Source organism: Piliocolobus tephrosceles, chromosome 4 (assembly GCF_002776525.5).
Source record: "Piliocolobus tephrosceles isolate RC106 chromosome 4, ASM277652v3, whole genome shotgun sequence".
Classification (NCBI taxonomy): domain Eukaryota; kingdom Metazoa; phylum Chordata; class Mammalia; order Primates; family Cercopithecidae; genus Piliocolobus; species Piliocolobus tephrosceles.
Window position 1 is genome coordinate 75,944,327 of NC_045437.1, and position 144,179 is coordinate 76,088,505.

General features: G+C 41.5%; 2 protein-coding genes, 1 non-coding gene and 2 pseudogenes across 4 annotated transcripts; all 5 read left to right on the forward strand.

Annotated features, from left to right (window-relative positions):
- Positions 1-4,647: 4,647 nt before the first annotated feature.
- Positions 4,648-4,777, forward strand: LOC111544532. Its single transcript, XR_002732195.1, has one exon. It is a non-coding gene; the product is annotated as a small nucleolar RNA SNORA18 (small nucleolar RNA).
- A 1,233-nt stretch (positions 4,778-6,010) lies between these two features.
- On the forward strand, positions 6,011-15,281 carry LOC111544488 (annotated as a pseudogene).
- A 5,487-nt stretch (positions 15,282-20,768) lies between these two features.
- JMY (junction mediating and regulatory protein, p53 cofactor) lies at positions 20,769-107,130 on the forward strand. 2 transcript variants are annotated; one of them, XM_023214931.3, is made up of 11 exons: positions 20,769-22,343; positions 61,367-61,540; positions 72,201-72,351; positions 73,498-73,667; positions 80,270-80,435; positions 80,790-80,977; positions 86,440-86,526; positions 92,467-92,562; positions 94,267-94,864; positions 96,016-96,326; positions 101,617-107,130. In XM_023214931.3, the coding sequence occupies exons 1-10, from the start codon at positions 21,309-21,311 to the stop codon at positions 96,321-96,323; spliced, it is 2,973 nt and encodes a 990-aa protein (XP_023070699.2). In that variant the 5' UTR covers positions 20,769-21,308; the 3' UTR covers positions 96,324-96,326; positions 101,617-107,130. The 2 variants fall into 2 exon arrangements, with proteins under 2 accessions (XP_023070699.2, XP_023070700.2); XM_023214932.3 differs by having other exon boundaries at positions 92,470-92,562.
- A 15,967-nt stretch (positions 107,131-123,097) lies between these two features.
- LOC111544505 lies at positions 123,098-124,162 on the forward strand (annotated as a pseudogene).
- Positions 124,163-137,144: 12,982 nt separating this feature from the next.
- LOC111528251 (histone H3.3) lies at positions 137,145-138,196 on the forward strand. The gene has a single exon (XM_023194953.2). It carries the CDS (start codon positions 137,258-137,260, stop codon positions 137,666-137,668), a length of 411 nt encoding a protein of 136 aa, XP_023050721.2. The 5' UTR covers positions 137,145-137,257; the 3' UTR covers positions 137,669-138,196.
- Positions 138,197-144,179: the final 5,983 nt, after the last annotated feature.

Sequence of the window (144,179 nt, forward strand, 5' to 3'; positions counted from 1 at the left end):
CAAGGCGGGTGGATCGCTTGATCTCAGGAGTTCAAGACTAGCCTGGGCAACATAGTGAGACCCATCTCAAAAAATTACATTAAAATAGAAAAAAACCCTCAGTGGCATGACCAGGCACGGTGGTTCATGCCTATAATCCCAGCACTTTGGGAGGCCAAGTGGACGGATCACCCGAGATCAAGAGTTTATACCAGTCTGGCCAACATGATGAAACCCTGTCTCTACTAAAAATACAAAAAAATTAGCCAGGCATGATGGCATGTGCCTATAATCCTAGCTACTTGGGAGGCTGAGACATGAGAATCGCTTGAACTGGGGAGGTAGAGGTTGCAGTGAGCCAAGATGGTGCCACTGCACTCCAGCCTGGGCAATACAGCAAGACTCTGTCTCAACAAATAATAAAAAAAAATCATTTTCTGTCTCTCAAATGAATTGTCTACATTCCCTATCTCCCCTCTCCCTTTTGAAAAAGAGTATGTAGGCCTGCCTGGTGGCACACACCTGTAATCCGAGCACTCTGGGAGGAACAGGAGGAAGCATCCTGAGCCCAGGAGTTCGAGACTAGCATGGGCAACAGAGCGAGACTCTGCCTCTATTCTAATGTTTTTTGAAAAAGAGTATGTAAGCTTCAGTACTTGGGTTTGGGTTACTGGGTACTCAATCTGCAATTCCATGCTATGCACATTAAAATAAAATTGTGTATGTCTTTTATCCTATTAATCTGACCATTGTCAGCTGATTTCAGCAAACCTTCAAGAGCAAAGGGGAAGTTTTCCCTTGGCCCTTCACATACATATGGCAGCTATGCAAAATACATATGTGAATTAAGAAAGATCAGAGAATAACAATATGGAATACTGGCCAGGCGAGGTGGCTCACACCTGTAACTCCAGCACTTCGGGAGGTCAAGGCAGTATGATCACTTGAGCCCAGGAGTTTGAGACTCTGTCTTTAAAAAAAAAAAAAAAAAAAAAAATTCGCCTGGCGTGGTAGCGCATGCCTGGGCCCAAGGAGGATCACTTAGGCCCAGGAGGTCAAGGCTGCAGTGAGCTGTGATTGTACCAATGCACTCCAGAGAAACCTTGTCATCGCCTCGGCCTTTGTAGGGAACATCTAGGGCCCGGGTATAGTGGAATCAACTATTGAGCTTATTCTCTTAATTGCCTGTGCCTGAATACTACACTGTTCTCCCAAGACAGTAATGCAGTTTCATACCCACAGAAATAAGTGGAAGCATAAGCATTCTGGGAATAGTTTTTAACTAATGATATCAAATCAGTCATTGAAAAAAATGTGTGCAGCAATGGGTATACCAGAACAAAAGGAAATGACAGACTGATAGAGGACATCTTTTCCTTTTTTTTTTTTTTTGAGATGGAGTCTCGCTCTGTCACCCAGGATGGAGTGCAGTGGCATGATCTCAGTGCACTGCAACCTCTGCCTCCCGGGTTCAAGCGATTCTCCTACCTCAGCCTCCTGAGCAGCTAGATTACAGGCAGGCACCACCATGCCTGGCTAATTTTTGTATTTTTAGTAGAGATGGGATTTCACTATGTTGGTCAGGCTGGTCTTGAACTCCTGACCTCAAGATCCTCCTGCCTCGGCCTCCCAAAGTGCTGGGATTACAGGCGTGATCCACCGCGCCCGGCCTTCCCTTTTTATGCCAACCAAGTGGCGAGATATACTTATGTGGTTACTCGCATTACCACCAAAGGGAAATACCATGCAGAATGGAAGGGTTAATTTATTTAAAAATAAGAACAATCTCAAACATACCAAGAAGCACAAAGGGTAATAAACACCCATATACTTAATATCCAGATTTAACTAATGTAAATATTTGGAAATCTCTTTCGCATCCCTCCTCAATCCTATTCGTTTCCCTTGCTTCTTAGAGGAAAAACTATTTGGATCTTGGTGTGTCATGCCCTTTAGTTTGGAAATATTTTTGCCAGAAAGAAAGTTTATTCATGCAACCCTTAACTCTTTTGCAATCACCAAAAATAAAAAAGTGGGGGGGGGGGGGTTGCTGGGCATGGTGGCTCATGCCTGTAACCCCAGCACTTTGGGAGGCCAAGGTGGAAGAATCCCTTGAGCCCAAGAGTGAGAACAGCCTAGACAAAATGATGACAGCCCTGTCTATATAAAAATAAAAATTAAAAAAATAGCACCTGACCAACATGGTGAAACCCCATCTCTACTAAAAATACACAAATTAGTCAGGCGTGGTGGTGGGTGCCTGTTGTCTCAGCTACTCGGGAGGCTGAGGCAGGAGAATCACTTGAACCTGGGAGGAAGAGGTTGCAGTGAGCCAAGATCGAGCCATTGCACTCAGCCTGGATGACAGAGTGAGACACCATCTCAAAAAAAAAAGAAAAAGAAAAGAAAAAAAAATTAGCCAGGCATGCTGGTATGTGCCTGCAGTCCCAGCTGCTCCAGGAGACTGAGATGGGAGGACTGTTTGAGGCCAGGTGGTTGAGGCTGCAGTGAGCTATGATCATGTCCACTATACTCTAGCCTGGGTGACAGAGGCTAGAATAAAAAAATAAAAAAAAGAAAGAAAAATATTTTTACCATGTAAGTCTCCATGTAAGTATAGATCCATAAATAATATCGAACATCATTTTATTTTTAAAACTGAAAGAAATAGCATCATAATGTATATACTATACTGCAACTTTTTTTTCATGTAACATTGCTTTTGAAATACGTCCAGGCGTTTTTTTTTTTGTTTTGTTTTTTGTTTTGAGACAGAATTTCACTCTTGTTGCTCAGGCTGGAGTGCAATGGCACCATCTCAGTTCACCGCAACTTTTGCCTCCCGGGTTCAAGCAATTCTCCTGCCTCAGCCTCCCAAGTAGCTGGGATTACAGGCATGTACCACCACACCTGCTTAATTTTGTATTTTTAGTAGAGGGGTTTCTCCATTTTTGTCAGGCTGGTCTCGAACTCCCGACCTCCAGTGATCTGCCTGCCTCGGCCTCCCAAAGTGCTGGGATTACAGGCATGAACCGCCATGTCCGGCCACGTCCATGTTAACAAATGTAGTTGTAATTAATCGTGTTTTAATGGCCTCTTGGTTTTTTTGTTATTTTTTTTTTAATAGGGACTGGGTTTCATCATGTTGCCCAGGCTACTCTCAAACACCTGGGCTCAAGCAATTTGCTCGCCTTGGACTCCCAAAGTGCTAGGATTACGAGTGTGACCCACCACAACCCAGCCTTGTTTTTTTTGTTGTTGTTGTTTGGCTGGTTGGTTGTTTGCTTTTTTGTGACGGAGTCTTGTTCTGTCACCCTGGCTGGAGTGCAGTGGCACGATCTTAGCTCACTGCAACCTCCTCCTCCTGGGTTCAAGCAATTCTCCCTGCATCAGCCTCCCGAGTAGCTGGGATTACAGGCGTCCGCCACCACACACGCCTAATATTTTTTAGCAGAGACAGGGTTTCGCCATATTGGTTAGACTGGTCTCAAACTCTTGACCTCAGGTGATCTGCCCTCCTCGGCCTACCAAAGTGCTGGGATTACAGGCGTGAGCTACCACTCCGGCCTGTTTTTTAATTATAATTTTATTATGGAGTACTTTTAAAATGCAATAAATAAAATATAATGAATACTGAAGTACTCAACACCCAACTTCATTATCTATTATCATTGTGCTATGTAGTGCCATATTAATTCAGAAATTATTGTTTTTTTTCTTTCTCTTTCCCCAAATACAGATTTTGCTTTTAAAGAAACAACACTTACAGATACAGTTGTGGCCTCCTGAATCCCTTACCCTGAGCCTAGTCCTCACCCCTCCTTTGTAGACACTATGAGGAATTCAGTGTTTAAAATTTCTTTTTGGCTGGGGATGGTGGCTCACGCCTGTAGTCTCAGCACTTTGGGAGGCTGAGGCGGGCACCCAGGTTGGAGTACAGTGGCGTGATCTCAGCTCACTGCAACCTTCACCTCCCAGGTTCAAATGATTCTCCTGCCTCAGCCTCCCAAGTAGCTGGGATTACAGGCACACACCAACAAGCCCGGCTAATTTTTTTGTATTTTTAGTAGAGATGGGGTTTCACCATGTTGGCCAGGTTGGTCTCAAACTCCTGACCTCATGATCTGCCCACCTCTGCCTCCCAAAGTGCTGGGATTACAGGTTTGAGCCACTACGCCCAGCCTCAGTGTTTAAAATTTCTATGAATATTTTTATACTTTTCCTACATATTTTTGATCTATAAACAACATATAGTTATGCTTCAAATGTTTTAAAATTTTATAGAAATAATATATATACCTCTTTTTTTTCTTGAGATGGGGTCTCCCTGTGTTTCCCAGGCTGGTCTCAAACTCCTGAGTTCAAGGGATCCTCCCTCCTCAGCCTCCCAAAAGTGTTGAGATTACAGGCATGAGCTACCAAGCCCGGCCTACATGCTTTTTTCTGTTTGTGTTTATTTTTTATTTTTGTCACTTAACATCATGTTTCTGAGAATTAGCCATGTTGAAAGATGGTAAATTTAGTTTTTCACAGATGTTATATTAGTTCATTCATTTTCATTTCTGTATTTTTTTATTGTAGGGACTATCCTACATACATTTATTGATTACTGTATGATGGAGATTGAGGTTGTTTCCAGATTTTTACTCTCATAGATAATATTACTTGGTCGAAGTCTATCCCAATGGGGCTTTTCCTGTAGCTGCATGTCATTGGAAACTCCTCATAGACTAACTCTGGTTTTGCTTTACTCGCAGGACTATTTGTTAGATTTGCGGGAAGGAACTACAAGACAGTTGCTAAAATTATGAAAGACCTAATAATTTACCTTTTACTGTAGATACTGGCATATTCCACAGATCTGTACTATTATTCTTGAGTGTGATAGCTTAGAAATGAGTATGATTGAACGCATTCATGCTTAGAGAGGGTATCAAATTGAGAACCAGGTAGATCCACCTACTCTAAAAATGAATCTAAAGTAAATTGATTATAGAAATTAGATCCCAAAGATTATTGATTTTTCCATAGGTGAATTTTGAAGTCTTCGTGAATATATCCATATTAAAAGGAGATGAAAGAAGCCAAAATAAAATAATTATGGGCTGACAGGATAACTGGATTAAGCATCAGTTCTATTAAAAAGGGTTAATTTGAAGATAAATCTATTGAAGATAACTTTTTTTTTTTTTTTTTTTTGAGACAGAGTCTCGCTCTGTCACCCAGGCTGGAGTGCTGTGGCCGGATCTCAGCTCACTACAAGCTCCGCCTCCCGGGTTCACGCCATTCTCCTGCCTCAGCCTCCCGGGTAGCTGGGACTACAGGCGCCGCCACCTCGCCCGGCTAGTGTTTTTGTAGTTTTTAGTAGAGACGGGGTTTCACCGTGTTAGCCAGGATGGTCTCGATCTCCTGACCTCGTGATCCGCCCGTCTCGGCCTCCCAAAGTGCTGGGATTACAGGCTTGAGCCACCGCGCCCGGCTGAAGATAACTTTTGACTCCAACTCTTTAGAGCAACAAAAGGGAACTTGATGCACAGTGGAAGGAATCTCAACATGAAATTTCTTGAATAAAAATTTATTGACTTAATAATAATATTATGAACCTTACGGCAGACATGGAGAGGCACAGCCCAGATCCTCTTTCAAGGAAAGGTTTGTTGCCTCAACTGCTGAGAGTGCTGTCAGTGTACAACGTTCATTCAGCTTTCAGTCCCTTTACAGAATCATTTCAGTTTCACCCAAGGTTGACCCTTCCAAGGACAACCCACATCCCATGACTGGGCAAATGCATAAACACCTGATCCACTGTAGGAGCAACTTAGCTCCATAGCTCCCCATGGAGTCAGGGCTATTGGGTCCCCATCACGGCATGTTCATCTTCCCTCTCCGCTCCCTCCCATTGTTTTCCACAAAGGGCACACCCTAGTAAACAACCTTTGCATTAAATTCTATCAACATTAACAGATTAATGAAGAAAAATATGATTATCTCAATATATGCTACAAGTTACTCTGTGGGAGAGAGAGGCCCTATGGAGGAGCACGGAAGCCCCAGACACGTGAGTGGAGAAGCCATATTGGACATCCAGTCTGGTCAAGCCCCAAGTGAGAACCACCCAAGCAAGCCCAGAACCACCAAGTAAACCCTATAGAGACAAGAGAGATAATAATAAATTATTGTTTTGCATCACTTTAAATCTTAGAATGGCTTGTTACAAAGTAGTAGTATGAGAACCACAGAATAGAAGAAAACAGCCTATGGCAAAACCCCATCTCTACAAAAAATACAAAGATTAGCCAGGCATGGTGGTGCACACCTGTAGTCCCAGCTACTAGGAAGGCTGAGGTGGGAGGACTGCTTGACCCGGGAGGCTGAGGCTTCAGTGGGCTGTGCTCGCGCCATTGCACTCCAGCCTGGAAGACAGAGTGAGACACTGTCTCAACAACAAAAAAAGGATAGAAGAAAACTTTCTGGCCAGGTGTGGTGGCTCATGCCTGTAATCTCACACTTTGGGAGGCCGAGGTGGGTCGATCACTTGAGGCCAAGAGTTCCACACCAGCCTGGGCAACATGGGGAAAACCTGCCTCTACAAAAAAAAAAAAAAAAAAAAAGTAGAAAACTTACATAATAACATATAGCTACGAAAAGCTATCTATGACAAGTACCTTAAGAATGATAAATTTGTAGAATTATTTTCATGACTGTCCAGAAGATTACTAATAAACACCAGAAGTGTTCCTAATCAACACTGTATTGGAGGCTTTGGTTATAACACCTGGGGGCAGAATAACACCTCCCGCATCACAAGTTATACATGTGCTTATCGCTGATACCTGTGAATATGTAAGTTAATTAGCAAAGGGAGAAAGGAGAATGAAGGTTACAGATGGCATTAAGATTGCTAATCATCTGATCTTAAAATAGATTATCCATGGCTACTCTGGGCACATTGACTATGGGGTAGCCCTTCTCTGCAAGGAGCAGTACCTCTGCTGTTATGTGGGTCACTTGAGGTCAGGAGTTTGAGACAGACCTGGCCAACAGGGCTAAACCCCATCTCTACTAAAAATATAAAAATTATCCAGGTGTGGTAGCGCATGCCTGTAATCCCAGCTACTCAGGAGGCTGAGGCAGGAGAATCGCTTGAACCCAGGAGGCAGAGGTTGCAGTGAGCCGAGACTGCACCATCACATTCTAGCCTGGGTGATGGAGTGAGACTCTGTTTAAAAAAAAAAAAAAATTAAAAATAAAGGCAAACAAAAATAGAGCATCCTGGACAATCCAGGTGGGACTAATGTAATCACAGGGTCCTTAGAAATGGAATAGGGAGGTAGAAGTCAAGAGTCAGAGAAAGAGATGTGGTAATAGAAGTAGGATCTGTCCCTGAGAAAGACTGATGTACTGAGAAAAGAACTTTACCCACTGTTGCTGGCTTATAAGATGAAGGAAGGAGGCCACAGCCTGGAAATGTGGGCAGCATCTCGAAGCTGGAGAGAGCATGGAAATGGATTCTGCTCTAGAGCCTCCAGAAGGAATGCAGCCCTTCAGACACCTTGGTTTTAGCCCAGTAAGGCTCATTTCAGACTTCTGACCTCTTGAACTTTAAAAAGTTTGAGTTTTAAGTCTTTAAGTTTGTGGTAATTTGTTAAAGCAGCTATAAAACTCTAACTCAAAACCATGTATGTATATATTGGTCAGGTGCCATGACTCATGCCTGTAATCCCAGCACTTTGGAAGGGCAAGGCGGGCAGATTACTTGAGGTCAGGAATTCAAAACCAGCCTGACCAACATGGTGAAACCCTGTATCTACTAAAAATACAAAAATTAGCTGGGCATGGTGGTGGGCGCCTGTAATCCCAGCTACTTGGGAAACTGAGGCAGGAGAACCATTTGAACCCGGGAGGCGGAGCTTGCAGTGAGCTGGGATCGCACCACTACACATCAGCCTGGGCAGCAGAGCAAGACTCTATCTTAAAAACAAAAACAAAAAGTACCATAAATATATTGTAATATGATATATATAAGGCATATAATGATTAAAAAGTAAGACAAAATGTGCATATGGGGATGTGTATATTATTCTTTTTCTCAAAAATACTTTTTAGAAATGCAGTTATTGTTCTAGGTTCTGTAATTGCCAGACGGGTTCTTCTTGCCCACCTCACAGATAAAATGAATTCACTGCAGTAGAGCAAGAGTTTAATTGACATGAGACCAACCACATGGGAGAACTGAGGTTATCACTCAAATCAGTCTCCCTGAAGGCTTGCAGGTTAGAGTTTTTATGGACAATTTGGTGACGGGGGCTAGGGAATTGGTGCTGCTGATTGGTTGGGGATAGAAATCCCAGGGGTTTGAAAAATGGTCCTTGTGCTGAGTTGCCTCTGGATGGGGCCACAGAACCAGTTGAGTCACCCGGCCAGGTAGGATTGAGTCTGAAAAATCTCTCAAAAAACCCATCTTAGGTATTACGATAGTGATGTTATCTATAGGAGCAACCGGGGAAGTCACAAATCTTGTGACCTCTGACCACATGACTCCCAAGCTGTAAGAGACTGTAGAGACTATACCTATCATGTGACCTCTGGCCACATGAATCCTGAACAGTAAGAAATTATGGAAACTACACCTACATTTTATCAGAGTTCAGACCCCTCCCATAATCCTATTCTTGTGGCCTTTCATTAGTCTTACAAAGGCAGTTGTCAGTCCCTGAGCAAGAAGGGAGGGAGAGACTATTTATCATCCTTGCTTTCAAGTTAAACTACAAATTTCTCCCAAAGTTAGCTTGGCCGATGCACTAGAATGACCAAGGACAGCTTGGAGGTCAGAAGCAAGACGAAGTCAACTATGTCAGATTCCTCTTACTGTCATAATTTTGCAAAGGTGCTTTCGGTTCTAAACCTTATTAAGTTATATTCAGATTTTTGACATTAGGTAAGATGAATAGAGAAAGGAGTACTACAAAGTGAGGAAGAACTCAAACTCCATTTATTATTTAGCTTAGAATTTGAAAAATTATTTCAAACAACGGAATAAAGCCACACTCTGAAAATCTGCTTAGGAGATTCTGAAAGTCTATTTCTAAAAAAATGATTTGTGATAATCCACTCAAACTGAAGTGAATTACTAGAATGTAAACACCACATCCCTATTCATATTTGTGTTCTCAATGTGTCATGAATCAGTGAATGAGTAGTACCAAATCTTTTTAAAGCACAGATGGTGTTTGTGGCAGCCATGAGAACATTCCTTTCAGATCTCCCAGCATGATAGACTGAGGGCCCTGACTGATGCATTCAGAATCCACCACACTCCCCTAGGCTGCTCTCAGCCAATGACTGAGTGTGGCAGGGAGACAGGCAGGCCCACTTCTGTGAGACTCAAAAGTCAGGTAACTTTGCCTTGAGGATTCCCCATTGGCCTAGTGAAAACTTTCTTAGACGGATTCTACTCTTAAGATGCTTTTTACTGAAATTTCCTTTCCTCTCCCTCTCCTTCATATGGGTCTGACCTGGATCTTCCTTGCTCTGTTCTTGCTCCAGCTTCCTTCTCATTTTCCTCCATAGGCATTTCCCCCCAAAATTTCTTGCACATCTGATCCCATTTTTGTAACTGCTTCTTGGAGGATTTTTTTTTTTTGAGATGGAGTTTCACTCTTGTTGCCCAGGCTGGAGTGCAATGGCATAATCTCGGCTCACCGCAACCTCCGCCTCCCAGGTTCAAGCAATTCTCCTGCCTCAGCCTCCCAAGTAGCTGGAATTACAGGCATGCAGCACCACACCTAGCAAATTTTGTATTTTTAGTAGAGATGGGGTTTCTCCATGTTGAGGCTGGTCTCGAACTCCTGACCTCAGGTGATCTGCCCACCTCGGCCTCCCAAAGTGCTGGGATTATGGGCGCGAGCCACCGCGCCTGGCCAATTTTTTTTTTTTTTTTTGAGACAGGGTCTGGCTCTGTTGCCCAGGTTGCAGTGCAGTGGCACAATCTTGGCTTATTGCAATCTCCACCTCCTGGGCTTAAGCCATCCTTCCACCTCAGCCTTCTGAGTAGCCGGGACTACAGGAGTGAGCCACCAAGCCCAGCTAATTTTTGTATTTTTTGTAGAGACATGGTTTCGCCATTTTGGCCTGGCTGGTCTTTAACTCCTGACCTCAAGTGATTCACTCACCTCGGACTCCCAAGGTGCGGGATTACAGGCACGAGCCACCACACCCAGCCTTTTTGGAGGCTCTTAAGTGTATAGATTTCAAAGGATTCCTTAGATAGGTCATTAAAAACAGACAGATATTAGGATATGCTTAAAGATTTAGCCGCAAGGATATAAGTGCTAACAACTTAAATGTTCTTCTGAAGGGACTGATAAGGTAAATTATTGTGTAAATGCACAATGGAATTTTATTTTATTTTTTATTTTTTATTGTATTTTTTTTAAGAAGGAGCCTCACTCTGTCACCCAGGCTGGAGTGCAGTGGTGCGATCATGGCTCACTGCAAGCTCTGCCTCCTGGGTTCACGCCATTCTCCTGCCTCAGCCTCCCGAGTAGCTGGGACTACAGGTGCCTGCCACCACGCCCGGCTAATTTTTTTCATTTTTTTAGTAGAGATGGGGTTTCACCATGTTAGCCAGGATGGTCTCGATCTCCTGACCTTGTGATCCACCCTCCTCAGCCTCCCAAAGTGCTGGGATTACAGGCGTGAGCCACCGCGCCTGGCCCAATGGAATTTTAATAAGATAATACTAAAGGTGAATTTAATTTTCTTTTTCTAGAGATGGTCTCATTATGTTCCCCAAGCTGGTCCCAAACTCCTGGGCAAAAGCAATCCTCCCACCTTGACCTCCTGAAGTGCTGGGATTACAGCTATAAGCCACTGTGCCCAGCCCTGAATATTTGTTAGTATCTTCAACAACCATTTAAAAAAAAAAATAGTTTATTTACTTATTTATGTTATAAGACAGCTCCCTGAGCCAGAAGAGTAGGTTCAGAGAGACTCCTGGAAAAGATAATTTACAGACTAAGTATTTACAGTGGTATCTCATTTTTGCAAATGAGTCTAGAAGCCTAGAAAACGGTATAAAAAGACATACATTAAAGTTTTAAAAGTGGTTGTCTCTAGGTAGTATTTAAAGTTTCTTGGCCGGGTGCAGTGGCTCACACCTATAATCCTAGCGCTTTGGGAGGTGAGGCGAGTGGATTGCCTGAGCTTAGGAGTTTGAGACCAGACTGGGTAACACAGTGAAACCCCATCTCTACTAAAATATAAAAAATTAGATGGGCACGGCAGTGTGCACTTGTAGTCCCAGCTACTTAGGAGGCTGAGGCAGGAATTGCTAGAACCTGGGAGGCAGAGGTTGCAGCGAGCCATGATTGTACCACTGCACTCCAGCCTGGGCGACAGAGCGAGACTCTGTCTCTTAAAAAAGAAAAAAAAAGAAAAAGAAAAAGTTTGTTGCTTTGGTTTATCTATAGTTTTAAATTGGTCTACAGTGAACATGCGTTTTATCTGTTATAACACTAAAAGTCATTATTTTTTTGCAACCTTCACCTCCCGGGCTCCAGCAATCCTCCTGCCTCATCCTCCCAAGCAGCTGGGACTACAGGTATACACTACAATGCCTGGCTAATTTTTGTATTTTTGGTAGAGATGGAGGTTTCTTCGTGATGCCCAGGTTGGACTTGAACTCCTGGACTCAAGGGATCTGCCCACCTCGGCCTCCCATAGTGCTGGGATTACAGGCGTAAACCACCACATCCAGCTAGTCTTTAATTAAGCGTAATGCTCTTAGGCACTGTTAAACTTTAGAATAGTCCAGTTTATTCTATTGGCTGGGCACAGTGACTCACACCTATAATCCCAGCACTTAGGGAGGCTGAGGTGAGAGGATTGCTTGAGTCCAGAGTTGGAGACCAGCCTGGGCAACATAGGATAACTCGTATCTACAAAAAATAAAAAATTAGCTGGGTATGATGGCACGCACCCACATGTAGTCCCAGCTACTCCAGAGGCTGAGGTGGCAGAATCGATTGAACCTGGGAGGGCGTGACTGCAGTGAGCCGAGATTGCACCACTGCACTCTAGCCTGAGCAACAGAGCAAGACTCTGTCTCAAAATAAATAAGTTAATTAAATAAAATAAAACTCCAGTGCTGATCAGTAGTGGGATCCAACCTGCAAATAGCTGCTGCACTCCAGCCTGGGCAAAATAGTGAGACCCAAGAATACAAAAATAAAAATAATAAAACTTTAAAATTTGTTAGATGTAAACTTTGTTCACCTTCTCAACTATCTTCGATTGCCCTACTTTCCGAAGGCACTGCCTGTATTCCAGAGCACCCCAGCACTGCTGCCCTTGCAGAAGTCAGTGGCCTGCATGCCCCACTTTGTCGAACCTCTCTGTGCTAAGTCACCCTCCATTTCTAGGTTGGCTGAAATGCCACACTGGACCACAGACTCTGGCTTCCTGAAAGGCTGGATGAGGCAACATGGAAGTGTGAACTCCCTGTGGGGTGAAACTTGACTCTAAGGAAAGCAGAGAAAAGGAGCCAGGCAGACACGCTCCCTCTTCTTTCCATTTACTCCACTGAGTACGATTTCCTCTTGTGTCCCTTCTGGGAAAACCCCCCTTGCTGAGGAAGAACATGTGCAGAGTGAATTACCATGTCTCCCAAAGTGGTGCCAGGTCTCTTGGGCATCACTGTCCAGAGCTTCCCAACTTTCCTCAAATCATTTCTTTCCTTTTCCTCTCTAGCCACTCCGGAGTTGAAAATAAGGATAACTGACCACAATTGACATAATGTAAAGCGTACTCATAGCAGATCAGGATATGAACTGCTCAAACCCCCCTTCAAGAAAGTATTTGCTACCGAACTGCAAGGAGTGAGGTTGCATCCAGGGGATAATGAAACTTGCTACCAGGGTACTCCTAGAAGCCTGAAAAAAGCAATGGCCCTCACAGAGACTATTAAAATGCTTCCCATGGTATAGGGAAGAGAAAGGGAGTAAAAGGCTCAGGAAGTGGGAATGCTGGAATGGATAAATTACATGGGGCAAAATAAGGAGTAATGTTCTCCAGGAAAGCTCAAAGGACACATATTTACCAAAAGCACTAGTAAGGTGACAGTGGGAGGGGTCCCAGCATGGTGATGAGTTCAGTGTGGCTCTCCTCCACAGGCCAGGGTTAATGGTCAGTGAAGCAGTCATATAATTTGGCTCACAAATAGCAACGACGATGAAAAGACCCGCAATAGAGGCCAGGTGTTACCACTTCACCATCAAAATCCAGAGGGTCACAATGTCCACAGTTATGGTTAATGGAAAACAACATCCTTAGGAGCAGAATAGCTGGGCAGCCAAAAGGCACGGCTTAATGTACTGATCAAAATAGAGCAAGAGTAGATGAGTAGGAGGCTGAGGGCAGTTACCCAAAAGGATCTCTCTTGCCCAGTTTCTGCACCTAAATCAGTTTTCAGATCTAGTGTTCATTGCTTTAAGAGATGGCCAGATCCCAGTACCAAGAACCCTGCAATACATAGTGATTTCTCCAGTTCTTCTGTGGAAGACATGAGTGACTGCTCATTGGAGTGAGGGATTTACTCCAACATTCCAAGGACTTCTGGAGACAGGGTCCAAGTTGACACAGATAATACTCAATGACTGGAAACATCATCATGGGCTGTGTTAGAGTGGGGGCCTACAGGGGCCAGTAAGTGAAGCCCTGGCCCAAGAGTGAGTCCAGTGGTCTATGAAATCACCTGGTGAATATTTCCCTGGTCCCCAAATATCTCATTGGGATTGACACTGCGGCAGAGTAACCCACAGGCTGTACTTTTTTTGAGACAGGGTCTGGCTCTGTTGGTGGGGGCTATGATAGTGGGGAAGGTCTGGTAGAAGCCTCCCAAACTGCCTCCCTCCCACCAAGATAGTGAATCAAAACCAGTATAATCCTGGAGAGGGATGGCAGAAATTAGGGCCCCTCTAAAGATGCAGGCATGCTGGTCCCTGTCCTACCTCTCTTTAACTTGCTGGTCTGGTCCTTGCAAAAACCAGACAGATCCTGGAGACTAATGTTCAACCAAGAAATAGACCTGATCACAGCTGCTAGGCTAGATGTGGTATCTTTGCTAAAACAGATAATACAATCTCTGGTACACAGTATGCAGCCATTGATTTGGCAAATGTGTTCTTTTCTATCAGTTAGGAAAGAAGATCAGCAACAATGTGCTCCAGGGCTATGTTAACTTTCAACCATCCGTCATAACATAGCCTGAAGACATGGGGACCATCTGGACAAACTGCAGAATATCATGTTGATTCATTCATTACAATGATGACATCATGCTGATGAGGCCAGGATAAGTAAGAGACTACTAACATGCTGGAAATGCCGGTAAGGCACATGCACTCTAGAGCAAGATAAACCGTAAAAAAATTAGGTACTTGCTACCTCCGTAAAGTTTCTGCACATCCTGTGGTCAGGACATTCCCTTAAGAGTAAACAACAGGCCTGTGTGTTGTTGCCACTGCCATTGTTGTCATGGTGGTTGCGCTGAGCTCTGTGGTTTCTAGAGCCAGCTATGTCCCCTCCCTGCCACCACCCTGAAGTGGATGTTCAAGAAGAATCACTCGCTAGAAAACAGATGCGTGCAGTTCCTGAAGATCAGAGTGAAACAACCTGACCGGGTTCCGGTGATTGTGGAAGAAAAAGGTCTCAGGCTCTCAGATTGTTGACATTGACAAACAGAAGAACTTGGTTCCATCTGACAGCCATTCAGTTCCATCTGTGGCTCAGTTCATGTGGATCATCATGAAGATGGAAAAGAATCCATCTTCCTTCTGAAAAGGCATCTTCTGTTTGTGGATAAAACAGCCCAGCCTGGCGGGACACAGTGGCTCATGCCTGTAATCCCAGCACTTTGGGAGGCTGAGGCAGCCGGATTACCTGAGGTCGGGAGTTCAAGATCAGCCTGACCAATATGGAGAAACCCAGTCTCTACTAAAAATACAAAAAATTGGCTGGGCGTGGTGGCGCATGCCTGTAATCCCAGCTACCCAGGAGGCTGAGGCATGAGAATCACTTGAACCTGGGAGGCAGAGGTTGCAGTGAGCCGAGATTGTGCCATTGCACTCCAGCCTGGGCAACAAGAGCGGAACTCCATCTCAAAAAATAAACAAACAAACAAAAAACAGTCCAGCCTAACTATAGGAGAGTTTTACTAGAAGGAAAAAGATACAGATGGAATCTTGTATGTGGCCTCCAGTGGGGAGAACACTTTTGGTTTCCGAGGGCCATTGCTGGGCTAGGTGTACCCTTACTGCTTGTGTATCTTATAAATGTCCTAGCACCTTGGTAAGCCAAGGCAGGAGGATGGCTTGAACTCAGGGGTTCGGAATCAGCCTGGGCAACATAAGGAGACAGCCGTCGCTACAAAAAAAAAAAATTAGTTGAGCGTTGTGGTGCATACCCATGGTCCCAAGCTACTCAGGATGTTGAGGTGGGAGGATTGCTTGAGCCCAGAAGGTAGATGCTGCAGTAAGCTGAGATTGCACCACTGCACTCCAGCCTGGGTGACAGAGCAAGATTCTGTCTTAAACAAACAAACAAACAAAAATTAAGAAGAAAAGAGAAAAAGGAGTACCAGTTGTGGCTGTGAGATCAACTATGGCTATGGAGGCTGTAGTCTGCCCCGATAACCTCCCTCTTTTGTTTTCCCTCAGGAAGAGAGGCCTACCAGAGACCTAGAGGAGATGCTTCCTACGTGTTTTTATGAAGTGGATCCGTGTGGCACACAAGGTAAACTGTGGCAGTTGTGGAGACGCATCAATTAGATCCCCCTTCTAGAAAGGAGCCACCCCCCAGCGGCAAGGAGTGTGGTAAGTGGACAGTCCCCACCTGTTAGTGTCTTCAGCGTCAGCTTCAGGTTTTTATCCTGTACTTTTCTCAGGGTGGTCCCCAGCCAATGACTGAGCAAGGCCTGGCTATATCCACCCAACGAGGAACTTCTTTTTTTTTGAGACAGAGTTTTGCTCGTTGCCCAGGCTGGAGTGCAATGGTGTGATCTTGGCTCACTGCAACCGCCTCCTCCTGGGTTCAAGCGATTCTCCTGCCTCAGCCTCTCAAGTAGCTGGGATTACGCCTGGCTAAATTTGTATTTTTAGTAGAGATGGGTTTTCTCCATGTTGGTCAGGCTGGTCTCGAACTCCTGACCTCAGGTGATCTACTCGCCTTGGCCTCCCAAAGTGCTGGGATTACAGGTATGAGCCACTGTGCCCAGCCATGAGGAATTTATTTAATCCCTGTTGGATTAGCCTGCCCGATTCTGCCTCTGCCCCTCCTCTTTCACAGGTGTCGCCTCCATTCTTTTTTTTTTTTCTTTTTGAGACAGAGTCTCGCTCTGATGCCCAGGCTGGAGTGAAGTGGCACGATCTCGGCTCACTGCAACCTTCACCTCCCGGGTTCAAGCGATTCTTGTGCCTCAGCCTCCCAAGTAGTTGGGATTACGGGTGTGCACCACTATGCCTGGTTAATTTTTGTATTTTTAGTAGAGACAGGGTTTCACCATATTGGCCAGGCTGGTCTCAAACTCCTGACCTCAAGTGACCGCCCACCTTAGCCTCCCAAACTGCCGGGATTGCAGGCATGAGCCACCGCGCCAAGCACCCCATACATTTTTTGCATTTCTAACTTCTCAGTGTCTGCTTCTGGGAGAATCTAACTGAGACACCAGTGGATTTGCAAATGGACCCCAGAACTGAAGTTGCTCCCTGCTCCCAACCCTGGGACGTGTGACCTAACTAATCTGGACTGCTGTTTTCTCCTATATAAATTAAAGATGCTTATTCCTTTCATAGTTACATTTCATGGCTATTATGAGGTAAGAAAATGCTATATAATTTGAAAATCACTATGTAAATAAAATATTATAGTTTTTATGAAAAGTACTAAAGAGTTAAAGCGTTTCCGAATTACCTAACGATGCACAATAGTTCTAAAAACTTCAAACAGATAATAGTTTTAAGCCGTTTGAAGGCTGGTATGGTGTATGTGGCGTTTTTCTGTAGCTTTGCTTATTCCCAGGGAGTAACTTATACACTGAGAGATCTTGCTTGGCAATCAGATACAGACCTAAATAAAGAATTGTAGAGTACTATAGTCACCTATCATGGGAATTTTGGTTTGTTTCTTTTCATTTCTAGGATAACAATTACTAAGATACCACAAACAAGAAACACTGAAACATCTCGTTCAACAAAACACAGTGGCCAGTGTATTGAGAGGAAATAACTTAACACCCGTGTAACCGTGAACCAATTTTCTCTAGCACTATTCTGATAAGATAAAATTTTATATCCATGAATAAATATAATTTCATGTTTTACTCCTAATACCACTTAACAAAATATTATAATTTTAATATACATGTATATAAAATATTTAACATTGTTTATTTAATAAACATTTATATGTTTATATATAAAATATATAAACATTTATTTATATCTTTATTTTTGAGATGAAGTCTCGCTCTGTCACCCAGGCTAGAGTGAAGTGGTGCAATCTCAGTTCACTGCCACCACTGACTCCCGGGTTCAAGAGATTCTCCTGCCTCAGCCTTCTGAGTAGCTGCGATTACCGGTGCCTGCCACCACGCCAGGCTAATTTTTTGTATTTTTAGCAGAGATGGGGTTTCACCATGTTGGCCAGGCTGGTCTCGAATGGCTGACCTTTAGCGATCCACCCACCTCGGCCTCCCAAAGTGCTGGGATTATAGACGTGAGCCACTGCGCCTGGCATATTTATTTATTTTGAAACAGAGTCTCACTCTGTTGCCCAGGCTGGACTGCAGTGGTGCGATCATGGCTCACTGCAGCCTTGAGCTCCTGGGCTCAAGCAATTCTCCCACCTCAGCCTCCCAAATAGCTGGGACCACAGGTGCATACCGCCATGGACAGCTATTTATTTTATTTTATTTATTTATTTATTTTTTTGAGACACAGTTTCGCTCTGTCGCCCAGGCTAGAGTACAATTGTGCAATCTCCGCTCACCGCAACCTCTGCCTCCTGGGTTCAAGAGATTTTCCTGCCTCAGTATCCCGAGTAGCTGGGATTACAGGCATGGACCACCACACCTGGCTAATTCTGTACTTTTAGTAGGGACGGGGTTTCTCCATGTTGATTAGGCTGGTCTTGAACTCTGGACCTCAGGTGATTCACCTGCCTCAGCCTTCCAAAGTGCTGGGATTACAGGCGTGAGCCACCGTGCCTGGCCTATTTTATTTTTTTGTAGAGACAGTGTCTCCCCATGTTGCCCAGGCTGGTCTTAAACTCTTGGGCTCAAGCAATTCACCCAAAGCATTTGGATTACAGGCATGAGTCACTGTGTCCAGCCATCCAGCCAACATATTATTATTATTATTATTATAAATTTTTTTCAGACCGAGTTTCGCTCTTGTTGCCCAGGCACTATAGAGCAATGGCACGATATCAGCTTACCGCAACCTCTGCCTCCTGGGTTCAAATGATTCTCCTGCCTCAGCCTCACAAGTAGCTGGGATTACAGGTGCCTGCCACAACGCCTAGCTAATTTTTGTATGCTTAGTAGAGATGGGGTTTCACCATGTTAGCCAGGCTTGTCTCGAACTTCTGACCTTGTGATCCGCCCACCTCAGCCTCCCAAAGTGTTGGGATTACAGGTGTGAACCACCGTGCCCGGACTATTTTTTTTATTATAACTTTTTTTCTTTTTCTCATCCTCTACTCTGAACAGAACTTGTAAACAAATTCTTTTAACATTCATTCTCTGTATTCACAATTATACATAAAGGGTTTGTGTCAGTAATGTTTTATCAGAAAAACTAACTTTTTGCGGTTGCTTTTTAGCAAAAAAGAAGAGAAAGTTTTCTATAAAGTGCTACTGTTTGCTTAGCTGGTAATTCAAACCTTTTTTCTTTTCTCTTTTCTTTTCTGAGGTGGAGTCTCACTCTGTCGCCCAGGCTGGAGTGCAGGGCATGATCTCAGATCACAGCAACCTTTGCTTCCTGGGTTCAAACAATTCTCCTGCCTCAGCCTCCCAAGTAGCTGGGATTACAGGCGTGTGCCACCACACCCAGCTAATTTTTGTATTTTTAGTAGAGTTGGGGGTTTCACCATGTTGTGCAGGCTGGTCTTGAACTCCTGACCTCGAGTGATCCACCCACCTCAGCCTTCCGAAGTGCTGGGATTACAGACGTCAGTTACCATTCCCAGCCCCCTAATTCAGATTTGAAATGGGTTTTCTCTCCTTTTTGCCTTTCAAAACGTGTCTCTGACTTGCATTTGAGATTTGACACAAATTCACAGTTGTAAACTTTGAAAATCTGTGGTTCCACATAACAAACTGTACAAAATGTTAAAAACCGAACGGGCTCAGTGGCTCAGGCCTGTAATCCCAGCAAATTGGGAGGCCGAGGCAGGAGGATCACCTGAGGTCAGGAGTTTCAGACCAGCTTAGCCAACATGAAGAAACACCATCTCTAATAAAAATACAAAAATTAGTCGGGCTTGGTGGTGTGTGCCTGTAATCACAGCTACTTGGGAGGCTGAGACTGGAGAATCACTTGAACCTGGGAGGCGGAGGTGCAGTGAGCTGACATCGTGCCACTGTGCTCCAGCCTGGGCCACAGAGTGAGACTGTCTCAAAAATTTTTGGGGGGGCTGTTTATTCAAATATCAGGACAATACTGAATCAAGTGTTGAAGCTTAGAGTTTTAAGATAGACAATACTGAGCTAAGTTTGAAGCTTAGTTCAGTACTGTTCTGTCATCTGAATAAACAGCTGTTTATTACTGAACCTAACAATACAAGACTAATCCGAACGGTTTTGTGTTTAGAAATGTGAATAAATGTAAAAGAACAACTAATTCCCATTGTGCTTTACTACAGTGCACAATATCTGTGACTTGTACACTAATCGTAAAAAGAATGCCAGTAATATAAACTGGATTATAAAGTCTACTAATTTTAAGAATGTGTTTCATCGTCGTTTAGTAAGAATATCAGAGATTGATACGACTTTTTTTGTATATGCATTCTGGGAACTCCCATAATTGAATACAACTTCAAAAGGGCTAAAGCCCAGTGACCTCAAAACGAGGTTCACAGAAAAGTACATAATGATGAAACCTGAAGCAATAAAACACCAATGAACTGAAATGTAAATATTCTTGCTCTTAGGACATGGCATTTTCATTTTTCATTTCGTTTTGGACTGTTACTGAGCTGTCCTCAGACATCTTCCTTTCATATCTTAAACTTTGTCTTTCCAGAAAAGCTTCTGGAAATTTTTTTTTTTTGTCTCAAGGGCATTACAGGAGCACTTAATAGGCTGGGGGCGAGCCCCACAGAGTTCAGCACACCGTTCCCAGCGGCGACACGCTACTTCTGAACACAGAAGCTACTGCCCGTCGGGCTTCCTCCGGGAGAATGGAGACAAACGTACATTCGAGGGGCTCAATACCTGGAGTGCGAAACGTCTCAGTTCCTCCGCCTCAGTCTCTTTTCCCGGGTTCTGAAGCCACCTATGCAGCAGGGCAGACCTACCATTCACAACGCGCTCGGAGCCGGCAACCCGCCGACAGCGAGCTCCAGCCCCGGGGAACAGGAGGCTGCGCGGAAAGGAGGAGAGTCGGGAGCGCGACCGCTCGCGGGCTGGCTTAGGGGACGCCAAGGGGAGGTGCCGGCGCGCGCTGGCGGGGTGCGCGCGCCGCCGCCGCCGCGTCACCAGCGTGCGGCACGTGCCCGTGTTTACGTCCCTCGTGGAGCCGCCGACGTCAGCAGTCGAATGGCAACATTGTGGCGATGCTGAGGCGCAGAGTTTAGCAGAAGGGTTCATCAGTCTGACCCGCTGCCGGCTTTTTGCGGCAGCAGCAGGAGCGGGGGCGGGGAGCTTGACCTGGGCGAGCGACCGGGACGCACACAGCGCCGGCCTGACCCCCCGGGACCCGCGCCTCACCTCCGGAGCGCCGCAGACGCAGCTCCACGGCCTCGCGCTGGGGGCGGCGGGCGGCCGCGAGACGCTGCGGCAGCGCGGGGCTTGTAAACAGATCCGGCCGCACGTGACCATGTGAACTACCTGCTCCCGGGACGCGTATTGTCCTTCCCGCTAGCCGCGCCACAAAGGAGCTTGGCGGTCGTGGCGCGGAGCGACGGGCGAACGAGCGAGGAGAGCCGGCCGGCGCACTAAGATGGCTGAAAGCGCCCGGCGAGGGTGAGCGGGGGGCGCGGCGCAGCCAGCGGGGAGTCCTCGAGCGGGCCGGGCCGGCGGCCCTTCCCCGCGTTAAGTCGGAGCCACCATGTCGTTCTCGCTGGAGGAGACGCTCGAGTCAGACTGGGTGGCTGTGCGGCCCCATGTGTTCGACGAGCGCGAGAAGCACAAATTCGTCTTTATTGTAGCCTGGAACGAGATTGAGGGCAAGTTTGCCATAACCTGCCACAACCGGACGGCCCAGAGGCAGAGGAGCGGCTCCCGGGAGCAGGCGGGGGCGCGAGGGGGCGCCGAGGCCGGCGGAGCTGCGTCCGACGGGAGCCGCGGGCCTGGCAGCCCGGCAGGCAGGGGCCGGCCCGAGGCCACTGCCTCTGCAACTCTGGTTAGGAGCCCCGGGCCCCGGCGGAGCTCGGCCTGGGCGGAGGGCGGTTCTCCTCGGAGCACTGGCAGCCTTCTGGGGGACCCGCGGCTGCGAAGTCCTGGCAGCAAAGGGGCGGAGAGTCGTCTTAGGAGCCCAGTGCGGGCCAAACCCATCCCGGTTCAGAGAGCATCTGAAGCCAACGATGCGGCGGGGGCCGCTGCTGCTGCAACAGCCAGACCGGCGCCGAAAGAGGCCCCGGTGTCCTCTGTACGGATAGTGAGCGCCTCTGGGACGGTCTCTGAGGAGATCGAGGTGCTGGAAATGGTGAAGGAGGACGAGGCGCCTCTGGCGATGTCGGACGCGGAGCAGCCGCCGCCAGCCGCCGAGCTGGAGTCTCCGGCCGAAGAGTGCAGCTGGGCCGGACTCTTCTCTTTCCAGGACCTGCGCGCCGTGCACCAGCAGCTGTGCTCGGTGAACTCGCAGTTGGAGTCGTGCCTGCCGGTGTTCCCGGAGGAACCCTCGGGCATGTGGACTGTGCTGTTTGGGGGCGCCCCCGAGATGACCGAGCAGGAAATCGACAGTCTGTGTTATCAGCTCCAGGTCTACCTGGGCCACGGCCTGGACACCTGCGGCTGGAAGATCCTCTCCCAGGTGCTCTTCACCGAGACCGACGACCCCGAGGAGTATTACGAAAGCCTCAGCGAACTGCGGCAGAAGGGCTACGAAGAAGTGCTTCAGCGGGCCAGGAAGCGCATCCAGGAGGTGAGTTGAGTGAGCCTCTAGTCTGGGCTCTACTGGTCGCTTTTGGTTTACTGGCCAAACCAAAGGCTGGAGCCTCGGTCTCGGGTGTGCGCAGGTAGGACGGTTGCTTTTCTGGTCAAGCGGAAACCAAGAGGGATTCCTGATCTACCTTCCCCTTCATCCCTCTCGGTGGCTGCTTACTTTACTCCCTGAAGGACCTTCGTCTTTATTTCCTCCCCCATTTATCAAATGCGCTCTGTGTACTACTCAGTACTGGTAATGCGCAATTAAAGCCACTCAGAAAAGTGTTCTGTAAGCATAGGCTACATGAGCATTTTTCTACCCCTAAAGCTCTTCCAGCAATAACTGCCCAGATATCAACTCTTCTTTGTCCGTGTCACCTTTATTTAAAATAGTTTGTCTTACCTAGCAAAGTTGATCTTCTGTTTTGATTCTTCTTTATGCAGTGTGGCAACCTACGCAAATTTTAAATTCATTTTTAAACGGGTGACCTGTCCAAGTGAAAAAGCACCTACTGACTATTGGATGCAAATTTATTTTTAAAAGATTTTTTGGAAGTGATTTGTTTCTTCTTTTTTGTACTACCTCAGATCTTTACAGATGGCTCAGGTTTCACTCCTGTTTTAGGGAGAAATAAAGGCTCTGGGCAGGAATGTTCGTTGTATTTTTGTACTTACTGTAGAAGTACAAAAGCCTTTTCAAACTAATCCTTAAAGTAACAAAAAATAATGGAAAAAAGGGTCTGAATGGATATACATACGGGGCTCTAGAATGTGTAAGAAATATGTGATTCATACCTGCTTACTGGCTTCTGCTGGAGGAACTTCACTGAAAAAAGTCTTTTAAAATATACTTAGTTTTCCCTAATGGATACTACACGTAGTTTCTCAAAGCAAGTTACTATTTTTACTATTAATGCAATTGAGATTGGTGGAGAAATGCACCAACCCCCACCATTTTTTTTTTTTTTTTGGAGACTGTTTCGCTCTGTCTCCCAGGCTGAATTGCAGTGGCACCATCTCGGCTCACTGCAACCTCCACCTCCTGGATTCAAGCGATTCTCCTGCCTCAGACTCCTCAGTAGCTGGAACTACAGGTGCGCATCACACATGTTAGCCCGGCTCCTTTTTTTTTTTCAGTAGAGATGGGGTTTCACCATCTTGACCAGAATGGTCTTTATCTCCTGCTCGTGATCCGCCTGCCTCGGTCTCCTAAAGTGCTGGGATTACAGGCGTGAGCCACTGTGCCCGGCCTGAAATGCCCCTTTTTATGGTGTTTATATTCCTGAGATTGTGGTGTTATCTGCCTATGTATGTATAATACTTGAACCCTGTTAGACTAGGGAGCTAGAGCGTCTTGTTTTTTTCGTAGAATATGAGATCTTTTTCTTTATTAGACTTGAGTATTTAAGAAATGTTTGTTTTTCTCTTATACAGTAGTACTGTCTTACAACTTCCTGAATCCAGTTTTTCAGTCCTTCCTGTTGGTTTACTCTATGCTAAATGTCACCCACTATAACATGATCCCAGAGTTCCAGGTATCTGTTTATATTTCCCTTTTTTATCACCTCACTTCGGGAGTCTGTTCTACCTTAAATTCTTTTGAAGGAAGTGACAAATCTTAGGTGACCACATATATTCTCAGAAGTGTTTGGTTAATATTGACCTGTATTTCTCTTAAACTCCAAGAACCAAGTTAGTGCTTCTTTCTTTTATTAGATTTACGGATATATTTTTTAAACTATATATTCTTTAAAAATCCCATAATGAGTAGGCCTGTCTGGTTTTAACTTTTTGGATACTCAGAAAAAGCGACTGTCAGGCTGGAAGCGGTGGCTAACGCTTGTAATCCTAGAACTTTGGGAGGCCGAGGCAGGCGGATCACGAGTTCAGGAGATGGAGACCATCCTGGCTAACACGGTGAAATCCCATCTGTACTAAAAATACAAAAAGAAATTTAGCCAGGTGTGGTGGTGGGCGCCTGTAGTCCCAGCTACTGGGGAGGCTGAGGCAGGAGAATTGCGGGAACCTGTGAGGCGGAGCGTGCAGTGAGACGAGATCCTGCCAGTGCACTCGAGCCTGGGCAACAGAGCGAGACTCTGTCTCAAAAAAAAAAAAAAGAAAGAGAAATAGCGACTGTCTCTGGTTTTTTAATTCAAATGGGTCAAAAATAAGCTCTCAAAATATATAATTTTCTAGAACTCTTTAAAAAGGGGATTACATTTAAAAAAAATCTGTTCCTAATTAAGGTTTTCTTGACCATAATGATTTGTTTTCTTTAACAGAAAATTATACTTTTTTTTTTTTTTTTTTTTTCTGAGACGGAATCTCGCTCTGTCGCCCAGGCTGGAGTGCAGTGGTGTGATCTTGGCTCACTGCAACCTTTGCCTCCCAGGTTCCACTGATTCTCCTGCCTCAGCCTCCTGAGTAGCTGGAGTTATAGGCGCGTGCCACCTTGCCTGGCTAATTTTGTATTTTTAGTAGAGACGGGTTTTTACCATGTTGGTCAGGCTGGTCTTGAACTCCTGACCTCGTGATCCGCCTGCCTTGGCCTCCCAAAGTGCTGGAATTACAGATGTGAGCCACTGCGCCTGACCTTTCTCCCCCACTGCCTCTCGAAACAGAGTTTCACACTGTTGTCCAGGCTAGACTGTACTGGTGCAATCTCAGCTCACTGCAGCGTCCACCTCTGGCGTTCAAGCATTTACTCAGCCTCCCAAGTAGCTGTGATTACAGGCGCCGGCCACCATGCCTGGCTAATTTTTGTGTTTTTGTAGAGACAGGAGTTCCCAATGTTGGCCAGGCTGGTTTTGAACTCCTGACCTCAGGTGATCTTGCCTGCCTCGGCCTCCCAAAGTGCTAGGATTACAGGCATGAACCACTGTACCCGGCAACTTCAGTATTTGAAAAATAGCTATCAAGGACAACAAATAGGTTTGGTAATAATGCCTACCCTGACTTATACTGGAAGATTGTGTTCTTCGATTATGTTGGGGTGGGGAGGGAGGGAAGTGTGGTGTGATTGGTTGGTGATGTCTGCCATGGACATGATAACGAAAGTGTATAGGATGCTAGCCATGTATTTGTCTTTAGCTAATTAAATTTAACTGCTTTCTTAAGAGTTTGCAGTAACATGTTTTAAGGTAACATTTTTATAGAAGTTGTGTCATGTTTGTTTTATTCTATTGACTTTGTGGAATTCTCTATGGCTTTTCAAGCTAGATTTATCTGATAAATCAAATACATTCTTGAGGATATGTTACTTAGAATACTTAGTCCTTTGGTCACTTGGAATACTTAGTCCTTTTCCGTCTTTAATTTCTATGAATCTATTTTTTGGTCTTTTTTCCTACAGTATTCCTTTCCTTGTCGATTTAAAGGTTTTGACTTAAAACCACCTGTTTTTGTTCAAAATAGTAAATTGTTGAAAGGTTTGTTTGTTTTTAATAGAACACACTGTACAACTAGATTGTAAACTTTTCAAGGTCCTTGGCTTTGACAATACCTTGGAACTCTCATCTTTGCCATCCCTAGTTCAGGACCACACATCTTGTGAGCACTCTTAATTAGTGGATAAAGGAAACTAGAGAAGTTTTTAAAATTAATTAATTTATTTTTACTATTGCAAGAATTTAAAGGACTTAGAAGATGTGTCCTTTTAATGTGAACTTGTAAGTAGGATTTTTATAAATTGATAAGTGTAAATTTCTCAAAGGACAGTGTTTTTAAAACGAGGAGAAATTTTTTTTTTAATGTACCCAATAGTTCCTCAAAGGAAAATTTCTTAAAACGTAAATAAATTCCTCAATAAGAGGTTTTTACCTGGCAATGGTGAATTCCCTGTAAGAGGGGCTGTGGATGGGTTTTAATGGGGTGTCCTGCCGAGTTTTATATGTGTGGGCCTGTGTACATTTTAGAGAGAAAGGCAATAATGTCAGTCACAGGAATGTTTTGGTTTCACATTGCATTTAAAAGTTATGTTTATGTTGTAATGTACATTATACTTAGGGTCTAAATCCAAATGAAAGGTGAAATTTGTTACCGGTGTGTTTGACTTCGGACTTTTACAAGGGTTTACTCTTGGAAGCACTATTTATACAGTAGGCACTGAATCAGTCCTTAAATGAATGCGGGTGCCACCAAGACCTCTATGAACAGTTTTCAGCAGTAGCCTTGGTTGTTGGTCAGAGCTGAGGTTTGTATTAGTGTGTGTGCGTTGGTGGTCCATACTGCAGCTTAGGTTTGACCTGGATTTTATAAATAATGATTTCTGTATAAGGACAGCTATTCTCAAGATAATTAACTGTGATGCTTTAGATAGTAAACCTTAATTATGACGGTAGGCTTGATTAAGATCTAATCATCAGTGTTCATTTTGGAATTTATTATGTTTATAAGGATGTGCTCAATTCTAACTTCTCTTCAGTTGAAACCACGGTTTGGAAGTAGCATGTGTTTTCAAAATTATCCGTGTAAGCCACGTAATAAATAGCCTATTGAGTGTTTGGAGTCAGAAAGACCTAGGTTGAAAATAGGACTCACCACTTCTGATGACCTGCTTAGTTATTTAACCTCTTTTAAAAAGGAAAGGGGAGGTGGCCGGGCGCGGTGGCTCAAGCCTGTAATCCCAGCACTTTGGGAGGCCAAGACGGGCGAATCACAAGGTCAGGAGATCGAGACCATCCTGGCTAATACAGTGAAACCCGGTCTCTACTAAAGAATACAAAAAAAACTAGCCGGGCGAGGTGGCGGGCGCCTGTAGTCCCAGCTACTCGGGAGGCTGAGGCAGGAGAATGGCGTGAACCCGGGAGGCGGAGCTTGCAATGAGCTGAGATCCGGCCACTGCACTCCAGCCCGGGCGACAGAGCGAGACTCCGTCTCAAAAAAAAAAAAAAAAAAAAAAGGAAAGGGGAGGAAATAAAGGATGTCTTAAGATTTGAGTAAGACAGTATGAGAAAGGGCACTTACAAAAGAGGCTTCCAGGAAGTGTTATTTTCCCTTTTTTCGTGTAACAAGGATTATCCAGTTTTCCATTCAGCCCTTTTTGTGGGGATTGTAACTAATATTTATTAGCACTGTTTAGGTATTGGGCTCTTTACATTAGCTATCTCCTTCCATTCGCTTCACTATCTGTTGAGATCAGTGGGTGTTTTATACCTGTTTTACTGAAGCAGAAATTGAGACTTAAAGAGGTCCTGTGGACTTCACCAAGGCTAAACTAAGCTGAGTAACCAACCTCCGATGAAAGCCTAGATTTGTCTTAATCCAAATATGTGCCTTTTCTGCCATGCCTATGGCCTGTTGGAGTTCTTGATCCAAAGGACTATATTCCTTCCTTAAAGAGAAAGGACGTCAGTCTCTACTCTTGAGAATCGGGGAGTGGTAGTATCTGAAAATGCAGTCAGTTCAATGACTTTCTTTTTTTTTTTTAAAGACAGTGTCTCGCTTTGTTGCCCAGGCTGGAGTACAATGGCACAATTTCAGCTCACTGCAACCTCCGCCTCCCAAGTTCAAGCAATTCTTTTGCTTCAGCTTCCCAAGTAGCTGGGATTACACGTGCATGCCACCACTCAATAATTACTTTTAAATTAGGATAACTCATTTCAAATTAATTATGACAAACATGAGGTAAGGCAGTCTGAATGTTGCGTTTTAGAGAAAGGGGTTGCCTGGTGGTGCAAGGATAGGTTTATGTTAGAGAAGAGTGACCAATCGTGTGGAGGTTTTTTGTTTGTTTTGTTTTTATATCTTAATGGCTAAGCTGAAAAACAGCTCCTGACTTCTGAGGTTATTTAACTGAAGGGGCAAGGAGCTCTAGGAGGAAGTTTTGTTTAACAGGTGTCCTCCCAAGGATACCTTTGGGTCCTTAGAAAATAACTTTTCTAATTTTCTTGAAAATTAGATTAGTTATAAAACTCAAGCCCTGCTGAAACCCCAACTATATACATTAGAGAAATGACAGTACTTTAGGAGTCTTGGGACGCCATCTGTCTTTCACTGGGCCAGCAAGCTATGACCCATGATTACATATAAATAAATAGTGGGAGCAGGCTGCTGTTTGTAGGGAAGGATATAATATGATTGCAATGGAGAGGGCTGTTCTGTCTGGCAGTTCTTGACTGCATTGACTGGAAGTATTGAAAAATAGGATATTACATGTTGAGGACATATGGGAGCTGTAGACTTTTAGGACAGAGGATATGTCAACATTGTAGCTTGATGCCTTGTCTAACCATGTTATACTCTCATGAAAATATTGCAGACTGCTCTTTTACTGTAAAATACAGTTAAAGAATAATGAAACTAAGTGAATTTGTGGGATTCTTAAAGTATTGATGAAAGATGAAAGTTGGAAGCATTTACAATATTTTGATGCTAATCATTTTCTTCAATCCTGTACCCAAATGTACTTTTAGACAGTTTTTTGCATCACTGAAAAAGATATAAGTATAGAAAAATGAATATATCCTAGGTTAGGGCTTCTATGAAACAAAAACATGGAGCCTGGTAGTAGGATGTCAGCCTTCTTGGTAATTTGTGTGATGGTTTCTCTGCTTGCCAGTTAACGTCACAAGATACCCAGTCCACCAGGTATTTCTTTGTTTTTTCTTTTTCTTATCTTTTTTTTTTTTTTTTTTTTGAGACAGTCTTGCTCTGTCACCCAGGCTGGAGTGCAGTAGTATGATCTCGGCTCACTGCAGCCTCCACTGCCCGGCTTCCAGCGATTCTCCTGCCCTAGCCTCCCAAGTAACTGGTATTACAGGCATGTGCCACCACACCTGGCTAACTTTTGTATTTTTAGTAGAAATGAGCCACCATGTTGGCCAGGCTGGTCTTGAACTTCTGACCTCAGGTGATCCACCTGCCTCGGCCTCCCACGGTGCTGGGATTACAAGCTTGAGCCACCACCCCTGGCCCAGATATTTCATAGACATGAAGTCTGGGGATGTTTCCTCCTTGCTAAAATGAGGTTAACTTAGACAACACTTCAATAATGTTGTTATAAGGGAGTGTGTATGTGTGTCTGAGAGAGATGGGAAGAGAAAGGAGAAGATGGTTGGGAAAATTGTTTTATCAAACATAGCAGCTGCTGTATTTAAAATAGCCATCTTATCTTTGCAAATTCTCACATGTAATTTTAATCGATCTGTTAACCTTCTCCATTGCTGCTTTATTTGACCTTTCATTAACTGTAAAATATTTTTGACAGTAGGTCTTGAAAGCACAAGATGAGCCCTCTGTTGCTCCATTGATGGTTAAATGTATTTTTTTTTTTGGTAACGAGAAGTTTCCTGTGGCTCTTTTCACTGTCTAAAAGGCCAGGACCTGCTTCCTCTGAATCTGCCTGATTCACTCAGTTGTTGGTAGGAGAAAAATTATTAAGTTCTAAGGGTAAGAGACATAGGCACTGAAGGCTAAATAATAGTTCTTGTAACTATTTGGTTTTTTTTGGTAGAGATGGTGAAGTTAACTTGGTTTTTCAGGCTTCTTGTAGGGGACTTGATAATACCAAATAGCCTTAACATAGCATATCTAAGTTATTAAACTGCATAGGGGCAGAGAAGAACTTATTCAGCAAAAGGCCAGAAAATTTTGAGTTGTTTTCCTAAATGTGGGGGATTGTCCTTGAATTTTAAATTAAATATACTTACAATTCTATATCGTAGACTCTTTTTCAGACTGTAGCGAAGGTTCTGTAAAATGGGCTGTGAAATAAAAATAGGGCTGATGGGTTAGACATTTCACAGAGGAGAATTTTTTTTTTTTTTTTTTGAGAGGGAGTCTTGCTCTGTCGCCCAGGCTGGAGTGCAGTGGCCGGATATCAGCTCACTGCAAACTCCGCCTCCCGGGTTTAGGCCATTCTCCTGCCTCAGCCTCCCGAGTAGCTGGGACTACAGGCACCCGCCACCTCGCCCGGCTATCACAGAGGAGAATTTTTAAGGATAAATGTATGAAGTTACTTGGGGTTTTATTTGTAACTTTCAGATTTGAGGGTAGTGTCTAGGGTCTTAGTTTACTCAACAAATAGTAATATAGGCACTGGGAAAATGTAGTGATGAACACTTTCTTTGGGAAGAAATTTTAAATAAAATTGGTTATGAAGTCATCCTGGTGCTTGGAATTAGTTGAGTCAGGATGCTTTTTCAGAAGCATCCCACTACACTGTCTTTAGGTGCTTCGTGGAAAAAAAAATTAAATGAATATGGCTCAGGAAAAATCTGTATTTTTGTCCTGATTGTGATACAAGTTGCTTGACACTAGGCTGTTAACTGGCCTTTTTGGGCCTTAGTTTTTTGTTTGTAAAGTGAGGTAAGTATAGCCTCTTTTTAAAGGACCCACCATAGTTGACAGGCACAGTGTGGCAAGGGTTGGGACCTGAGAAACTTGGTTTTTTTATTTTTTTGAGACGAGGCCCCGCTCTGTCACTCAGGCTGGAGTGCAGTGGCGTGATTTTGGCTGGCTGCAACCTCTGCCTCCCAGGTTCAAATGATTCTTCCGCCTAAGTCTCCTGAGTAGCTGGGATTACAGGTGTCTGCCACCATACCCAGCTAATTTTTTTTTTTTTTTTGAGACAGAGTCTCTCTCTGTGGCCCAGATTGGAGTGCAGTGGCACAGTCTCAGCTCACTGCAAGCTCCATCTCCCGGGTTCATGCAATTCTCCTGCCTCAGCCTCCCAAGTTGCGGGGACTACAGGCGCCCGCCACCATGCCTGGCTAATTTTTTGTATTTTTAGTAGAGACGGGGTTTCACCGTGTTAGCCAGGATGGTCTCGATCTCCTGACCTTGTGATCCGCCCTCCTCGACCTCCCAAAGTGCTGGGATTACAGATGTGAGCCACCGCGCCTGGCCTAATTTTTGTATTTTTAGTAGAGACGAGTTTTTACTATGTTGACCAGGCTGATCTCGAACTCCTAAACTCAGGTTTCTGCCTGCCTCGGCCTCCCAAAGTTCTGGGATTACAAGTGTGAGCCACTGCGCCCGCCCTATATCCAGGTTTAGATCTCCCTGCAGTAAGATGAATGTTGAAGTCACAGCACTTTTAATATTGCTTGTGTTTTTAGGCTTTGAGAAAGCCTAAATTCACTTTGAAGTACAGAGGGCATTTGAATATGGCAATAGTGTTTCTTCTTGTGTGTGTTTATCCTTACATCATTCATTACCTATGCTTCAAATTTTCTGTTCTTTTTCACTTCTCCCTGTGGTTTTTAGTATTAAAACTGCTTTTCCGATCAGTTTTTGATAACTGAAACTTATACTTGCAAAATGAGTGCTTACTTATTAAAATTATTTCTTTAAGCCTATCTTTCTCCTTGCCGTCCTATCTAGATGAGTTTCTGTCCACACCTATGGGGCCATAACTGGAGTGTGTATAAGGATGTATATAAGAAGTTTTAAATAGCAGCAATAGTTAGTTAACCTTTATTGAATGCTTACTGTGGGCCAAGCACTTTACAGAGATCTTTGTGTACATTATCTCAGTTAACACATAGATAGACAGTAAGAGGTAGGATGCAAGTGAGATTGAGACCTGACTTCTCTATGTTAATAGCTGTGATTTTGGGCAAGTTACCTGATGCAGTGCCTTAGCTTCTTCATCTGTAGAGAGATTAATACTGCTGCCTCATAGAGGGATTTAAAAATAGGTATGTTGGCCCGGCACAGTATCTCACGCCTGTAATCCCAGCACTTTGGGAGCCTAGGCAGGAGGCTGCAGTGAGCCATGATTGTGCCTCACTTCTACTTTCCACTAGCTTAACTCTTGGTAGTAACTGAGCTTTCTGCCCGTGGTTCCTCATCTCTAAAATGGCATAATAACTATATACCTACATCATAAGACTGTTAGGAAGAACGAAAATATATGTGAAGTGCCTAGAATGGTATCTGATACAGAAACCGTCATAAATGTCAGCTGCTATTGTGATACTTTTTCATCTACTTTTTCCTGAAACAACTCATACTGATGCTGGGTTCCTCCTAAACCCAAACTTGTTTGTACTAAAAACCATGTTTGTAATGGAAGCTGGTGCTGTACAGGTAAAATATTTCCAAGCCGAAATGTCAAAACAACAAAAATGTTACAGGTTGATCTTCAGCCTCTTGTACCCTCCATAGGAATTCCTAGTACATGCTTTCCCAAGTCCCTTGTTGCTGCTTCGTGTACACATTATTATTTTCGTCGACGTCACAGGACAGGTGGTCCTTTTGATACAGTCAGTTAAAACAGTGATTCTAGTATTTTTTCTTGTCAGTTTTTTTCATAGCTCTTCCCCAATTTTTTCTGTATTCCCCTTCACTTTGTTTGTAAGCGTTCCAGACAACCCTGATCACAATTGATTTGCACATATTCCAATTGAAATAACTATTAAAGAAATGGTAAGTGTTAACCTCTGGAAACATTAAAAATACCTTTAAATCTCCTTCAACAATTGTTTATTTAATAAATAGATCTTGGCTGGGTATGGTGGCTCACGCCTGTAATCCCAGCACTTTGGGAGGCTGAGGTGGACGGATCATGAGGTCAGGAGATCGAGACCATCCTGGTTAACAAGGTGAAACCCCGTCTCTACTAAAAATATAAAAAATTAGCTGGGCATGGTGGCGGGCGCCTGTAGTCCCAGCTACTTGGGAGGCTGAGGCAGGAGAATGGCGTGAACCTGGGAGGCGGAGTTTTCAGTGAGCCGAGATTGTGCCACTGCACTCCAGCCTGGGTGACAGCGAGATTCCATCTCAAAAAAATAAATACATAAATAAATAGATCTTGTTAGGTATTTTTAAATTTTTAATTATTTTTCTTTTTTTTTTTTTTTTTTTGGCCTTTGACGTAAGGTAAGGTCTGTCCAGGTGCTTTTAACAGCCCGTTACACTTCACTACAAATTTTATCCAACTGTTAATTGTTTCCAATTATACCTACTTTTTTTTTAATGTTGGCATTTCTGATTAGTATTTTCATACTTACTCTAGCAAGATGTTGTATTTTAATATCTTTCATTGCACTTTTACATGTTTACCATGGTTTGGGGTAGCTTTGCAAAGTCTAACCATAACTTAAAATATTGTCTATGGGAAAAAATAAAGTTAAATGTGCCTTTAGGGTACAATATATTTAATAATTGAGAACTGCCTATATATAATTCTTCACTTTTATTTCATTAGTGTGGTTTTCAAAGGATCCAGATTTGTATTTCTTAAGAAGAGTGTGTAGGTATTTGTATATGCTGATTTTTTTTTTTTTTTAACAAGTCAATTTATTTGACTGTGGAGGGTGAGGAGGAAGATTGGAAAAGTCAGTTTATTTGAAAATGCACATTCCTGTTTGGTTGGGAAAGAGGGAAAAATGAATGTGATTTAAGATAGCTGAGCATATTTATAGTTATTTATTGTAAATATATTTTATTATACTTTGAGACAGAATATTCCTCCGTCACCCAGGCTGGAGTGCAGTGGCACAATCATGGCTCATTGCAACCTCAGCCTCCTAGGCTCAAGTGATCCTGCCATCTCAGCCTCCTGAGTTACTGGGACTACAGCCATGCGCCACCATGCCCAGCTAATTTTTAACTTAATTTTGGGGGGTACATAGTAGGTGTATATATTTATGAAGTACATAAGATGTTTTGATACAGACATGTAATGCATAGTAATCAAATCATGAAACATAGGGAATCCATCCCCTCAAGCATTTGTCCTTTGTTTTACAAACAATCCAATTACACCATTAAATTATTATTGACTGTTGTCACCCTGTTGTGCTATCAAATACTAGGTCTCATTCATTCTATTTTTTTTTTTAACCCATTAACCGCCCCTACCTCCCCTCAACTTCCTTCCTACCCTTCCTACACTCTGGTAACCATCATTCTACTCCCTCTTTCCATGAGTTCAATTGTTGTGATTTTTATTTTTGTATTTTTATTTTTATTTATTTATTTTTTTGAGACAGAGTTTCACTCTTATTGCCCAAGCTGGAGTGCAGTGGCAAGATCTCAGCTCACTGTAACTTCTGGCTCCCGGATTCAAGTGATTCTCCTGCCTCAGCCTCCCGAGTAGCTGGGATTACAGGCACGCGCCACCTTGCCCAGCTACTTTTTGTGTTTTTAGTAGAGACGGGGTTTCTCCATGTTGGTCAGGCTGGTCTTGAACTCCCGACCTCAGGTGATCCACCTGCCTCGGCCTCCCAAAGTGCTGGGAATACAGGTGTGAGCCACCGCGCCAGTCTTTTTTTTTTATTTTTTGAGACAGAGTCTCACTCTTGCCCAGGCTGGAGTGCAGTGGTGCGATCTTGGCTCTCTGCAACCTCCATCCACCTCCTGGGTTGCGATTCTTGTGCCTCAGCCTCCTGGGTAGCTGGGACTGCAGGCATGTACCACTGCACCCAGCTAATTTTTGTATTTTTAGTAGAGATGAAGTTTCACCATGTTGGCCAGGCTGGTCTTGAACTCCTGATCTCGAGTGATCCACCCACCTCGGCCTCCCAAAGTGCTAGAATTACAGGCTTGAGCCACTGTGCCCAGCCTGGATATAAGCCATTTTAATTGGGGGTAAGATGATGTCCCATTGTACTTTTGACTTGCATTTCTCTGATTAATGATGTTGAGTACCTTTTCAAATGACTGTTTGACATTTGTGTGTCTTTTGAGAAATACGTATTCAAATCTTTGCCCATTTTTCAATCATATTAAGTTTTTTTCCCTAAAGAGTCGTTTGGGCTCCTATTTTTTGTTTTTTGTTTTTTGAGACAGACTCTCACTCTGACACCCAGGCTGGAGTGCAGTGGTGCGATCTTGGCTCACTGCAACCTCAACCTCCTAGGCTCAAGCAGCCCTTCTGCCTTCCCTCCCAAGCAGCTGGGATTACAGGCATGTACCACCACACCCAGCTAATTTTTTATTTTTAGTAGAGATGAGGTTTCACTATGTTGACCGGGTTGGTTTTGAACTCCTGAGCTCAAAATCCTCCCACCTCGGCCTCCTAGAGTATTGTATTACAGGTGTGAGCCACTGCACCCCACCTTTAATGTATTGTTGAATTTCGCCTACTAGTTTTTTGTTGAGTATTTTTGCGTTCATATATATATATATATATATTTTTTTTTTTTTTTTTTTTTTTTGAGACGGAGTCTGTCTCTGTCGCCCAGGCTGGAGTGCAGTGGCGCAATCTCGGCTCACTGCAAGCTCTGCCTCCCGGGTTCATGCTATTCTCCTGCCTCAGCCTCCTGAGTAGCTGGGACTACAGGCATGCGCCACCACACCCGGCTAATTTGTTTTGTATTTTTAGTAGAGACAGGGTTTCACCGTATTAGCCAGGATGGTCTTGATCTCCTGACCTCGTGATCCGCCCGCCTCGGCCTCCCAAAGTGCTGGGATTACAGGCGTGAGCCACTGCGCCCAGCCTGCATCGGTATTTATCAGAGATATTGGCCCTATAGTTTTCTTTCTTTGATGTGTCTTTGATTTTGGTACCAGTGTAATACTGACTTTGTAGAGTGAATTTGGAAGTATTCCTTCTCCTCTATTCAGAATAGTTTGAGTAGGATTGGTGTTTGTTCTTTAAATGTTTGGTGGAATTTAACAGTGAACGCCATCAGGACCCGGGCTTTTCTTTACTGGCAGGCTTTTTATTACGGCTTCAATCTCATTACTTGTTATTGGTGAGCTTACATTTAGATTTCTTCGTTGTTCAATCTTGATAGGTAGTATGTTGTGTGTAGGAATTTGTCCATTTCTTCTAGACCAATTTATTGGTACATAGTTGCTCATATAAGCCACTAATGATCCTTTGAATTTCTGCAGGATCAGTTGTATTCTCTCCTTTTTCATCTCTGATTTTATTTGGATCTTCTCTATTTTTAGTCTGGCTAAAGGTTCATCAATTTTAACCTTTCAAAAAACCAACATTTTGTTTCCTTGATCTTTTTATTTTCTTCATTTTATTTTCATTTATTTTTGCTCTGATCTTTAATATTTTCTTCTAATAATTTGAATTTGGGGTTTTGTTTGCTCTTGCTTTTCTAGTTCCTTTTTTTTTTTTTTTGAGACAGAGTTTCGCTCTTGTTGCCTAGGCTGGAATGCAATGGCACAATTTTGGCTCACCGCAACCTCCTCCTCTCGGGTTCAAGTGATTCTCCTGCCTCAGCCTCTCAAGTAGCTGGGATTATAGGCATGCGCCCCCACACCTGGCTGATTCTGTGTTTTTAGTAGGGATGGGGTTTCTCCATGTTGGTCAGGCAAGTCTTGAACTCCCAACTTCAGGTGATCCACCAGCCTTGGCCTCCCAAAGTGCTGGGATTACAGGCATAAGCCACCGCGCCTCACCTCTAGTTCCTTAAGATACATCATTAGGTTGTTTATTTGGAGTTCTTCTTCTTCTTTTTTTCTTTTGAGGCAGAGTCTCACTCTGTTGCCCATACCAGAGTGCAGTGGCACAATCTTGGCTCCCTGCAGCCTCCACCTCCTGGGTTCAAGCGATTGTTCTGCCTCAGCCTCCTTAGTAGCTAGAATCACAGGCACGCGCCACCACACCCAGCTGATTTTTTGTATTTTTGTTAGAGACGGGGTTTCACCATGTTGGCCAGGCTGGTCTCAAACTCCTGACCTCAAATGATCCACCTGCCTCAGCCTCCCAAAGTGCTGGGATTACAGGCATGAGCCACCATGCCCAGCCTTTTCTTCTTTTTGATATAGGCACTTTTAGCTATAAGTTTCCCTCTTAGTACTGCTTTTGCTGTATCCCATAGGTTTTGGTATGTTGTGTTTCCATTATGATTTGTTTTAAGAAATTTTTCAGTTTCCTTCTTAATTTCTTCATTGACCCACTGGTCACTCAGGAGCATATTGTTTAATTTCCATGTATTTGTATAGTTTCCATAATTCCTCTTGTCAGTGATTTCTAGAGTATCCCATTTTGGTCAGAGAAAATGCTTGACATTCAGGGTTTTGTTTGTTTGTTTGTTTGTTTGTTTTTTATGTGTTGGGGCTTGCTTTGTGACATAACATGGCCTGTCCTTGAGAGTGATACATATGCTGAGGCAAAGAACATGTATCCTGTAGCCATTGGATGAAATGTTCTGTAAATTTTTGTTAGGTCCATTTGACCTATGGTGCCAATGAAGTCCAGTTTTCTTGTTGATTTTCTGTCTGGAAGATCTGTCCCGTGCTGAAAGTGGGGTGTTGAAGTCTCCAGCTATTATTGTATTGGGGCCTCTCTCTCTTTAGCTCTAATATTTGCTTTATATATCTGGGTGCTCCAGTGTTGGGTACATATATATTTAAAATTGCTATATCCTCTTGCTAAATTGACTCCTTTATCATTATATAATGACCTTCTTTGTCTCTAGTTTTTGTCTTGAAATCTATTTTGTTTAAGTATAACTACTCTGCTTTGTTTCCATTGACATGGAATATCTTTTTGTGTATGTCTTTATAGGTGAATGTGTTTCTTGTAGGTAACAGATCATTAGGTCTTGTTTTTTAATCCGTTTGGTCCATCTGTGTCTGTTAATTGGAGAGTTTAGCCCATTTACAGTCATTGTTATTGGTAAGTACCTTATTCCTGCCATTTTGTTGTTTTCTGTTTGTTTTGTGGTCTTCTCTGTCTTCTTTTTTCATGTCTTTTATTGAAGATTTTCTTTGGTGATACTTGATTTTTTCTTTTTGTGAATCCATTGTGTGTTTTTTGGTTTGAGGTTACCATGAAGCTTGCAAATACTATCTCAGGACCCATTATTTTAAGCTGACAACAACTTACCACTGTTTGCGTAAGCACACAAGCAAAAAGAAAACTAACAAAGACTCTAATCTTAACTTTGTCTTCCCACTTTTTAACTTTTCGTTGTTTCTGTATATCTTATTGTAAGTTGTCTAACAGTTATTTTTTTGATTGGTTCATCATTATTTAATCTTTCTTACTTTCTTTTTTTTTTTTTTTTTTTTAGATGGCTTCTTGCTCTGTTGCCCAGGCTGGAGTGCAGTGGTGCAATCTCGGGTCACTGCAACCTCCACCTCCTAGGGTCAAGCAATTCTCCTGCCTCAGCCTCCTGAGTAGCTGGGATCACAGGCACCCGTCACCAAGCCTGGCCAATTTTTTGTATTTTTAGTAGAGATGAGGTTTCACCGTGTTAGCCAGGATGGCCTTGATCTCTTGACCTCATGATCTGCCCACGTTGGCCTCCCAACGTGCTGGGATTACAGGCGTGAGCCACCACCCAGCCTGGTTCATCATTTAATCTTTCTAAGATAAGAGTAACTTACACACCACAGTTACAGTGTTATAATGTTTTTCTGTTTACTTACTAATAACCAGTGAGTTTTGTACCTTCAGATTTTTTTTTTTTTTTTTTTTAATTCAGGGTCTCTCTTTGTCTAGGCTGGAGTGCTGTGGCATGCAGTGGAGTGCAGGCTCAAGCAATCCCCCCATCTCAACCTCCCTAGTAGCTGGGACCACAAGCGTGTCCCACCACTCTTTATTTTTATTTTTTTGTAGAGATGGGGTTTTGCCAATTGCCCAGGCTGGTCTTGAACTACTGGGCTCAAGTGATCCACCTGTCCTGTCCCCTCAAAGTGCTGGTAGGTGACTTTTTTTTTTTGAGTCTTGTTCTGTCGCACAGGCTGGAGTGCAGGGGCTTGATCGCGGCTCACTGCAACCTCCTCCTCCCGGGTTCAGATGATTCTCCTGCCTCAGCTTCCTGAGTAGCTGAGATTACAGGTGCCCACCACCACGCCCAGCTATTTTTTTTTTTTTTCTTGTATTTTTAGTTGAGACAGGATATCACAATGTTGGGAAGGCTTGTCTCAAACTCCTGAGCTCGTGATCCACCAACTCAACCTCCCAAAGGGATTACGGCATGAGCCATCATGCCTGGCCTGGTAGATGACTTTTTTATTGCTCATTAATGTCCTTTTCTTTCTGATTGAAGTACTCCTTTAGCATTTCTTGTAGAGCAGGTCTAGTGTTAATGAAATTCCTCAGCTTTGTCTGGGAAAGTCTTTATTTCTCTTTCAAGTTTGAAAGGATATTTTTGCTGGTATTCTAGGGTAAAAGATTTTTCTTTCAGCACTTTGTGTCATGCCACTGTCTCTTGGCTTGTAAGGCTTCTACTGAAAAGTCTGGTACCAGATGTATTGGAGCCCCATTGTACGTTGTTTCTTTTCTCTCGCTTCTTTTAGGATCTTTTATTTATCTTTGACTGTTGGAAGTTTGCTTATTAAATGCCTTGTAGTCTTTAGTTAAGTCTTCTTGGTGTTCTATAATAACCTTCTTTTACTTGGATATTGGTATCTTTCTCTAGGTTTGGGAAGTTCTCTGTTATTATCCCTTTGAATAAACTTTCTACCCCATCTCTCTCTCTCTGCTTCCTTATTAAGGCCAATAGCTCTTAGATTTGCCCTTTTGAGGCTGTTTTCTAAATCCTGCAGGCATGCTTCATTGTTTTCTCTCTTTTTTTTTTTTTCCTCTTGACTGCATTTTCAAATAGCCTGTCTTCAAGCTCACTATTTCTTTCTTCTGCTTGATCAGTTCTGCCATTAAAAGCCTCTGATGCATTCTTCAATATGCCAGTTGTGTTTTTTAGCTCTGGAATTTCTGCTTGATTCTTATTTCAGTCTCTTTTAAAAAGTTTGACAGAAATCTGAATTCCTCTTCTGTGTTATCTTGAAATTCTTTGAGTTTCCTCCCCAAAAAGCTACTTTGAATTCTTTGTCTGAAAGGTCACTTATCTCTCTCTCCCTTTTTTTTTTCTTTTTTGAGACAGTCTTGCAGTGGTGCCATCTTGGCTCACTGCAACTTCCACCTCCTAGGTTCAAGGGATTCTCCTGCCTCTGTCTCCTGAGTAGCTGGGATTGCAGGCGTGCACCACCACGCCTGGCTAATTTTTGTATTTTTAGTAGAGACCGGTTTTGCCATGTTGGCCAGGCTGGTCTGGAACTCCTGACCTCAAGTGATCAGCCTCCCTCGGCCTCCCAAAGTTCTGGTATTACAAGAGTGTGCCACTGCACCTGGCCACATATCTCTGTTTCTATAGGATTGGTTCCTGGTGGCTTATTTATTAATAGTTTATTTAGTGATGTCATGTTTTTCTAGAACATCTTGGTACTTGTAGATGTTCATCTGTGTCTGAGCATTGAAGAGTTAGGTATTTACTGTGGTCTGCACTGTCTGGACTTGTTTGTACCCGTCCTTCTTGGGAAGGCTTTCCACATATTCAGAAGGACTCAGGTGTTGTGATGTAGGCTGTATCTGTTTTAGGGGACACCCCAAGCTCAATATTGCTGTGGTTGTTGCAGACTCATAGAGGTACCACCTTGATGGTCTTGGTCAAGATGTGAAAGAATTCACTGGATTACCAGGCAAAGACTCTTGTTCTCTTCCCTTACTTTCTCCTTAACAACAGAGCCTCTCTCTCTGTTCTGAGCCATCTAGACCTGGGGGTGGAGGGACACAAGCACTCCTGTGCCCACCACCACTGGGACTGTGCTGAGTCAGACCTGAAGCCAGCACAGCACTGGGTCTCACCCATGGCCTGCTATAACCACTCCCTGGCTACCGCCTACGTTCATTCGAGGCCCTAGGGCTCTACGATGAGCATATGGCAAAGCTAGCCAGCCAGGCCTCTGCCCTTCCCTTCAGAGGGATGAATTCCCCCAGGTCCCTGGTGGATCCTTTCTGGAAGCCAGGGACTAGAATCAGAAACCTTAGAAGTCTACCTGGTTTTCTGTTGTATGGCACTCACGCCACAAGGTGGAGTCCTTCCCACTCTTCCCTCCCCTTCCCAATGGCAGAGGAACCTAATCCCAGAGCAACAAGCCCAGGGGGAGTACTGGCAGACTGCTGCTGGTGTTCCCTTTGGGCCCAAGGGCTCCTAAGTCAGTTTGTGGTGAATGTTGCCTGGCCTGGGACTCACCTTTCAACCACCCTTCAGGGCAGTAGCTTCTCCTGTAGCCCAGGGCAGGTTCAGAAATGCCATCCAAGAGTCAAGTCCTGGAATCAGGGACCCCACGAGCCCTCTTGGTGTTCTATGCACCCCCGTGACTGACCTGGTAGCTAACCTGGTACCAGGAATCAAGCAGAAGTAGTCTTGCCCCGCCCCATAGCTACCACAGATGAGAATGTGCTGAGTCTCGTAAAAGGTAATTCGCGTCATCTTGCTCTGTCTTATTCCCCTTAGCTAACTTAAAAATTTTTTTTTAGGGATATAGTCTAACAATGTTGTCCAGGCTGGTCTCGAACTGTTGGCCTCAAGTGCTTGTTCCTTCTTGACCTCCAAAAGTGCTGGGATTACAGGCCTGAGCCACTGCACCTGTCCTTTTTTCTTTCTTTCTGTGCCTGTTCCCATTGTGCTGACCTTCCTGCCTTCCTCCCTCCCCCACCCTTCCTTTCATTTCTTTCTTGCTTGACAGGTTCTCCATCACCTAGGGTTGCGATCATAGTTCACTGTAGTCTCAAACTCTTGAGCTCAAGCCATCCTCCCACCTCAGCCTCCCTAGTAGCTAGCTGAGATTACAGGCATGAGCCACCAGGCCTAGCCATAGCCAAGCCTTTTAAATCCCGTTATTTGCTGAAGTCACTATACACAGTCCTATTTTTGCTCCATTATACACACCATCACCACTGCACTGCCTTTTTTTTTGTGGGGGGGGGCGGTTATCTTAAGTTCCACATTTATTTTATTATTATTATTATTATTTGAGACGGAGTCTCACTCACTCTGTCACCCAGGCTGGAGTGCAGTGGTGCGATCTCGGCTCACTGCAACCTTTACCTCCCAGGTTTAAGCAATTCTCCTACCTCAGCCTCCCAAGTAGCCATGATTACAGGTGTGAGCTACCATGCCTGGCTAAGTTCCATACTTCTTTCTAGGTGGGGCCAGATCAGGTCCCCCTCCTATAGAAAGTCATTTCTGACCACTGTAAGAAATCAGTGGCTGGATATGGTGGCTCATGTCTGTAATCCTGGTACTTTGGGAGGCTGAGGTGAGCAGATTGCTTGAGTCCAAGAGTTCGAGAGCAGTGTGGTAAACGTGATGAAACCTTGTCTCTACAAAAACTACAAAAATTTGCCGGGCGTGGTGAGGCTAGGGTGGGAGGATCACCTGAAACTGAGAAAGTTGAGGCTGCAGTAGGCCATGACTGCACCACTGCATGGTAGCGTGGGCAGCAGTGTGACCCTGTCTCAAAGAAACAAGGAAAAATCAGAAATTGTGTTAGAAATTCAGAAATCAAAGAGGCTTTATGTTGGCAGCTGATATCATCCATAACTGCCACCCTGGTTTTTCTCTTTATGGACCACTTGTGCCCCTTAAAATGCATTGTAAGTCCCTAAGAGATGAAGACAGATTTTCTTTCTTTTTTTTTTTTTTTTTGAGACAGAGTCTCACTTTTGTTGCCCAGGCTGGAGTGCAGTGGTGCAATCTTGACTCACTGCAATTTCCGCCTCCTGGGTTCAAACAGTTCTCCTGCCTCAGCCTTCTGAGTAGCTGGGATTATAGGCATGCACCCCAACACCTGGCTAATTTTGTATTTTTAGTAGAGACAGGATTTTACCACTTTGGCCAGGCTGGTCTTGAACTCCTAACCTCAAGTGATCCGCCCGCCTCAGCCTCCCAAAGTGCTGGGATTACAGGCATGAGCCGCTGTGCCCTGCCTTTGGTTTGGTTTTTATATATAACATGTATGTACAGAGTGTGTTTGTACATTTTAATGAGAGGTGTGTATTTTCCCAGGAGTAGAATGCAGTCAATCAAATTTACTACTTATCTACAAAGCAAAGAATCTGAAAATCATTTTAAATATCAGTTTGTACAATATTTGTCTTTGAACGAAAAGAAATAAAAATACCAGTTTGGAGCATTACTTTCTAAATTCAGATATTAGGGCTTTTTCGTTTTTATTTTTTAGACAGGGTCTCCCTCTGGCTGGAGTACAGTGGTGTTATGGGATCCTTAGGGTGTCACCTCACTAGCCAGAAACTTCTGTGACCAGTGGTGCCTTTGCCTGAGTTTTGCTCTGACCTGCTGGGCTCATTCTACCCGCTCATTCTACCCGCTCAGCCTGGCAGGCTGTGCTCAGCTGCTGCTACCAGTCTGAGTCCCACACTTGCCAAGGGAGAGCCAGTCATGGAGCTGTGAGGGGTGTGTTAGTGAGCGTGGGGTCTGGCCACTGCGTACAACCAGGCACTCTGGCTGTGGTGGGGTGGGCAGCTCCAGGTGCCAGTACTGGCACCAGCTCCTGTGAGGCTGCGACTGAACCAGGGATATAATAAGCAGCTTCCACGGCTGACACCAGGGAACGCAGTGTGGTGCCTGGAAGCTTGGAGACTGCAGGAACTGCAGAGCCTTAAAAAGGGTATCACAGCTCTGGCTTGGGGATTTCCTAGGTCTGGGGTCCCCAAAGGGCCACAGCTCTTCTATCCTCTTCTCTTGTTGCCTGTAACATTGTGGGCAAGGGTGTTTCAGCCCTGTTTGTGTTACAGCTCTTTTAGCCGTGCTATTCACTGGGTCTTGAGTTCTTGTTCTGCGTCCAGTAAGAATGAAGTACACAGATAAGAGACAAGACGAGAGAGAGCAAGACAAAGAGGAGCTTTATTGAGCAATAGAAGAACTCAGATGAGACCTGTAGTGGGCAGCTCCTCTCTGTAGCCAGCGTATCCCAATGAGTGTTCAGCTTTCAGCAAAGAGGGTAGCTCATCTCTGCAGCTGGTTGTCCCATCAGTTCTTTAGCTCTCAGTAGGGAGGGTAGCTTTTCTCTGCTAGGGAGGTCATCCCGATGAGTGTCCAGCTCTCAGCAGAGAGGGTAGTTCATCTCTTTAGCTGGTTGTCTGGTCATCTCTTCAGCCCTCAGCAGAGAGGAGACCTGGGGTGGGCAGCTCCTCTCTGCAGCTGGTCTCCCATCATCTGGCTGAATCTGAGGCTTTTATAGGCCTCAGGGGAGGAAGTGCATGCGGAATGGTCCATGGGCAAACATGGCGGGTGCCTGGAAAAGGCACCACAAGTTCCCACCCCATTTGGCAGGATCAGCAGTCTGACACCCAGGCTTCAGGCCCTCCCTGACTTGAAGGTGGTGCTTCACCAAGGACTCACCCACTCATGCCTAGGAGCTTGTCTGCCTCCTGCTGCCGTTTATGGTGCCCAGGCTTTTTGTGCCAAGGAGTGTCTGTGGGCCAGCGCTGAGCTGCCCCCAGCACCCCCTTGGCCTCCCTTCTGTGCTTGTTGGCTGGGGGCTGGTATGTCAGCACTGCCCCGAGTGTGCGCACACGCAGCCGGGTTGTGACAGACCTGGGGTTGGCCTCAACTTTGCCCTGTGAGTGGAACAGGCGCTGACAGTGAGAAGAGGCCAGGCAGTGGGAGCAGACACCTGCGAGCCTGCAGGGGCAAAATGGGGCCTTCCCAGGCCCCCGAGAGTGCGGAGATGCCTGGATCTGCAGCTGTAACTTGAGCAGCTGTAGGCCCTGGGAGGGTGAGACTCCTGCATACCCCTGGCTCCCACTGGCTCCGTGGAGCGTGGCATATGCACACCGTGGGCCCACCTCTGCCTCAGGGCGCCTCTCTGCCTGCCCCTCAGTGCCTGACTTTACTGCTACCCTGCTGGCAGGCAACTCAGCCTGGCCCCATTGCAGTGGCTCCCAGGACAATGGGCGAGGTACAGGTGGCATGGTGGCCCTGGCAAGCGCCACACAAATGAACCTGACGCACTTGGGGTTGGCCTCACAAGTCCCAATTGTACCCTTCAGCCAGGTGCTTGCAGACCCTTAAGATGGGGCAGGGAGCAAGGCTGTGGCTGTGGCGGAGACTCCGGGCCTGGGAATGGTTCCTGTCTGGCCCTGTGAGGGTAGGGGTGGCTCAGTCGGGTGCCCCTGGGACATGGGGCACAGGGAACCCACTGCCACCACTGCTGCTCCCACAGCCGCTTTTGCCACTACCGCTCATGCCTCTCCACTGCAGCTGATGTGATGGCAGCAGTCACTCTAGATGGCCCGCCACTGCCATGAGTGGCTTGATCTTGCCTCACTGCAGCCTCAACCTCCTGGGAGCAAGCAATCCTCCCACCTCAGCCTCCTGAATAACTGGGACTATGAGCATGAATCACCATACCCAACTGATTTTTGTGGGGTTTTTTTGTAGAGATGGGTTTTCGCCATTTTGCCCAGGCTGGTCTCAAACTCTTGAGCTCAAGTGATCCACCCACGTTGGCCTCCCAAAGTGCTGGTATTACAGGCGTGAGTGACCACACCTGGCCCCAGATTTTTTTTCTTTTTTGATTTTATGTCCCTTGAGTCATATTTTTTTCTCAGATTTTAGTATTAACAAGTAATAATTGGCAGGAATAATTTTAAAATGATTCAGTAGTTTTCAAAGCAAGAACAGAGATGGGCAGTGTAAATGTGGAAATGTAAGGCACTTGTCCTTATTTGTCAGTAGGGGAAACAGACCAAATGGACCTAAAGGCAGTTCCCAGGGCCGCAGATGCAGTATCATTGCTGGGGTAGGCTCCCTCCATCCGAGTATCCTAAGTCACTCCCTTTCACAGTAATTATTTGCATGTTTTAATAATTAATGGTGAAGATATTACTTAGAGATTTTATGACAGGAAAATAAATCTAGGGACCCCAAACTCATTAAGCCAAAGGGAAAAGTTAAGTTGGGAACTGGGTCACACAAACATGTCCCTTTTGGTTCCCAAATAAGATGGCTACAAGATGAAAAGCTACATGCGTCCCTGTATTTTGCCCACAAGCAGATTTCACAGTGAGCTCCAAGATCTTTACCCTGAGGTTTTTCTGCTAAAATTTCACTATGGCAATGTAAATTGATAGCATATCCTTACAGGTGCAGTCACACCCCTGCCCACCAGACACAAATGCATATCTGATTGTTCTCCTGCCCCATTTCGTCTGTGTTATCTTATGTAAAAGTGCCATCTCTACAAAAATAATAATAATAATAAAAAATTAGCCAGGTGTGGTGGCACATGCCTATAGTCCCAGCTACTCAGGAGACTGAGGCAGGAAGATCACTTAAACCCAGGAGATTGAGGTTATAATGAGCCATGATGGAGCCACTGTACTCCAGCATGGGTGACAAAGCGAGAGGCTGTCTCTAAATAAATAAATAAATAAAATGTTCCCTTAAAAAGTAAAAAAAGTGCAGATTCACTGGGCCAGACGAAGGCATGAATGATTATTTTTCCTAACCGTCCTTACATGAAAATTGTTTACTTCTCAGTAACCTGCCCTTTCCCCTTTACATTTGGAGCTCTCAAAATTATCTTCAGAGAAAGGCGTAGACCTGTCCTCCGGGCACATTTCCTTAACTTTGGCAAATAAACCTGCTGAGATTACAGGTGTGCACTACCACGCCTGGCTAATTTTTGTATTTTTAGTAGAGACAGGGTATCACCATGTTGGCCAAGCTGCTCTTGAACTCCTGGCCTCAAGTGATCCGCCCACCTAGACCTCCCAAAGTGCTGGGATTGCAGGCATGAGCCACCACACCCGACCTCTGCTTCATGTCTCTTAAATGAATCAATAGAGCAAAATCATTTTCTAAAATCGTACAAGAGATACATCAGATTTTGAAGCAGAAATTATCAAAGCTTTACTTTCCAGGCCGCTGCTCTTTGTCCTTCCTTTCTGCTGAATCCTGCTGTGGCTGTTTTTATGTTGTGTTGGTTAAGCTTCAGCCCTTCTGAAACCCTTTGCAGTTGTATTCTCCATCTGCATTCTTATTCATTGTAGCTCTCAGTGAATCTTCTCAAATTTAGCAAACCTGCATCTTTCACATTTTAGGTGCATCTTCTGCATTTTAAATTAAGGTCTTCCCCCTTCATCCCGACTATCCTTAATCCTAAATAATTCGACTTTCTTTACAATCCTTTTAGTCTTTTATATGCATGATTTATAGCACCTTGCACATTTTGCAGTTTATAACCTGCAAATGCCCATAGCTCAGTTTATTTATTCCCTGGACTTTGTCAGTTTTTAGTTAGCAAAATCAAAAATTAAGTTTTATAATTATATCAGGTTAGTGATTATGCTTTCACCTGTTGAATTCTTTTGTCATGAATTATAGAAAATGGTTTATAGTAAAGTCTACTGCTTAGTAAATTGCTTCTTTTGAAATGAAGTTATAAAGTGCATTCCCTGTATTTTAAGATTATTTGCCAATACTTAGATTAAAGTAGATTGACCAATTGAAGTTATAATTGTTTTTAAGGTAATCTAGTATTGGAAAGACATGAAACTTTATAGGAAAAAAGGCAAATTAATAAATTAATAGTGTTAGGTGAGATGCCCTGGGCTTGTCTGCAAGAGTATTAAGTTTAGTTGTGGCATAATAGCTTTGTAAAGTATTATTCTGTCTGAGAACAAAAAGCATGTTGGAAATAATTGATAAAAATGTTAATGTTTGGGTAGAATAACTGATTTTCTGTCCTCAGTTATTGCACATATTTGTGTAGAGTGGTATTGTGACTAATTAATAATCATATAATGATTTGATGTTTTTGTGTTGGCAGAAAATAGTATCTAAACTTTGTATTACATTTACTTTATTGACTCTGTAAGAAGAGCCCAAAGAAGCCTAGTGTTTGAGGTTCTCTTACTGTTGAATTGTGGCATATGATCACTTGTAAATGACTCAGGGGGATTTTACTATTGAAAGATGTTGGCACCATTTTTCCCCTTCATTCTTTTAACAATTTTGCTATTCCTGAAACCTGGTAGAAAACCATTATCTGGAAGAAAGTGTTCGTTTTCAAGTGAAGTATAAGATAAAGGGCTTCTTTGTATGTACATATTCTTGGAAGGAGGGAATTGTTGCCTTTGTTGACCTAAAAGGAAGAGGCTGAGGCACAAAATATAATTTGAAGAGTTTACTCGGGCCAAAGTAAGGACAGCTGCCGAGAAGACTCAGACCCAAGTATCCTTGAGTATGCATGGTCTTTGTTACAAACAGGTTTTTTGATTTTTTTTTTTTTTTTTTCCCCTTTTCAGGCAGGATGTGCTCTCTCACCCAGACTAGAATGCAGTAGCATGATCTCAGCTCACTGCAACCTCCATCTCCCGGGCTCAAGTGATCCTCCAGCCTCAACTTCCTGAGTAGCTGGGTCAACAGGTGTGCGCCACTATGCCTGGCTGATTTTTCAATTTTTTGTGGAGACAGGATTTCACCATGTTTCCCAGGCTGGTCTTGAACTCCTGACCCCAAGGTGATCCAAAGTGCTGAGATTACAGGTGTAAGCCACTGCCTGTGACCACTAAATTTTTTTTATAGAGATGAGGTCTTTTTGCCTGGACTGGATTAGACCGGTGTAATCATGGCTTACTGCAGCCTCAACCTCTTACTTTGGCGTCTGGATGTGTGCCACCATGGGCGTCTTTTTTTTTTGTAACAAAGTTTCACTCTCATCGCCCAGGCTGGAGTGCAGTGGTACGATCTGGGCTCACTGCAACCTCCACCTCCTGTGTTCAAGCAGTTCTCTTTCCTCAGCCTCCTGAGTAGTTGGGATTACAGGTGCCTGCCACTACACCCGGCTAATTAGTAGAGACGGGGTTTCACCATGTTGGCCAGGCTGGTCTCAAACTCCTGACCTCAGGTAATCTACCTACCTCAGGTAATCAGCCTGCCTCAGCCTCCCGAAGTGCTGGGATTACAGGCGTGAGCCACCGTGCCTGGCCTTTTTGTTTTTTTTTTTAAAGACAGGGTCTCACTCTGGGTGCCCAGGGTGGAGTCCAGTGACATGATCTTGGCTCACTGCAGCCTGGCCCTCCCGGGCTCAGGTCGTTCTTTCACCTCAGCCTCCTGAGTACCTGGGACTACAGCCGTGTGCCACCATGCGTGGCTAATTTTTTGTATTTTTAGTAGAGACGGGGTTTTGCTGTGTTACCCAGGCTGGTTTCGAACTCCTGGGCTTAAGCAATCCGCTGGCCTCAGCCTCCCAGAGTGCTGGGATTACAGGTGTGAGCCACTTCACCTGGCCATAATTTTTAATTTTTTTTTGTAGAGATGAGGTCTCACTATATTGCCCAGGCTGGTCTTGAACTCCTGAGCTCAAGTGATCCTCCCACCTCAGCCTGCCAAAGTGCTAGAATTACAGGTGTGAGCCACTGCACGTGGCATAAATCATGATTTTTAAAAGCAAATAGTATTTCTTCAGAATGAAAAGAGTTAATACAATTTTAATGGCCATTGCATTAAGGCCAACTTTGTTGAATGACCCATTCACTGGAGATAAGACCCTGGCCAGTGCTGGAGAAGAGACTAGGCTGATTTTGTCACTCTGTGCCTGCCTTCTAATGCTGAAGATCATTCTGTGATTCAGTAATAACAGTGTTTTTTCTTAGAATAACTAAAAATGCTTCAGTAGAGGAACTGAACCATAAGAAATGAGTTTTGGCTCAATTTTAGTTTAAATAGTAGTCATTGATCTAACACAGAATGACAGTAAATGCAGTGAGAGAAAGAGTGGAAAAATTGTTTTGTTTTATTTTATTTATTTATTTTTTTGAGATGGAGTCTTGCACTGTCACTGTCACCCAGGCTGGAGTGAGTGGTGCAATCTCGGCTCACTGCAAGCTCCACCTCCCGGGTTCACACCATTCTCCTGCCTCAGCCTCCGAGTAGCTGGGACTACAGGCGCCCGCCACCACGCTCGGCTAATTTTTTGCATTTTTAGTAGAGTTTTGTTTCACCGTGTTAACAGGATGGTCTCGATCTCCTAACCTTGTGATCCTCCCGCCTCAGCTTCTGAAAGTGCTGGGATTACAGGCGTGAGCTACGGTGCTTGGCCAAAAAGCTGTTTTCGATTCAAGAAAAATGTTACCTGTTTTAATTTTATAGATAAGTAAATTGACTACATAATTTATGTAACTTCACAGAGATACTTGCCTCACTATCTGATGGTTAATATGGGGATATTAAGATATTTATGATAGCAGTGCTTCTCAAAATTTAATGTGTACACTTGCCACTTGGCAGTCTTACTACAATTCAGATTCCCATTCTGTAGATCTAAAAGTGAGGTTCTGGTTTCATTTGTAACAAGTTCCTAGGTGATACCAGTGTTGCTGGTCCCAGACCATACTTTAAGTAGCAAGGTACCGTTGCTTTAATATGGTCGTTTAGTTAGATGAATTGAACTCTGTAGACTAAACAGGACAGATTGACCACATGCAATGTTCTGTTTTCCCACTCTGTAGATGGGCTCACTGCTTGTTAGAATGTGCTGCATTGTGTCCTTAGTGTCTGGTAGAATGTCTACCTAGTAGTAGAATCACAGAAGTTTTTGTCAGATAAATCAATGCTGGGCACAGAGTGGGCAGTCCACAAATATAGTTCTTTCTTGACTAGCTAAGTATGTAAATCATGTATTAATACTTGTTAAATGACCAATGTTCAAGGGGCGTTTTGTATTCTTAATTGATATAGTTGTACATATTTAGGTGGTACATGTGATATTTTGATATGCGTATACAGTGTGTAATGATCAAGTCAGGGTAATTGCGATATCAGTCACCTCAACCATTTATCATCTTTTTGTGTTGGGTACATTACAGTTCTTCCAACTGTTTTGAAATAAACAATAAATTACTGTTAACTATAATTTTTCCTACTATACTGTTGAATACCAGAATATATTCCTTCTAACTGTATTTTTGTATCCATTAATAACTTCTCTTCACCAAACCCCAGACTGATGTTTGAATTGCTTCTTTTTGCTCTAGGTGACTCTATTAAAAACAAATGATAGAACCAACCAAAAAACCACCTGCTAACAAAGTGGAAAGACAGACATAGCTTTGATCAGGTTATAAAAAATAGGTGTCAGCAGGTATGAAAATCAGTGTTAATTGGTTATTAGGGCTTTATTTTGAATAATTTCTTTGTTTTACTTTTATAATAGTTTAACACATACTATGAAATATAACATTATGTCTTTAGGCTTGTGTCATCTGTTTTTAAAAATTAATAGACTTGAGTTTTTACATCAGTTTTACGTTTACAGAAAAATTGAGCAGATAGTACAGAGATTCCATACTTAGTCCCCCTCTCCTGCCCTCAGTCTTCCCTATTATTAACATTTTGCATTGGTGTGGTACATTTATTATAATTTATGAATCAGTATCAATACATTATTGAATAATCCATAGTTTATATTAAAATTAATTTTTTGTACAGTTCTGGGTTTGTTTTCCTTTTTTATAAAATGTAGAACCCTAGAGTTTCTGCATTTTGACAAATGCATAATGTCCTGCTGTCCTGTATGCACCATTATAATATCATACAAAATAGTTTAACTGCTCTGAAAATCCCCATCTGTTCATTGGAGTGCTCCATCTGTTCATTGGAGTGCTCCATCTCTCCTCAGCCTCTGGCAACCAGTGATTTTTTTACTCTGTGTAGTTTGACATTTCCAGGATGTTATGTAGTTGGAATCATATAATATATAGCCTTTTCAGATTAGTTACTTCAGTTAGTAATATACATATAAAGTGTTCCATATCTTTTTGTGACTTGATAGTTCATTTCTTTTCCCTTTTAAAAAGTAATATTTATAGAGATGGGATCTCCTTGTGTTGCCTAGGCTGGTCTCAAACTCCCAGGGTCAAGCAATCCTCATGCCTTGCCCTCATGAAGTGCTGGAATTACAGGCCTGGGCCACAGTGCCCACCCGGCTCATTTCTTTTTCTTGCTGAACATTTCATTGTATGGATGTACTACAATTTGCTTATCCATTTACCTGTTGAAAGACATCTTGGTTGCATTCATGTTTTGGCAGTTTAAGCTGCTATAAACTTTAGTGTGCAGGTTTTTGTATGGATAAAGGTTTCCAGCCAGGCACGGTGGCTCAAGCCTGTCATCCCAGCACTTTGGAGGCCGAGACGGGCAGATCACGAGGTCAGGAGATTGAGACCATCCTGGCTAACACGGTGAAACATTGTCTCTACTAAAAAATACAAAAAAGAAAACTAGCCGGGCGAGGTGGCGGGCTCCTGTAGTCCCAGCTACTCAGGAGGCTGAGGCAGGAGAATGGCGTGAACCCGGGAGGCGGAGCTTGCAGTGAGCTGAGATCCGGCCACTGCACTCCAGCCTGGGCGACAGAGTGAGACTCTGTCTCAAAAAAAAAGAAAGGTTTCCAACTCATTTGGATAAATATATTAATGATCCATGATTGCTAGATTAGGTGGTAAGGTATGTGTAGTTTTCTAAGAAACTGTCAGAGTGGACTGTACATAGTGGCTCATGCCTGTAATACAAAGACTTTGGGAGAGACTGAGGTGGGAAGATTGATTGAAGCCAGGAGTTCAAGATGAGCCTGAAGCACATAGTGAGACCCCATCGCTACAAAAACTTTAAAAAATTAATGGGTGTGGTGGTGCACACCTGTAGTTTCAGCTCCTCAGGAGGCTACGGTGGGAAGATCACTAGAGCCAGGAGTTCCAGGCTGCAGGGAGTTATGAATGTGCCACTGCACTCCAGCCTGGGCAACAGAATGAGATCCTGACTCTCTCTCTGTCAGTCATTTATCAAAGTAAATAAAAAATAAAATAAGACTGTTACAGTGTCTCCCAATGTAGCTGTACAATTTTTCATTTCCATCAACAGTGAATGAGTTCTGGTTGTTCCACATCCTCTCTAGCATTTTCTGATATTGGGGTTTTGGATTTTCACTATTTTAATAGGTATGTATTGGTATCTCATTTTAATTTATAATTCCCTAACTCTATATGATGTTGAGCATCTTTTCATATGCTTATTTGTCATCTGTATATTTTCAATGAGATATTTTCCCATTTGTAAACTGGGTCTTTTTTTTACTGTTGAGCTTCAGGAACTCTTTGTATATTTTTGGTAACAGTCTTTTATCAGATGTCTTGTGCAAATGTTTTCTCTCCATCTGTAGCCTGTCTTTTCATTCTTAATAGTGTCTTGTGCAGAGCAGAAGTTAAATGAAGTCCCACTTACCAATTTTTTAATGGATTGTGTTTTTGGTGTCATATCTAAAGTCAGTGCCAAAGGCAAGGTCAGCTGGATTTTCTTCCATGTTATCTTCTAGAAGTTTTATAGTTTAGAGTTTCACATTTAATTCCATGATCCATTTTGAGTTAATTTTTGTGAAGAGTGTAAGGTCTGTGTCTAGATTCTTTTTTAAGACTCTTCTATTGAATTGTCTTTGCTCTCTGTCAAAAGATCAGTTAACTGTATTTGTGTGGATTTATTTTTGGACTCTGTTCCATTGGTCTACTTGCCTGTTCTTTCACAGATATCCTACTGTCTTGACTACTGTAGCTTTATAGTATCTAAAAGAGGTTGAGTAGTGTCAGACCTTCAACATTCTTCAATATTGCGTTCGCTATTGTGACTCTTTTCACCTCTGTATAAACTTTAGAATTTATTTTTTGATACCCACAAAATAACTTGCAGAGATTTTGATTAGGATTGCATTGAATTTATAGATCAAGTTAGGAAAAACTAATACCTTGTCAGTATTGAGTCTTCCTATCCATACACATGGAATATTTCCTTAAATCTACTTTGATTTCCTTCATCAGAGTTTTAATAACTTTCTTGGTATAGATCTTGTAGATATATTGTTAGATTTATATCTAATTTTTGGTGTGCTAATAGAAATAACATTTGGAATTTTTTTTGAAATTAATTAATGTGTTTTATTATTTATTTATTTATTTTTCAAGAGACAGAGTATTGCCCTGTCACCCAGGCTGGAGTGCAGTGGCCCAATCATAGCTCACTGCAACCTTGAACTCCTAGGTTCAAGTATTCCTGCCTCAGCCTCTGCCGTAGATAGGACTGCAGGCATGTGCTACCACGAGGGCTGCAGGCACGTGCTACCATGTCCAGCTAATTTAAAAAAATTATTTTGTATACATGATGTCCTACTATGTTGCCCAGGTTGGTCTTGAACTACTGGGCTGAAGTGATTCTCCTGCCTCTGCCTCCCAGAGTGCTGAGATTGCCAGACATGAGCCACTGCACCTGGCCTGGAGGGGTAAGTGGGTGTGTGTATGTGAGTTCATTTTCTACGTGGACAAATATGTCATCTGCAAGCAGTAACAGTTTTACTTCCTTCTTCCCAGTCTACACATTTTGAATTTCCTTTTCTTTTGTTATTGTATTAGGTAGGACTTTCAGTACTATGTTAAATAGGAGTAGTAAAGGGGACATCCTTGCCTTTTGCCTCATCATAGTGAGAACACCACTATATATATATATAAATTTATATATATTTATATATAAAAATATGTATTATATATATTTATATCTAATATATATATCATATGTATTTTATATATATATAAATACTTTCTCACCATTAGGTATCAGGTTAGCTCAAGGTTTTTTATCAAGGTAAAGGAGGTTTTCCATTCCTAGTTTGCTGAGAGTTTTATGAATTGAGTGTTGGATTTTGTGAAATGCATTTTCTGCATCTGTTGATATGATCATGTGATTTTTCTTGTTTAGCCTGTTTTTGTAATAGATGACATTAATTGATTATTGAATGTTGAACTAGCCTTTTGTATACTTGGAATAAATCACATTCAGTTGTGGTATATAATTCTTTTTACATATTGTTGGACTTGCTAAATATTTTGTGGAGGATTTTTGTGTTAGTGCTAATGGGAGATGTCAGTCTGTAGTTTTTTTAAGACAGGGCCTCGCTCTGTTGCCCAGGCTGGAGGGCAGTGGCACGATTAGGACTCACTGCAGCCTTGACTTCACAGGGTCAAGCAAGTCTCCCACCACACCTGGGTATTTAAGAGAGTCTCACTATGTTGCTCAGGCTGGCCTTGAATTCCTGAGTTCAAGTGATTCTCCCGCCTAGGCTTTCCAAAGTGCTGGGGTTACAGGTGTGAGCCACCATGCTCAGCCTGTAGTTTTTTCTTGTAATGTTTGTCTGTTTTTGCTATTAGGCTAAAGTTGGCCTCATAAAATGAGTTAGGAAGTATTCCCTCTACTTCTGTTTTCTGGAAGAGATTTGAGAGAACTGGCATAATTTCTCCCTTAAATATCTGGTAGAATTTACCCATGAACCTATCTGGGCCTGATGCATTCTGTTTTGGAAGAGTATTAATTATTGATTCAATTGCTTACGTGGGTATAGGCCGGTTCAGATTACCTGTTGTTTCTACTGAATTTTTTTGTACATTTGTGTTTCGTTTTCTTTTAGTCACCATTATACTAATGAGGATGTTGTGACTGAGGAGTGTTAAAATCACCAACCCTGTGAACTTGCTTCCTTCTTTTTAAAAATTCTTTCCATTATAACTTAATGTACTTTGAAGTTCTATTAAGTATGTTGTACACATACTATTGTTGTGCCTTCCTGTTGAATTGACTCTTTCGTCTTTATAAAATGTTCTGGGCTGGGCGCAGTGGCTCACGCCTAAGCACTTTGGGAGGCCGAGGCAGGCGGATTGTCTGAGCTCAGGAGTCCAAGACCACCCTGGGGGCAACATGGTGAAACCCTGTCTCTACTAAAATACAAAACAATTAGTGAGACTTGATGGTGCACACCTGTAATCGCAGCTACTTGGGAGGCTGAGGCAGGAGAATTGCTTGAACCCGGGGGTTGGAGATTGCAGTGAGCTGAGATCACACCACTGCACTCCAGCCTGCGTCATAGAGTGAGACTCTGTCTTTAAAAAAAAAAAAAAAAAAAAAAGTTCTGCATTATCTCCAGTAATACTCTATATCTTACGGTCTACTCTTTGATATTAATATAGTCCCTCTACCCTTCTTACGCTTTACTGTTTGCTTTCAACTTGTTTGTGTCTTTGTTTTCAATATTCATCTCTTCTAGGCAACATATAATTGTGGCTTCCTTTTTTATCCATTCCAACAACTCTACCTTTAAATTAAAGAGTTTAATCCATTTATATTTCATATAATTCTTGGCAAGGTTGGATTTAGGTCTCTTTGTTTTCTGTTTATATCTTCTGTTTTGGTTTCCTTTTATTTATTTATTTGTTTTTTCTTTTCTTTTTTTTTTTTTTTTTTGACATAGAAGTATGTATATGAAAATAGCCTGTGGTTTTTACTTCTTTTTTCTCCTTTTCCTTTCCTGATTTCTTTTGGGTTAATTTAATAACTTGAACATATTGGGGCTTATAGCATACCTTCTTAAATTATTATTCTTTTAGTGGTTGCCATAGAGATTAAACCATACTTGAAGTTAATATTATGCCACTTCATCTCTTTTTAAGAGACAGGGCTTTCTTCTTTCTCCCAGGTTAGAGTGCAGTGACTTAGTCATAGCTCACTACAACCTCAAACTCCCTGAGTTCAAGTGATTCTTGTGCCTCAGCTTCCCGAGTAGCTGGGATTGCAGGCATGTGCCACCACACTTGGCTAAATTTTGTATTTCTAGTAGAGACAGGGTTTTGCCATGTTGGCCAGGCTGGTCTCAAACTCCCAACCTCAAGTGATCCACCTCCACCTGCCTCGGCCTACCAAAGTGCTGGGATTACAGGCACGAGCCACTGCGCCCGGCCCATCTTATACTTAAGAACTCATATGTGTCTGTATAGATTCATCTCTATCCCTGTTCTTTATGCTGTAGGTTTCATATTTATTATAGTCAGATACACCTGTAATCTTTCCAGTAATCTTTATACCTTTATGAAAATCTGTATCATTTTCCTTCAATCTGAACACATTTTAAAGAACATTTCTTATGGTGTCCATCTGCTAGTAATGAGTTCTCTTAATTTAACTGTTTATTTTTTCTTTGTTCAGGAAGGATATTTTCTTGGAAATGGAATTCTGGGTTGACAGATGTTTTGTCGTGTTCTTTTTTTTTTTCCTCTTCCGTTCTCTGTTGTTTCTAGTTTGAAGTCAGCATTCACAGGTGTACTTGTTCTTCCTGTGTTATTTTTCTCTGGCTGTTTTCAGGAATTTCTCTTTTATTTTTGATTTCTAGTTGTTTGACTATAAATGGTAAACCTACTTGTGGGTAACTGCGTTTATCCCCTTGAGGCTATTAGAGCTTCATACATATGTAGATTCTTCTTTCACCAAATTTGGGATTTTTCTTGTAATATTTTGTTCTGAGTCATTTTCTCTTCTCTGGAACTTCAATTATGTTAAGACCTTTTGGCCAGGCACAATGGCTTACGCCTTTAATCCTAACACTTTTGAGAGGCTGAGGCACTAGGATTGCTTGAATCCAAGAGTTTGAGACCAGCCTGGGCAATATAGTGAGACCTCATCTCAGGTTGTGGGAGAAAACCTTTTAATATCGCTTCATGAGTCCCTGAGGCTTTCTTTTTTTTCTGTAAGATTGGATAATTTATCTTTATTTATCTTCAAGTTCATTGACTGTAATTACAACCATACTTTATACCCATATAGTGAATTTTCTGTTCTGGAATTAGTTTCTATTTTTAGAGATTTCCTGTTTATTCTTGATGAGTGTATTTCTTTTATGTCCAGTTAGCATTATAATAGCTTCTTTGAAATATTTGTCTGTTAAATCCATATCTGTTTCATCTTGTGATTGGTCTTCATTGATTGCTTTTTTTAAAAAAAGTTTCTTAATTTTTTTTTTTTTTTTTTTTTTTTTTTGAGACAGAGTTGCTCTATCACCCCAGGCTGTAGTGCAGTGGCACAATCTTAATCTCAACTCATTGCAACCTCTGCCTCCTGGGTTCAAGTGATTCTCCTGCCTTGGCCTCCCAAGTAGCTGGGACTACAGGCATGCTCTGCCATACCTGGCTAATTTTTGTATGTTTAGTAGAAACGGTGTTTCACCATGTTGCCAAGGCTGGTCTCGAACTCCTGACCTCAAGTGATCTGCCTCCTTTGCCTCCCAAAGTGCTGGGATTATAGGCTTAATCCACCACACCTGCCCCACTGATTGCTTTTTGATGACTGAGTTTTGTTTTCCTATTTCTTTGCAGGTCTGTTAATCTTGGATTATATAATAGATATTGTGAATGATACATTGTAGAGCCTCTGGATTCTGTTATGTTCCCTCAGAGTGTTGATTTTTACAGTCTTGTTTTCAGCAGTCAAGTTGATTGGATTCAGATGTCAATCAACAGAAGGCAGCAGATGAAATATTTATTGTTTTATCTGGATTGCTTAGTACCTGTCCTGTGCATGTATAGTTCCAGTGATCAGCCAGAAATTTGAGTAGAGTTTATATATGAATTTGGAGTTCCTTCTTCTTAGGCTGTGTCCCTTTCAGCATTGTCCTCTGGCTTTCTAGCTGCTGTGGTTGTCCTGAACTCTGTCCTCAGATTCTTCAAGCCAGCAAGACTGTGAGTTTCTGAGTTTTTAGCTGTACCTCTCCCCTTCTTTTGGCATCTACTGGGGCACACCCTCAGGCTGAAAGGCATGAATAAAAAAACCACCTAAGCCAGGCACGGTGGCTCACGCCTGTAATCCCAGCACTTTGGGAGGCCGAGGCGGGCAGATCACAAGGTCAGGAGATCGAGACCATCCTGGTTAACAATGGTGAAACCCCATCTCTACTAAAAATACAAAAAATTAGCCGGGCGTGGTGGCAGGCGCCTGTAGTCCCAGCTACTTGGGAGGCTGAGGCAGGAGAATGGCGTGAACCTGGGAGGCGGAGCTTGCGGTGAGCCGAGATCACGCCACTGCACTGCAGCCTGGGTGACAGAGCAAGACTCCATCTCAAAAAAACAAACAAACAAACAAACAAAAAGAAACCACCTAGAGCCCTCCCTGCTTCCAAGGTATTGTTGATGTCCCTTCCATTTTATAGCTATTTTGGTCACTTTGTAGTGCCTATAGGCAGTTGTTTTGTAATATTTTGCCCCGCGGTTTGTTATTTTTATCAATAACAAAAGTTGGTCTGATAGAACTGCTCAGTTAATACTAGAGAAGTCGAAATTCTCCATATTAGCTTTAACAGCAGCCTTAAAAAAACAGAATGATAGCTAATATTTTCACTTTTTTTGTTATAAAAGCACTTTAATGTAGATTGTCTGATTTATCATAATTGTTAATGATACAGTGCTACCACATGTTGTGCCAAAAATCTGAACAGGAAATGAGTCTGAAGTCTCTTCAGCATGATTACATGTATGAACTGATACGAAGCTAAAACGCAAATAAGTGGGGAGAAAGATAGTAGTGCAAACTATAGGTATGAAAGGGAATAGAAGAATTTTGTGCCTTTGGGGAGATGATGGTATATGATGTCCATGTATGCATATGTAAATTAATGTCTTTCTGTATTAGTTCTTTTCATTTGTTATTTTCATTTTATTTACTTGCCTTTTGAGATGGAGTCTCACTCTGTCATCCAGGCTGGAGTGCAATGGCACAATCTTGGCTCACTGCAACCTCCGCCTCACTGGTTCAAGTGATTCTCCTGCCTCAGCCGCCTGAGGAGCTGGGATTATGGGTGCGTGCTACCACGCCCAGCTGATTTTTGTAATTTTAGTAGAGATGGGGTTTTACCGTGTTGACCAGGCTGCTCTCAAACTCCTGACCTCAAGTGATCTGCCTGCCTCGGCCTCCCAAAGTGCTGGGAGTACAGGCGTGAGCCACTGTGCCTAGCTGCTTTTTGTTTTGTTTTTTCTTTCTTTTTTTTTTTGTTTTTGAGACAAGGTCTCATTTTGTCACCTAGGCTGCAGTTTTGTGGCACAATCACGGGTCACTGCAGATCTGTCCTTCTGGGCTCAATTCTCATGCCTCAGCCTCCCATAGCTGGGACTATGAGCTAATTTTTACATTTTTTCTCCCAAGAAATCATGCCTAAGATTAAATTATTGTTTTTTGAGATGGAGTCTCGCTCTGTTGCCAGGCTGGAGTGTAGTGGCGCAGTCTTGGCTCACTGCAACCTCCACCTCAATTGATTCTCTTGCCTCCCGAGTAGCTGGTACTACAGGCACATGCCACTATGCCCAGCTAGTTTTTGTATTTTTAGTAGAGATGGGGTTTCACCACGTTGGCCAGGCTCGTTTAGATTACTTGACCTTGTGATCTACCCTCCTTGGCCTCCCACAGTGCTGGGATTACAGGCATGAGCCACCACGCCCAGCCAATTATACATACATACAAGGTCTCACTACATTGCCCAGGCCTGTCTCAAACTCTTGGCCTCAAGCAGTCCTCTTACCTTGGCCTCCCAAAGTGTTGGGATTACAGGCATGAGCCTCTGCACCTGGCCTTATTCTTTTATAAAACTTTTATTTATAATTTTAATAATGTTTATCACAGTTTGGAATTCTTTGTCTCTAAAAGAACCATTGGGAAAAGAATAATTTTTTATAAAATTTAAATTATTTAAAAATTGTTTTCTGTTTATTCACTACACTATAAGCTCTGAGGACCAGGACCATGTTTTTGTATGTCCAGCTCCTAGGCCAGTGTCTGACATGATTTTGAAGGAGGTGACAGGTAGAAATTAAAGAAATTTATTGGAAATGTTCCATATTCGGATGATTTTCATTCTACTAGATAGTAGAAACATTTTGGGACTGGGTACAGTGGCTCACACCTTTAATCCCAGCACTTCGGGAGGCCGAGGCGGGTGGATCTCTTGAGCCAAGGAGTTTGAGACCAGCCTGGGCAACATGGTGACACCCAGGCTCTACAAAAGAAAAAAAAAAATACAAAAACTAGCCAGGTGTGGTGGTGTGTGCCTGTAGTCCCAGCTACTTGGGAGGCTAATGCAGGAGAATCACTTGAGCCCAGGAGGTGGAGGTTGCAGTGAGCTGAGATCGCACCATTGTACTCCAGCCTGGGTGACAGGAGTAAAATCCTGTCTGAAAAAACAAAAAAAGGAAAATAAAAAATTGGAAGAGTTAAGGCTGAGCTCAATACTTTGAGCCTCAAAAGAAATATTCAGGCAGTGGTCTTGAGTAGTGAGACACCTGAAGTATGGAGATAGTGATGAAAAGCAGTCAATGCTTTTCATTCCCTCTTGCTTCTGTGTTTTAGGGTTCCGAGGCCCTGACATGATAGGGAGAGTTCAGAGCAAGTATTTATAGGTTATTAGAATTGATTTTCTTAGTTGTTGTGAAACTGTCTTGTTCCACAGCTCTTGGATAAGCACAAGAATACAGAGAGCATGGTGGAGCTTCTGGACTTGTATCAGATGGAGGATGAAGCCTACAGCAGCCTTGCAGAAGCTACAACTGAACTCTATCAGTATTTACTACAGCCATTCCGAGACATGAGAGAACTTGCCATGCTACGAAGACAGCAGATCAAGGTATTTTTTTTTTAATTAATCCTAACTAGTAGCCTGCCTGTTTCATAGTTCTCAGCCTGAAAGGCCATGCATTATCCACTAGAGGAACTTAAAAAAAAAAAAAAGATACCTGGTCCTATTTCTGTGAAGTTTCTTATTTGGTAGATTAGGGTTGTAGCCTGAGCATCCATTCTAAAGCACCTCAAAAGGCAATTCTGCTGAGTAGCCAGGGTTGAGGATAGCCCAGAAAGTAATGTGTTCAAGTTAGCACAAAGTTGTAAATACATTGGGAGGATCCCTATTTTCTCCCTTTCCTGCACTTTCCTTCCTTCTCTAGTCATGTCTCTTTAATGTTTTGGAGACTGTGTAGTCTTAGACTTCATTACCAGAAATTTTGGGCAGGCTGAGCGTGGTGCCTCACACCTATAGTCTCAACATTTTGGGATGCTGGGACAAGGGGATCAGTTGAGTTCCGGAGCTTGAGACCAGCCTGAGCAACATAGGGAGAACCCGTCTCTACAAAAAAAAAAAAAAAAAAAAAACAAACTAGCTGGATGTGGTGGTGCATGCCTATAGTCCCAGCTACTCAGGAGGCTGAGGTGGGCAGAAGATTGCTTGAACCCAGGAGGTCGAGGCTGCAGTGAGCCATGATTGGGCAATACCTTGTCTCCAAGGGGAAAAAAAGAAGTTTTGGGAACATTTATTTTTTTTTGAAATGGGATCTCGCCGTGTTGCCCAGGCTGGTCTCTAACTCCTGGGCTCAAGCGATCTGCCCACCTCGGTCTTCCAAAGTTCTGGGACTACAGGCATGTGAGCCACCACACCCATCTAGTTTTAGGAACATTTCTTTTAGAAGAACTTGTTAGGAAAGTTTTAAGTTTTTAATGACAGAACTTTAAATACATGATATTTTTTAGTAGTATGTGAAGAAGTATATTACAAAAAATTTTTTTCGGCGGGTGCAGATCATGCCTATAATCCCAGCACTTTGGAAGGCCGAGGCAGGCAGATCACCTGAGGTCAGGAGTTCAAGACCAGCCTAGTCAACATGGTGAAACCCCGTCTCTACTAAAAATACAAAAATTATTTGGGTGTGGTAGTGCATGCCTGTAGTCCCAGCTACTTGGGAGGCTGAGGCAGGAGAATCGCTTTAACCTGGGAAGTGGAGGTTGCAGTGAGCCAAGATTGCACCACTGCACTCCAGCCTGGACGACAGCAAGACTCTGTCTCAGAAATAAAAATAATTTTTTCCCCCACAACATGGCTGAAAAAGCATTTTTTGAGGCAAGCATTTAAGGGTTTGATTTTATAGCTGACCTTAAATGTTATGTGTAATTCACATATAAATGTTGGTGGACTAGAACGTTAAAATTGTCTTTTTACATAATAGGTTAAATTGGAATATCATTATGTAAGATTGAGTATTTGAGAAAATTAGCAGTTCCTTTGAGAACCTTATGCATGGGGACAGGGATGAGTATATTTGAGAATGTATGAGAAAATAAGGTTGTCTATGTGTCTTATTTTCTCTCTACTAATGTATCAAGGTGGAGAGTAGGACAGTCACAGGACTCAGATGTATTCCTTTATCAGTACCTTTGAAAAATACTGTGCTGTCATCTTTTTGCGGGGTGGGGGGGTGGTTTGTTTTGGTCAGTTTTATCGTAAACTTGGCATTTGGGTTAAAACGGCAACATGGAACAAATCATTTTTATACGCCAGAAATTCTTTTTTTTTTTTTTTTTTTTTTTGGAAATAGCGTCTTTGTCACCTGGGCTGGAGTACAGTGGCATGATGTCAGCTCACGGCAGTCTTGACGTCCTGGGCTCAAGCAGTCTTCCCACCTCAGCCCCACAAGTAGCTGGGACTATGGGTGCATGCCACCACGCCCAGCTGTTTTCTGTCGTAGTTTTTGCAGAGATGGAGGTCTTCCTCTGTTGCCCAGGCTGGTCTTGAACTCTTGAGCTCAAGCAGTCTGCCCACCTTGGCTGCCCAAAGTGCTGGGATTATAGGCATGAGCTACTGCCCAGCCTGGAAATTCCTGTTTCTTTAAATGAATTATAGATGGTTGTCTGCTAAGAACTTGACTAGAAGGCCAGGAATAAACTGGATGATATGGACACCCACCTACTTTAGACTGCTACATTGTTTAACAGACATAATCTCTATAGCACAGCACTGACTATTCAGAACCTGTACACATTCTTTTATACAATTATATCATGATTTGCATTGAGTATTAATATTAGCAAATTGATTGACCCTACTTGTCAGCCTGTATTGTCCACTAGCATCACTTAACTGCTACATTTTTCCTGGGAAGTAGAGTATAGGTGAAGAGGAACAGAAAACATATTTTGAAAATTTGTGTCTTTTCTGATGGTAAAAATGGTATTTCACTGCCTTTCTTTTTCTAAGACAATGAGAAAATGCCCCGTCAATCATGACTATTATTTTATTCTTGATCCTACTTGTGATTCAGCAAATTTAAGTTTTTGTTAGTCAACAGCTAGATTTAGTTAGCAGCTCGTACATTGCATTAGATTGAGTGTGTTGTATTGCTTTTAAAAAGATCCGCTAATTTAATTATCATACAACCTTGCAAGTTGGGTACTCTTATTATTTGTATTTTCCTACTTCATAGATAAGAAAACTAATATTGGGATAATTATGTACTTGTTCACAGCTAATTTGTAAGTGGTAGAACTGATACAGTACTCAAATCAGGCATTTCTGATTCCAAAGATTTTTTTTTTTAACTACATTACTGGTTACTTGTTACTTTTAAGTTAAAAAAATCTACTCAGATTTTTTAGATCTGGAGGAGCTAAAAAGAAAAGCAATTATAATTGATTTAGCAAAGTAATTGCTTTAAGTATTACTAAGATCTATTAGTAATAGAAAAAAAAGAAAATAATTTTTATTTTTTTACCTTTAAAACCTTTTTGTTAAAAACTGAAACACAATCACACATTAACCTAGGGCCTACCCAGGATCAGGATCATCGAGCTGTCACTAGACCAATCAAACAGATTTTTCATCTCCAATATAATTTTATCGAACCCCCATTGTATATGTGTTTCACGTGACTACAATAGAATAATTTTCAGCAATGCAAAGGAGTGAACTGATAGACACAGCATGGGTAAATCTTAAAATCATGCTAAGTCAAAGAAGCCAAATACAAAAGAATATATTATGTATAAAGGGGGATGGACTTAGAAGGGGCACAAAGAATCTTTTGGAGTTGATGGAAATGGTCAGTATTTGATTAATGTTGTTTCAGAGGTGTATACGGCTGTCAAAACTCATTGAGTTGACCACTCCAAATGGATTCCCTTGGTTGTATATAAATTAAGCGATATTAAAATTGCTTACAGGAAATATGCTGAGGAAAAGACGCCTAACACAAAGAGCATAAACTTTGTGATACCTTTATTTGAAATTCTAGGCCGCGCATGGTGGCTCACGCCTGTAATCACAGCACTTTGGGAGGTTGAGGCGGGCAGATCATGAGGTCAGGAGATGGAGACCATCCTGGCTAACACGGTGAAACCCCATCTCTACTAAAACTACAAAAAAATTAGCCAGGCATGGTGGCGGCTCCTATAGTCCCATCTACCCTGGGGACTGAAGTAGGAGAATGGCATGAACCTGGGAGGCGGAGCTTGCAGTGAGCCGAGATCAAGCCACTGCATTCCAACTTGGGAGACAGAGTGAGACACTGTCTCAAAAAATAACAATAAAAAAAAAAAATAAGAAATTCTAGAAATGATCATTTTGATCTGTACTGAGAGAAAGCTAAATAATTGTTGCCTGGGTTTAGGGGAAATTAACAGGGAGCAGGCACCACAGGCTTCTTTGGAGTGACTCTTTAAATCTAGATTTTAGTGGGAAAAATGAATGTATAAATTTGTCAAAATCGATCACAATTTACACTCAAAATGTTGCCTTTGTGTGCAACTTACATCTCAATAAAGGTGTTTTTTTTTAAAAAAAGTTAAATGTGAAGACTGTACACACTTAAATAAGAAGCACACAAAATGGGGTGATTAAAGATATGTAAGAAGAGGAACTATCTAGTGCTTCACTATTGAAGAAGGAACAAGAATTTTCAGTAGGAAGTGGGTATGTTAAAATCTTTGTCGGAGATTGGAATGGAGAATATTCCCAATGAAGAGATGTACAAAGAGGAATGGTTTAGTGCTTATACTTAGTGCTTGTGTTTTAACCAGGCAATGTGGTATTGGCACTAACTGAATCGAATCTTCACACCAATCCAGCACCGTTGATGGTTGCCAGAAAGTAGCATGGTTGGGATTGAACACACGTGTTTGGTAGCAAAACCTGCTGTTATCCACAGGGTGTGAATTGTTTGGTATGCTTTTAGTCTAAAGATTTATAGGAGATAAGAGGAAAGATGGTTGGAATGTTATATCTATGGACAGTTGTGTCTGTTGGGTTCTAATCAAAATATCAAACTGGTTATTTCAATAGAGAATAATAATAATGACTATTATTATTTTGAGATGGAGTTTCACTCTTGTTGCCCAGTCTGGAGTGCAATGGTGCGATCTCACCGCAACCTCCGCTTCCCGGGTTCAAGCAATTCTCCTGCCTCAGCCTCCCCGAGTTGCTGGGATTACAGGCATGTGCCACTATGCCTGGTTAATTTTGTATTTTTTAGTAGAGAGTGGGTTTCTCCATGTTGGTCAGGCTGGTCTCGAACTCCTGACCTCAGGTGATCCACCCGCCTCTGCGTCCCAAAGTGTTGGGATTATAGGTGTGAGTCACTGCACCCAGCCGTCAACAGAGAGAATTTAATATAAAGAATTTGTTAACTAGGTATAAAGTTGTTAACCAAATCATTGACCTTTTCTCTTTATGAAGAGCTTGATTTCCAAGGGCTTCATTAACCTAGGTATTAAACTATGATAGGAAGGAAGAGAACTTGACATCCCAAGTGTATAATGTATTTATATTTGTTTTTACATTTAATATTTATGATATTAACATAATATCTCACCTGTTAAGCATTAAGCAGCTCCTGCCTACCCAGCATTATTTTAGGCCTGGAAGTCTTTCTGAGATAGACACCCCTTTAGGGAGCTCACAGATTCTAAGTCTCCCACATTGGGTCTCAAAAATGTGATCCCCTGACTAGCAGTATCAGTATAACCTGGAACCCTGTTAGAAATACAGATTCTTGGGCTTCACCTCAGATCTTCTCTACTGAAACTCTAGGAATGGACCTCAGCAATCTTTGTTCTGACAGACTTTCCAGGTGATTATGATACACACTTAAGTTTGAGAACCACTAGCCTAATAAAATAGGACTTGAAACAACTTAGGGATTTAGCATACTGAACTGAAGGTTACAATTTTTCTGGGTGTGAGTTTTTCTGGGTCTTACCAATTGACTGCAGTATTAAATCTATGAAACTTCAAAAGTCAGTTAAAAAATAGCATTAAAAAGCACAGAAAGCATGTTTGTGTTCTTTGTATTTGTAGCTATAAACACATTGTGAAGGTAAGGATACTAATCCAACAACAAGGTACAAGTTACTTTCAAATGAAAGTAAAATGAAGTTGAACTAGATGAACCTTTAGATTTTTAAATCCAGTGTCTTTAGTGGGTCAGAGCCAGTTGGCCTGTACCCATCATCTTGATCAACCATAAGCACTTCAAACAGATTGTCCAATTTATTTTTAAATACTTCCTGAAAGTAAATAAGCTAGAAACTGGAAGGCACTTGCATTTCTTTCTCTTGGAGTGAGTCACCTCATTTTGCCAGTTGTCTCCTAGTGAATTCTTGAATGTGCATTTCATTCTTATCCTAGCCCCCAGGGCAAGTCTGAAGGTGCCTTTCTGTGAAATAGAAAACTGCACCCCCTCCCTTCCCCCACCCCCACCCGCCCACTGCCACTCGCCCACTGCCACTCGCCCATCAGACAAATTAGGAAAGAGCCCTTTTTCATCAAGTGTAGAAATGCACATGGCCTGCAAAACATGGGCTGCATTTCAATATCTACTCTGCCCCCTTGGTCAGGTGCTATTTATTGTGCAGGGTGCAGTTTTTACCACTGTATGCATCCACTGCATGCACACTGTGAACTAGGTAGTGCCACCATTATACATTACAATACTCATATCTCACCTGAGCTATATTTTCCTTTAGTTCACTTGAGTTTCGATTTCTCTAATTTTTTTTTTTTAAAAGCATAGTTTTTCACACTTGTCTTGGCTATAAGAATCTCTTAATACTTGCTCTGAATATAAAAACCCATGAATAGATACTAAGCTAATCATGTTGTTAGATCATTCAATAGTTATCTTCGGGCAACTCCAGGGTCCAGAAAATTTGCATTTTGGGTGCTGTTACATTAGTATATTCAGTTTTCTCCCCCTCATCTTTGTGATGGTACGTTCACAGATTTATCTTGGCATTTGTTTAACCAAAGAATCTAAGGTGGATTTTCCCCCTACTATGTTTCTTACGTAAAAGCCAGTATCCAAGTACTATGCTTCATAATAATTCCATGCCAGGAAATTTGTATTTATAAACTAGTTTCACTATCCTAGCTGACACACGCTCTTTTTCCATGTTAAAAACAGGCACTGTTTTCTTTCTAGCACTGAAATTGAAAACAGAGGTGTCATTGTTTTTAGCACATGATCCAGCTACCCAGTGCTGCACATCTTCAAATTTGCCAAGTTAGGAAAAGTACTTAGTACCCTTGTTTAATGTCTTAGGTACAATAAACTATTAAACAAGTTCCTTACCAATTGGCTACAACATTAAAGCTATGAAAAGTCAGTTAAAAGACAGCATTTAAAAGCATAGAAAGCATGTTTATGTTCTTTGTAGCTGTGCTCATATTATAAAGGTAAAGACATTAATCCAACAACAAAGTACAAGTCACTTTCAAATAACTTGTCACAGGTTTTTAAGAAAATTTTTTTCCTATTCAAAAAGCCGTAATAGGCTGGGCGCAGTGGCTCATGACTGTAATCCCAGCACTTTGGGAAGCCGAGGTGGGCCTGAGGTCAGGAGTTCAAGACCAGTCTGGCCAGCATCGTGAAACCCCATCTCTACTAAAAATAAAAATAAAAATAATGAATTAGCCGGGTGTGGTGGCGTGCTCCTGTAATCCCAACTACTTGGGAAGCTGAGGCAGGAGAATTGCTTGAGACCGGGATGTGGAGGTTGCGTTGAGCCAAGATTGCGCCACTGTACTCCAGCGTGGGCGACAGAGCAAGACTCCATCTAAAAAAAAAAGAAGCCATAATGCAAGTTTTTACACTTTTTTTTCTTTCTTCTCTATCGATAAATGGTATATGGACTTAACCATGCAAGTAAGAATGATTTTTGTATTAAGATTTTTGAATTCTGAACACTATTAAATTTCTGTTCCATAGTTGTGTCTGTTGAAAGCTAATCAGAAAAACTAGTTATTTCAACAGAGAGAATCTAATATAAAGAATTTGCTAACTAGATATAAAGCTGTTAACCAGATAATTGAGAACGCAAGAAAGTAACTCTAAGGTACCTCAGAGGAAGCAGCTGTAAAAACAGCTACCACTCCTTGGGTTGGAGAAACAAAGAGAAGGGGTTGGAATTATTAAAACTGAGGCATAGAGGAGGAACCCCATGGAGCTGACCTGAAAAATAGGGCATTACTTGCCTGGTGCTCAATGGAGAGACCTAGTTCTCAGAGGATTCAGTACTGAGGGGTTGGTTTGTCTTGGTGTTGTACTATGAGCCTAGGGTTGAAAAAACTGCAGATTAGATTGTTGCTTCAGAAAGGAACCGCTGAGGCTGGGGTGAAATAAGGCTAGGGTGATGCTGACAGGAACAACAACCTGTTGAAGTCAAGGGATGCATCTAGAAGCATATCTCCTGCCTCTTCCAAACTCTCCTATTGGCAAAGGCTAAATGTGATTTGCACTCTCAAACCTAGCATCACAAGACAGAAGGATGAACTTGGAGATGAATAGACAGGAATGTACACACATCTTCAGACTTTGAAAGTTAAGGAGAACTAGCTTAAGGTTTTAGGTACAATCGACTAATTACAGATCTTTAACCTTTGGACAGATGTTGTAGCTGCTGAGTTTTAAAAGTCAGTTAAAGGCTGGGTATGGTGGTGTGCACTTGTACTCTCAGCTTGCTGGGAGACTGAGGCAGGAGGACACTTGAGGCTGAGAGTTTGAGGCTGCAGTGCACTAATGATTGTGCCTGTGACTAGCCCCTGCACTCCAGCTGGGGCAACATTGTGAGACCCCCATCTCTAAAGAAAAGAAAAACTTAGTTAAACAGCAGCTTAAAAGAAAAGCATACTGGGCATTCGAGTATTTCATATTCTGTATATTTGAATATATTAAGGTGGCAAACTATGTTATCTTCACATAATTGTCAAAGGATTTAGACTTTTCAAAGAAGGTATAACTTCTCTAATTTCCATTTGTATTGTTAAATAAAGTGTAATCATGTCGTTGAAAAGAACTTCTATTGTAATATCCTGAGTAAGGGATTTAAGTTTTGACTTGTAGCATTATTAAATTTCTATCCCATACTTGTAAATCCTAATTCTATGCTTTTAAACCTGTATGTTTTAAATTCAGAGGTAATTGCAATAAAAGAAAGCACACATGCTGATTTTGTTATAGCAAACAACTCCACTAGAATCTTTAAATCTAAGATGAAGTCTAAATATGTCACTTAGTGGGTAGAATCCCACAGTGGTTTCCTGTCAAATTAAATACACAATCCTTAGCCAGACATTTTAAATGCCTTTTAAGACAACCTCATATGATAACAACCTACTTTCCTAATATCTCTCATTACTTTCATTTTTCTCTCCTGAAAGCAAGCAGGCTGGACTGCTTTCCATCCCTTAGCAGGCACAGAAATTTTTAGGCTTTAGCTCAGATTGCTCCTCGCCTCTGGCATGCCGTTTCAGTGGTTTTTCTCTCCTTATGTGCCTGTCAAAATGCCACCCCTTCTTCAAAGCCATCTGCAATTAGCCTCAACGAAGTTTGTCCTCATCTACACAACTGATATTCTTTCCCCACAGTACCATTTATTTTTCTCAAAGGTGTTTTACCCAGAGACACACTTAACCATCTGGCTAAAATTCTGTTAATATAAAATTCTCGTTATTCCCAGATATTACTCATTATTCCCTTTAAAAAGTCTGCCGAGACTTTGCACCCAGATCTACACCTGATGCTCCCCTTGATGTCATAGGCATGCTCACTCATGACTTTTTTTCATATTCTAATTTTTTTTTTTTTTTTTTAATTTTAGTTGAGATGGGGTTTTGCTACGATACCCATGCTAGTCTCCAACTCCTGGTTGCAAGCAATCCTCCCTGTCTGTCTGGGAGCAAAAGGAAAGCAGTTTTTGCATGTCTCAGCTCCCAAGCTTATCTTGCCCTTTGATATAGTGAGTTTGGGGTCCTGAGATTTTGTTTTCCTTTCACAGCATTGTTTAGAGACTATGTATGGGTTGTAGGCCGGGTGTGGTGGCTTACGCCTGTAATTCCAGCACTTTGGGAGGCTGTGGTGGGTGGATCATTTGAGGTCGGGAGTTTGAGATCAGCCTGGCCAACATGGCAAAACCCAGTCTATACTAAAAATACAAAAATTAGCTGAGTGTGGTGGCGGGCATCTGTAATCCCAGCTACTCAGGAAGCTGAGGCAGGAGAATCACTTGAACCTGGGAAGCGGAGGTTGCAGCAAGTCAAGATCGCACTGCTGTACTCCAACCTGGACAACAAAGCGAGACTCTGTCTCAAAAAAAAAAAAAAAACAGGGAGAATATGGGTTGTATTATTTCTACCTTCAAAATTCATTACTAGCTTTTTTGTGACTTAAGGATACTTGGTCAGTGTTTTTTTAAGTGTGTCATGGGTGGATTAACATTTTGCCTGTTTTTGTTGTTGTTGTTGTTTTTTAATTTATCCTAATAAAGTTGTCATTGGCTTCATATATAACTTGCTGATAGCCATTTCTCTATATGTGGTAAAGCAAGATTGTATGTATAAGTGAGATTGCAGTTCTTGATTGTACCTTTCTTCCATGTTAAAACATACATATGTAGTGTTTTGAAATATACTTTTAATATTATCACTTCTTTAAATTTTGTTTTAGCATTCACCCGGTTCATTCCTGTCTATCTGTTGATTTTCAGCTATCTGAGCCACCGTGCCTGGCCTTCCTCTGTTATCGTTATCTAAAGCCTTTTCAGTATGCATATAGGCTGGTTTTTATATTGTCAATGCTTTCTATTGTTTTATATAGTGGCTGTTAAGGAAATAAACAATTTAAATAATTTTGGGGGGGGACATAAATAAGTCTTAACCAAAAAAGATAGTTTATCATAGAGGAGGAAATAAATTCCTCATCGAGACACCTAAAAACAATCAGGCTTAACATATTGGTATATATCGTTTGCCTATGTATGGAGTGAGAGGGGGATGGAAGAAAGGGCAGAATGGGGAATAGTTTCTGTGTCAAATATCTTCAGTATTATTGTTAATTCACTTGTTTTGTAAACTAATAGCTTCTCCTCTGGAGCAGGGAAGAACATGTATTCTTTGTGGTATATAAACTTTAAATGTTTGAGGAATGAGTAGAAGATGCGAACTTCTTAATTTTTTCTTTTTCTCTCTGAAGATTTCCATGGAGAACGATTATCTGGGACCTCGAAGAATTGAGAGTCTACAAAAAGAAGATGCTGACTGGCAGCGGAAAGCTCACATGGCTGTACTGTCTATTCAAGATCTTACTGTCAAGTATTTTGAAATAACAGCTAAAGCTCAAAAAGGTAGGTTTCTCAGTAAATTTATCCTTCAGGTATTTTTGAAAATGAGTGGTTAAGTATTTTATGTTCAGAAAAATTACATAGAAAAGTATGTAGCTAGGCACAGTGGCTCACGCCTGTAATCCCAGCACTTTGGGAGGTGGAGGCAGGCGGATCACCTGAGGTCGGGAGTTCGAGACCAGCCTGACCAACATGGAGAAACCCCGTCTCTACTAAAAACACAAAATTGGCCAGGCGTGGTGGCACATGCCTATAATCCCAGCTACTAGGGAGGCTGAGGCAGGAGAATTGCTTGAACCTGGGAGGCAGAGGTTGTGGTGAACCATGATAGTGCCATTGCACTCCAGCCTGGGCAAACAAGAGTGAAACTCCATCTAAAAAAAAAAAAAAGGAAAGTATGTAAAGATCACTCATAATCCCAGCAGTTACTGAAAACCACTATTAGCAAATTAAGGCATGTCTTATCAGTCTTTTCATAGATATATATATTTAAATATATATAATTTAAATATGAATAGTAAATATGTTTCTACTAAGATACTGAGGAAAAAAGCATAAAACCTCACACAATTAATGTTTTCCTCGAAACTTTGAAAGTTAATAACACTGGACATGTGAGAGTATTTTTAAAGTTTCTGAAAGCTAACTTTACAAGTGTTTTAACTGCAGAACGTTATTTCTGAGGACAAATCAAAGACATTAGAATCTAAGATACTTTCAAATTATATTTTAGAAATGTTGGCTGGGCACAGTGGCTCATGCCTATAATCCCAGCACTTTGGGAGGCTGAGGCGGTGGATCACGAGGTCAAGAGTTCAAGACCAGCCTGGCCAAGATGGTGAAACCCCATCTCTACTAAAAATGCAAAAATTAGCCGGACATAGTGGCGGATGCCTATAATCCCAGCTACTCGGAAGGCTGAGGCAGAGAATTGCTTGAACCCGGGAGGCAGAGATTGCAGTGAGCCAAGATCACGCCACTGCACTCCAGCCTGGGCAACAGAGTGAGACTCCATCTCAAAAAAGAAAAAAAATGTTATAAGCAGTTTATCATGACAGCAGGATTTGTTTTCCTTTAGTCAGTGAAACTTTTTCAAATGCTTCAGTGTTAAGTCGTCGTGTTAATTTCTCTTTTAAAAATTATTAATAGCTGTGTACGATCGAATGCGAGCTGATCAGAAGAAATTTGGTAAAGCATCATGGGCAGCGGCTGCTGAACGGATGGAAAAACTCCAGTATGCAGTTTCTAAGGAAACTTTGCAGATGATGAGAGCTAAAGAGATATGCTTGGAACAGCGGAAACATGCACTAAAGGAAGAGGTAACAAAAATCATCAGAAAAATAAAATCAGAAAAAGTTAACAATTTGTCATTTTAATCTTTGTACAAGACTTTTTTTTTATTCCATAGGCAGTACTTTTATGCCATCTCCATGAGATGAAAACACTTAGAATAGGTCCTGTGACTTAAGTTGTCATTAGAAGAGTTAGACGTATCATATTTCACAGCATCCCAGTGTGATGGTTGGCAGCACTGTACTGTTGATCAGAGGGGCCAGCATCAGAATTTCTTAGTTTCTGTAAAGTTTTTTGTACTGTAAAAACATAAAGCTTTCCAGCAATTATTAAAAAAGTTTCACTGACCAGAGAAATTTAGTAAAATTTCTAAGGCAGTGGCATTTTGTTAGGATTTATTATATAATGCTTTCATACCACTACATTTTGGAACTTCCCATTTTATTCCTACTGGAACACACCGGTCTCTCTGATCTCGCACCTCCTCTCTACCCCCTACAGTCATTGTCTATCCTTTTTTACTATTGACTTGGGTATAAATATTCATACTTACTTTGCAGGTTGTCCCTATTGGCTTGAAAACACTGAGTACATATTTATTAAAGTAGCACATTTTAGTCTCTAGAGAAAAACAAATCATCATCTCTGCTTTAGTTATAAGAATACAGCTTTATGTAAAATATGTATTTTTTTTTTTCTTTGGCTTAGGTTGTACAGCAAGATGGTTCTCATTGACATTTTTGAAGTGCTTATGCTCATATACACGTGTTTAAAAAATAATATATAAAGTAACCTATAAGGTATCATACCTGCAATCTAGAAACCTTTCTGTTGATGGATTTTTATCATTATTTCATTTTCCCCTTATTTTTATTTACTGACTATTTGAAGGTAAAATTGGAACTTGGCTTATCCAGGAAATTGTTCACACTTTATATTCACAATCTCTGTGCATGGATTTCATCCCCATCTCATGTTCCCCTGAGGCATTTCTACTGTAATATCCTTTTGTAATTAGCTTGTTCCTCTCATGTTACTAGCTCTCTGGAGTTGTCTTAAATTCTAGAACTTTTAAACTTAAGTCCCTCTTTTTGCTTGAAAAAGAGTACCACCTTTATCTTCATCTTTGTTGTTGTTGTTGAAACAGTGTCTTGTTCTGTCACCCAGGCTGGAGTGCGATCACAACTCACTGCAGCCCTGATCTCTTGGGGCTCAAGCAGTCCTCCTACTTCAGGTTCCCAAGTAGCAGGCATGCACCCCCCCACACCTTGCAAATTTTTATTTATTTACTTATTTTTTGTAGAGATGAGGTCTGATATATATATATATATATATCAATGTGCTTTCTTTCCCTGGCAGAGGATTTTAACAATTCCCTATTTATAATTCCTTGATAATTTCTGTGAACATACATGATCTGCTAGAATATTGAGCTGAATACATAATAGTCTTAAAGATTAGCTACTTATTTTTGTCTTTCTCCTACAAGCATATAGCTAAATTATGATTAATTAAGGTTATATTCCCCTCTTTCAGTTTTAATTCATTAGGTATTTATTGAGCATTGATTATATACCATGGTGGATTTGAGCTTAGGATTTGGACAGTACTGTCCAGCAGAACGCCCTGTAATCGTGGAAATGTTCTATGTTTACTCTCTCCAGTAGAGTAGTTTTCAGCAATATGTGGCTAATGAGCTTTTGAAATGAGGCTTATGCAACGGAGGAACAGCATTTTAAATTAAATTTAACCACATGTGGCTTGTGGCTACCTTACTGAACAGAGCACCTCTGTAGATCTCGGTTCTGCAAATTTAACTCCTTATGAAAGCTTCAGTGAGTTCCTTAACCTATGAAATGTGAATATTATATACCCTCTAGGGGTGTTATGATTTCATGAGTTAATGCATATAAAGCATTTGCTGTAGCACTTGACATAGAGTAAGACCTGGATAAATATTAGTGATTATTACTTTAATTCTATGTTATGTTTTGTGCCAGTATCACAGAAGGGAATACAGAGAAGAAAAAGATACATAATTTCCATGCTTAAGATGTTTACTTGCCTCAACCAACATTTCAGGGTTCAGTAATACAGAGAAGAAAAAGATACATAATTTCCATGCTTAAGATGTTTACTTGCCTCAACCAACATTTCAGGGTTCACAAAGCGTGCAGTTGACTAGGTGATGTGGCATTTTGTATGGGCCTTGCCAGAAAGTTCCAATAGTAAGAAGCTGTGATGTGGTAGACACAGCCTGAGTCTGAGCTGAGGTGGGGTTTTTGAGGTCTTTGTCTAGGCAAGGAGATCGATTTTTAGTTTTCATTTTATTTGTCAATAAGTAGATTATTCCATAGGTGCACACTATATGTTTCAAAGAGTCTAAATACAAAAAGGTAGGTTCCACTGTAAAGGCCTTAGTTTATATTAAATTCTGTTTTCACCATATAAATTCTATTTTGGCAGCAGTTAGAGAAAAGTTTAAAATGTTTTAGTCCCTGTCCTTAGTGCTTTATGTATATTATCTTGTTAAATTCTCAAACATAACCTTTTATGCTATAAGCCCAAAACCATTATCTGAATTCCCTGAAAACAGATATATTTCAGAATCCTAGGGTTTTTTTTAGATTTTAGAAAGGTAAGATAGAGCATATAACTTCAGACAAGTGTTATTAATCCACTAATGAAACACATGGTCACATTAAAATGGAATAAGGATTAAAAATAGTTTATGAAAAATTCAGATCATGTTTTTCCACAAATGGATTGTGAGATTTGGTTTGGCATTAAATTATGGGAATTTTCAGTTTTCCAAGATTTCTGACATGTGGAATTCAAATAATTCTGTCAACTTGTGTTACCCTTATTTGTGCGTTTGTTACTTGTGAAACCTATATTTATACTTGGGCTTGTCTTATGTTCGTTCTTTCTACATAATAGGGCTAGGTTTAATTGAAAACTTGCCCTTAATGTCATTCCCCTTATGCTGTCCAAGGATTTTATGACCCTTTAAAAAGAAGATAGAGCCTTGCCCTGTCACTGAAGCTGGAGTGCAGTGGCACGATCATAGCTCACCGCAAACTCAAACTCCTGGGGCTCAGAGCCCCTACTGTCTCAGCCTCCTAAGTCACTAGGATTACAGGCACATGCCACTATGCCCGGCTGTGACTTATTTTCAAACCCTCATTTCATTTCTTGACTGCATATTTTCTGTAACTCAAACAGTGGTGGATGCTTAGTATTTTTTGAATGAATGATTCAGTCCACAGGTAGCTTTTTTAATAGTCCTTGAATGTCTTTGGAATTTTCTAGCACAGTAGGGTGAAAGGCACAACAAGGGCATAATTCATTTGCATAGTTTGCAAAAAGTGCCACCAGTCAAAATAGGTATACATGAAAACTACTTTATCATTATTACACATGGTGAGAATGATTGTGGAGTCAGCAGGGTATGTTGTACTTACCTGGATGTATGGACATGAATTGGTACTTCATCCCCTTACTAGATTTACTGTAAAACAATAACAATAACACTTTGATATTTTTCCTTATTTTTTGGCTGATAATCCCTAATTTTTTCTAGTGGAAGGTGCACTCTCGTAGGAATCAGGAGAATTGAGTCTAGCTCAAACTTTGCTAGTCATTACCTGGGTCACATTGGGAGGTTACAATTTGGTTTGGGGTACTGATATCCTGATACTTGAAGTATGTTTAGGAGAGTAAAAGTTGAGCTATTTTAAGGTAGCCAATTTTTCCTTTGAGTATTTAAACTACTTTCAGGGCTTCTTTCTTCTTGCCCAGGGAAGCACTGCTCTTGGGTATAAAAAAGACACCGCATTGTGGCACCCACCTTCCCTACACTGCTCCATTATCTGGAATTAGTTCTCTTTTCACTCTGGTTTCTGTTTCCCTTAGTTCTGTGGCTGTCAGCTGAGGACAGGAAAAGTCAGTCTGGAAATTTCAGATGTTAAAACAGGAAATTTGGAGCAGGGCGCCTATTCCATACCTCTTCATTTCTTATACTAAGGATTTTGCCTCCACATTGAAGATTAGATAGACCTCAGAGTATTATTTTGCCCTCACAGATTCCTCTGAATCATAGCACCCTTTCTCCTTTGCTGATCTCATAAAAAGCCCTGCATGTTCTGGTTCTACAACCCTTTAGCTTTTCCCAAAGTCCACCACTGACCTATTGTTTGTCCTTTCAGAGGTTGGAATTTAACAGACTCCTTCACTGCTTGTCTGCCTCTGATGAGGTTTTTATTGTCTTTAGATCACAGCCCTTGGCAAATCCACCTCTGGACTCTTGGTCTAGAAAGAACTCACTGAACCAAAAAATTGAGGGTGAGGTCACTTCTTGTAAGAGAATACCCACTTCCTTTCTCAGTTTGATTTTTGATATTGAGTGTGTCCTAGTAGCATTGTGCTTCTCAAGTGCTTTTAAAGTACCCTGTCCCTGGGCTGCAGTCAAAGTACTGTTCTCTTTGTGGTTGACACAGCTGATAGTGTAAAAGCATGTCACTGGGGGACTTTCAACCTTTTTCTTTAGCGAAGAGATTGGACAGGAGAGAGAAATTTACAGAGTGCTAGGGGAAGAACTTAGCAGAGCATCATGAGCGTAGCAGAAAATGGTCACTTAGTTGGGTAAAACCAGAGTAATGAAAATGAACTAACAGCCAGAATCTGAACAGTATCACTGGAAAGTAATCTTAGATTAAGGTTTTTAGACTGGTTTACACTAAGGTTTTAACCTAACGATTCCCCACTTGAGAACAAAACCTTCTAACATTCGATATCTTACCTGTTTGTATGCTGTGGTTATAGAGAGTGTGGGCGCAGATATTGGAACAATGTATATCCTACAGCTGTGTTTCCAGAGCTGGGCAAGAGCCCCAACAGAGTATGAAAAGGGATGTTTATCATCTAAAGTGGCAAGTCCACGAGTCTCAGGGCAGACACTATTCCTTGGTTATTTTATGACTTAGGACAAAAACAAGAGTTCATATTGTTCACATTCCCCTCCCTAGCCGCTATAATTAAACCCACTTTGGTGGTGTTATATTCATTGTCACCCATAAAATATTCCCTAACGCAGCAGGATCATTCACAGTCTTACACTTAGATAATCTAGTAAGTATCCATTTATAAAATATTCATAAAACGAAGTACCACTGTATTTAATTCACCTGGTTATTTTTCAGTTTTTACCACTGCACATTTAGACTGGAGCCTAACCATTGCTTTTCAGTTCAAAATTCTTGTGAAAGGGATTTGAAATTATATTTTAAGAAAAAAATATTCTAGTTATTGGGTAAGACTGTGTAGATACCTAGACTGTAAAGCAAAAGCTGGAATTTTCTTTGAAACATATTCTTTTTATATGCTGACAGATTTTACCAACCTCGAAACAAAAGGGATCATTTAGGAAAACAAGAATTCACTGTCTTTTTCCCTGTGGGTTGTCCCTGACAGTCAGTCAAGTATTTCTTTGGTATTCTGGGACCCCAGTGATGTCTCACATGACTCGTAAACAATAATCTTAATAATTTTTCCTTTTGTTCCTCCTATGTCCTCCTTTGAAGGTCACTCCTTGGGAAACCACTTGAATCCAGGGCTCCTCACCGTTGCTCTGTTGGCTCTGAGGGCACACTGATGCCCATGTCGGGGCTTTCCTGGAGCTTCTAAGTGTGAACCTTTAAACTACCAAAGCAGTGGTGCTATGTTCTTGGGAGAATGCTTACTGTCTCTAGAGAACTAGGCTTGTCCTTCACATCTCACTGACTCCTGAAAAGCCATTCCTTTGGCTTCTTTTATCTGCCTTTCTCCGTAGAGCCGAATAGAAAGCCATAGAAAATAGTAGGGTTAGGAACCTGTTACCTAAAGTACACTTTCCCCTTGGTGGTTTCATTCAGATTCGTGGCAAAAATTTTCCCACTCCAGGACCAAGAACCGACCAACCAAGCAAACCTCACAGAAGACCATCCACCACTTTATGAGCCATGCCCAGAAATTTCTGGATCTCACTTTAAGTTCAGCTTAGGATGTTGATTACATTTATCTAAAGTGATACCTTACGGATTGCAAGGATTTTTGTCTAAAGCAATTGTCTTCTGCTGTTCCACTCACGTATTCTCACCTCACTCTACAGTCAACAGATCCCAGAACCCAGCCAGTCTGTGACCATGGAACAAAGCAAAACCCCAGAAATGTGGCATTAACCAGCTTTTACCATTCTTGTAAATATCTGAGAATGGCCCTGTCATTTTCATATATCTCTATGAAAAGAGCAACTACATAACTTAGCATCCACTTTTGAGAGGGAAAGCATTTATATCCAGATGATACATGTATTATCACCATAAATATCCATAAGTATAACATAAATATTAAAATCTTATTTTTACCATATTTGCCTACTTCCACCATATAATGACTTGATTATTAATGTTATATATATATATATATATATATATTTTAAAGTCTAGATTCCATGCCTACAAGTTTCTTTCTGAGAGCAGTTACTTAGTAGGTTTATGCTATCTGATTAGTATTAATTTTTAATACTAACTTGATTTTTTTTTCTTGTCCCCACCAGCTAGAAATATTTTAATTTGTATTTTCAATGCAGATGCAGAGTTTGCGGGGTGGTACAGAAGCCATAGCCCGATTGGATCAGTTAGAAGCTGACTATTATGACCTGCAACTTCAGTTGTATGAAGTACAGTTTGAAATCTTGAAGTGTGAAGAGTTACTATTGACAGCGCAACTAGAAAGCATCAAAAGACTTATATCAGGTATGGCGTGCATTTAACCACTTAAGTTCACAAAAGATTGAATATGTGAGAAAATACATATGGACACCAGGTGTGTTTCTTCTGTTAAGACATTTAAAAAATTGTTTTCTATAGGGATAGTGTTGGAGGGGTGATTTCGAGCATTTATTGAGCACTTACTGTTTACCAGATACTGCTGAACACTTTGCATACATTCACTCTATGAGGTGTATTAAATAATCGCCATTTACAAAGAAGCTTAAGAGGTAATGGCTTTGCCCGAGGTTACAGAGCCAGTAATGAGATTAGAACCCTGTTCTGTCCAAACCCTAGCCCATATTCTTTACCACTACTCTTTTTGCTGTTCTGTAACAGAAAAAAGAGATGAAGTGGTGTACTATGACACTTACGAAAGCATGGAGGCCATGCTGGAGAAGGAAGAGATGGCAGCATCTGCATACTTACAGAGAGAAGAGCTGCAGAAACTTCAGCAGAAAGCACGCCAGCTGGAAGCAAGACGTGGACGGGTTTCCGCCAAGAAATCCTACCTCAGAAATAAAAAGGTATTTAAATATTGCTTTTGTTCATTACTTATTTTTTTATCCATATCTACTATTCTCATCTGTTTTGTCCTTAAAACGTGCATATGTTTTAAAACTAAGCGCAATCTCTTATCAGGGCTCAATGCTTTTATAGTGCTCTGAGAATTGCCCTCTTAAACACATTGGAACAGCCAATAGTGTTCTCTTTACCTCAAGAAACACTAACACTGACTCTACTAAAGGGCACGACTACAGGATCCCTAATAATGCGATTCCTGGCTCCCTTTTTGTTTGAGGAGGCCCAGGGATGTTTTTTACAAGCTGTGATTCTGACCTTAATCTTAAAGGAGTTTTATAGATTGTTATTTCTTTATTTAACTTTGATTACATTTCCAAATGTTTGATTCTTGATATTTGGAATAGCTCATTTGTGTAAATGTGATTCTTCCTGTGTCTTAAAAAATGTTTTGCACTCTAGTCCAGATGTTAACTATCATGGAGCTGTTTCTAGTCACTGTAAGTGCAGAGTTGGAATCTGGAACTAGCTCTCCAACCTAGACCAAACTGATGACTGTGTGGTACTGATTTGCTTTAAGCTCAAATATTATAAAATATGCCATGTTCTCTGAGAACCCACCTTCCTGCTCTTCACTGCATTCCAAGACTACCACTTCCTTATTCCACAGAAAATCAATACCTTTGCTTTTTGAAACAGATAGCTCTTGCACATTAAAGAAACTCAGGCAGGCATGTCTCCACAGTAAGTCAGGAACCCAGGACCTTCTATCACATTGTCCATCAACAGAACAGTTACCTTGCCATCCAGAGCCATGACTTTCACATAATTATGTGCCTTTGCACATAATTTCCCCGTGATAATGGTAATTGAAACCCACTGCTGTATCAGCCCTAGTTGTGAGCTTCATTTCATGTTCCAGTCTGCACCAACCAGGTAAACATTGCAGGCTGAGCACGGTGGCTCATGCCTGTAATCTCAGCACTTTGGGAGGCTGGGACGGGTGGATCACCTGAGGTCAGGAGTTCGAGACCAGCCAACATGGTGAAACCCCATCTCTACTAAAAATACAAAAAATTAGCGAGGCATGGTGGCATGCACCTGTAATCCCAGCTACTTGGGAGGCTGAGGCAGGAGAATCACTTGAACCCAGGAGATGGAGGTTGCAGTGAGCTGAGATGGCACCATTGCACTCCAGTCTGGGCAACAAGAGTGAAACTCCGTCTAAAATAAAAAAAATTGCAGTGATTTCAGCAGGTCCTATAGAACAGTTTTAGGGGAGAATGAAAAGTAAATAAGATTTTAGAAGAGCACACTTTTTAGGAATATTAGTAGTATTTTATATATTACTTTTAGGTGTATAATGCAGCACTTTTGAGATTCAGAATTTGCAAACCTGCAAGTTTTTGAAAATGCTATGCAATTCAGACTTAATTGAAAGTCTGATTTCATTTTAATTCACCAGTATGCTAGGCACATTGTTAGACTTAGGATACAAAGATGAGCATAGCATAGTCCCTCCTCCTCCCAGTCTTGTAGAGAAGGCAAACCAGGTGAACAGATGAGTGTTCTGCTGGCCAAAAACAGAGCAAGAGCAGGGAGTGAGGAAAGTCTTCTCTGAAGAGATGACACTTGTATTGGCTTTTAGCATCTGAATAAAAATTGGCCAGATTGATGGTGTTGGGGTAATTACAAGCAGGACAGAATAGTGCTTAGCAAAGACACTGAAGCAGAACACAGGATGGTTTGTCAGAGCATTCTACATTGTAAGACATGCTGCAGGGCAGGGACCAGGTTACAGGAAATTTTACATACCACATTAACAAGCCTGAGCTTTGTCTGTAGTATAAGTTAAGCATGGGGTAATATGAACAGATTCACATTTTAGCAAGATAAGGCAACATGAAAAATAGGTTAGAGGGAGAAGACATGGAAAGGTTCTGATTGGAAGGTGTCATTATCCTCCACCTCAATAACGTTGAGAGGTTAAGACTATGAAGTAAGTGAGTACCTGTGCAGGCTAAGAGATGGACAGATCTTGAACTGTCTAGATCTGACACTTTGCAGAAAAAGTTAGTAGGATTTAGTGATGTGGTGAAGGAGGGAGGAAGAGCCATTCTCTATCAGCTCTCTGGTTTGTGGATTGGGCATTGAGGTAGATGGTGGTGTCACCAACCAAGATGGAAAACCCAGAGGAAGAGCACATATGGGTGGGAGGTGATGAGCTGAGTTTTAGACTTGCATATAAGAGGTCTTGGGCATCCAGGTAGAGATGGCTGTGAAACAGTTGAGACAATTGGGCACCTGGGTCTTATAATAAGAGTGTATGAGATGGTCTCAGAAGAACACAGTGAGCAGGTGATTTTTAAAAATATTTTACTTAGTTTTTATAGAGACAGGAGCTCACTATGTTGCCCAGGCTGGTCTCAAACTCCTGAGCTTAAGCAATCCTCAGCCTCCCAAAGTGCTGGGATTGCAGGTGTGAGCCACTGTGCCCAGCCTGAGAAGGATATTCTTAGGAATGATGGGGTGGAGGTGGGAGGCTGATAGGAAAGAGCTAGGGAAGGTGGTGGAGCAGGGTAGACACATAGTTTGAGGAAGAAAAACCTTCATTATATTTAATATTTGTAATTCAGGAAGCAAAACATTCTTGGCTAGGTGTGAGAAAACATTGTAAAGGGCACAGGTCATGAAAGACTGAGCTGCTATGATGTAATGCGAGGTGAAAGGCTCTAAGGAAAGAACGCTGGGGAACATTTGAGAGTGTGTGCAGAAGAAAGGGATCAAAGAGAAAATAATCGCAGTTGGAAGAAGCAGGAGATCTTGAAGTCACAGAAGTGAAGATGATGATTCCACACAACAGGGTGGTCAGCAGGCTTAGGTGTTCCAGAAAGGTAAAGGGAGAAAGAAATGACTCCATGACATCCAATATTGGTAGACTGTTGGAGCCTTATGTTGAGAGTTTTGAGAAAAGTTGGGGGCAAGAAGTAGATCTCAGTGGTCTGAGAAGGGAGTGCAGCAGAGGTCTAGAGCAGTGACTGATGGAATAGCAAAGGAATCTGTACAGGTGAGGGGTGAAGAGGAGCAACCTTGGTGACCATGTCCCACAAAGCTGTTGTACTCTTCTAGCAGCATTAAGAGCCTCAGGCTGAACTTAATACCAGCTTAATACCAGCTCTTCCCTTGTTGGTAAGTGTTAGCTCATATCAATTTTATCAGTATTCTTCAGTCTTCATTTCTATGTTAATCTAAATCTGAAGTAGGGAAACGCAGCACTGGAGAATCTCTCCATTTACACTTGTATGCTTGTACCCCAAGCCCAGCAACTGAGGTGGCAGAACTGCAGAGGGAAAGAGGAGTGAAATAAGGAAGGGTGGTGAAAAGATAGGGAATGAGAAACACTAAGTCCTAAAAGAAAAGCTACTGAGAAGATCAAATATACAAGGAAAAACAAATGGCTCCCCATGTAACATAATCCTATATTGCCTCGTTTACATGTTGACATGCCCAAGGGCACTGGCTTCGTGGTTTCTCTGGCACTCATCCTAAGATTGCATTCACAGTTCATGTCCTGCCTCACCCCTTGAAAGAGTGGAGATAGGTGGTCTCCAGCTGTGCTGGTGAAGTCAATGCTTTGTGATTAAACATTTCAAGAAGAGTAACAAAAATAACGATTTTCTTTGTTTTTTATCTTCTTTAATCCTCCCAGTAGTCAAATGAAATCTAGAGAGCTCAGAAAATTAGAATCATTTTCATACTTCACTTGGTGGCAAAACCAGACCTGTGCTATCATGAAGTTATTTATTGTCTTATTTTCACTTTGACAATTCATTTCACTATTATTACTTATTATGGGATATGGTTTCAGATCTTGGATATATATGGTATATACAACTTAACTACCATTCTGTAAATTATCAAAAAACTTTGAATTTCAAAACATGTCTGACCTCTGTTCTAGATAAGGGGTTGTGAACCTGTATCCTCATTTATAAGCAAGGGAACCAACGCTACTAGTAGTGACATAAATCACCTAAGGAAAAGCAGCTAATATGGAGCAGGGGTAAGATTCTGTCCTAGGTCCATGACACTCAGAGACCTGAGTTACTGTATCACCTTGTCATGATGCTATCTAATGCGCCCTTTGTTTTCCCCATTGCGCTGGATAGATTCTTGCTAGGCAACAGAGTGAACCAGAGTGAGTAAAGAACATGATGTAAAAAATGACATTTTGCTTTAAAATACAGTTTACTGACTTCAAAGGTTATTATTTGACTTTCTCTGATTCAAAGAGTGATCATTTTAGGCTGAGCATGGTGGCTCACGCCTGTAATCCCAGCACTTTGGGAGGGCAAGTTAGGCGAATCACTTGAGGTCAGGAGTTCAAGAACAACCTGGCCAACATGGTGAAACTCCATTTCTACTAAAAATACAAAAATTAGCCAGGCATGGGAGCCTGAAGTGGGAGAATCTCTTGAACCTGGGAGGCAGAGGTTGCAGTAAGCCAGAGATTATGCCACCGCACTCCAGCCTGGGCAACAGAGTGAGACTCCCTCTCAAAAAAAAAAAAAAAAAACAGATCATTTTAGTATTGCTTTGGAATGTTGGAGACTAACCCTTTTATCTGGAAAACTTCTCCAAGTCGTTTACTTAGGAAAGGACACAGGGTAATGAAGATTTAGCTTGGTGCTGGTAAAAAGTTGCCAGAATATAGTGCATTATTTTATAAAGTAGTGCATATCTCATAGTTATTATAAAAATCTTGTTTTATATTGTGATTGGAAAATATATGCTTTTTAAAAATAGTTTCCAAATAATTTTGATAATTTTGACTTTCTAGTCTTCCAAGTCTCTTACAGCTCTTATGTCTGTGACCAAAAGATTCAGATCCCATACTGTTTAAGCCAGTCTGGACAAAAAATTCATGGTCTTTAACTTGTCAGAGAGAGCTTAACAATACATATTTTATATAAGTAAATACTTTCCTATTCTTTTTTGCCCAGACATGTTTAAAGAGTATAATGAAGCCAGGTGCCATGACTCATACCTGTAATCCCAGTAATTCAGGAGGCTGAGGCAAGACGATTACTTGAGGCTCGGAGTTCAAGACCAGTCTGGGCAACATAGTGAGACCCCGTCTCTCAGAAAAAGTATAATGAGACATGGAATCTTCTAAAAGAGACCTTTCAGGACAACCCCCTTCAGTCCACATTGCCCCACCTCTCCTCCTTCAAAAAAGAGAAACCAGGTGGTCTATAGAAGGTAACAGTTTAATAGAGGAGTCTTTTTGTAAGATCCTGATTACTTGGCTTTTACAGCTTTAGTAGTCCAGATAAGAAACAAGAGGTGGTCAGTGTGATACTTTGTTCTGTAGGTGGTATATATTAAGATCAAAACTTAACCTTGGTGTGGTGTTCAGAGTCTTTCAAGTTTCACTTGTATTAAAACATATTTTATGTATTTACAGGAAATATGTATTGCAAAACACAATGAAAAAATCCAACAGCGCACTCGGATTGAAGATGAATATAGAACCCATCACACAGTACAGCTAGTAAGTTTGGACTCGAAAATTTTGAACAAAACTTTATTTTTTACATGTTTTAGAGTGGATAAAATCTGTAGAGAATGATAAAAAGCTTATAACTGGACGTTAACATTAGTTCAGTTTATATAATGATAAGTTTTTAGGCAAAACTGATTGGAGAGTACAGAGCTCCTGTACCCTCAACCCTCACACGTAGCCTCCCCTACTGTAGCATCTCATATACTCCTGTCCCCACATTTGATAGCCTTTCCACTGTCGACATCCCCCAGAGTGGCATATTTGTTAAAATCAGTGAAACATTGGACATCACCATTCCCCAAAGTCTGTTGCTTACATTAGGGTTCTTTCTTGGTGTTCTGTGTTCTGTTGGTTTTGACAGTGTATAGTGACATGGATCTGCTATTATAGTATCGTATGGAATAATTTCACTGCTCCAAAAATCCCTTTGTTCCACTACTCATCCCTCTCTCTCCCCAAGCCCCTGGCAAACACTGATCTTTTTATAGTCTTCATATTTTGCCTTTACCAATGTATAGTTGGAATGATACAGCATGTAACCTATTCAGTTGGCCTCTTTAACGTAGTAATATGCATTTAAGGTTGCTCCATGTCATGGCTTGATAGCTCATTTTAGCACCAAATAATGTTCCACTGTGTGGATGTCCCACATTTTGTTTATCCATGAGCCTATTGAAGGACATCTTGGTTGCTTCTAAGCTTTGGCAGCAATTAATAAAGCTGCTATAAACATCCATGGAGGACTTTTTGTGCACGTAAATTTCAGCCAATTTGGGTAAATAACAAGGAGCATGAATGCTGGAGAGTATGGTAAGAGTGTATTTAGTTTTGTGAGAAACTGCAAAACTGTCTTTCATAGTGGCTGTTCCATTTTGAACTCCCACCAGCAATGAATGAGAGTTCAGGTTTTTTCACATCCTCTCTAGCATTTTACTGTTGTCACATTTTTGAATTTTAGCCATTCTGACAGGTGTATAGTGGTATATTTTGGTGTGTGTGGGTGTGTGTGTGTTTAAGAGATGGAGTCTTGATAGGTTGCCCAGGTTAGCCTTAAACTCCTGGGCTCAAGCAGTCCTCCTGCTTTAACGTCCTGGGACTACTGGCATGGACTGCTGTGTCTGGCTTTTACTGTTGTTTTAATTTGCAAATCTCTAATGCAGATATATAGACATATAGATACATACACAGAGAGAGAAAGAATGCATCTGTTCAAATGCTTACTTGCCCCTGTATATATCTCTAGTGAGGTGTCTGTTCAGATCTTTTGCTCTTTTTTTTTTTGGAGTCTCATTCTGTCACCGAGGCTGGAGTGCAGTGGCACGATCTCGGCTTACTGCGTCTTCCATCTCCCGTGTTCAAGCAATTCTCCTGTTTCAGCCTCCTGTGTAGCTAGGACTACAGATGTGCATCACCACGCCCAGCTAATTTTTGTTTTTAGTAGAGACGGGGTTTCACCATGTTGGCCAGGCTGGTCTTGAACTCCTGACCTCAAGTGATCTGCCCTCCTTGGCCTCCAGAAGTGCTGGGATTACAGGCATGAGCCACCATGCCCAGCCTTTTTGCTCATTTTTTAAATTGGATTTTTATTTTCTTATTGTTGAATTTTAGGAGTTCTTCATTATTTTGACTTACACTCCTTTATCAGATGTGTCCCTTTGTTTTGCAAATATTTTCTTATGATCTGTGGCTTGTTTTCTCATTCTTTTGACAGTGTCTGTTGCAGAACAGAAGTGTTTTACTTTTAACAAAATCCAGTTTACCAGCACTTTCTGTCGTGGTTCATACCTTCAGTGTTGCATCTAAAAAGTTATTGCCAGTCCCCAAATCAGCTAGATTTGCTCCTATGTTATCTTCTAGAAGTTTTATAGTTTTGTGTTTTATATTTAAGTCTGTGATCCATTTTGAGGTAATTTTTGTGAAGGGGGGTATAAGGTTTGTGTCTAGATTTTTTTTGGCATGTGGACTTCCTGTTGTTCCAGCACCATCTGTTTAAAAGACTATCCTTTCTCCATTGAATTGTCTTTGTTCCTTTATCAAAGATCAAATGATTCTGTCTCTTCAGTCTATTTTTGGGTGTCCTATTTTGTTTCGTTCATCTAGATCTTTTGCCTCTCCATATGAGCTTTAGGATCAGCTTGTCAGTAGCCACAAAAAAATAGCTGGGATTTTGATTGTGACAGTGTTGAATTTATAAGTCAAGTAGGGATGACCTAATATGTTTTTCGTTTTTTTCATTTTAAAATACTTTTCCTCTGGGTTTTTTTGCTTTTTAATTATTATTTTTATTTTAACCTCTACCTCCTTCTCCTATACCTAACATCTTAGTATTGAATATTCCTATCCACGAACAAACAATATTTTTCATCTATTTAATTCTTTGATTCTTTCATCAGAGTTTTATAATTTTCCTCATAAAGATCTCGTACACCTTTTGTAAGATTTATACCTAAGATACCTAAGTCTTTGTTCCTCTTCTTTGTCGGGGAGGTGGTAATATAAATAGTATTATGTTTTTAATTGAAAACTCCAATTGTTCATTGCTGGTGTTTGTTAATCAAGCTTTTTCTTATAATCCAGATTTGTCAGTTTTCCTTCAGATTTTCTACATCTGTCCGCAAAGACAGTTTTATTTCTTTCTTCCCAATCTGTATAGCTTGTATTTCTCTTTCTTATTGCATTAGCTAGTACTTCAGTATAATGTTGAAAAGGAGTGGTAAGGGAGACATCTTTGTCTTGTCCCTGATCTTAGCAAGAAAGCTGTAGTTTCTCACCAGTCAGTGTGATGTTACTTGTAGGTTTTGGGATGGATGCTCTTTACCAAGCAGAGGAAGTTCTCCCTCTATTCCTAGTTTGCTGAGAATATTAGTTCACTGTATGTAAAATTACATTAGAAACCTTCTCCTACTCCCATATTGCCGTGCCTCATCCCACACAATATATTATCCTGACAGTCATCTTTTCAGATGTGTCTTAAATTATTTAACACCAGTGATTTGTACTTAAACATCGGAAATGCCAACATGACCATATCGCTATATTTGGATATTTTTAAAATTTTCTTTCTTTAGCATCATACTAAAGGCCAAAAGGCTTAAATTTGTCTCCATTACTCCTTAAGGCACATTCTTAGCTAATGCTGCCCCTTACTCTTCATTTTAGCCACATAAAATTAGCCAAACTACCCATAAACTGTAAGATTACCTTTCTCCTAGAATCTAGAAATAGCAAATTAATTAATGTACTTTTATTTTTCATTACTATTTCTGTGGGTCAGAAGCTGCTTTGTAAGATTAGTCAGGGGACCAGCATGACACTGAGGTAAGTTGCTCCCTGCTGTAACCATTTGTACTTGCATTATCAGTTTAGTTATGAAGGTTCCACACTTCCAATATGTTTCTTTTTATAAAACATAAGATTTTGGTGGAGGGGAATAACTAATTAACTTTTTAGAATGAATGAGTGTCATATCTTTTTCCCAGATCTATTATTTTGGGGCAACAGGAATAAAAATTAGTAAATCGATTATTTTTCTTTTCCTTTTTTTGTTTTTTTAATTTTAATTTAATTTTATTTTTTTTGAGATGGAGTCTCACTCTGCCCAGGCTGAAGTGCAGTGGCTCCATCTCTGCTCACTGCAACCTCTGCCTCATGGGTTTGAGCCATTCTCCTGCCTCACCTCAGCCTCCCGTGTAGCTCGGATTACAGGCACGTGCCACCACACCTGGCTAATTTTTGTATTTTTAGTAGACGGGGTTTCACCATATTAGCCAGGCTGGTCTCAAACTCCTGCCCTTGAGTTATCTGCCCGCCTTGCCCTCACAAAGTGCTGGGATTACAGGTGTGAGCCACCATGCCTGGCCAAGAAATTGATTCTTAAGGGAATCCCAAAGATAAATGTCATCTGCCTTAGAATTTTGCCTAATACCTTGTTTGGAATATATAATTATCAGAGAATGAATCCATTAAATATTACTAGTCATCTTTAACACATACAGATAAAGCACAAGGAAAGTTAGCTTAGATCAAAATAGATAATTGTTTTTCAATGCTATTTTTAAACCACCAGTATCAGAACCTCTTTACGTGGTGGATTGTTTAAAATATAGATTCTTAGATGTTAACCTTATTATGGCAACAGTTTCCCCTGGACATCCTTGTGAATTAAATATGCAAGACTAAGGAAGTTTATTTTAATATTTGATAGTAAGCTCTCTGAAATAAAATGTGAGGATTTACTTATTAATACTACTATTTTAAATTGTTATTAGCCTAGAGACAAATTGGATGAGAGAATTCTGTTTTCCCCATTAAAGAATGAACTCTTGTTTTTTATAAGCACACTCAAAACTTCAGGCTTTCATTCCAAGAAAACATACATGGTGGCTCATGCCTGTAATCCTAGCTTTTGGGAGGCCGAGGCAGGAGGATCGCTTGAGCCCAGGAGTTCAAGACCAGGCTGACCCTATCTCTATAAAAAATTTTTGAAATAGCTGGGCATGGTGGCATATGCTTGTCTTGGCTATAAGCATGTGCAACACACAGGGAGGCTTATGCCTCTTTTTGGGCACATGCTCACTTATTTCAGGCTCTAAGAGCCCCCTTTGAATTGTGTTCATGTGTGGTGTACCTTTGTGTCCTTTTGTGTAAATTAGTAGTATATTACTAGATTGCATTTTATTCAGAATAATTAGCCTACCACACTTTTTTTTTTTTTTTTTTAAATAGAGATAGGGTCTCACTCAGGTTGGTCTTCAACTCCTGGCCTCAAGCAGTCCTCCTGCCTTAGCCTCCCAAAGTGCTGGGATTACAGGCATGAGCCACCACACTTGGCTTTATTTTCCAGTTTCCTGTTGTCTCCCTGTCACTCTTATCTCCCCACTCATACCTTCTTGGAGTTTATGATACAATCATCCAGTGCAAATGCAACTGTAATTCTCATTAGAAATTTTATTGTTTAGGGAAAGCTGATGGGAAAGAGGAGAGGAGTGATAGAAGAATAGAATAGGGGGTTGGATTTGAAAAGGACAGAACAATGGAAGAGAGGGTAGTTAATTTCCATGTGAAATTATCTGGTCTGGTCTTCTGGGAGGTATCTCTCGTTTTTTAAAACAAAGCAAGAAAATAACCCATTTACCTATATAGAAAGCCTTTTCATTTATTTAACTAACATTAATTTTACCAAATGAGATTTTATTATATAGCTTTTAGATGATTCAACTCTATAGGGAAGGTTAAGTTTGTTTAGATAACTGCCAGAAATAAGGTGTGATAGTAAACCAGATGATTCATGGATAATGCTTGAAGTGTATTTTTCTAACTACTGGTTATATTGTTTAGAATAATGTACACTATCCAAATTACTGACCAAGTGATTGTTGATTTGATTGCTTTTGTTCATTTGTTTGTTTTTTTTTGAGACGGAGTCTTACTCTGTTGCCTAGGCTGGAGTACAGTGGCATGATCTCAGCTAACTGCAACCTCTGCCTCCCACATTCAAGCGATTCTCCTGCCTCAGCCTCCCAAGTAGCTGGGATTACAGGCGTGCATCACCACGACCAGCTAATTTTTGTATTTTGGGTAGAGACAGGGTTTTACCATGTTAACCTGGCTGGTCTCAAACTCGTGACCTGAGGTGATCCACCTGCCTTGGCCTCCCAAAGTGCTAGGATTATAGGTGTGAGCCACCGTGTCTGGCTGGTTGCTGATTTTATTTTTAAAGTCATCTACATTGAAGTTAGCATAATATAGTAGCTAGAAGTATTTTACACTAAAATTGTATATTAAAAATATTTTATGTTTCATGTTATAAAAATTTTGTTCAATGAATCATCCCCTTGGGCCCATATTAGGATAACTTCTCATCTTTTTTCCTATTAATGATAAAAATTGGGACACAGCATAATGGAATTATTATTAATTTTTTACCAGAAGAGAGAAAAATTACATGATGAAGAAGAAAGAAAAAGTGCCTGGGTTAGCCAAGAGAGACAGAGAACACTGGATAGACTTCGAACATTTAAACAGGTATGAAAAGTAATGGTCCATTTATTGTTTTTCATTGTTTTTAAAACAGAACTACATATACACCTGTAGGATTTCTTTGTGGGAAAAACTTGGTTTTCCCTTATTTATAAACTATTATAACCATGGAAGTCCTTTTTAAAGTTGTTTTGATGGCATGACTCCATTTCCTCTGGTGGTTTTCCGAATTAGTATTCTTGTGATCTTCGACCCACAGCTTCAGTAGTATAAGAGGAATGATCAAGGCCTCTGGGAAACCTAGATTCCTCTTGAGTTTAAAAAATTAGTTAAATCACAACTGACTATCCAGCTCAAGCATCAACTTGTTATTTATTCCACATACATCAACCTGTGTCATTGGCAGAATTAGAGGTGGGGGGAGTAGCATAATTGAGAAATGCTTCAGCAGTTCTCTTGCCAGGGTAACCCATGACCACACACTGATACCGCAGTATCCACACATCTCCTCAGAACTCTGCTGAAGCCTCATTTTTAAAGTACTCTGGAGCCTTACTTCAGTTGTGCATGCTAAAGGATCACTTTATAAGTGAAGTAGGCTTTTGAACAAGTGTTACAGTGGAAAAAAAGGAGGTGAGGCAGGGGATAAGCCTTGTTATTAAGTAAATGTTGCCCACGCCTGTAATCTCAGCACTTCAGGAGGCTGAGGCAGGTAGATTGCTTGAGCCGGGGAGTTCAAGACCAGCCTGGGCAACATGGCGAAACCCTGTCTCTATACAAATTAGCCTGGCATGGTGGAACACGCCTGTGGTTCTGGCCATTTGGGTGGCTGAAGTGGGAGGATTACCTGAGCCAGGGAGGTCATGGCTGCAGTGAGCTGTGATTGCACTACTGCACTCCAGTCTGGGCAATAGAGTGAGACCCTGTCTCAAAAAAAAAAAAAAAAAAGGTTTTACCATGGTAAAAGATGTATAAGAGTTCTACCAGTAAGTACTTCAAAAAATTTAATTCTCTCTTCTTCATTCTGTCATAAAATGGATATATAGTTGTTGGAGCTTTTTAAAAATGCCAAGTAACCTGTTAAAGAATATTCTAATTTTCTCATGTGTGTGCATTTGAAAACATAGGAAACTAGTTTCTTTTTGCATACCAGTAGCATTTATACATTTGACATAATTTATGTTTTGCATTTTACATGCTATTTGTTTTATACATTTAGTAGTTTTATTCACTAAAAATCTTTTTTTAATCATGATAATTTTGAATATTTGAATTAATCATGGATTTGATAGGCAAATAATAAATTCATAATTTTTCATAAGTTATTAGGTACTTTTGGATTTTCTGTATAACTTTAAGAGTGAAATAACCAATAAGGCAACATTTTTGAGATGGAATCTTGCTCTGTCACTCAGACTGGAGTGCAGTGGCACAATCTCAGCTCACTGAAACTTCCGCCTCCCAGGTTCAAGGAATTCTCCTGCCTCAGCCTCCCAAATAGCTGGGACTACAGGTGCCTGCCACCACACCCAGCTAATTTTTGTATTTATAGTAGAGACTGGGTTTTGCCATGTTGGCCAGGCTGGTCGGATCCACCCACCTTGGCCTCCCAAAGTGCTGGGATTACAGGCGTGAGCCACCATGCCTGGCCACATAACATCTTTTATTTGAAGGATAAGATAAATAGGCATGTGCTCATAAATTGTTTCAATAACATTTAACCAGTTCCAATAACTTCTGATATTTTAGAGGTATCCTGGGCAAGTCATACTTAAATCAACCAGATTACGACTAGCTCATGCAAGAAGAAAAGGTGCAGCAAGTCCTGTTCTCCAAGAGGATCAGTGTGACTCTCTACCAAGTGTGTTACAGGTAGAAGAGAAAACTGAAGAGGTGGGAGAAGGAAGAGTCAAGCGTGGGCCATCACAGACAACAGAACCCCAGAGCCTTGTACAACTTGAAGATACTTCATTAACACAACTTGAAGCCACTTCATTACCTCTCAGTGGTGTTACCTCTGAACTGCCTCCCCCTATATCTCTTCCACTTTTGAATAATAACCTCGAACCATGTTCTGTTACCGTAAATCCACTCCCACCCCCTCTTCCTCCAACACCACCACCTCCCCCACCTCCTCCCCCTCCCCCCCCACCACCACCACCTCTGCCTGTTGCTAAAGACAATGGCCCAGAGACACTGGAGAAAGATCTGCCTAGAAAGGAGGGGAATGAGAAGAGGATCCCAAAGTCAGCCAGTGCCCCCTCAGCACACCTCTTTGACAGCAGCCAGCTGGTCAGTGCACGGAAGAAGCTCAGAAAGACTGCTGAAGGTTTGCAGAGGAGGAGAGGTACGGCAAGATATTTTCATGGTCCATCTGTTGTATGACATCAGGCATAGTAAAAAAACTGTATTTTTTGACGTTGCAAAACTTAAAACATTTTATTTTTGAACATTATTTGATAGTAAACAGGTTTTCAAAGTCACACTAGAGGACAATTCTTATTAACTCACATCTACAAATGCATAAAGTACACAGAAATGTATGCCTTCTTGAGCTGTTAGGCATGTTTTAAAAACATCTTCTAAAGTGATACATACATGTTTGGTAATGTATAATGGATGGCTCCTTTTGTGTTAGGGAAAAAACATTTGATTTTAAACCTGAGATTTTTAAAAAATTACTCATCAGAAAGGGGTAAAGCTATCTGGTCAGGACTGTCACCACAGGGAAGACATTGGCAGGATCATGTAACATTTGTTGAGGACTTGTGTGTATTTGTATAAAGAAGCAGAGAAGAATAGGGAGTGATCTGTTCAGCTTACAACGTGACAGATGTACCTCAATAAGGTTACTATTTTTTTCTTCTTCTTTTTTTTTTTTTTGTTATGAGATATTCAAGCACAAATAAAATTATTTCTAAAAAGAGCAGAGAATAACCCTTGCCTTTTGCCTTTAAGGAATTTGCATTTTGCACAGGGAGAACATTATATAAATGTTACATATTACTTGTCTATTACATTTTAATCTGAAGGACCATTCTATAAAACATTTCTTGATATAATCTGAGTAGGATTTCACATGTAAAACAACTAAATGAAAAAAGCACAGTCTCCATAATGAACAAAAATGTAATTTTTAAAAGTAAAACGTGTAACTGAATTTGGGTGGAGCAACTGCAATATGGAAATCCTTTGGGAATCGCACCCATACTACTACTAAGACCACCTCCCAGTTCCCAATCTGGTCACTTCTCTCATATAGGAAACGATAGGAATACCAATAGTACCCACCATGGATTGGGTCTTGGGATTTTTTAAAAAGAAGGATAATTAGGATCCCTTGTGTTCTGCTCACCTTCTGCACACATTTCACGATCCGTTTTGTAGATGGTGTTTCAGCGTCCTGTGCTTTCACAGTGCAAACAGTAGAGGTTATACAGTTTCATTCTAATTAAGTGCAGTCCTAACTGTAATACTCTTCTGTTTCATTTTCCAAAGTGAGCTCACCAATGGATGAGGTGCTAGCCTCCTTGAAGCGTGGTAGTTTTCATCTGAAAAAGGTTGAACAGCGAACTCTGCCTCCTTTTCCTGATGAAGATGATAGTAATAATATCTTGGCACAAATAAGGAAAGGGGTAAAATTGAAGAAGGTACAGAAGGATGTTTTGAGAGAATCCTTCACACTTCTACCCGATACAGACCCTCTAACACGGAGCATCCATGAAGCTCTTAGAAGAATTAAAGAAGCATCCCCAGAGTCAGAGGATGAAGAGGAGGCTTTGCCTTGCACAGACTGGGAGAACTAACAAGTAAATGACCCTATTGTCTTTAGTAGCATTCAGTAATACAGGTTTTAAATCGGATGATGAGGTTTGGGGTATTTTTTATTGAGCCTGAGGCATATCGTTTGTTTTATAGCCCAAATTTGTGAACTTCAGGTTTTACTTAATTCTGTAGTTTCTAGAAACGTAATGATTATTGCTATGTAAATACGATTTTTTAAAATGTCCTCCTCATTAAAAATTTCTGCCATACAGCTGTAATTACAAGTAAAGTGACAGTCTCATTCTTGCCCTAAAAAAAAAAAAAAAAAAAAAAAAAAAAACAGAAAAGGGCCTGGCACGATGGCTCACGCCTATAATCCTAGCACTTTGGGAGGCCGAAGCAGGCAGATCACTTGAGGTCAGGAGTTCAAGACTAGCCTGGCCAACATGGTGAAACCTCTTCTCTACTAAAAATACAAAAATTAGCCAGGTGTGGTGTCAGGAATCTATAATCCCAGCTACTTGGGAGGCTGAGGCAAGAGAATCCCTTGAACCCGGGAGGTGGAGGTTGCAGTGAGCTGAGATCGTACCACTGCCCTGGGCAACAGAAGTGAGACTCAGTCTGAAAAAAAAAAAAGAACAGGCTTTCCAGGTTCAATGGTTCGCTTCTGTAGTCCCAGTTACTCAGAGGCTGAGGCATGAGGATCTCTTGAGCCCAGGCGTTCAAATCCAGCCTGGGCAATATAGCGATAACCCGTCTGTAAAAAGAAATCAATCTTTTTTTTTTTTTTTTTTTTTTTTAAAGAAAAGGCTTTTCTGACAAAGTATTTCAGTAACAAACTGTTATGCATACTCAATTTTGATGTCATGTTAGCTGACCTCAAAGGAGTTTTCTAAGATCAATCTGGAAAAATTGTTGCATTGTCTGATTATTTAACTTTCTAAACTCTTAAAAAAAACTACTTACACCTGTCACAGTTACTGTATTATCTAGATAAATTTGCAGGTATCATTATATAAAAATTACCTACATATCTAATGAATACTCCTGTACATATTAAGATTCTCTTTGGTTACACATGTAGCATTCTCCTAATATAATAGAGAGCTATAGTTGACTACATTTTAATAAGCTAATTATAGGGTAATATGGCACAGATTATACCAAATATATAAATCAGTAAAGATAACATGGTATAAATTAAATAGTATATCGAATTTATAACGATGGTAACTGAAATGTTGTAATTTGTATAAAATTTATAGAGTATACAAACATGTTCTATTAATTATTATTCTTTCTTGATGGAATATGTTTCTCTGGGCTTCAAACATTCACCAAAGTGGGAAGACGAGTCCTAGAAGGGAATAATAAGTAAAGGAATAATTAATTTATGTGTTAGCCCTGTGAATTATTTTTGTTGAATTTCTTTTTTTATTTTAGAGACACAGTCTCTCTCTGTTGCTCAGGCTGGAGTGCAGTGGCACGTTCATGGCTCACTGCAGCCTCAACCTTCTGGGCTCCAGCATCCCAAGTAGCTGGGACTCCAGACACATGCCACTGTGCTGGGCTAATTTTTTTATTTTTTTGTAGAGACAGGGTCTCCCTATGGTTGCCCCAATTAGCATAATAATTCTTAAAACATGTTTGATCATAAGAATTAACTTGGGGAGCTTATTAAAAATGGACATTCTGTCCTTAAGAATCCTGAGTAGAACAACAAAGAAAAAAAAATGTTTTTTTGACAGGGTCTCACTCTCTCACCCAGGCTAAAGTGCAGTGACACAATCTCGACTCATTGCAAGCTCCGCCTCCTGGGTTCAAGTGAATCTTGTGCCTCAGCCTCCCGAGTAGCTGGGATTACAGGCACCTGCCATGACGCCCGGCTCTTTTTTTTGTATTTTTAGTAGAGATAGGGTTTCACCATCTTAGCCAGGCTGGTCTCAAACTCCCGACCTCAAATGATCTGCCCACCTCAGCCTCCCAAAGTGCTGGGATTACAGGTGTGAGCCGCCATGCCTGGCCCCTAAAAAAAGAATTCTGAGTAGATCTAATGTATATGCAAGTACACATCTAGATTTTGAAGACATAATACAAAAATGTATGTCACGTTTTAAACAATTGATTACATATTGAAAGATTCTATTAGTTGTATTAGGTAAAATATTACTGAAGGCAGTTTCACCTGTTCCTTTGGGTTTGGGTTCATTCCTCTAGTACCTCTCCACTGTACCCCTCCCCATCAGCATCTGCATCAGTCCATCACTTAAAAAGGGTAATATTACATTTACCATGATTCAGCCAACATTCAGTAGTAGCATTATCCTGCCTTTTTTCCATTATGTATATAACACTCACTTTGTATGACTTACTGTTTTTGGATCCCAAAATAACTTCGAGTTATTTTTGCTTATACGTATGTCCACTATGCTTTGTAAAGGGATGGATGGATGGATGGATGGATGGATGGATGGATGGATAGATAGATAGATAGATAGATAGATAGATAGACAGACAGACAGACAGACACACACACACACAGCAGTGTGTGAATGTCTAGACTCTCAGGTGTGTCTGACTGGGAATCTCTTCCATAGTGGATATTTGTAGGTTGTCTCCCACTTTACAGTTCTTGCTACCATGTGTTGTCTTCTTCTGCTGTAGCGTCTCAGGAAGCTGCTTAAGCTTATGCCTAAAACTGCCATCTTTGCACTAATTCCACAGCTGGACCTTCACATAAATGTGTGTTGAGCTGTTTCATTACAGATGGTCCACAGTGGCCCATTCACAGCACACCAGCAGCTGCTCAAGTCAGCCTATCCTTGACTGTCTTCTCCCATCCCACCATATCCTGCCTAACCCTAGACATTGCATCAGCATTTTGTATACTCAAGTGACTGGGATGTTACTCATAGCTTCTGGCTACTAATTTAGCCTTAGTATCAGATGTTAAGAACATGGTGCATGGTGTATACCACTTTGAAAATTGCTTAAAACTTTTTTCGGGTATGTGGGAGACTGTTGATGGCTGGAATATGTGGCACAATGTTGAGAGAGAAACAGTGAAACACTTAGAAAATATATGAGCTTGGAAATCTGCAAAGTCACCCTTTACTAAATGTGTGCTACCTCAGAAGCAAACCATAGACTAGTATGAACTGATTAGGCAGTGATGAAGTAGCTGTGTATCACTACTTTGTGATTGTGGAGACTGAAAGGCTGTGAACTTTTTATCTATAAATGGCTAAAAAGGCTTTACTGCAATTTGTATTTCCCATTAATTTATTAGATCTCTCTTTTTTTTCTTCTTTTTTTCTTTCTTCGAGACGGAATTTCACTCTTGTTGCCCAAGCTGGAGTGCAATGGTGTGATCTCAACTCACTGCAGCCTCCACCTCACAATTCAAGCAATTCTCCTGCCTCAGCCTCCTGAGTAGCTGGGATTATAGGCACGTGTTACTACTCCCAGATAATTTTTATATTTTTGTAGAGACGGGGTTTCACCATGTTGGCCAGGCTGGTCTCGAACTCCTGATCTCGGGTGATCTGCCTGCTTCTGCCTCCCTAAGTGCTGGGATTAACAGGCTTCTGTGCCTGGCCAGATTTCTTGATTGTAATTTTGTCATTAATGTACTTATATACTTTTCTTTTAAGAGGTAATTTCTTGAATATTCATAAAGTAGGTAATGAAGGTCCCTTGTTTTGCCCTGTTCATTCCTCTCTGAAACTCTTCTCTTTCCAGAGATAGCCGTAGTCGTGTTCAAGGAAATTTCTTAAAATGTGTGTAATTACAAAGAGATTTAAAATAAGTTTCAGGCTGGGTGTGGACTTTTAAGTTGCAGGCCTGTAATTCTGCAGCACTTTGGGAGGCTGGGGGTGGGTGGATGACTTCAGCCCAGGAGTTCAAGACTAGCCTGGCAACATGACAAAACACATCTCCACCAAAAACACAAAAAGTAGCTGGGCATGGTGGCTCACACCTGTAGTCCCAACTACTTGGGAGGATGAGGCAGGAGGAAACCTGTCTCAATAAATAAATAAGCTTCTAGTTTGTTTCCTGTGAGAGTCTTCTTTTTTTTTTTTCCGAGATGGAGTCTCACTGTGTCAGCCAGGTTGGAGTGCAGTGGCGCCATATCGGCTCGCTGCAATCTCCATCTCCCAGGTTCAAGCTGGGATTACAGACGCACCACCGTGCCCAGCTAATTTTTTTGAAGTTTTAGTAGAGACGGGTTTCACCATGTTGGCCAGACTGGTTTCGAACTCCTGACCTCAACTGATTCACCCTCCTCAGCTTCCCAAAGTGCTGGGATTACAGGCGTGAGCCACTGTGCTGGGCCCCTGTAGGAGTCTTCTAAAGTAACTATAGCAGTGCAGTTCAAAAGAAATATAGTTTGAGACATATAATTTTAAAATGTCCACTAGTCACATCAAAAATGAAAAGGAACATGTGAAACTGATGTTTGTAATATTTTATTTGACACAATGTAGCCAAAGTAATATCCTTCAACACACAATCAACATTAAAAACCTAGGACATGGCTTTCTATTTCTTTTTTTTCATATTAAGTCTTCAAAATTCAGTGTATTTTTTGTATATACTAGTAGCACATCTCAATTTGAATGCTAAGTATTTGATTCTTAACGAGAAATGTCCTACCAAAACAGTAAAATTGTATTTAATGGAAAAATACTATTTACTGTTTTAGATTTTTAAATCAAACTGGATTTAAATCAAACTAAATCAGTCACACTAGACACCTATCAAGTGCTCATTAGCCACATGTAGCTACAGTATTAGAAAAGCAGAGCTGTATTAAGTTGGTACTTTATTCATGTTCCTGTCAGCTTTTATCTGATGAGTGTGTCTTTTATATAAATGCTTCTGTACTGTGGGTAAGCCCCATAGATCTTAAGCACAACACTTTTCAATAAAATGCCCAAGTGAAGTATCCATTTAAAGACTGGTATTAATCCTGTCCTCTCAATGTCAGTCTAACAAAAACAGTTTCTACTGCATTTTAAAGACACCATTTAATTGTTCTTACTCTACTAGCAGTTTATGAGGCAAATAGTTTAGACTGAATTTACCTTTTTAGTATATAGTTTTGATAACAGTGTTAGAGTAAAAAGAATAAAAATGAAAATCTAAGAGTCTTTTAAACGTGATCAAAATCTGTATTTAGATTATTTTGTTTTCATTTTTGCTGCTTTAAGAATACAGTCATGGCCTTTTGTAAAAAATGTCTTTTGTACACTTTTTGAGGGAACATAAATACACTGTATCTTTAAAGGGTCATCTTTTTTTAATGGTCTGTATTATTTTGTTTGTAAACAGGTGACATAACAGAAGAAAAATATCATTCAAGATTGGTTCTGATTCTTTTGGAAAATAACAGTTTAAGCACTTGGTTCCTCAGTTGGATAACATTAGATCCAAAGTGCATTGGTTCAGTGGTGTGAAGAAAGGAAGCACAATTGGCAGGTTATCACTTTCCAGTCATTCCAATAGATGATGGTTAACATGAATTTTACATGTGCAATGTTCCTGACTGCAATGAAGAAAAGGCCTTCTGGAGATTTCTGTTTTTTAAGCACATTCCTTCCATTCACCTATTTACATCCATGTAATGGCCAGTTAAGCTAGGGCTTGCTGTAAGTTGGAAGAACACTGGGTTGAGATCTACGGTGAGCTGTATTGGGACTGCTTTGCGAACCATCTTTCGGTGCACTGAAAAGTCATCTGAAAAAATAGCTTCTTCCATATCAGCTTATGTTAAATACTGTGACACTCCGAAAAAGTTAATCACAATAGCTGTAAGTCAGGAATTAAAATCAGATGGAAATACACCCGAAATGTCCACATTACTCATTTCCAAAGGATTTTTCATAAAGATGTTCAGCAACATCTGAAAAGCTGCATGGAGATACATCTATTAATATGTTCACAACATGATACATTTAACATGGCATATTTTTAGGAGTCTTATACTTTGTAAGGTTTTGAAGTTTCCATGCTTTTAAATCACTCTTCATATTTCTGAATTTATAGTAGTTTGAATTTTATGTGCATCCTTGCTTATGGGAGGCAATACTTTGATAATATTTCAAATTATTTTTATTTTGTGTGAACTATTGCTTGATTGCTATGACTGACATGACTTTCCTATTGAGAATCAAAAATCAAGGTTCAGTAATAGGGATACAGATCTTAACTCTTTTTACAAACCACCATTTTAAGTTTTTATTTTTATGCTCCACAGTGAAAAGCATGTGCTCTACAAAGATAGAAAGTAGACAAGCAGACAAGTCTCCATGGCTGGCATTTCACCATCTTCACATGCACTGAATGGAATTTTGGGAGAATGCCTTTGTTATTGTCACTAAAATTTTACACTTATACACAGCTTTAGGTGCTGATTTTGGCTGCGATGGAGTCCTGAAGGACACATTGATATGTTCCGGATTGTCAGCAGGATTGTCGTGGGCTTGAATACATGTAGATCGTTGGACTCAGTGTGCAGTACCCTGTACATACAATTGTGCATAAGCAGATCTTGGCCTGTCTGTGGAGGGAGTTAAGAAATAAAATACCAAAAAGAACTTTATTTCTTTTAAGACAATTCTCGGGCCTAAACCCAGAAAGCAGTACTGGAGCAAAAGCCCAGATTGTACATGAATTGGTATTCCTGGAGAAAAAAGAAATGCTCACACCTTTGTTATTTTAAAGTGTTTTCTTGAACATAATTAGGGAGAAAATTTTCTGACAACAGGTTATGTAAGACAAAATTTTATTATTATTTCAAAACAAAACAGGCACATGCCACCATGACCCAGCTAATTTTTGTATTTTTTGTAGAGACAGGGTTTTGCCATGTTGCCCACGCTGGTCTTGAACTTCTGAAATCAAGCAAGCTGCCGGCCTCGGCCTCCTGAAGTGCTAGGATTACAGGCGTGAGCCTCTGTGCCCAGCCTGACAAAATCTTTTATTTAAATGTTAGTAATACATTTACTGATGAGACTAGGAGCTTCTCTGCAGCATCTTCGTAATACATTGGTTTTAGTTCCCACACTATTCCCACATCTTGTCTGGAAAGATTAGAAATACAGATGTAATATGGAAACTTCAACATCATGGAGTGGTGATAGTGTCCTATTTGCCCTTGGTAAAATATTAAAGCATATTTCTTAACCCAAAGAGTGATTGGTTATATTAATATATTTGAAAAAGTTAAAGCAAATTTGCAAACCTTTACAAAATCATGTATCAATTTTATGCTATCCAATTTTTACGTACCCATGTGTCAACATTTCATATATCCAGTTCTTTGGGTGCTTGTTCATTACTTTTTTTCATTTATTCAAATTCAGAAAAATATAGACACATGTAGTGTTAATTTAACCAAAAACCCTGGAACGTTCATATCTTGAGAGGGAATTTGCTACCCTTTTAGTTTTGGGATTCTATTATAAAATAGGCTCATTTATACATGTGTCCTGTGGTCTGTCTTCCAGAGTGTGCTGTAATAGTAGGTCTCTAGCAAACACTGGAGGGTGGAGGGTGTACAGAACTCCACTCAGCCTCATGGATGCATCTACAATTCTCTCAACCCATCCTGTTACAGTGCTCCATGAGAGTCACCTCACACTTGGAAGAGAAGGAGGTTAAAGCAGAGTATTGTTGGCAGCCAGCTATGCCCATTCTCTTGTAAATAACTTTCCAACACACCCATTTCCTTGCCTTAAGGTGCAGGTTCCTGCTTCTACACAATTTCAAATGACTGCAGGTCAGAAACCTTTGGAGTTACTCACGAATGATAATAAAATTTCAAATAACTAGAGTCTACTTGTCCATCAAGATGACATTACCAGTGGAGCCCCCCTGTTAATCTTAAAGTAGCTTCAGAACCTAACAAAAATTATGTAAACCTGGTTAAATGCCCTTTTTTCTTGCCTCTAATAAAATGAGGATCTTCAGCCTTAATACTACATATGTGTATATTTAGTTATGATGGTACTTTAGATGCTCACATTTCCAGTTCCAAACTCGTCCACACTTTTTATGTGCTTCAAAATATTTGACACATTTCTGTTAATACATGATTTCTGTATCCACAAGCAGCTGCTGGCTTATGCTGAATCAATTTAGAAGTTAATTTGCCAATCTGGTCTCAAGTGCAATGCATTTAAAATAGGGAAAACAAGTAAATGAGTTTGGGATGTTTTGAGATTGTTACTGCCCACTTGACTGTCAATTTCACATGGCTCCTAATGCACCCAAAATTATAACCAATGTAGCATGTGTAGGAAAGGTATTCTTAATGATTGCAAATCCTTGTGTAGATTACAGCAGTATGAGGAATGCCTGGCTAAAAAGGATCTTTTAAAAGATGAATAATGGTTTTGCTTGTATTGTATAGGCTTATTGAGTTTGTGAGCAGCATAAAAACAATCATTCCTTAATTCTTCATTGTGGAACTGAAATATTTCTGTAATGCATTTTTTAAAAGGAGACTCCTAGACACAGCTGTAATAGTGAGAATAGAAATATAGAGCTTTTCTCATAACACGAAACCAGAACATAATTTTTGGCACTTTTACTTTATGTAATGAGGAAAAACAATTGTTTCCACAAAGTTGAACTATGTAGTAATATTTGGTAACACATGGCATGGCTACTTTGTCACAGAATGTGTGTCAAGTTGCAAAGCATACTTGGGCCATTGTAGACACTAAGAATTAAAATTCTTAAATCAGTGAAACAAAAACTAATGGGCAGCATTCTCTGTTTGGGATGCGATCAGTATACAATTAATACAATTTAATTTTACACATTCCCTAAGACACCGTTTTTAAGTTACAGTCACATGAGTGTGTTTGTATAAATTTAAGTCAATGCTTTTAGCCTAGGCAAAGCTTTTTGTTCACTAAATACAAGGTTTTTTGGGTTTTCTTTTTTCAGCTTTATTATTGAAGTATTACAAACTTAACATCAGATACCAATGTGTAAAAAGTACTATTGAGTCCTTAAGGCCTCTATCAGGGAGTTGAAATTTCATACACTTTACCAGGTTACTTGTAAGAAATGAACAGTTGTAAGGCATTTCAAAACTGTTGCAGGCACATTGTTAAAATGCAGCCATTTGATAATGAAAGCAGAAACCTTAAGTTTTACCTAATTATTGCACTAAATGTAAATGGTAACAAAAAATTAAGTGTGCATTTTAAACAGATTCTATTTCCCACTTACTGTTTAGCATAGAAAAAGAGCTATGCTTAGAGGAGTGACCAGCAAGATTTATTTCAGATGGAAGAGGGGTGAGAAAGTGGAAGCACCTTACTGTTAGAGCATGTTGCATCTATTAGTGCTACTGAACAATTCAGTAATTTCTGAACTTTGCTGCAAAGTGCTCTTTAGTTAAAGCACATTAAGAAGGGTCACTGCTTAACTGCTTTGTAAAATGAAGCAATGGTATTTTTTATCCGATATAGTGTAATTTAAAAGTTTTCCTACAAAGTGAGTTTATATTGCTGCCTAAACTGTGTTATGTAAGCAAAGGGTTTGTAAAGGCGGGAGGGAGTCTGGATTCGGCGAGTGTGTGCATTTGTATGTGTGAATGTATGAAAAGTTTCCTCATTGGGTTATTCTCAAGATGTGTTTATTGTAAAGTTTTCTATGTTTTGCCCACAGTAAATGTACAACTTGGCAATTGTAGGATTTAATTGATTGAATTCCAAATTTATACTGTCTCTCCCCTTCTGCAGAGACATTATGCCACTGTAAGGGGCATGTACAGAAAATACCTCTGAGGTTGACTTGTTAAATAATTGATGAATGTTATTTCACACTGAATCTCAAAGCAGTCATTTATTTTGCGGGTTAGGGGAAAGTTTTGTTTTTAGCTGGTGTTTTTTGTTGTTTTTAATTAGGTACACTAAGAGTGGCTAAATTTGGGGGAGTTGGTGGGTAGGAAAGACCTTGAAAGGGAAATTTGGGGATTTTTTTTTTTACTTGCATGTTCTACGGGTAGCTATCAAAGGGTGTAACAAGTTATTCCAGCTTTTCCCAGTACTAATGATACTGGTTTTAAGAAGTCTGCAAAATCACTAGGTGGCATTTTTCCTTCATTTGTGAACCAAGAGGGGTAAATGATGCAACCCATACAATGACTTCTGACTTTTTTAGCTTTGACAGAATCTCCATTGTCTCATTGAAGTTCTCATTGTATTGTATGTCTTTCCAAGTATGAAACCATACTATGTAGTTAATGAAAAATGGAAGGCTGCACATTATTTTGCATGAATAACTAATTGTCCATTAGGGCTAAGGAGACTGCCATGATTTTTATCGGTTCTGGGTAAATGAAAATTTTAATGGAAAACTGATTCAACATTTACTAGCTTTGTGCAATATAATAAAAGGTAGAAGCAAAACACTAGCACTTGTGCTTGGCTTGTAAGGATGGCTTTAATACCATTACATTAAATGGACAGTGTGCACAGTGTATTGTAAATGCCACCTCTTGCAAATTTACAATACTTAAATATGTTCAATTAACATTCTAAAGTATTAAAAGTACAAAGGAAAAAACCAAGCATTTATAGCAATACCATGAAATCTCCAGTAATTGTTTTGACCATTGCCTTTTGCTCTTTAGCGCAACTTTTCTGCATTGTAATTGTATTGCTTTGTATTTCATGTTTTTTACACATGACTTCAGAGTTAAGTACTTGTACACCAAGTATTGCAATCACCTTTCTCTTGTACATGCAAAATGTAACAACCTACAGTTTTGGTGCTTTTAACAATATTCCTCTTTTTCTTTAATAAAGGATATTTATTTGAATTAAACCTGATTTTGTTTAAAATTTCAGTGGTACATATTTTCACTTCATTTGAAATAGAAGGACCATAGCAAGTTGTATATCTGCTATGACAAGTTATAACATGGAGAACAGGATCCAGAGACTATCCATGTCTGTATTTCTGCCGCTTCCTGAGTGCTGTTTGTTATGACGTTATTTTGATGGCAACCTTCTTTGTGCTATTAATGAACTTTCTCAGTTTGTAAATATTCACAAAGTTTGGAAGTGCTGACTTCCAAATTAGAAAATTTTTAAATGGAGGGGGGGAGAGGCAGGGATTAGGCTTTACACTGAAACATGGAAGTAGATTAACTAGAGCCCAGCAGATAGCCTTACCTGATGTTGACTTGATACACCCCCCATAACACACAAGAAGCACACATTCAAGTCATTTAAGTCAGGGTCCTCAATCCCTGGGCCACGGACCTGTACCAGTCCATGGCCTGTTAGGATCCGGGCCACACAGCAGGGAGGTGAGCAGCGGCTAGCGAGCATTACCACCTGAACTCCACCTCCTGTCACATCAGCAGAGGCATTAGAATCTCAGAGGAGCATGAACCCTGTTGTGAACTGTGCCCGTGAGGCATCCAAGTTGCGTCCTCCTTAGGAGACTAACACCTGATTATCTGAGGTAGGATAGTTTCATCCCAAAACCACTCCCCACCCCAGCCCTGTCCTGTTGACAAATTGTCTTCCACAATACCAGTCCCTGGTGCCAAAAAGGTTGGGGGCCACTGCTTTAAGGGACTTAGTTCCCAAAGGAAGGGAATCTGGAAGGGCTCCAGTTCCCGTCTCTACCCTGGGCAGTCCTGGCTAGATTTTTCCCCTTAGTTAATGAAACTTTTGTTGCCAATTTAAAAATTATCATGACTGTCTAGTCCCTACATGACTAATTTGTTTCGTTTTGACATTAGCTAAGCCCCTTGAACAGCCTGTACCATGAACCAAGAAGGTATGTGCCTGGATGTAGTCATTTACAAAATGATGGGTTGGCCGGGCATGATGGCTCATGCCTGTAATCCCAACACTTCGGGAGCTGAGGCGGGCTGATCACCTGAGCTCAGGAGTTTGAGATCAGCCTGGCCAACATGGTGAAACCCCAACACTACTAATAACACAAAAATTAGCCAGGCCCTGGTGGTGCATGCCTGTGGTCCCAGCTATTCAAGGAGGCTGAGGTGGGAGGATTACTTGAGCCCTGGAGTCAGGTTGGAGTGAGCCAAGATTGCACCACTGCACTCCAGCCTGGGTGGCAGACTGAGACGGTGTCTCAAAAAAAGAAAAAACACGATGGGTTTAACAGGATGGGCTTTGAAACTTTCTTCCAGCTCCTGGATTAGGTAATAAGATATGAGAACTTTCTTCCAAGGAAGGGCCTTCTGATGTGTATTCCCTCTACAATGTAAATTTGAAATTAACCAGAGGTTTCTGATGACTAGACGGCCTGAAGAATGGGCTCAATAGAGGAACTTTAGCCAAACTGATAGAATAACATCTACCTCTTGAATTAAACTTAGGTACAGGACTGTAGAATAATCTTTGTGGAACCACGATACAGTTGGCTTAGGAAAGGACTTTCTGCAAAATGTCTCAGGTTATTCACCTTTACTAAGACAGGTGAAAACCTATTTTGGAAATAACAGGCCTTGCTGAAATTTCTTAGTTCTTTGTGACTGTCCATTATCCTGACTTGCTGAGTTCCATAAGCTGGGTAAAATCCTTGTGAATTCTTTGGCACAGGAAGCTATTTGGAGATGTTTAAAATCCTTTAGTACAAACATACCAATATGCTATTACATTCCCACTGTTCAATGGATTGATAACAAAGTTTAACCATATTTCATAGCCCTCTATCCCTCTGCCAAGTTACTACATGGATACATAAGAGACTACCCTTCCACAGAGACCTCAACACTTCCTCACCAGGAACTTTGTTCTTCACTGTTAACATTTTCAAATCTCTACCAATAAATTTGCCCATTCACAAGATCCTTTTGCTCACGAGTTGTGTGCTGTCATGATTCTCTGAACTTGGTTAATCGTCAACTGCTTAACCTGGTCCATTAATTCATCTACGTTGGCCATACATATCTATCATCTAACCACATCTTCCTCTTGCCTTTTTCCTGCCACCTCAATCTGCTATTGACTGTCGCTGTGAATGATTCCATATACTCAGTCCACTGAGCACCTTTCTGATTTCAAGCTCTTCCCTGTCTACTTCCATGGCTAGTCCTTGCCCTGCATTCAGTAGTGTCCTAGACTTCCTGCCTCCACGCTGGCTAAGAGAAATGTGCCAATACTACAGGGCTTTTTGTGGGTATACATTGGTCTCCTTTCCAATCTTTCCCCCCAGTATCTGCATTTCACTTGCTCATCCCATTCTTTCCACCTGCACATGTCTGCCTGAAATGCCTCTTCCCTATCTCAACAATGTCTCACTTCTACCCATTGAGTATTAATGTGGAAAGCACATGGGCAGTGTGTGTCTGACCCTCCCTGTCTATGTTCTTAATGAGAACATTATAAGAATAAGAGCTAAGATGGGAAAGGAAGTATTACAGCATCTTCTTTAATCTTCACAAAAATTCTATAAATGTTATTAATCCTCATTTGAGGGAGGAGAAAAGCAGTTGGTGATGAAATTGTCCAAGGAGACAACTATGAAATGGCAGACAGCTATGCCTCAAAGCCACTCCATGACTTCCCATGGCATTGTCAACTTCACTCTTAACCTGTAAGGTCCAACTAGTGCTCAGCTTTCCAAGTTCAGATTGTTTTGAGAAGAGCTCTTGATTCTAGGCTAAAACCTGACTTGAGTTTTTTGAGATGGATTATAGAAACTCTTGGTCAATAAAAATGTTCAGAACATAAAGGATAAAAGGCATCAAGATGTGACTTCAAGTAAAATTTAAATTCAGTCACAGAAAAAAGGCAATTAAGTCCAAATCTTTTCAGAGGCAACTAGAAGTGTTTTGGGCTCAACCATTGGCCCCCATCCAGATTTGAGATCCTGTCCCCACAACGTAATTTCTGCAGGGAGAGTCAGAAACATATATCCCAGCCAGGTGTGGTGGCTCACGCCTGTAATCCCAGCACTTTGGGAGGTCAAGGTGGGCAGATCACGAGGTCAGGAGTTTTGAGACCAGCCCGGCCAACATGGTGAAACCCCATCTCTACTAACAATACAAAAATTAGCCAGGTGTGGTGGCGCACGCCTGTAATCCCAGCTATTTGGGAGGCTGAGGCAGGAGAATTGCTGGGACCTGAGAGGTGGAGGTTGCAGTGAGCCAAGATTGCACCACTGTACTCCAGCCTGGGCAACAGAGCAAGACTCTATCTCAAAAAAAGAAGAAAAGAAAAGGGTAGGGGTGGGGAGGGACAGAGGGGAGAAGAAAGGAGGGGAGGGAGAAGGGAGGGGAGAAGAGAAGGGAACGGAGGGGAAGGGATATATCCCCATCAATGCCTCAGCAGTTATTTGTCTCACTTCCAGTGATACCTCTGAAAACTGTAGTATCTGAAACTTTCCCTTAGTCTTAGGAATTTCTATTTACATGCTTCTAGAGCTAGAACATTCCAGTGACCGCAGACAGTTTGATCTCTTTCCATGCTCAGTAAATGTCTTGCTATATTCCTCTGGTGATCTGGAGCCCTTTATATTGAAATGGGAAATAATGCTTTTACCAAGTCATTGCAAGTTTATGAGGAAAATATGGTTTTAAGGAAAAGCCTTAAGCAATTACATATACTGGCCAACTTGTGTCAGAAAGAACTGTTTAATACCAAGAACAACTAAAAGGTTATCATCCCCAAGTGCATCAACAGATGTTTTGTGTAATAAGACTGGCGAGAGATTGGAAAACTCCACAAGAAACCTTATATTGTTTGTAAACGTTTTTCAATGGAAGGGAAGTATAGCAGGAATTAATCATATGGTTATTCTTAAAACTTTTTATAGGCCAGGTGTGGTGGCTTACACCTGTAATCCCAGCAATCTGGGAGGCTGAGGCGAGCTGATCACCTGAGGTCAGGAGTTCGAGACCAGCCTGGCCAACATGGCGAAACCCCATCGCTACTAAAAAATGTAAGAATTAGCTGGATGTGGTGGTGTGCCTGTAATCCCGGCTACTCAGGAGGCTGAAGCTGGAGAATCGCTTGAACCCGGGAGGCAGAGGTTGCAGTGAGCCAAGATCACACCACTGCACTCCAGCCCGGGCAACTGAGCGAGACTCCGTCTCAAAAAATTAAAAAAAAAAAAAGAACCCTACTGTGAACTGTTTTGCAGATATTGTACAGTGTGTAAGCGTATATTTAAGCCAGATGAATAAATGCCATTAAGTAGATCACCTCTAAAGTCATGGGAGAGGAGTAAGGGGAGGCAGGGGGACTTATAATCTAGCCATCCTAGGCATATTATTTTGTGATATGCCTGGGACATGTGACATTATCTATATATGTATTCAAAATTACATTATACAGATGCCACACAATGGTTCTCTGAGATGAAGTAGTCCAGGTGGCAACAACATTCCATGTTTTAGACCGAAATGATCTTTTTCATGCTTAAAGACCCTAACTTCTGGGATCTTATTTGAGTAGGTATTCAAGTTATTCTGGTGGCTCAAATATCCTTTTAGAGGAATTATTTGGTCTTCCCTACAGGCCACTTTGTGACCCACCTCTTTTCAGAAACAGGATGCCTTCCCTGTGCAACAAGCTCACGGGTCAGTCCCACACTTTTTGAAACACAGGATTAACTCTGGAACTTCCAACAACTGTCAGAAAATGCAACCAAACATTTATTGTGACCCAACATTTGCTGAAAGGTTTCCTAATGCCAATTCCAACTTTGCCTGCCGTTGTCTAACTTCTGTCATTGCATCAAGTTGACTTATCAGAAGGCAGTACTTCAGCATTATCTCAACCCCAGTCATGCTTTCACACTGTTACGCAGAAGCGTGATGATTTGGCTTTCATGGATGGTTGAAACAAAAAATATCTAAGTATTTCTAGGCTTCTTTCATAACTCTTCCCTCCCTGCCTAGTTACTCTTTCCCATGGTTCCAGATACTATCTCTCTCATAATGTCCTCGCCTCTTCTCAGTTCACTGTACCTACGCAGGTCCATATGTGTTCAGCTGCCTAGTGACCTCTTTCTTTGGAAGTCTCACACATATCTGAAATATAACATGCCCCAAACAGTTTCCTTGACCCTATCACCACTAAAACCTGAACCCAAATTTTCCCACTTCTCCCCATCTTTCACAATTCCTCCAGTTCTGCCATTCAGAATTTAGAAGTTATCCTTGATACCTTTCTAAACCTCACTTCCCAGCCCCCATCCAATTCTCCAAGTCCTGTCATACCTAACTCTAATATACACCTGGCACGCACTCACTTCTTTCTCTGTCCCCTGCCACCCTTGGGTCCCAGTCTACTCCATCTATCCACTAGACGCTTCACTGGCTTCCTACCCTGTCTTCCCACCGCTACTCTTGTCTGCCTGCAACTCATTCTACACCCACAACATGGTGAGATCATGTCACTCCCCTGCATAAAGCTCTCCAATTTCCACTGCAGTTAGAATAAAGTCATAAATGTCCTTCCCATAAACTACAAGGAGATGTGATTTGGCCCCTGCTATCCACCCCACTGCTTACTGGGCTCCAGTTACATGTGTAATCTCTTTCTCACCTTAGGACCTGTGTGCAAACTCTGCCCTCTCCCTAGAATTGTTTACCTCCTTCCCTTTTGTAAGTATGGCCAACTTGGTGTCTCCCAAAATTCATATGTTCAAGTTCTAACTCCTAGTACCTCAGAACATGTCCTTATTTGGAGATACAGAGTCTTTACAGAGATAGTCAAGTTAAAGTGAGGTCATTAAGGTAGACGCTAATCTAATATGACTGATGTCTATGAAAATGGAAATTTGGACACAGACATTTATAGAAGAAGGAAGAGACACAAGAAGAGGCGATCCATAAGCCAAGGAGAGAGGCCTGGAACAGATCCCTCCCTCACAGCCCTTAGAAGGAACCAATCCTGCTGACAACTTGATTTTGGACTTCTGAGTTCCAGAACAGTGAAACAGGGATTCCTGTTGGTTAGCCAGCCCTGTGTTACAGCAGCCCTGGAAGCTAATGCATCATCATTGAGCTTTCCTCTGAGATACCAGCTCCTCACAGAGGACTTCCTGCTGTTCCTCAAGTACATCCCTCGTTATCCTCTATGTCGGCCCCTTGTGTGGCAGAGTCTGCTCACCAGATATCCCATCAACTGCCCCCTACATCTGCTAGCACCATTGCAGATAGAAGAGCCTTGTAACTAATTCTACCCGGTGAGATGAAAAAGCAGATAATGTGCATCACTTTCAGTCTGAGATAGGAAAGTCCATGATTGCACCAATCTTTCTCTTCTTTTGTGGCAAATGAAGAGGGCTTGTACACTACCAGGTAGTATAGCCTCCTCTGAGATTGCAGCAAATGGTGTCCTCTGTCACTATTTTGTTTCACCATCGTATTAGAGGTACTAACATTGCAGTTAGGCAAGGAATATATAAAAGGCATAAGAATTGGAGGGAAAGACAGAGAAATAGACATTTTGGGGGCATATATAATGGTTACGTATGTAGAAAATCCAAGAGTATCAATAGATAAATTCCTAGGACTAAGAGGTTTAGTAAGGTTGCTTAATAAAATTATTTTTTATTTTTAAATGTAATAAAAGTAAATATCAACTGAGGCTGGGCACAGTGGCTCACAACTGTAATCCCAGCACTTTGGAAGGTCAAGGCAGACAGATCACTTGAGATCAAGAGTTTGAGACCAGCCTGGCCAACATGGTGAAACCCTGTCTCTACTAAAAATACAAAAATTAGCCAGGTGTGGTGGCAGTTGACTGTAATCCCAGCTACTTGGGAGGCTGAGGCAGGAGAGCTGCTTGAACCCAGGAGGTGGAGGTTGCAGTGAGCAGAGATCATGCCACTGCCCTTAAGCCTGGGCAACAGAGCAAGACTCTGTGTCAATAAATAAATATATATATATATATATGAACTGAATTTCTATATACTAGTATCATTGTTTTGAAAAGTTAAATCAATGGAAAGAAGACAGACAATGCAGTGGAAACACGGGCATGAGACTTGAGTAGGCAATTCATAAAAGAAGAAATACAAATGGCCAAATGTACATACAAAAAAGTAACAAAAAATAATTAAAACCAAATTTAACCCCAAGACTGGTTAAAATTTTTAAAATTGACAATTTTAAGTATGGACAAGTATTTGGAAAACAACATTCATATACTACTGATGGTCATGTACAGTGGAACAACTATTTGGAAAGCTGGTAGGCATTATCTACAAAAGTTCAATATACGCTCACTCTGTGGCCCAACACATCCTTATGCAGCTGAAATACGTGGATGTCTGAACTGGGAGACATAGACAAGAATGTTTATAACAGCATGATTCTTAGTAGCCAACACCTGAAAATAACCCAAATGTCCATCAACAGGTGAATGGGCAAATTGAGGTATATTCCTAAAATGTAATCTAGTCATGCAATGGAGTAAGATAGAGCAAAACGAATACAGCTACATGCAACAATTTGGATGAATCTCACTGATAAAAAGTTGAGCAAAAGGAGCTGAAGAGAATATATGAAATATGATTCTAGTCATGTAAAGTTTCAAAATAGGCAAAACTAAACTGTAGTGTTTTAAGGGTATTATTCAGGCAATAAAACTATAAAGAAAAGCAAGGGGGTGATGACCATAAAAAAATCAGAACAGTGGTCACCTTTGCAGGAGAGGAGAGCTTTATGACTGAGACACACCAAGGACTGCTGTGGGGCTGTCACGTTTCTACTTCTGGGCCAGGGTGGTGGTGAGGTGTTTTGTTTGTTTTGTTTTGAGACGGAGTCTCGCACTGTCGCCCAGTCTGGAGTGCAGTGGCGTGATCTTGGCTCACTGCAACCTCTGCCTCCCAGGTTCAAGCAGTTCTCCTGCCTCAGCCTCCTAAGTAGCTGGGATTACAGGAACCTGCCACCATGTCCAGCTAATTTTTTGTATTTTTAGTAGAGTCGGGGTTTCTCTATGTTGGCCAGGCTGGTCTCGAACGCCTGACCTCGTGATCCACCCACCTCGGCCTCCAAATAGCTAGGATTACAGGCGTGAGCCACTGCACCCCCGGCCGGTTGTAAGGTTTAATTTACAATAATTCAGTAACCTGTACATTGATGTTTACACATTTTTCTAAAGTATTACATTTCACAATATAAAAAGTTTTTCAAAACCTCTAACACCGGGCTTTTTATTAAAATTCTAGAAATTACTTCTAGAATTCAGTTGCCAAAAAGTTTTTTCTCCACAAAATAATTAGTGTTCTTACTCTACAAAACAACGAGAACCATATAATCTAACATGCTTCACTTTTTTTTTATTAGCTGGCAAGCATTACGAGCTAAATTTAGTGCTCCAATGGAAAAGCCAACTCATCTCAGACTTCTGGGTTACACAGTTCTCTGCTCCCTTTAATTGGCTGTGTGTGTGTGTGTTTTGTAAACTCTCCTGCTCTAGGTATTTTAACATTTTAAATGTTCTCCTTTAAGAAGTGGGTGTGCATTTTTTAAAGTTAATTTGAAAAAAGCTGCTTCAAAATAGCACAGTGGTTAAGAGCAAGGGTTCTGGTGCTGCCTACTAGCTGTATGAGGCTGGGCAAGTCACTTCTCTGCTTCTCATTCATCTGTAAATTGAAGGCAGTAATGAGATCGGCCTCATGGTTGCTGTATGGGTTAAGTGAGTATATTTAAAGTGCATAGAAGAGTGCCTGGCACATTATATAAGTGTCGGCTATTATTGTTCTCCTGAAGATGTGATGCCAAAATTATTCACAAACGACTACAAAGATCTGAGTAATTTAGAAGCAAAAACCTCTGAGGCTAAAATAGATGCTCCTGGACAGATCTGAAAAAGCATCAGTAATCATCTACATGTCCTTATATAAGAGAAATGGGAATTGCTTCATTCACATGTCACAAAATGAATGTTATTCAATAGGGAGCACTTTAAGTCAACAATAAAAACAGAGAAATATCCCTACCTTCATGTCTGCTCTTTGTAGAACTGGGTGCAATTGAAGAATGTGGAATTTCTATTTTCTGACTGACTTTCTGTGGAACTGGATCCTAAGCAATCACCGATGGTTCTCACCTGTGATCCCAGCACTTCCAGAGGCCGAGGTAGATCACCTGAGTCCAGCAGTTCAAGACCAGCCTGGGCAACGTGGCTATTAAAAAAAAAAAGAATCTCGGCCAGGCGCGGTGGCTCAAGCCTGTAATCCCAGCACTTTAGGAGGCCGAGACAGGCGGATCATGAGGTCAGCAGATCGAGACCATCCTGGCTAACACGGTGAAACCCTGTCTCTACTAAAAAAATACAAAAAACCAGCCGGGCGAGGTGGCGGGCACCTGTAGTCCCAGCTACTTGGGAGGCTGAGGCAGGAGAATGGCTTAAACCCGCGAGGCGGAACTTGCAGTGAGCTGAGATCCGGCCACTGCACTCCAGCCTGGGCGACAGCGAGACTCCATCTCAAAAAAAAAAAAAAAGAATCTCTATTAAAAAAAAAGAATCAAACTATTCTAAAAATATAATGAACACAAAAGAACTTGGAGTTAAATACGGTGAATTGAAACATGATTTTCTTGATTATCCTAAGGCCCTAACATGGCAGCAGAGAGACAAAGAACAAAGGGGAGAAAGTGACGGATGAGAAATGCCAACAAATGCTTGAAAGATGCACGAAGGGGAAATGACTTAGCCGACTGGAGGCGGCTGACCTGAGGGTCTGCAGTGCAGCTCTGTAGCCCAGCACTCAGAGGCACTGTGTTCTTTGGAAGGTGGGGTTGAAGGAAAAAGTTGAAAAAAGGGACTGGCGGAAAGTTTGAGGCAGGAGCAGTTAGCCCCTTCCCCTCTTCCGTGCCCTCCCTTCCCACTGCAAGATACTAGAGTTCATTTTCTGGACAAAATGAGCCAGAGAAGATCTGGACTCAACCAGCAGGAACAAGAGGAGGTCGAAAGCAACACGGAACACTGGAGGCCTCCGTTATTAATAAAGTCGGCTGCCAGAGCCGTGAGACTCCCGGCTGCCTTCTCCTGCCTGGTTCTCGGAGGGCAGTCAGCCAAGCACACACCACCCAGTGGGTCTAGAAGACCCTCCCTGGAAAAACTAAATGGCCCCAGAAGAGACCTCCGTATGTTGTTTGTGTTGGGGGTGAGGGGCAGGTTTGCCATATGACACAGCTGGCATCCCACCCAATCTCCCTGAAGATGTGGATCCCCAAAGCCACCAGTCAGCCAGCGTCCCCACCCCAGAGCTCCAGCATCTCACTGTAGAACAGAAACAGACCACTTCCAGTCACAGTGGCGTTTTCAGAAAGTGTCCACAGCATGGACACAAACAGACTGAAGAAAGCAATTCTGAGAAAACAAAGACATTCAGAAACTAGGGGAAAAAAGTTTAATTAAAATTATTTTTTAATCAGAAAAAATAAGGTGAGATACTGTATCTATGAAACAAGAACGTGTTGCAATAAAAAGGAATATTCTGAGAACAAGGAACCACACTTAGAAACTAAAACTATGAGAGCTAAAATTACAAATTCAACACAAAGTTTAAAAGTAGAGCAAGAAACTCCTAAAGCCGAATAAGCAACCAAAGAACTGAACAATAGAAAAGACCACCAGAGGATGAGTTCCCAAACCCACACTGGATTACTGCCCCAGGGAGAGGAAAATAGAGGGGAGAAAATTATTAAAGAAATGATGTGAGAAACTCACAGTTCTGCTTGCAGCAGTTGGAGTTGGGCTTCCTTTCACAGGCAGCAGAAGATTCCCTGATGGTCATGAGGACCATTCCAGTAAGATGAGGACTCAGGAGTGCTCCTGGAGTGGGCAACTTGGAGGTCACTGGGTAACTTGGTGAGAGCAATTTTGGCAGAGTAGTGGGGCTGAATCCAGATGGAAGTCTGAGGAGCGAATGGAAGGAAGCAGAGACAATGTGTGAGCACACACAAGTTTTACAGCGAGAAAGAAAATCAACTGACAGCTACAAGAAGGATTTTTTTTTTGGACGGAGTCTTGCTCTGTTGCCCAGGCTGGAGTACAGTGGTGCGATCTTGGCTCACTGCAAGGTCTGCCTCCCGGGTTCACACGGTTCTCCTGCCTCAGCCTCCTGAGTAGCTGGGACTACAGGTGCCTACCACCATGCCCAGCTAGTTTTTTGTATTTTTAGTGGAGATGGAGTTTCACTGTGTTAGCCAGGATGGTCTCAATCTCCTGACCTCATGATCCACCTGCCTCCGCCTCTCAAAGTGCTGGGATTACAGCTGTGAGCCACCGCACCTGGCCATAGGATTTTTTTTTTTTTTTCTTAATTTATTCTTGAGACGGAGTTTTGCTCTTGTTGCCCAGGCTGGAGTTCAGTGGTGTAAATCTTGGCTCACCGCAACCTCTGCCTCCCAGGTTCAAGTGATTCGAGGAGGATTTTTTTCTTTCTTTTTTTTTTGTATTATACTTTAAGTTCTAGGGTACATGTACACAACGTGCAGGTTTGTTACATATGTATACATGTGCCATGTTGGTGTGCTGCACCCATTAATTCATCATTTACATTAGGTATTTCTCCTAATGCTATCCCTCCCCCTGCCCCCAACCCATGACAGGGCCCCATGTGTGATGTTCCCCGCCCTGTGTCCAAGTGATCTCATTGTTCAATTCCCATCTACGAGTGAGAACATGCGGTGTTTGGTTTTCTGTCCTTGTGAGTTTGCTCAGAATGATAGTTTCCAGTTTCACCCATGTCCCTGCAAAGGACATGAACTCATCCTTTTTCATGGCTGCATAGTATTCCATGGTGTATATGTATCACATTTTCTTAATCCAGTCTATCATTGACAGACATTTGGGTTAGTTCCAAGTTTTTGCTATTGTAAATAGTGACACAATAAACATATGTGCATGTATCTTTATAGTAGCATGATTTATAATCCTTCGGGTATATACTCAGTAACAGGATGGCTGGGTCAAATGGTATTTCTAGTTCTAGATCCTCAGTAACAGGATGGCTGGGTCAAATGGTATTTCTAGTTCTAGATCCTTGAGGAATTGCCACACTGTCTTCCACAATGGTTGAACTAATTTACACTCCCGCAAACAGTGTGAAAGCATTCCTATTTCTCCACATCCTCTCCAGCATCTGTTGTTTCCTGACTTTTTAATGATCACCATTCTAACTGGTGTGAGATGGTATCTCACTGTGCTTTTGATTTGCATTTCTCTGAAGACTAGTGATGACTATTTTTTAATGTGTTTGTTGGCTGCATAAATGTCTTCTTTTGAGAAGTGTCTGTTCAGATCCTTTGCTCACTTTTTGATGGGGTTGATTTTTTCTTGTAAATTTGTTTAAGTTCTTTGTAGATTCTGGATATTAGCCCTTTGTCAGATGGGTAGACTGCAAAAATTTTCTCCCATTCTGTAGATTGTCTGTTCACTCTGAAGGTAGTTTTTTTTTTTTTTTTTTTTTTCTTTTTTCTGTGCAGAAACTCTTTGGTTTAATTAGATCTTATTTGTCTATTTCAGCTTTTGTTGCCATTGCTTTTGGTGTTTCAGTCATGAAGTCCTTGCCCATGCCTATGTCCTGAATGGTATTGCCTATGTTTTCTTCTAGAGTTTTTATGGTTTTAGGTCTAACATTTAAGTATTTAATCCATCTTGAATTAAATTTTGTATAAAGTGTAAGGAAAGGATCCAGTTTCAGCTTTCCACATATGCCTAGCCAGTTTTCCCAGCACCATTTATGAAACAGGGAATCCTTTCCCCATTTCTTCTTTCTGTCAGGTTTTTCAAAGATCAGATGATTGTAGATGTGTGGTGTTATTTCTGAGGCCTCTGTTCTGCTCCATTGGTCTATATATCTGTTTGGTACCAGTACCATGCTGTTTTGCTTACTGTAGCCTTGTAGTATAGTTTGAAGTCGGGTAGCATGATGTCTCCAGCTTTGTTCTTTTGGCTTAGGATTGTCTTGGCAATGAGGGCTCTTTTTTGGTTCCATATGAACTTTGAAGTAGTTTTTTCCAATTCTGTGAAGAAAGTCATTGGTAGCTTGATGGAGATGGCACTGAATCTATAAATTACCTTGGGCAGTATGGCCATTTTCACGATATTGATTCTTCCTATCCATGAGCATGGAACGTTCTTTCATTTGTTTGTGTCCTCTTTTATTTTGCTGAGCAGTGGTTTGTAGTTCTCCTTGAAGAGGTCCTTTACATCCCTTGTAAGTTGGATTCCTAGGTATTTTATTCTCTTTGTAGCAGCTGTGAATGGAAGTTCACTCATGATTTGGCTCTCTGTCTGTTACTGGTATACAGGAATGCTTGTGATTTTTGCACATTGATTTTGTATCCTGAGACTTTGCTGAAGTTGCTTATGAGACTTTGCTGAAGTTGCTTATCAGCTTAAGGAAATTTTGGGCTGAGACGATGGGGTTTTCTAAATATACAGTCATGTCATCTGCAAACAGGGACAATTTGACTTCCTCTTTTCCTGAATACCCTTTATTTCTTTCTCTTGCCTGATTGTCCTGGCCAGAACTTCCAACACTATGTTGAATAGGAGTGGTGAGAGAGGGCATCCCTGTCTTGTGCCAGCTTTCAAAGGGAATGCTTCCAGTTTTTGCCCATTCAGTATGATATTGGCTGTGGGTTTGTCATAAATAGTTCTTATTATTTTGAGATGCATTCCATCAATACCTAGTTTATTGAGATTTTAGAATGAAGGGATAATGAATTTTATCGAAGGTCTTTTCTGCATCTGTTGAGATAATCATGTTTTTTCATTGGTTCTGTTAATGTGATGGATTGCGTTTATTGATTTGCATATGTTGAACCAGACTTGCATTCCAGGGAGGAAGTTGACTTGATTGTGGTGGATAAGCTTTTTGATATGATGCTGGATTCAGTTTCCCAGTATTTTATTGAAGATTTTTGCATCGATGTTCATCAGGGATATTGGTCTAAAATTCTCTTTTTTTGTCTCTGCCAGGCTTTGATATCAGGATGATGCTGGCCTCATAAAATGAGGTAGGGAGGAGTCCCTCTTTTCCTATGGATTGGAATAGTTTCAGAAGGAATAGTACCAGCTCCTCTTTGTACCTCTGGTAGAATTTGGCTGTGAATCCATCTGGTCCTGGACTTTTTTTGGTTGGTAGGCTATTAATTATTGCCTCAATTTCAGAGCCTGTTATTGGTGTATTCAGAGGTTCAACTTATTTGTGGCTTAGTCTTGCAAGGGTGTACGTATCCAGGAATTAATCTATTTCTTCTAGATTGTGTAGTTTATTTGTGTAGAGGTGTTTATAGTATTCTCTGATGGTAGTTTGTATTTCTGTGGGATCGGTGGTGATATCCTTTTTATCAGTTTTTATTGCATCTATTTGATTCTTCTCTCTTTTCTTCTTTATTAATCTTGCTAGTGGTCTATCAATTTTGTTGATCTTTTCAAAAAACCAACTCCTGGATTCATTGATTTTTTGAAGGATTTTTTGTGTCTCTATCTCCTTCAGTTCTGCTCTGATCTTAGTTATTTCTTGCCTTCTGCTAGCTTTTGAATTTGTTTGCTCTTGCTTCTTTTGTTCTTTTAATTGTGATGTTAGCGTGTCGACTTTGGATCTTTCCTGCTTCCTCTTGTGGGCATTTAGTGCTAGATATTTCCTGCTACATACTGCTTTAAATGTGTACCAGAGATTCTGGTACATCGTATCTTTGTTCTCATTGGTTTCAAAGAACATCTTTATTTTTGCCCTCATTTCATTATTTATCCAGTAGTCATTCAGGAGCAGGCTGTACAGTTTCCATGTAGTTGTGTGGTTTTGAGTGAGTTTCTTAACCCTGAGTTCTAATTTGATTGCACTGTGGTCTGAGAGGCAGTTTATTGTGATTTCTGTTCTTGTACATTTGCTGAGGAGTGCTTTACTTCAAACTGTGTGGTCAATTTTGGAATAAGTGTGATGTGGTGCTGAGAAGAATGTATATTCTGTTGATTTGGTGTGGAGAGTTCCTAATAAATGCCTATTAGGTGTGCTTGGTGCAGAGCTGAGTTCAAGCCCTGGATATCCTTGTTAACCTTCTGTCTCATTATCTGTCTAATTTTGACAGTGGAGTGTTAAAGTCTCCCATTATTATTGTGTGGGAGTCTAAGCCTCTTTGTAGGTCTCTAAGGACTTGCCTTATGAATCTGGGTGCTCCTATATTGGGTGTATATATATTTAGGATAGTTAGCTCTTCTTGTTGAATTGATCCCTTTACCATTATGTAATGGCCTTCTTTGTCTCTTCTGATCTTTGTTGGTTTAAAGTCTGTTTTATCAGAGACTAGGATTGCAACCCCTGCTTTTTTTTTGTTTTCCATTTGCTTGGTAGATCTTCCTCCATCCCTTTATTTTGAGCCTATATGTATCTGCATATGAGATGGGTCTCCTGAATACAGCACACTGATGGGTCTTGACTCTTTATCCAACTTGCCAGTCTGTGGCTTTTACTTGATGCATTTAGCCCATTTACATTTAAGGTTAATATTGTTATGTGTGAATTTGATCCTGTCACTATGATGTTAGCTGGTTATTTTGCTCATTAGTTGATGCAGTTTCTTCCTAGAATTGATGGTCGTTACAATTTGGCATGTTTTTGCAGTGGCTGGTACTGGTTGTTTCTTCCCAGGTTTAGTGCTTCCTTCAGGAGCTCTTGTAAAGCAGGCCTGGTGGTAACAAAAATCTCTCAACATTTGCTTGTCTGTAAAGGATTTTATTTCTTCTTCACTTATGAAGCTTAGTTTGGCTGGATATGAAATTCTGGGTTGAAAATTCTTTCCTTTAAGAATGTTGAGGAGGCCTGCATTGATCCTGGGTTGGAGGAGGTGGCGGCCGGTGAGGCTGTGGCGTGAAGACAGCAGGCATGGTGGGGCGGGAGAAAGAGCTCTCTATACACTTTGTTCCTGGGAGCTGCCGGCTGGTGGAGGAGGAAGTTAACATCCCTAATAAGAGGGTTCTGGTTACTGGTGCCACTGGGCTTCTTGGCAGAGCTGTACACAAATAATTTCAGCAGAATAACTGGCATGCTGTTGGCTGTGGTTTTAGAAGAGCAACACCAAAATTTGAACAGGTTAATCTGTTGGATTCTAATGCAGTTCATCACATCATTGATGATTTTCAGCCCCATGTTATAGTGCATTGTGCAGCAGAGAGAAGACCAGATGTTGTAGAAAATCAGCCAGATGCTGCCTCTCAACTTAATGTGGATGCTTCTGGGAATTTAGCAAAGGAAGCAGCTGCTGTTGGGGCATTTCTCATCTACATTAGCTCAGATTATGTATTTGATGGAACAAATCCACCTTAAAGAGAGGAAGACATACCAGCTCCCCTAAATTTGTATGGCAAAACAAAATTAGATGGAGAAAAGGCTGTCCTGGAGAACACTTTAGGAGCTGCTGTTTTGAGGATTCCTATTCTGTATGGGGAAGTTGAAAAGCTCGAAGGATGTGCTGTGACTGTTGTGTTTCATAAAGTGCAGTTCAGCAACAAGTCAGCAAACATGGATCACTGGCAGCAGAGGTTCCTCACACATGTCAAAGAGGTGGCCACTGAGTGCCGGCAGCTAGCAGAGAAGACAATGCTGGATCCATCAATTAAGGGAACCTTTCACTGGTCTGGCAATGAACAGATGACTAAGTATGAAATGGCGTGTGCAATTGCAGATGTCTTCAACCTCCCCAGCAGTCACTTAAGACCTATTACTGACAGCCCTGTCCTAGGAGCACAGCGTCCAAGAAATGCTCAGCTTGACTGCTCCAAATTGGAGACCTTGGGCATTGGCCAACGAACACCATTTCGAATTGGAATCAAAGAATCACTTTGGCCTTTCCTCATTGACAAGAGATGGAGACAAATGGTCTTTCATTAGTTTATTTGTGTTGGGGTTTTTTTTTTAATGAAAAGTATAGTGTGTGGCATTTTTTAAAGAACAAAGGAAATAGTTTTGTATGAGTACTTTAATTGTGACTCTTAGGATCTTTCAGGTAAATGATGTTCTTGCACTAGTGAAATTGTCTAAAGAAACTAAAGGGCAATGTTGCCCTGTTTGCAGTAATTTTTCTTTTTATCCTTTTGTTTGTCCTGGCTAAACTTGGAGTTTGAGTATAGTAAATTAGATCCTTAAATATTTGAGAGCCAGGATGAAGCAGATCTGCTGTAGACTTTTCAGATGAAATGCATTGTTCATTCTCATAACCTCCATATTTTCAGGATTTTTGAAGCTGTTGACCTTTTCATGTTCATCATTTTAAATTGTGTGAAATGGTATAAAAATCATTGGTGTTCATTATTTGCTTTGCTTGAGCTCAGATCAAAATGTTTGAAGAAAGGAACTTTATTTTTGCAAGTTACGTACAGTTTTTATGCTTGAGATATTTCAACATGTTATGTATATTGGAACTTCTACAGCTTGATGCTTCCTGCTTTTATAGCAGTTTATGGGAAGCACTTGAAAAAGCGTGTGTACGTGTATATTTTTCCTAGGTAAACATTGAATGCAAATGTGTATTTTTTTAATATAAATATATAGCTGTCCTTTTCATCCCATGTTGCTGATAAGTGATATTTCATATGTGTGGTTATACTCATAATAATGGGCCTTGTAAGTCTTTTCACCATTCATGAATAATAATAAATATGTACTGCTGGCATATAAAAAAAAAAAGAATGTTGAATATTGGCCCGCACTCTCTTCTGGCTTGTAGAGTTTCTGCTGAGAGATCCACTGTTAGTCTGATGGGCTTCCCTTTGTGGGTAACCTGACCTTTCTCTCTGGCTGCCCTTCACATTTTTTCCTTCATTTCAACCTTGGTGAATCTGACAATTATGTGTCTTGGGGTTGCTCTTCTCGAGGAGTATCTTTGTGGTATTCTCTGTACTTCCTGAATTTGAATGTTGGCCTACCCTACTAGGTTGGGGAAGTTCTCCTGGATGATATCCTGAAGAGTGTTTTCCAACTTGGTTCCATTCTCCCTGTCACCTTCAGGTACACCAATCAGACATAGATTTGGTCTTTTCACATAGTCCCATATTTTTTGGAGGCTTTGTTCATTTCTTTTTACTCTTTTTTCTCTAAACTTCTCCTCTTGCTTTATTTCATTAATTTGATCTTCAATCACGGATACCCTTTCTTCCACTTGATTGAATCGGCTATTGTAGCTTGTGCATGCGTCACGCAGTTCTCGTGCCATGGTTTTCAGCTCCGACAGGTCATTTAAGGTTGTCTCTACACTATTTATTCTAGTTAGCCATTCGTCTCATCTCTTTTCAAGGTTTTTAGCTTCCTTGCAATGGGTTCGAACATCCTCCTTTAGCTTGGAGAAGTTTATTATTACCGACCTTCTGAAGCCTACTTCTGTCAACTCGTCGAAGTCATTCTCCGTCCAGCTTTGTTTGGTTGCTGGCAAGGAGCTGCAGTCCTTTGGAGGAGAAGAGGCGCTCTGGTTTTTAGAACTTTCAGCTTTTTTGCTCGGTTTCTCCCCATCTTTGGGGTTTTATCTACCTTTGATCTTTGATGCGGGTGACCTACAGATGGAGTTTTGGTGTGGATGTCCTTTTAGTTGATGTTGATGCTATTCCTTTCTGTTTGTTAGTTTTCCTTCTAAGAGTCAGTTCCCTCAGCTGCAGGCCTATTGGAGTTTGCTGGAGGTCCACTCCAGACCCTGTTTGCCTAGGTATTACCAGCAGAGGCTGCAGAACAGCAAATACTGCAGAACAGCAAATATTGCTGCCTGATCTCGAGGAGGATTTTTTTTAAAGGTAAGAGCCATTAGGACATGCTTCTATGATGATTTAAAAAATAAATAGTAAAAGTAGCTTGAAATAGCAATTGTATTCCTGTTTCTGAGGTAAAGAAGACCATATATATATGTGTGTGTGTATATATATGTTTGTTTGTTTGTTTTGAGACAGTCTGTCTCCCAGGCTGGAGTGCAGTGGTGCGATCTCAGCTCACTGCAACCTCCACCTCCCAGGTTCAAGCGATTCTTGTGCCCCAGCCTTCCAAGTAGCTGGGATTACAGGTGCACGCCACCACACCTGGCTAATTTTTGTATTTTGTATTTTTTTTTTTAGATGGAATTTCACTCTTGTCATCCAGGCTGGAGTGCAATGGTGTGATCTCAGCTAACTGCAACCTCTGCCTCCCCGGTTCAAGTGATTCTTCTGCCTCAGCCTCCCGAGTAGCTGGGATTACAGGCATGTGCCACCATGTCCAGCTAATTTTTGTATTTTTAGTAGAGATAGGGTTTCACCATACTGGCCAGGTCGGTCTGGAACTCCTGAACTCAGGTGATCCACCCACCTCAGCCTCCCAAACTGCTGGGATTACAGGCATGAGCTGCTGTGCCCAGCTTAATTTGTGTATTTTTTAGTGGAGGCAAGGTTTTGCCATGCTGGGCTAGGCTGGTCTCAAACTCCTGACCTCAAGGGATCTGCCCATCTCAGTCTCCCAAAGTGCTGGGATTACAGGGGTGAGCCACCGCGCCTGTCTCACATTTATAAATAATAAAGAAAATAGAGGGCTGGGAGTGGTGGCCCATGCCTGTAATCTCAGCATTAAGGGAGGCCAATGCAGGAGGATCGCTTGAGGCCAAGAGTTGGAGACCAGCCCGGGCAACATAGCAAGGCCCCGTCTCTGCAAAAAATGGTATGCACCCATCATCCCAGCTACTCAGGAGGCTGAGATGGAGGATCACTTGAACCCAGGAATTCCAGGCTACAGTGAACTATGATCATGCCACTGCACTCCAGCCTGGGTGACCGAGCAAGACCCTGTCTCTAAAAAAAGAAAGAAAATAAAAAGAAAATGGAAAAGAAAATTTCCAATTCAGGAATTCTGGTGCCTAAACACCTTTGACCTCAATGATGGGGAAGATTTAAATTCAAGGGATTATAAGAGATGAGGAAGGATGACTTTTTTCCCCCCATATACCTGCCTCAGTTCTCCATAATTACACAGTACGTATGAAAATAACCATAGATCTATTCTGGTCACTGATTTTCTAGAAAAAGTTTCTAGACTTTTTCTAGAAACTAACCCCTGGCTAATTTTTGTATTTTTAGTAAAGATGGGGTTTCACCACATAGGACAGGCTGGTCTCGAACTCCTGACCTCGTGATCTGCCTGCCTCGGCCTCCCAAAGTGCTGGGATTACGGGGGTGAGCCACCGCACCCGGCCAGATCAGTAATTTTATTATCCATTTGCTCAACAAGTAATTTAATCATTCAACAGGATTCATTCAGCCCCTACAATATGGCAGGGTACACGCATCTACAATGCTAGGTGATAGAGACAAGCTGCAAGGGCCAGGCCTCTGCCCTCACCATGCTCAGTAAGGTGGGAAGTGCTGGACACCTGTGTGAGAACCATGCAAGGCACCTCCCATGGCTGAAACGCAAGAGGTATCTGCTGCAGCCACAACACAGCAGGGCCATCAGGAGAGGACAGTGTGGCATAGAAAGCAAAGAGGGATCCACTGGGAAGAGGCTGTGGCCTCAGCCCTGCAGCACCTGGGGAAGTGCTGTCCCTCAGGAACCTAGGAGGCCCCCCAGAGGATTAGGAAAGGCTGGTGCCGCTTTTGTGTAGGGGTTGACTCTCTTACAACCTGAAGTCTTCTGCCAAACTCTGCAACTGATTTCCAGGAAATCTGTGTGAAGAGCAAAACATGTTACCAGCACAGTAGGTCAACCCGAGGGTGGAGCCCACTGCTCACTTACACAACTGTCATTTCTGCCTCCCCTGGCCCAGCACTGCCTCACTGTGTGGCTTTCACCGGGAGAGAACATCCTGACCTGCCAGGGGAGTGTCTCTGCCCTCGGAACTCAGCACTCCTGCCCAGGTATTATAGAGCCAGGTGAGTGGAGAGGGTTAGGAACACCACTAAGACCTCAGCCTGCTAAACTGCACTTTGAAAATTCAAGCCTTGTTGGACTGAGTGTTAGTGCAGTTTCCAGAAAGGCCTAGGTTACTCCCTGGCACTGAAGAATCTGATTCAATGTTGATCCAGAATGTGCTGTGATGAATGTTCTCTCTGTATAAAGTATCTCCTATTTCAACAGCCGTCATGGGAAAAAAAATCTATGAAAAGTAAAAGGAGCAGCAATGAGTTAGAAGCACTGCTCAGTCACAGAAAATGTTTCCACCCAAGAAATAATTTTATTCTATTTTGCAAATGCAAATAAGAATGGAAATTTAACATGGTCACTTCCACTGTGGAGCAGGCGTTTATAATTGCTGCCAAATTCCGCAATAATCATACATGCCTCTCATTCACTCACATGCTAAGCTTGACCCTCACGCGTCCTCGCAGCACATCTGAGACTTTGGTGTCTTTCTCTCAGCTAGAAGCCTGCCATTTTCCAGCTTCTGTTTTGCACAAATGCAGCAAGCTATGCAGCTTAGGATCTGGGTTTAGACAGTGAAAGATTTTGACTTGCACTTTTTCAGCCTGTCATGGAGAGAGCATGGTGAAGGGGCAACTCCTGGAGGGCAGTGGCTTTTCGTCCTGCGTGAGCTGAGGCCAGTCACTTAGCTTCTCGGGGCCTCAGTCTCCTCCTTCAGGACATGAGGAGGTCGGATAGTAGACTCTCTGAGATTTCTTCCAAAAACCACAACCTATGATTCTTTGAGCCACTCCGACTGAACTAGGTTACTCCAATGGGCAATAAAACAAGAACATGCTCTCCAGCCTTCTAGTTTCTGAATATGACGTTGAAGAAGTAGAATGGAATCTACCCCTGCGGAAGTCACACCACTGCAGGGCAGGGTGCAGGAAGAAATAGATCTCTAGAGGCCTGACACGCTAAACCCAGAGGCTGCCTGCCGCCGGGCAGCTGGCACTCAGGGCTGCACAGGGGACTGGAGAAAGAGAAGGGCTCCACGAGCCCAAGACCCTGTTCAGCCCCCAGCTAGTTCTTTGCTCTGGGGCTTTACCCCAGTTCATAAGATAAACTCCTTTCCTACAAATCCACATAGGCTTCCCAGAAACCAAAGGGCTTTCCACAATGTTTCACATGACTCTTAAACACTGGCTCTGGCCGGGCACGGTGGCTCACGCCTGTAATCCCAGCACTGTAGGAGGCCAAAGTGGGCGGATCACAAGGTCAGGAGATCGAGACCATCCTGGCTAACACGGTAAAACCCCGTCTCTACTAAAAATACAAAAAAAAAAAAAAAATATTAGCCAGGCTTGGTGGCGGGCCCCTATAGTCCCAGCTACTCAGGAGGCTGAACCCGGGAGGCAGAGCTTGCGGTGAGCCCAGATCATGCCACTGCACTCTAGCCTGGGGGAGAGAGCGAGACTCCATCTCAAACAAAACAAAACAACAACAAAAACAAATGAACAAAAAAACCACTGACTCATCAAGTGGGGGTTCATCAATGCTTTTTGGATGACGTGGTTCCACACAACTTCTCAGCTGCCCATGACACCTTTCTCCTAGCCCCAGATTCAACAGTCAGCAGCTTACAAAAAAGATCCCCCTAGTAACTTTATTGAGACATAAGTTACATACAAGTTGTATTGACTTAAAGTATACAACTGGATGAGTCTGGACAGTTGTATACACCATGAAACTACCATCGCCACCAAGATGACAACACTGCCATTGCCACCAAAAGATTCCTGTGCTTTTCTGCAGTCCTGTCTTCCATCCCCTCCTGCACGCAACCACCAACCTGCTTTTTGTCACTACACAGATCAGTTTGTCTCTCTAGAATTTTACATAAATAGAATCAAACAGTATGTCCTTTTGTGTCTGGCTTCTTCCACTCAGCATAATGAGATCTGTTCATGTTGCTTGTACCAACATGTATTTCTTTTCATTGCTAAATAGTAACCCATTGTACGGATGTACTATGTTTTATTTATCCATTTACCCCTTGGAGGGCATTTGGGTTGTTTCCAGGGCCTACTACGAATAAAGATTCATGTGCAAGTCTTCGTGTGGATGTGTATTTTTATTTTTCTTGAGTAAATAGGAGTAGAATGGCTGGATCATATGGTAGGTGTATGTTTAAAGAAAGTTCACAGGCCGGGCACAGTGGCTCAAGCCTGTAATCCCAGCACTTTGGGAGGCTGAGATGGGCGGATCATGAGGTCAGGAGATCAAGACCATCCTGGCTAACACGGTGAAACCCCGTCTCAACTAAGAAATACAAAAAACCACCTGGGCGAGGTGGCGGGAACCTGTAGTCCCAGCTACTCGGGAGGCTGAGGCAGGAGAATGGCGTAAACCCGGGAGGCGGAGCTTGCAGTGAGCTGAGATCCGGCCACTGCACTCTAGCCTGGGCAACAGAGCGAGACTCCGTCTCAAAAAAAAAAAAGAAAGTTCACAAAATCCTGAGGCTAACAATAAATGATTGCCAGGCACACCTTTGCCCTCAATGAAGAAAAGGTTAGCGTTTCTTTGGAGGCACTGATTTTTTTTTTTTTTTTTTTTTTATTATACTTTAAGTTCTAGGGTACATGTGCATAACGTGCAGGTTTGTTACATATGTATACTTGTGCCATGTTGGTGTGCTGCACCCATCAACTTGCCAGCACCCATCAAATCGTCATTTATATCAGGTATAACTCCCAATGCAATTCTTCCCCCCTCCCCCCTCCCCATGGTAGGCCCCGGTGTGTGATGTTCCCTGAGTCCAAGTGATCTCATTGTTCAGTTCCCACCTATGAGTGAGAACATGCGGTGTTTGGTTTTCTGTTCCTGTGATAGTTCGCTAAGAATGATGGCTTCCAGCTGCATCCATGTCCCTACAAAAGATGCAAACTCATCCTTTTTTATGGCTGCATAGCATTCCATGGTGTATACGTGCCACATTTTCTTAATCCAGTCTGTCACTGATGGACATTTGGGTTGATTCCAAGTCTTTGCTATTGTGAATAGTGCCGCAATAAACATACGTGTGCATGTGTCTTTATAGCAGCATGATTTATAATCCTTTGGGTATATACCCAGTAGTGGGATGGCTGGGTCATATGGTACATCTAGTTCTAGATCCTTGAGGAATTGCCATACTGTTTTCCATAATGGTTGAACTAGTTTACAATCCCACCAACAGTGTAAAAGTGTTCCTATTTCTACACATCCTCTCCAGCACCTGTTGTTTCCTAACTTTTTAACGATTGCCATTCTAACTGGTGTGAGATGGTATCTCATTGTGGTTTTGATTTGCATTTCTCTGATGGCCAGTGATGATGAGCATTTTTTCATGTGTCTGTTGGCTGTATGAATGTCCTCTTTTGAGAAATGTCTGTTCATATCCTTTGCGCACTTTTTGATGGGGTTGTTTTTTTCTTGTAAATTTGTTTGAGTTCTTTGTAGGTTCTGGATATCAGCCCTTTGTCAGATGGGTAGATTGCAAAAATTTTCTCCCATTCTGTAGGTTGCCTGTTCACTCTGATGGTAGTTTCTTTTGCTGTGCAGAAGCCCTTTATTTTAATGAGATCCCATTTGTCAATTTTGGCTTTTATTGCCATTGCTTTTGGTGTTTTAGACATGAAGTCCTTGCCCATGCCTATGTCCTGAATGGTACTACCTAGGTTTTCTTCTAGGGTTTTTATGGTATTAGGCCTAACATTTAAGTCTCTAATCCATCTTGAATTAATTTTCGTATAAGGAGCAAGGAAAGGATCCAGTTTCAGCTTTCTACTTATGGCTAGCCAATTTTCCCAGCACCATTTATTAAATAGGGAGTCCTTTCCCCATTTCTTGTTTCTCTCAGGTTTGTCAAAGATCAGATGGCTGTAGTTGGGTGGTATTATTTCTGAGGACTCTGTTCTGTTCCATTGGTCTATATCTCTGTTTTGGTACCAGTACCATACTGTTTTGCTTACTGTAGCCTTGTAGTATAGTTTGAAGTCAGGTAGCGTGATGCCTCCAGCTTTGTCCTTTTGACTTAGGATTGGTCTTGGCAATGCGGGCTCTTTTTTGGTTCCATATGAACTTTAAAGCAGTTTTTTCCAATTCTGTGAAGAAACTCATTGGTAGCTTGATGGGGATGGCATTGAATCTATAAATAACCTTGGGCAGTATGGCCATTTTCACAATATTGATTCTTCCTATCCACGAGCATGGTATGTTCTTCCATTTGTTTGTGTCCTCTTTTATTTCACTGAGCAGTGGTTTGTAGTTCTCCTTGAAGAGGTCCTTTACATCCCTTGTAAGTTGGATTCCTAGGTATTTTATTCTCTTTGAAGCAATTGTGAATGGAAGTTCATTCCTGATTTGGCTCTCTGTTTGTCTGTTACTGGTGTATAAGAATGCTTGTGATTTTTGCACATTAATTTTGTATCCTGAGACTTTGCTGAAGTTGCTTAGCAGCTTAAGGAGATTTTGGGCTGAGACGATGGGGTTTTCTAAATATACAATCACGTCATCTGCAAACAGGGACAATTTGACTTCTTCTTTTCCTAACTGAATACCCTTGATTTCTTTCTCTTGCCTGATTGCCCTAGCCAGAACTTCCAACACTATGTTGAATAGGAGCAGTGAGAGAGGGCATCCCTGTCTTGTGCCAGTTTTCAAAGGGAATTTTTCCACTTTTTGCCCATTCAGTATGATATTGGCTGTGAGTTTGTCATAAACAGCTCTTATTATTTTGAGGTATGTTCCATCAATACTGAATTTATTGAGCGTTTTTAGCATGAAGGGCTGTTGAATTTTGTCAAAAGCCTTTTCTGCATCTATTGAGATAATCATGTGGTTCTTGTCTTTGGTTCTGTTTATATGCTGGATTACGTTTATTGATTTGCGAATGTTGAACCAGCCTTGCATCCCAGGGATGAAGCCCACTTGATCATGGTGGATAAGCTTTTTGATGTGCTGCTGAATCCGTTTTGCCAGTATTTTATTGAGGATTTTTGCATCGATGTTCATCAGGGATATTGGTCTAAAATTCTCTTTTTTTCTTGTATCTCTGCCAGGCTTTGGTATCAGGATGATGAAGCACTAGCCATCTCTTGCTTTGACAGGGCTTTCCTAACTTCACAGTTGTGGTCATTCACAGTATGGTATTTCTGAATGACAATCTTATCCACAGAGTCATGGTCGTCAAAGGTTACAAAGGCAAAGCCCCTTTTCTTGCCACTGCCTCGGTCAGTCATGATTTCAATCACTTCAATTTTCCCATACTGTTCAAAATAATCTCTTAGGTAATGTTCTTCAGTGTCTTCTTTAATGCCACCAACAAATCTTCTTTTGAGACAGCTCTCTTTGGTTTCACAACTCTTCCAGCTTGTGTGGCCTTGCATTCATGGCTGCATTTTCCTCCTCCACAGTGGCATATGTGACAAACCCACAGCCCCTGGAACGCTTGGTGTTTGGATCTCTCATTACGACACAGTGCGTGAGCGTTCCCCATTGCTCAAAATGGCTCCTCAGGCTCTCATTGGTTGTTTCAAACCTCAACCCTCCAATGAAGAACTTCCTCAGCTGTTCAGGCTCCTTAGGAGACTCTCAGATATGATGGCAGGGAGAAGAGAGACTTTAACGACGCTTCTTCGGTGGCGTCCACGGGCAGATAGCAGTTTGATTTTTTTAAAACTCCTTCACCTTTTTTTTCTCTTTTTTCCTTAGTTTCAAATAAGTTTGGTGTCAAATTTTCAATGTTTATATTTTAGACAGGACTGGCCAAACTGTACAAGAAAAACAAAATATCTAAGTAGCTTTGTATTCTTTTTTGGAGACAGAATCTTGCTCAGTTGCCCAGGCTAGAGGGCAGTGGTGTGATCTCAGTTCACTGCAGCCTCTGCTTCCTGGGTTCAAGCAACTCTCATGCCTCAGCCTCCCAAGCAGCTGGGATTACAGGCATGCACCACCACACCCAGCTAATTTTTATTTTTTTTGTATTTTCAGTAGAGATAGGGTTTCACCATGTTGGCCAGGCTGGTCTTGAACTCCTGACCTCAAGTGATCCACCCACCTTGGCCTTCCAAAGTGCTGGGATTATAGGCGTGAGCCACCACACCTGGTCGGCCTTGTATTTTTAGTAACAATCTATCTTTTGCCAATCTGGTGTGTTTGACTAGTCAAGGTGGGCAGGGAAACATTTTAGAAGGCTTTGCTTTGTTTTTGTTTTGACTTTCTCCTTTTGGCCCCTGCATGGCAGACAAAGCAAATTTTTTATGCTAGACAAAGATATCACAGTATTGCTCTAAGCTCAAGATTTTGATATATTTGATCTGAGTGTATAACTCTATAAACATTTATCTGGTTCTTTTTTGTTTGTTTGTTTATGTGACACGGAGTCTCACTCTGTCGCTCAGGCTGGAGCGCAGTGGCACAATCTCTGCTCACTGCAACCTCCGCCTCCTGGTTTCAAGTGATTATCCAGCCTCAGTCTCCTGAGTATCTGGGATTACAGGTGTGCGCCACCACACCCGGCTAATTTTTGTATTTTGTATTTTAGGAGTTTCACCATATTGGTCAGGCTGGTCTCAAACTCCTGACCTCATGATTTGACCACCTCAGCCTCCCAAAGTATTGGGATTACAGGTGTGAGCCACTGCACCTGGCCTTGTCTGGTTCTTTTTCTTTTATACTATCAATCCTTCAGTTATCCATTTCATCACAATATGCAATTATTAGTCAGGCAAACCTAAATTTACATTCCCAAAGATTTCTAGATTGTTACTTGCCACGGAGCTATTGTAATGTGTAAAGCCAATAATTTGAAAGAGCTTTAAAATCTTTTTTTTCTTTTTTTTTTTCTTTTTGAGACAGGGTCTCAGTCTGTCACCCAGGCTGGAGTACAGTGGCATGAACAGAGCTCACTGGAGCTTCAAACTCCTAGGCTCAAGTGATCCTCCTGCCTCAGCCTCTCAATTAAGTAGGACTATAGGGATGCACCACCATGCCCTGCTAGTGTAAAATACTTCTTTTTTCTTTTTTTGGTAGAAATGGGGTCTTGCTGTTTTGCCTGGCCTGGTCTTGAACTCCTGGCTTCAAGCAATTCTCTTGTCTCGGCCTTCCAATGCACCGGGATTACAGGCATGGGCCACCATGCCCAGCCCAGTACCTTTTCTGGAATGCCATAAACAGTGAGTTTTATCTTAACACCAATAGAAAAGTCAGCAGATTCAAAGTAGGCAGAAGAAAAAAGAAAATAGAGAGAGGCAGACAAATAACTCAGAAGGCTCTATATGCTAACTCTATAGTTGCAAGGTTTTTAAAGAGAGTTTAAAATAATTAGCATTTTGGCTCTGAATTTTCCATGATGTACTTTGTCTGTTAAAAAATATGCACAAGTACTGGTCGTATGTAGTTGGCTTCAGTCCCAGAAAACGTGGCATGCCATAATGTTTGAGAATCTCATTCTGTTCTTATTAACATCTTGAGAGCAAAGACAATCCTATCAATCCCATCAGAGAATGTCAGGACTTTGGACCAATGTTTAGATGGTGGCTGCCCTAGTGGCTTTTAATTAGCCATTTTGTGCCCACTATTTAGAATTTTTATTTTTGCTCTCAGAAGATATTCAGAAACAAGCAAGGGAAAAGAGTCAAATCACAGATGCCTGTAATGAAACCAGGGTAAGAGTGTTCACAAAAATTTTAAGCCAGGTTTGCAGATCAAACAAAATATCAAATTAAAAAGTAAGTTCACCAGAAAAAACATGCCTCAAAGAGTGTAAATTCCATAGAATTCGGAGTGCTCAACCCAGAAAGACACTTGTCTTTGTATCAAAAAGAACTTGCCAGAAAAAAACAAAAAGTGTTTTATCATTCCAGGAGGGATCTGAGGTCCTTTTTTTTTTTCTTTTTTGAGACGGAGTCTCACTCTATTACCCAGGCTGGAGTGCAGTGGCAGTGATCTCGGCTCACTGTAACCTCCACCTCCCAGGTTCCAGTGATTCTCCTGCCTCAGTCTTCTGAGTAGCTGGAATTATAGGCGCCCACCACCATGCCCAGCTAATTTTTGTATTTTCAGTAGAGACGGTGTTTCACTGTGTTGACCAGGCTGGTCTGGAACTCCTGACCTCAGGTGATCTGCCTGCCTTGGCCTCCCAAAGTGTTGGGATTACAGGCATGAGCCACTGTGCTTGGCTAGGTCCTTTTTTTTTTTTTTTTGAGACAGTGTCTCACTCTGTCACTCAGGTTGGAGTGCTGTGGCGCCATCTTGGCTCACTACAACTTCTGCCTCCCGGGCTCAAGCAATCCTCCCACCTCAGCCTCCCAAGAAGCTGGGATTACAGGCACATGCCACCATGCCTGGCTGATTTTCGTCTTTTTTGTAGAGATAGGATTTTTCTATGTTGCTCAGGATGGTTTCGAACTCCTGAGTTCAAGGATCCACCTGCCTTCTAAAGTGCTGGGAACACAGGCATGAGCCACCATGCCCAACCTTTAAGGTCTTTTACTAAGGTAGGCTTATAACCAAAGTGATCCCCCCAAAATTTTTAAAGCCTCTACCAAAAAGAGGGAGGCTCAGCCTGAGAGAAGACTCACCAGGGCAGAAGAGGTGAGTGGCGAAAGTGGAGAGCTCAAAGAGCTCCTGTAAGTGCTGCACACTGGTATCAAGAATTGCCAGCTCTGTCCAAAACTGATCCTACTTCAGGTCCTGCTTCCAGATACTATTTGTGTCACCCTAAATAACAGCGAGGCTCTCTTAAAAAAAAAAAAATTATTCAGGAATAGAGCATTGCAATAGGAATATGAGTGCCATAGCAAACTATGTATATATTCAGGGAGGCAAAAGAAGACAAAAGGTTTTAAAGGAAAAATGAGGAGGATTACAGATTACGTAATTGTTTTGAAATGATTATTCTAAACTACGAAGATCAACAATAGTGGTGACTGAGGTTGGACAGGTAGTTGCTGAGCAGATGTCCTCATAGAAATATTTTTTGTGCTTTTCAATTGTGTTCGCAGCCGCCGCCGCGCCGCCGTCGCTCTCTAAGGCCAGCGCCGCCTTTCGCTCGCCGAGCTCCAGCCGAAGGAGAAGGGGGGGTAAGTAAGGAGGTCTCTGTACCATGGCTCGTACAAAGCAGACTGCCCGCAAATCGACCGGTGGTAAAGCACCCAGGAAGCAACTGGCTACAAAAGCCGCTCGCAAGAGTGCGCCCTCTACTGGAGGGGTGAAGAAACCTCATCGCTACAGGCCTGGTACTGTGGCGCTCCGTGAAATTAGACGTTATCAGAAGTCCACTGAACTTCTGATTCGCAAACTTCCCTTCCAGCGTCTGGTGCGAGAAATTGCTCAGGACTTTAAAACAGATCTGCGCTTCCAGAGCGCAGCTATCGGTGCTTTGCAGGAGGCAAGTGAGGCCTATCTGGTTGGCCTTTTTGAAGACACCAACCTGTGTGCTATCCATGCCAAACGTGTAACAATTATGCCAAAAGACATCCAGCTAGCACGCCGCATACGTGGAGAACGTGCTTAAGAATCCACTATGATGGGAAACATTTCATTCTCAAAAAAAAAAAAAAAAAAAAAAAAAATTCTCTTCTTCCTGTTATTGGTAGTTCTGAACGTTAGATATTTTTTTTCCATGGGGTCAAAAGGTACCTAAGTATATGATTGCGAGTGGAAAAATAGGGGACAGAAATCAGGTATTGGCAGTTTTTCCATTTTCATTTGTGTGTGAATTTTTAATATAAATGCAGAGGCGTAAAGCATTAATGCAAGTTAAAATGTTTCAGTGAACAAGTTTCAGCGGTTCAACTTTATAATAATTATAAATAAACCTGTTAAATTTTTCTGGACAATGCCAGCATTTGGATTTTTTTAAAACAAGTAAATTTCTTATTGACGGCAACTAAATGGTGTTTGTAGCATTTTTATCATACAGTAGATTCCATCCATTCACTATACTTTTCTAACTGAGTTGTCCTACATGCAAGTACATGTTTTTAATGTTGTCTGTCTTCTGTGCTGTTCCTGTAAGTTTGCTATTAAAATACATTAAACTATAAAAAAAAAAAAAAGAAATATTTTTTGTGTAAGGTTGTGATGGCCTTTGTGCAAGGTTGTGGGTTTTGCAGTCTTTTGTGATAGCTTTTGTTATCAGGCATGCAAGTGAGAACCCTGTCTTCATAGCCCTCCCTGGATCTATTTGTTAGGGTTTTATTTTCCTCTTTTTATTTTTTATTCTTTTGAGATAGAGTCTCGCTCTGTCGCCCAGGCCGGAGTGCAGTGGTGTGACCTCGGCTCACTGCAACCTCCGCCTCCCGGGTTCAAGCGATTCTCCTGCCTCAGCCTCCTCAGTAGCCGGGACTAGAGGCACCCACCACCATACCCGGCTAATTTTGTATTTTTAGTAGAGGCAGGTTTCACCATGTTGGCCAGGCTGATCTTGAACTCCTAACGTCAAATGATCCACCCACCTCGGCCTCCCTAAGTGCTGGGATTACCGGCGTGAGCCACTGTGACCAGCCAATTTTTTATTTTTTTTTGAGACAGAGTCACAATTTTTCTCCATCACCAACGCTGGAGTGTGATGGTGTGATCACAGCTCACTGCAGCCTCGACTTCCTGGGCTCAAGTGATTCTCCCACCTCAACCTCCCAAGTAGGACCCCAAGTCCCTCAAGTCCCCCAAGTGGGACTACAGGTGTGTACTACCATGCCTGGCTAATTTTTAAACTTTTTTTGTAGATATGGGGTCTTTCTATGTTGCCAAAGCTAGTCTCAAACCCTTGGCCTCAAGAAATCCTTCCACCTCAGCCTCCCAAAGTGCTGAGGTTACAGGGGTAAGCCACTGTGCCCTGCCCTTTTTCTAATTTTTAACACAACTGACTCCATTTTGATTCTGATAACCTTCAAAAGTGCTTGCTCATGACAGTTCAACAGTCAAAGGAAGCAGCTTGTTATGAGCTTTGAAACTGGATTTGAAGAAGGAAAAATTGATACTAATGACTTACAATATTAGTAGCCACACCTCTAACCAGAACGGTCATTAGAGATAAGCATAGATAATAGGCTAGAGAGGAAAGCTTCCTATCACTGGATTGGGTTGCCTTTAATGCAGCCTTACTCACCTCCATAATGTTACTGCAAGGTAGATTGTAATTCGCATACACAAATAACACTTCTGTATGTTTTGTCAAGGTGCTATGAAGATTTTTTCACTCTATTACCCAATTCTCCTTTTAAGAAAAGATCTCTGTCTCAACTTATTGTGAGAGATTAGGACTAGATACATTTGTCCTTTTTGTATCTAGTCCTAATGGGAACTACATAAATCCATCATTCCCTTATCACTCTGGCTCTTTAAATGTCCTATAGCATCAAACAATCAAGTGTTACTTTTGCTATTGTTGATATATAGATTGACTGCTGGGAAAAAGCTTCCCTGAATTATTTATCAGAATGAACTTTATAACCAATATATGAAGACATCAGCTATATGTCAATGGTCAACCTTAGTTTTTTTAAAAAACTGTACAATTATGGTATTTTTCTCTTTTTTGTTTTATTTTTGTTTGTTTTTTTGAGACAGGGTCTTGCTCTGTCACTCAGGCTGGAGTGTAATGGTGCATTATAGCTCAATGCAGCCTTGACCTCCCAGGTTCAAGTGATCCTCTGGCCTTGGCCACTTGAGTAGCTGGGACCACAGGTGCATGCCTGGCTAATTTTTAGGTTTCTTTTTTGTAGAAATGAGGCTTCATTATGTTGCCTAGGTTTGTCTTGAACTCCCGGCTTCAAGTGATCCTCCTGCCTTGGCCTCCCAAAGTGCTGGGATTACAGGTGTGAGCCACCACAGCCAGCTGACTTAAGACTTTTTTTTCAATTAGCTATTCTGCATCTTGCCAAATGCACCAAAGATCTGAAGTCACTTTTGATGAAAACACAGATACCATCAGACCAGTATAACAGGACCAAAAAACTGATCAAGAAATAGGAGCAGGAACAAATAAATAAGGGCTAAGAGGAAGAAAACACTAGAATTAAAGAAACTATCTGAGGAACACTATAGCAATTAAGCCCAAAATCTGGTCTTGAGCTTCCCAGAGCCAGAGTGAAGAGGGAATGATGGATTCATGTAGTCCTCTGCCTAGAAGACCCATAGGCCAAAAAGGACAAATTTATCTAGTCCTAATGTCTGACAATGATTTGAAAGAGAGATCTTTTCTTAAAAGGGGAATTGGGTAATACAGTGAAAAAATCCTAACAGCATGTTGACAAAGCACACAGAAGTGTTCTGTGTGTACGTGAACTATAATTTACCTTGCGGTAACATTATGACAAGTAAGGCTGCACTGCATTAGCACAAATTAGCCCCTGCAGTCAGCCTCCTGGCATCCCTGGGCAATGAGAACATTGTCTTAAGTTCCAATGTGAGGCCGATAATTTCCTGATCAATAAGAAAAGCCTAAGGCCGGGCATGGTGGCTCACACCTGTAATCCCAGCACTTTGGGAGGCCGAGGAGGGCAGATAACCTGAAGTCAGGAGTTTTAAGACCAGCCTAGCCAACATGGAGAAAACCCGTCTCCACTAAAAAATACAAAAATTAGCTGGGTGTGGTGGTGAGTGCCTGTAATCCCAGCTACTTGGGAGGCTGAGGCAGGGATAATTGCTTGAATCCTAGAGGCAGAGGTTGCAGTGAGGCGAGAGTGTGCCATTGTACTCCAGCCTGGGAGACACAGCGAGACCCAGTCTCAAAAAAAGAAAGAAAAAAAAAAAAAAAAAAGAACCATGATAAAGAGTTTCTGTGCAACCCTGAACTATCCTTGGGCTGGATGCTTTGTTTATCTGGCATCACTTACCAGTTCTTCTTCAGGTCATGTTGGATCTTTCTTTACAGGGTCCTTTCCAAGTCCTTTTCCCTGCATACTCTTTAACTGTCAGGGTTTGCTAGGGCTCCTGTTCTCTTCATCCTCTATTTGATTTCATTTGCTCATGGCCTTACCCACTGCTTTTCTGGTCACCCCCAAACTTATTTCCCCAGCTTATACTCTCTCCCATGCTTCAGATACATAAGACTTCTGGAGAAGCAACTCAAATTCAAAATGTCCAAAGCATCTTTCTTCAACCAAATCCAGAAGCTTCAAAGTCCTCCAGAGTGGTATCACATCCTGCAATGTCTATTGGTAGTGGGAACATCTTCTCAGGTCATAATTAGGGAATGCAAAGAATATAATTTTGTTCTTCTAAATTTTGTTCCAAAATTCATTTTTCTACCTGGCAGTAGAAACATTGTTTTTGTCAAGTCAATATAAACTCAGAGAATTTAAGGTTTCTCCTCTGCCACCTGCTCCCTCAGGTTACATCTAAGTGATGGCAGTGTTCAAGCACTTCGGGGCTGGGGTGTGGCAGGTTCTGTTTTTTTGTTTTTTTTTTTTTTTTTTTTTTTTTTTGAGACATAGTTCCACTCTTGTCACCCAGGCTGGAGTGCAATGGCATGATCTCGGCTCACTGCAACCTCCCCCTCCCAGGTTCAAGTGATTCTCCCGCCTCAGCCTCCGTAGTAGCTGGGATTACAGGTGCCCGCCACCATGCCCAGCTAATTTTTGTATTTTTAGTAGAGATGGGGTTTCACCATGTTGGCCAGGCTGGTCTTGAACTCTTGACCTCAGGTGATCCATTCACTTCAGCCTCCCAAAGTGCTGGGATTACAGGCGTGAGCCACCGTGCCCAGCCAGGGGTTCTGTTTCTTGATCCATCTGATTTATGCTGGCATTTGCTCAGACAGTGGGCTCCCTCTGGCCCTGGTCACTGGCTCCTTTCTCTACCAGCATCCACTGAGATGTCCATCTTATCTTTGGTCCCATATCCACCCAGGTGAACGTGTGTCCTCATTATCTAACACAGTAGCTCTTTTGTCATACCTGCTAGAGCAATGGGACACGGAAACATTTCAGATGCCTTCCTATGCCACAATGGAGCCCCAAGAAATGTGTGGGGCCCCTCTTAGCTTAAAAACACCATGTTGTCATTTCCACTCAGTGGCTGTTGCATCACCCTGGCCCAAGGATACTCTTCTGTAGGTCACACCTGGAACTTGAAGCATGGGTGTCCTCTGCTCTTCAATCTCCTATCCTGTCTGAAGGTTCACTTTTTTACCCTCCCTGCTCCCATCTAAGGCTGATGTACTGGGCAACCAGGGAGAGGAGGTTGTGCTCAGGGTCCCTCCATAGTGATATTTGCCACCCTCTCGTTTCCTTCCACTCTCCTTCCTTGCTACATGGGGGGTGTCATTTAAAAAAAAAATCTCATTTGAGGTGGGAAATTCAAAAGTAGAGAACTGACCCTTTCATTACTACAGTAATAACCCAAACCTGAGCGCCAAGTGAGTAGAATACATTTGTTGAAAGGAACAATAAATGCCAGGAAAGCAGCAGAAATCCAAATTTCAAAATATCATCCCATCACATACCTCTTGAACATCTCTCATATTCAGTTCAGCTGTTTTTGCATCATTTACAGTTTTCTGTGTCTCTTACCTGGATTTCTACAAAAAAAAAAAAAAAAGATCTTCCTGAATATGGTTTTCTATAAGCTTTCTTGTTTTAAGAAACTATTATTAATTTTTATAAAGATGAGGTCTCACAATGTTGCCCAGGCTGGTCTTGAACTCCTGGGTTCAAGCAATCTTTCCACCTTGGCCTCCCAAAGTGCTGGGATTATATGCGTGAGCCACCACACCTGGCCCCATAAGCTTTCTTTAGGCCATTCTTGATACTGTAGCCAGAATGTTCTACTGTCTCTAAAATGTGCATCCAGTCATGCTATGTCTCCTCCTCAAAGGCTTCAGTGGCTTTCCACTGCCTTTGGGAAAAGTCAGAAGTGCTGAGGACATGAAACGAAGTCCACGGTCTGGACTCTGTACGACGTGTTTTCTCTGATTCCCCAAGCTCAGCCAGACAGTATGTCAGGACTGTGAATTCAAATGTGTGGCTTGCTTTCCTCCATCACTCCAATCTTCAAAGTGAACATCTATTCATCTTTCACACTTAGTTCCAATGTTACCTTCTCAGTGATAGTGGCTAATTCTCTCCTGTGTATATTCCTTTCATAACAGCATTGATGTCTGATTGTTTCTTGGTCAACATGTATGCTTCCCTCATTAGATTATAAGCTTCTTGAGGATAGGACTGTGTCTTCCCATCTTTGCATTCCAGTGCCTGGCATTGTACCTAGTGACATTGTAGGTATTCACAAGATGTTTGACTGAATAGCCAACTGGCAGAGGATGCTTTCAGAAGCAAAGCCACCAATCGGGAGACAAAAGGCTCTTGACCTAAGAGAGAGAAATGTCTGGATATACTGGGGTTCAAACATTTCCCTATTCCTTCTTTCCTTTTTAATCCTACCTTTTACTTTCCCACTTTGAAGGCTACAAAGCACAGCACTTTGGGTTTTAAACTTGGTGATCCCCAAGCATCTCCAGATGGTGACACCATACAATAGTTGAAAGATCAAGTCACTGAGCAAAGGTTAAAATTTACATGTGGTGGCTGGGTGTGGTGGCTTGCGCCTGTAATCCCAGCACTTTGGGAGGCCAAGGTGGGTGGATCACTTGAGGTCAGGAGTTCAAGACCAGCCTGGCCAACATGGTGAAACCCCGTCTCTACTAAATATACAAAAATAAGCTGGGTATGGCGGTGCGCACCTGTAATCCCAGCTACTCGGGAGGCTGAGGCAAGAGAATCCTTTGAACCTAGGAGGCAGAGGTTGCAGTGAGCTGAGATTTCACCACTGCACTCCAGCTTGGACAACAGAGCGAGATTCCATCTCAAAAAAAAAAAGAGAGAGAGAGAAAAAAAAATTACATGTGGTGTCTTCTCTTTCCTAAGGCAGTAAACATGTACAGTCATTTAACACATTTATTGTGCAATTATTACGTCCAAAGTATGTTGCTAGATATTGTTTGAGTATAGTTTGGAAAGATTTTCATCAAAGCTAGTAAAACTTATTTTTGAGTTTTAGTTTTCCGGAATATTTGTTCATCT

Bases quoted from the DNA above. Each gene is read 5' to 3' on its own strand.
- JMY (XM_023214931.3), top strand. From the start codon at position 21,309: ATGTCGTTCTCGCTGGAGGAGACGCTCGAGTCAGACTGGGTGGCTGTG. The intron at 80,978-86,439 runs GTATTTAAATAT...ATGTATTTACAG, and splicing joins CCTACCTCAGAAATAAAAAG to GAAATATGTATTGCAAAACA. The intron at 92,563-94,266 runs GTATGAAAAGTA...CTGATATTTTAG, and splicing joins GACTTCGAACATTTAAACAG to AGGTATCCTGGGCAAGTCAT.
- LOC111528251 (XM_023194953.2), top strand. From the start codon at position 137,258: ATGGCTCGTACAAAGCAGACTGCCCGCAAATCGACCGGTGGTAAAGCA.